General features: G+C 42.0%; 4 protein-coding genes across 7 annotated transcripts; 1 reads left to right on the top strand and 3 right to left on the bottom strand.

Moving 5' to 3' along the window:
• Positions 1 to 53,859: 53,859 nt before the first annotated feature.
• LOC115152140 (dihydrolipoyllysine-residue succinyltransferase component of 2-oxoglutarate dehydrogenase complex, mitochondrial) lies at positions 53,860 to 67,363 on the bottom strand. 4 transcript variants are annotated; one of them, XR_003867446.1, is made up of 16 exons: positions 67,212 to 67,363; positions 61,405 to 61,438; positions 60,834 to 60,876; positions 60,566 to 60,630; positions 60,386 to 60,460; positions 60,227 to 60,282; positions 59,927 to 60,035; positions 59,641 to 59,805; positions 59,414 to 59,487; positions 59,144 to 59,241; positions 58,672 to 58,802; positions 57,867 to 57,940; positions 57,221 to 57,304; positions 56,870 to 57,037; positions 56,311 to 56,504; positions 53,860 to 56,210 (listed from the first exon to the last, which is right to left on the bottom strand). XR_003867446.1 is itself a non-coding variant. In XM_029696816.1 (16 exons), the coding sequence occupies exons 1-15, from the start codon at positions 67,272 to 67,274 to the stop codon at positions 56,370 to 56,372; spliced, it is 1,374 nt and encodes a 457-aa protein (XP_029552676.1). In that variant the 5' UTR covers positions 67,275 to 67,363; the 3' UTR covers positions 53,860 to 56,243; positions 56,344 to 56,369. The 4 variants fall into 4 exon arrangements, 3 of the variants coding, with proteins under 3 accessions (XP_029552676.1, XP_029552594.1, XP_029552808.1); XM_029696816.1 differs by having other exon boundaries at positions 53,860 to 56,243; positions 56,344 to 56,504; XM_029696734.1 differs by having other exon boundaries at positions 53,860 to 56,504.
• Positions 67,364 to 68,751: 1,388 nt separating this feature from the next.
• LOC115147359 (prospero homeobox protein 1-like) lies at positions 68,752 to 76,725 on the top strand. Its single transcript, XM_029689573.1, has 3 exons — positions 68,752 to 70,203; positions 74,423 to 74,524; positions 76,164 to 76,725. Exons 1-3 carry the CDS (start codon positions 68,752 to 68,754, stop codon positions 76,365 to 76,367), a joined length of 1,758 nt encoding a protein of 585 aa, XP_029545433.1. The 3' UTR covers positions 76,368 to 76,725.
• A 7,772-nt stretch (positions 76,726 to 84,497) lies between these two features.
• Positions 84,498 to 143,551, bottom strand: ylpm1 (YLP motif containing 1). The gene is made up of 24 exons (XM_029689561.1): positions 142,685 to 143,551; positions 141,973 to 142,182; positions 141,148 to 141,339; positions 139,568 to 139,768; positions 138,870 to 139,293; positions 137,616 to 138,446; positions 135,674 to 137,432; positions 132,682 to 132,826; positions 115,687 to 115,834; positions 114,336 to 114,437; positions 114,001 to 114,187; positions 113,589 to 113,615; positions 112,460 to 112,662; positions 110,039 to 110,202; positions 109,725 to 109,787; positions 108,545 to 108,664; positions 107,812 to 107,988; positions 107,512 to 107,595; positions 107,234 to 107,317; positions 106,322 to 106,399; positions 96,683 to 96,734; positions 93,137 to 93,264; positions 92,526 to 92,716; positions 84,498 to 84,951 (listed from the first exon to the last, which is right to left on the bottom strand). Exons 1-23 carry the CDS (start codon positions 143,285 to 143,287, stop codon positions 92,570 to 92,572), a joined length of 6,129 nt encoding a protein of 2,042 aa, XP_029545421.1. The 5' UTR covers positions 143,288 to 143,551; the 3' UTR covers positions 84,498 to 84,951; positions 92,526 to 92,569.
• On the bottom strand, positions 93,426 to 94,666 carry LOC115152073 (uncharacterized). The gene is made up of 2 exons (XM_029696612.1): positions 93,945 to 94,666; positions 93,426 to 93,729 (listed from the first exon to the last, which is right to left on the bottom strand). The coding sequence occupies exons 1-2, from the start codon at positions 94,551 to 94,553 to the stop codon at positions 93,709 to 93,711; spliced, it is 630 nt and encodes a 209-aa protein (XP_029552472.1). The 5' UTR covers positions 94,554 to 94,666; the 3' UTR covers positions 93,426 to 93,708.
• Positions 143,552 to 144,179: the final 628 nt, after the last annotated feature.

The raw sequence follows: 144,179 nt of genomic DNA, 5'->3' as shown, positions 1-144,179 counted from the left end.
GACAACAGTGGGTTCTACATTCTAAATTCTTTAGTGTTGTCACTGATGGAATCCCTCTGTTCTTAACACATCTCGGACTCCCTCACAGCTGCTGCTCAAGATACCTAAGGTATCTTAACAATGCACACCATTATTAGGCATCTGTAACTCACATTTCCATATGTTTCAAATCTGTTATAGTTTTTGTTCAAAACTAAAGACAGTTACAGATATTTCTTCATCTGACCAATAATCAATATAGTTCAATGAATAAATGGCAATACAATAATTAATTCCACTAGCGAATACTCAGGGAGAAAAAGATGTAGAGTCACACGCAGGTGTTTATTTCACCGTCACAGAAAATAGGAATCGTGGTTACAGGCAGGCAATGGTCATACACAGGTAGGCAAACAGGCAGGTGAATCAAAACTAGGGCTGAAGGCTATAACTGGTTCTCACAAACGTGCTAGGAAAAGGCTTAGTAGAGTCAAAACAAGCAATACCTCACAAAGGCACAAATAGAGTGAAGAGGACTGTAGGTGGCTGGTTTTAACAGAGACATGGAAGGACGAGGAGATGTTACACTGACAGGGTAACTGGAGGCGGTACATGACAGGGTTATCTTGTAGGGACGAATGAAGCGAGGACAGACATCCAGCTCTCCCTGGTAGAGAGCCACACGCTGTCTGTGGTGAAAGAGTGGCGTAGGCATCTGTTGGCAAAGTGTTTCTGGGTATTAAAGGCTTCCTGCAGACATTGGCGAAAATCTGATATCAACTTTGGAGGGGACAATTACATGAAATTTTCTCAAGAGCAATTCCTGAGGGGGACACCAAAAGTAGTGCTGTAACACATAGCCTACATTGTAATATAGTAAATGTATATTGAGGAACCAAAGAAATAAGGTGTTATAAACTACACAACTAATCACAACATCAATACCATTGCCTTTAACAAATCTTAGTTCAGTCACCAGTTTAAGTTGAGAGTGGGGGTATCCATGGCATTTTCCAATTATGTTCCTATTTTACAAGTCCAAAAAAATTGAGAACCTTTCATAATGTTGCCAAACAAAGACTCAACAAACTTACCCGAGACTCCCCATCTCTGCCAGTCTGTCCCTGCATATCTGTCCCAAACTCTGCTGTCTGTGTGCCATCTGTTGCCTGCGCTGCCTAATGACATCATTGTGAAACATTTCCATTAGAATTTCATTTCTTTCTTATGAACATTTTATCAACTAGTCTTTGAGATATTATGCTACTAGGGTTCTTACTATGCGTTTTGGTGTATTGAAAAATACTCTGATGTCTGTCTTTTATTTTTCTACCATTTTCTACCTGGTTGGCTGGCTACACACACACACACACAGTGTGTAGGTTATTTACAGTAGGAGATGGGCTTCTATCATCTTCAATCATTCTATTTGGGCTTCGATCTAAAAGGTAGCTAGCAAATGTGAAACGGATTAAAATGACAAGAGTTGACAGCTGTATGAGTTCACCATTTACACAACATATGCTGCAACCTTTTGTAATTTTAATAGTTTGTTTCATATTGGCTGGCTTCCAACAATAGCTGAATTTGCAAAGCTAGCAAGCACCAATTCAGTTTCAGTGGTGTTTGCTATAATCTTTGCTACCCGGGTTAAATAAAGGTGAAATAAAATTAATTAATAAAAGTTCACTTGCGACAATTTAGCTTTTGCAACGAGACCATTAAATATATTTAAGACAATGGTAGAAGAGAGTGTAGTTCTGTTCAGTTTGGATTTCAGTTTATCGCTAACCTTATCACAGGGACTTTGAAGCACTAACTTACATCATCTGCATGCTGATTCCATCTTTGACGACGCCACATAAATGGAATAGGTACTAGCTAGCGTAATAGTTAATATTTGCGCGCTAGCTCTGCATATTCAGCTAGTGTGTGTGCGCGATTGACTGGATTAACCTCACGTCAGTTACGTTCATTGAGTGCCTTTCAGACAGTGGATACGACCTCTGTTACCTAGCAAGCTAAGGAACTGGCAGTGGATCAAACCATTGTGAGGCAAAGGGTGGGGGGGTTGCAATCTTTTGAAACTTAAAAACGCGCTATTAAGTGTCTATAATCAGCACAATTGCTTTCATTGCGTATTATTAATATTATTTAAATTACATAGTTATGTTTCAGTGATATATTGGGGGGGGGACAAATCATATTTTTCCCAGGATGGGGGGGGGGTCGTGTCCCCCCCGTCCCCCCCGGGATTTCCGCCCCTGCCTGCAGATGCCTGTGAGCGGTCTCCATTACCCTCTCACTACACCCGAAATCAGTCGTCGACAGCTGGGACAGTACCAGGCTCCGCCTCCCAGGGAAACATGGGGGGGTTGGTATCCAAGTACACACTGAAACGGAGTAAGGTGGAGGGATGAATGCATGAGTGAGTTCTGAGCGTATTCAGCCCAGGCCATATACCAACTCCAGTCATGTGGAGAGGCAGAACATGGTTGGCAGAGGTACTTAACCATTTCTTGGTTCAGGTGCTCTGTCTGCCCGGGGATGGCACCCGGAGGAGAGGCTGAGGCAAACCCCAGTAGGTCACAGAAGGCTCGCCACACCCGGAGGACAAACTGGGGCCCGCGGTCAGAGACGATATCCTCCGGAATCCCATACAGACGGAACACCTGCTGGAACACTCAGCCAATTCCATGGCGTTTGTTAAATGAGGAACCAGATGACACATTTTTGAAAAACAGTCTACTATGACAAGGATGGTGGTGTTACCAGAGGATTCAGGAAGGTCTGTGAGGAAGTCAACAGCTATGTGGGACCAGGGTCTGTGAGGGATTGGCAAAGGTTGAAGCTTACCGGAAGAGAGATGACGAGGGGCGCAGACTGGACAGTACGTAATCCCTTTCGTCGGATTCCAGTGAGGATCACCAGAACCTCTGGGCTAGAAGTTTGGTGCTTTGTGTAATGCCCGGATGTCCTGACCCCAAGGACGTGTGACACCATTGCATCAGTTGGGGTCTAACAGCTGCTGGTACGTAACTCTTCCCAGCTGGTGTCTCAGGAGGAGCCAGGTCTGAAGTTAAGGCTTCTTGTATGGCAGAGTGAACCTCCCACTGTACCGGTCCCATGATGCAAGACGAAGGAAGAATGGGTGTTGGGTCTGAGTTACTGGTCGGAAGGTCAAACTGGCAGGACAGAGCATCAGCTTTCACGTTTTTTTTCCCCCCAGGGATGTAAGTAACACGAAAATGGAAGCGTGTGAAGAGCCCAGTGGGCTTGTCTGGAGTTTAACTTCTTGGCCCCTCTGATATATTCCAGATTACGACGAGAAAGGGATGTTGTGCACCTTCCAACAGTGGCGCCACTCCGAGGGCCAGCTTGATGGCGAGGAGTTCTGTTCACCACATCGTAATTCCTCTCAGTGGAGGATAACTTCCTGGAGAAGGCACAGGGATGTGATTTGGGAGGTGTTACCACCTGCTGAGAGGGTATGGCTCCTAAATGAAGGGTCGGATCAGGTTGGCGAAGGGCAGGAGCTAAGGAGAAGAGGCGTTTCAAGTTGTTGAACAGTCAGGGCGGTATCAGTCCATTGAAGGGTCTGGGGCTTTTGGCTGGTAAGGGCAGTTAGGGCAGCGGCAGTAGAACTGAAGTTATGAATGAACCGGCGATAGTAGTTGGAGAACCCAATGAAACGTGGGAGTTCCTTAACGGTGGTGGGTTTGGGCCAGTTACTTGACGGCGGTGACTTTGTTCTCATCCATGCTGACCCCTCCAGGTGCCAGTACGAAACCCAGGAAGTTTACCGAGGTAACATGGAAGGTGCTCTTTTTAGTCTTTACGTAAAGGTTATGGTCAAGGAGCTGTTGAAGAATCTTTTTGCACATGCTGTATGTGTACCTTCAGGGAGTAAATCAGGATGTCATCAATGTAGACAATGAGAAAGCAGTTGATCATATCCTGAAAAACCTCGTTCATAAAGGATTGGAAGACGTCGGGGGCGTTAGTAAGGCCGTAGGGCATGACCAGTTATTCGTAGTGCCCTGGAGTGGTGATAAAGGCCGTCTTCCATTCATCACCTTTACATATACGGACAAGGTTATATGCACTTCGCAGGTCGAGTTTTGTATAGATGTTGGCGCAGCACACTTGTTCAAGGGTCGCTGGGATCAGAGGGAAACGGTTATTGACGTCATTCATGAACGGTAATCAATACATGGACAGAGACCACCGTACTATTTTCCAACAAAGAAGCTGGACGCAGCCGGGGAAGAAGGATGAATGAAACCGTTTGGGTGTTTCATCAATGTTGTTCTCCATTGCCTCATTTTCCAGGATAGATGGAGGGGTTAAACATGGCCCGTCGGTGGGGACACTCCAGGGAGTAAGTCAATAGCACAGTCCCCTGGGCGATGTGGTTGCAGAGTGGAGGCCTTGATTATGCTGAAGATTACTGTACTGGGCGTATTCAGATGGTATGGGTGGCACTGCAGAGGCAGAGTTCTCAATGGTGGTGGCTCTGCAGGGTAGGCTGAGACACCTGGTGAAGCAGGTAGAAGACCAGGACAGTAGTTCATCTTGTTGCCACGAGATGGCAGGGTCGTGATGACAAAGCCACGGGTGTCCGAGGAGGAGTGGCTGTTTGGGGGATGAGTGTTCCATGAGTTGGTGTGGAAAACTCCAATCTGGATGGTGACCCTTGTGTCAGGTGCGTGATGAAGCCTGTGCCCAATGGCTGTCCGTCCAGGGTGTTAATCCTTAAGGGAGGGCCGACAGGTGTTAGATCAATGTAAAGCTCTTGTACTAGCTGGTGATCGATAAAATGACCTGCTGCTCCCGAATCTATCAAGCCCTCTACGTAGTTAGTAACCCCCTTCATCAATACTGGGATGGAGAATAGCTTCTGGGAGATATTTAGAAATAAAATTTTAAAAAATTATTTGTCACACACATGGTTAGCAGGTGTTAATGCAAGTGTAGTGAAATGCTTGTGCTTCAAGTTCCGACGATGCAGTAATCTAACCTACCAATTCCACAACAACTCCTTGTACACACAAGTGTAAAGGAATGAATACGAATATGTACATAAAAATATATAAATGAGTGATGGCCGAACGGCATAGGCAAGATGTAATAGATGGTATAGATTATAGTATATACACACACATGAGATGAGTAATGTAGGGTATGAAAACATAAATAAGGACACGCCTACCTGCATGGCAGCGGCGGGACCCTTCTCATCTCTCCGGGGGGCGAACAGGGCAATGGCCGAGTAGATGATCTTTCCTTCCACAGTATAGGCAGAACTCTTCTTGGATCCGCCTTGGACGTTCGATACACAAGAGAGGAGCATGGCCCAACTGCTCTGGAAGACTCGGACTTGATAACGGATTAACGGAAAGAGGAGATTTCAGGTTCGTGGGTGGCAGAGTTGTTCGGCGATGAGGTGGTCGATGGAGATACAAATGTATGGATTTAAATCCTGAAGGTCACCTCTACAGGCCAACTCCACCTGAAGTTCCCTGTTGAGCCCTCTTCGGTAGACGGTAAGTAAAGCAGCCTCACTCCATCCACGGTGCGGAAGGCATACTCGGCAGGTGAATTGCATCCTTGAAGTTCTACGAGGAGGTCTCCTATAGGACGACCGGAGGGAGAGTGATCAAATACGTCTTTGAAAAGAGTGTGGAAATGGGTCTCGGATCCGAGTTCTGTGCTGTTGGCAGTCCATATGGCGGTGGCCCAATCCAGGGCTTTGCCTGTGAGTAGAGACACAACAAAATCCACCCTGCTCTTGTCGGTGGAGAAGTTAAAGGGTTGTGCTCGATGTATTGCGTCAGAAATCCCTGACATTTCCCAGGTGAACCGTCATATTTTCCAGGCATGGGTATGAACAAAGGAGGGCTATGGGTTACGATACCTGGCATCGGAGGAGTAGGGATAGGCTGGCAGAGATGATGGCAGATTTCCTCCATACGCTCCTCTTGCTGGGTTAGGCGACGCTGTAGCTCCGCTGAATCCATTCCGTTTTTAGGTGAGGTATTCTGCAATGAAAACTCAGGGAGAAAAAGGTGTAGATTGACGCGCAGAGCGCGGCAGGTGATTATTTCACCTTCACAGAAGGCAGGAATCGTGGTCACAGGCAGGAAATGGTCATACACAGGTAGGCAGACAGGCAGGCAGGTGAATCAAAACTAGGACTGAAGGCTATAACTGGTTCTCACAAACGAGCTAGGAAAAGACTTAGTAGAGTCAAAACGAACAATACCTCACAAAGGCCCAAACAGAATGAACTGAACTAAATAAGGAGCTGATGAAAACAGGGGAGTAACTAACACAGGTGAAACCAATGAACAAAAATAGGGGAAAGAAACAGGGCTATGTTCTAGAACACAAAGAAACAGGGCTATGTTCTAGAACACAAAGAAACAGGGCTATGTTCTAGAACACAAAGAAACAGGGCTATGTTCTAGAACACAAAGAAACAGGGCTATGTTCTAGAACACAAGGAAACAGGGCTATGTTCTAGAACACAAAGAAACAGGGCTATGTTCTAGAACACAAAGAAACAGGGCTATGTTCTAGAACACAAAGAAACAGGGCTATGTTCTAGAACACAAAGAAACAGGGCTATGTTCTAGAACACAAGGAAACAGGGCTATGTTCTAGAACACAAAGAAACAGGGCTATGTTCTAGAACACAAAGAAACAGGGCTATGTTCTAGAACACAAGGAAACAGGGCTATGTTCTAGAACACAAAGAAACAGGGCTATGTTCTAGAACACAAAGAAACAGGGCTATGTTCCAGAACACAAAGAAACAGGGCTATGTTCTAGAACACAAAGAAACAGGGCTATGTTCCAGAACACAAAGAAACAGGGCTATGTTCTAGAACACAAAGAAACAGGGCTATGTTCTAGAACACAAGGAAACAGGGCTACGTTCCAGAACACAAAGAAACAGGGCTATGTTCTAGAACACAAAGAAACAGGGCTATGTTCTAGAACACAAAGAAACAGGGCTATGTTCTAGAACACAAGGAAACAGGGCTACGTTCCAGAACACAAAGAAACAGGGCTACGTTCCAGAACACAAAGAAACAGGGCTACGTTCTAGAACACAAAGAAACAGGGCTATGTTCTAGAACACAAAGAAACAGGGCTACGTTCCAGAACACAAAGAAACAGGGCTACGTTCCAGAACACAAAGAAACAGGGCTACGTTCCAGAACACAAAGAAACAGGGCTACGTTCCAGAACACAAAAAAACAGGGCTACGTTCCAGAACACAAAGAAACAAAACACAAGGTTGACTAAGAAAATAAATACAGAACCTTACAAGCAATAAATATAAATGCATTATACAAGCACTAAATATGATTTAATATTTACATAGTAATTTTGAATTAATTACACTACCACAAAACCATACAGGGCAGTAACATGGATCAGAGATACTTCCCTCCCTTTCTCCCTCCTGTTACTAGTGGGATCTTAGTGAGGTGCTGAAGGCAAGGGTAGTAGAGTTGGGGTTAAGTAGAATTGAAGGCAGTCAATTCAGGAAGTAAACTGAAAATCCAATTCAATAATATTTTTTGTTGTTGTATATTTTCAATGAATTCTAAATAATCTGAAAGTAGAAGCTGTTTATAAAAAAAATGTAAACATTTATCAATTTTGGAATTTTACATTCAAATCACTTCCTGAATTGATTGCCTTCAATTTCTTATTGACCCTAAACATGCAAAGCAGTGATGTCTCAGAGCGAGGGGGAGGTGCTGGCTCTACCGGCCCCAGAGAACAGGGAGGAGGAGACGGTGGGGTCGGACAAGGGTTTGGATGATCTGGGCCAGGAGGAGAGCCCAGACTCAACCCCAGCTGAGCAGCCTGACAGCGGGGACGAGTGGGACACAGACCTGGAGGCTGATGGTAAACCTGGAGCTGTGTGTGGAGGGTGGGGGAGGTAGTGTGTGTGTGTGTGTGTGTGTGTGTGTGTGTGTGTGTGTGTGTGTGTGTGAGAGAGAGAGAGAGAAAGAGGGCGGGCGGGGCGGGAGGGAGGGAGATGTGTGTTTGTGTGAGTGAGTGAGTGTGTGTGTATTTCACTGTACACTACAGTACATACATTTATAAGTTTTCAAAACACTACAGTACACCAAATGTGACTTTTTAATTGCTTTTCAGGGATTCTCCGTGTCTGCCTTTGGGCCAGTAACCATCTCCTCTCCTCTAATCTTCCCCTCTCCTCTCCTCTCCTCTCCTCTCCTCTCCTCTCCTCTCCTCTCCTCTCCTCTCCTCTCCTCTCCTCTCCTCTCCTCTCCTCTCCTTTCATCTCCTTTCCTTTCCTCTCCTCTCCTCTCCTCTCCCTCCTCTCTTTTCCTCCCCCTCTCCTTTCCCCCTCTTTTCCCCTATTCTCCTCATCTCCTTTCCTCCTCTCCTCTCTCTCTTATTTCCCTTTCCACTCCTCTCCTCTCCTATCCCTGTCTTCTCTCCTCTCCACCTCTCTTTTGCTCTCCTCTCCTTTCCTCACCTCTTCTCTCCCCCTCTCCTCTCCTCCCTCCCCTCTGCTTTCCTTTCCTCTCCTATCCCCCTCATTTAATTTCCTCTCCTTTCCTCTCTACTCTCTGTCTCCTCTCCTCTCCCCCTCCCTTTCCTCTTGTTTCCTTTCATCCTCCAGAGCAGGATAGGAGAGCCAGGCTGGTCTCCCCTACAGAGCTCTACCTGGTGGCCTGTCGTCTGACAGCTGTGATCCCCTGCTCCTACGTCCTCCGTCAGCTAGCCTCCACCACCCTGGACCTCAACCAGCAGGGCACCCTGGACCTCAACCATCATGGCCTGGGACCGCTGGGGGCTAAAGCCCTGGCTATCACCCTCCTGGTGAGTAGAATGAACCCTCCACCATGGGGTTGGGATAAAGAGAGGGGGAAACTGTCTTTTAATTTTGATGCTTTCAAGCCTAGGCCTCAAAAATACTTGACATATACCGACCATCTATCTGTATAGCAGGCTGGCACCATAGAGTTATAATGTTAGTGCTACAGAGATCTCTTGTTATGCTCATCGAGGGTTGGTGGTATGTTGACTGTAGGTAGATACAGTAGATAAGTTGGTTGTATCTGTATGTGTTGCCATTTAGAGCGACGTGCAGATCAGTAACCTGGAGCTGAAGGACAACTACCTTCTGGCTGAGGGGACTGGCTACCTCATGGATATGTTCAAGGAGAACTTTACTATTCAGAGTCTAGTACGTATAGAATAGTATTATAGAATAGTATTAAATAATAGTATTATTGTCACAAGGGTCGTCGAAAGGGGACAAAGTCGCAGCGTGTAAAGTGCTCATATTTCCTTTATTAATGAAAACACTTAAACCAAAATAACAAAACCGACAGCCAACAGTTCCGTGAGGTACACTGACAAAACGGAAAACAACTACCCACAAAACCCAAAGGAAAAACAGGCTGCCTAAGTATGGCTTCCAATCAGAGACAACGATAGACACCTGCCTCTGATTGGAAACCATACCCGGCCAAAACATACAAAACAAAACATAGAAATAGAAATCTAGAAAAAGCCCACATATAAACAGAAAACCCAAAACCACCCAAAACAACCACCTTCCAAGGGTCAGGACATGACAATTATAGAATAGTATTATAGAATAGTATTAAATAATAGCATTAAATAATAGTATTATAGAATAGTATTATAGAATAGTATTGTAGAATAATATTATAGAATAGTATTAAATAATAGTACTATAGAACAGTACTATAGAATATTATTATTGAATAGTATTATAGAATTGTATTATAGAATAGTATTATAGATTAATATTAAATAATAGTATTATAGAATAGTATTAAAGGATAGTATTATAGAATAATATTAAAGAATAGTACTATAGAAAAGTATTATAGTATTATAGAATAGTATTATAGTATTATAGAATAGTATTACAGTATTATATAATAGTATCATAGTATTATATAATAGTGTTAAAGAATAGTATTATAGTATTATAGAATAGTATTATAGAATAGTATTATAGTATTATAGAATAGTATTATAGTATTATAGAATAGTATTATAGTATTATAGAATAGTATTATAGTATTATAGAATAGTATTAAATAATAGTATTATAGATTTGTATTATAGTATTATAGAATTTTATTATAGAATAGTATTATAGATTAATATTAAATAATAGTATTATAGGATAGTATTATACAATAGTATTATACAATAGTATTAAAGAAGAGTATTATAGAATATTATTAAAGAATAGTATTATAGAATAGTATTATAGAATAGTATTAAAGAATTGTATTATAGTATTATAGAATAGTATTATAGAATAGTATTATAGATTAGTATTATAGTATTACAGAATAGATTATAGTATTACAGAATAGTATTAAAGAATAGTATTACAGAATAGTATTATAGTGTTATAGAATAGTATTGTAGAATAGCATTATAGTATTATAGAATAGTATTATAGAATAGTATTATAGTATTACAGAATAGATTATATTATTACAGAATAGTATTATAGTATTATAGAATAGTATTGTAGAATAGCATTATAGTATTATAGAATAGTATTATAGAATAGTATTATAGTATTACAGAATAGTATTAAAGAATAGTATTATAGATTAGTATTATAGTATTATAGAATAGATTATAGTATTACAGAATAGTATTAAAGAATAGTATTATAGAATAGTATTATAGTATTATAGAATAGTATTGTAGAATAGCATTATAGTATTATAGAATAGTATTGTAGAATAGCATTATAGTATTATAGAATAGTATTATAGAATAGTATTATAGTATTACAGAATAGATTATATTATTACAGAATAGTATTATAGTATTATAGAATAGTATTGTAGAATAGCATTATAGTATTATAGAATAGTATTATAGAATAGTATTATAGTATTACAGAATAGTATTAAAGAATAGTATTATAGTATTATAGAATAGTATTATAGAATAGATTATAGTATTACAGAATAGTATTAAAGAATAGTATTATAGAATAGCATTATATTATTATAGAACAGTATTATAGAATAGTATTATAGTACTATAGAATAGATTATATTATTACAGAATAGTATTATAGTATTATAGAATAGTATTGTAGAAGAGTATTATAGTATTATAGAATAGATTATAGTATTACAGAAGAGTATTATAGAATAGATTATATTATTACAGAATAGTATTATAGAATAGTATTATAGAAGAGTATTATAGAATATATTATAGTATTACAGAATAGTATTATAGAATAGTATTATAGTATTATAGAATAGTATTGTAGAATAGTATTATAGAATAGTATTAAATAATAGTATTGCATGGATATCTTTATGGGTACTCTACACTGGTTGAGGGGACATGGAGATTTTCATTGAAAACTGCTGCTACACAAACATTGGTTTTCTACCAGAGCCATAAATCTAGGGAGTTAGAGCATTGAGGTTTCTGCGTTATGATGCGTTTACATGGCACTATAGTCCGTGGCAGCCATGTTAGCTAGCTCCATAGAAATAGATAGTGCATTCGTAAATTCCCTATGGCTATCTACTCCGATTTCAGAGCACTCTCGTCTGAGTGTGCTAGGGCGTAGAATAAATTATGAATTTACGAACGATCAACACCGGTTGAATATGACCGGTGTCAGTAAACGTCGGCAAAAAAAAAAGCGGAATTAAATTGTTGCAAGCATCACATTTAGTCACCAACGCTCTGGATAACATGAAAACAGCCTAACCAGCTCTGCTAGGGCGAGTAAAATGGTCAGAGTGAGGTGTTATCTCATTTGTGTCTGGAAGTAGCTAGCAAGTTAGCCCGTTAGCCTTGGTGCTTGACTGCAGTTGTGAGGTCAGAATGCTCGGATCAACCCTACTCCTCAGCCAGAGCATCCAGTGTGCCCTCTGAAGGCTCCAAGTGCAAAACACTCTGGATTTACGAACACCCAGAACGCACTCTGAGCGCCCTCTGGCACTCCAGATTGAATGAGCAATATTGACCAAAATCTATGAGCAATATTGACCAATAGCAGTTCTCTGAATTTTCTGATTTTTTAAACAATGCTATGTAGGTACAATATTCCAAGTTCTCATCATGAATGGATAAATTGAATGCTTAAAGGCGCTAACATTGATTCCATTCTAAAAGTTGGGCCCAACTCTCTAAATACAATATATATACAAAAGTATGTGGACACCACTTCAACTTAGTTGATTCAGCTATTTCAGCAACAACTGTTGCTGACAAGTGTATAAAATTAAACACACAGCCATGCAATCTCCATAGACAAACATTGGCAGTAGAATGGCCTTACTGAAAAACTCAGTGACTTTCAACGTGGCATCGTCATACTGTAGGATACCACGTTTCCAACTAGTCAGTTCATCAAAATTCTGCGACAGATTAGAGCTGCCCTGGTCAACTATAAGCGCTGTTATTGTGAAGTGGAAACGTCTAGGAGCAACAACGGTTCAGCCGTGAAGTGGTAGGCCAAACAAGCTCACAAAACGGGACTGCCGAGTGCTGAAGCACGTAACGCTTAAAAATCACTCCCGAGTTCCAAACTGCCTTTGGAAGCAACATCAGTACAATAACTGTTAGTCGGGTGCTTCATAAAATGGGTTGCCATGGCCGAGCAGCCGCACACAAGCCCAAGATCACCATGTGCAATGCCAAGCGTCGGCTGGAGTGGTGTAAAGCTCGCTGCCATTGGACTCTGGAGAAGTGTAAACACGTTCTCTGGAGTGATGAATCACGCTTCACCATCTGGCAGTCCGACGGACAAATCTGGGTTTGGTAGATACCAGGAGAACGCTACCTGCCCGGATGCATAGTGCCAACTGTAAAGGTTGGTGGATGAGAAATAATGGTCAGGGGCTGGTTTTCATGGTTCGGGCTAGGCAATGTCATTCTAGACGATTCTGTGCTTCCAACTTTGTTGCAACAGTTTGGGGAAGGCCCTTTCCTGTTTCAGCATGACAATGCCCTCTGTGCACAAAGCGAGGTCCGTACAGAAATGGTTTGTCGAAAATAAATCGGTGTGGAAGAACTTGACTGACCTGCACGGAGCTCTGACCTCAACCCCATCGAACACCTTTGGGATCGCCCAACATCAGTGTTAGACCTCATTAATGCTCTTGTGGCTGAATGGAAGCAAGTCCCAGCAGCAATTTTAATTTATATTTTTTTTATTTCACCCATATTTAACCAGGTAGGCTAGTTGAGAACAAGTTCTCATTTACAACTGCGACCTGGCCAAGATAAAGCAAAGATTGTTCCAACATCTAGATTGTTCCAACATCTAGTGGAAAGCCTTCCCAGAAGAGTGGAGGCTGATGTTTCAGTATGATATGTTGGATAAAGGAATAAAGACATACACCAATGTCAAGTTCAATAGCCTTGTTCATGCATTGTACAAATCCCTACACGCGGAGTCCGGGGAACAGTCCGGCTAGTCGATTACCTATCAACTAGACTCCGTAACAGCTGTTATAGCAGCAAAGGGGGGACCAACTCCATATTAATGCCTATGATTTTGGAATGAGATGTTTGACGAGCAGGTGTCCACATACTTTTGGTCATGCAGTGTATATGTCTCTTGTTTCTACCAGTGTTATATAATTTCATCCACCAGAGAGTGACACAGGGTAGGTTACTAATGCCAGAGCCATAACAACAAAGCATGGTTACTTTAGTTTTGTGATTTTTCTATTCGTTTTTAGATTTTTCAATTCAGTTTAGTTTCAGTTGGTTTTCAGACTTTATTTACTAGTTTTAATTCAGTTTCAGTTTTAGAAAAAAAACTTTTCTATTTCGTTTTTATATTATTTGGCTTCAGAATTTAGTTTTAGTTTATGGATGGGAGGCTAGGACCAATGCATGTGTTGTAGTCCTATAGCAGGGGTACTGCAGTACTATTTATTAATGTGTTGTAGACCTATAGCAGGGGTATTCCAGTACTATATATTAATGTGTTGTAGTCCTATAGCAGGGGTATTCCAGTACTATATATTAATGTGTTGTAGTCCTATAGCAGGGGTACTGCAGTACTATTTATTAATGTGTTGTAGTCCTATAGCAGGGGTATTCCAGTACTATATATTAATGTGTTGTAGTCCTATAGCAGGGGTACAGCAGTACTATTTATTAATGTGTTGTAGACCTATAGCAGGGGTACAGCAGTACTATTTATTAATGTGTTGTAGACCTATAGCAGGGGTATTCCAGTACTATATATTAATGTGTTGTAGACCTATAGCAGGGGTATTCCAGTACTATATATTAATGTGTTGTAGTCCTATAGCAGGGGTATTCCAGTACTATATATTAATGTGTTGTAGTCCTATAGCAGGGGTATTCCAGTACTATTTATTAATGTGTTGTAGTCCTATAGCAGGGGTACAGCAGTACTATTTATTAATGTGTTGTAGACCTATAGCAGGGGTACAGCAGTACTATTTATTAATGTGTTGTAGACCTATAGCAGGGGTATTCCAGTACTATTTATTAATGTGTTGTAGTCCTATAGCAGGGGTACAGCAGTACTATATATTAATGTGTTGTAGTCCTATAGCAGGGGTACAGCAGTACTATTTATTAATGTGTTGTAGACCTATAGCAGGGGTACAGCAGTACTATTTATTGTGTTGTAGTCCTATAGCAGGGGTATTCCAGTACTATTTATTAATGTGTTGTAGTCCTATAGCAGGGGTACAGCAGTACTATTTATTAATGTGTTGTAGACCTATAGCAGGGGTATTCCAGTACTATTTATTAATGTGTTGTAGTCCTATAGCAGGGGTATTCCAGTACTATTTATTAATGTGTTGTAGTCCTATAGCAGGGGTATTCCAGTACTATATATTAATGTGTTGTAGACCTATAGCAGGGGTATTACAGTACTATTTATTAATGTGTTGTAGTCCTATAGCAGGGGTATTCCAGTACTATTTATTAATGTGTTGTAGTCCTATAGCAGGGGTATTCCAGTACTATATATTAATGTGTTGTAGTCCTATAGCAGGGGTATTCCAGTACTATATATTAATGTGTTGTAGACCTATAGCAGGGGTATTCCAGTACTATATATTAATGTGTTGTAGACCTATAGCAGGGGTATTCCAGTAATATTTATTAATGTGTTGTAGTCCTATAGCAGGGGTATTCCAGTACTATTTATTAATGTGTTGTAGTCCTATAGCAGGGGTACAGCAGTACTATTTATTAATGTGTTGTAGTCCTATAGCAGGGGTACAGCAGTACTATTTATTAATGTGTTGTAGTCCTATAGCAGGGGTATTCCAGTACTATTTATTAATGTGTTGTAGTCCTATAGCAGGGGTACAGCAGTACTATTTATTAATGTGTTGTAGTCCTATAGCAGGGGTATTCCAGTACTATTTATTAATGTGTTGTAGACCTATAGCAGGGGTATTCCAGTACTATATATTAATGTGTTGTAGACCTATAGCAGGGGTATTCCAGTACTATTTATTAATGTGTTGTAGTCCTATAGCAGGGGTATTCCAGTACTATATATTAATGTGTTGTAGTCCTATAGCAGGGGTACAGCAGTACTATATATTAATGTGTTGTAGTCCTATAGCAGGGGTATTCCAGTAATATTTATTAATGTGTTGTAGTCCTATAGCAGGGGTATTCCAGTACTATATATTAATGTGTTGTAGACCTATAGCAGGGGTATTCCAGTACTATTTATTAATGTGTTGTAGTCCTATAGCAGGGGTACAGCAGTACTATTTATTAATGTGTTGTAGTCCTATAGCAGGGGTATTCCAGTACTATTTATTAATGTGTTGTAGACCTATAGCAGGGGTACAGCAGTACTATATATTAATGTGTTGTAGACCTATAGCAGGGGTACAGCAGTACTATATATTAATGTGTTGTAGACCTATAGCAGGGGTACAGCAGTACTATTTATTAATGTGTTGTAGACCTATAGCAGGGGTATTCCAGTACTATTTATTAATGTGTTGTAGACCTATAGCAGGGGTATTCCAGTACTATTTATGAATGTGTTGTAGTCCTATAGCAGGGGTACTGCAGTACTATATATTAATGTGTTGTAGTCCTATAGCAGGGGTACAGCAGTACTATTTATTAATGTGTTGTAGACCTATAGCAGGGGTATTCCAGTACTATTTATTAATGTGTTGTAGTCCTATAGCAGGGGTATTCCAGTACTATTTATTAATGTGTTGTAGACCTATAGCAGGGGTATTCCAGTACTATTTATTAATGTGTTGTAGACCTATAGCAGGGGTATTCCAGTACTATATATTAATGTGTTGTAGTCCTATAGCAGGGGTATTCCAGTACTATTTATTAATGTGTTGTAGTCCTATAGCAGGGGTACAGCAGTACTATTTATTAATGTGTTGTAGTCCTATAGCAGGGGTACAGCAGTACTATTTATTAATGTGTTGTAGTCCTATAGCAGGGGTACAGCAGTACTATTTATTAATGTGTTGTAGACCTATAGCAGGGGTATTCCAGTACTATTTATTAATGTGTTGTAGACCTATAGCAGGGGTATTCCAGTACTATATATTAATGTGTTGTAGACCTATAGCAGGGGTATTCCAGTACTATATATTAATGTGTTGTAGTCCTATAGCAGGGGTATTCCAGTACTATATATTAATGTATTGTAGTCCTATAGCAGGGGTATTCCAGTACTATTTATTAATGTGTTGTAGACCTATAGCAGGGGTATTACAGTATTATTTATTAATGTGTTGTAGACCTATAGCAGGGGTATTCCAGTACTATATATTAATGTGTTGTAGTCCTATAGCAGGGGTATTCCAGTACTATATATTAATGTATTGTAGTCCTATAGCAGGGGTATTCCAGTACTATTTATTAATGTGTTGTAGACCTATAGCAGGGGTATTCCAGTACTATTTATTAATGTGTTGTAGACCTATAGCAGGGGTATTACAGTATTATTTATTAATGTGTTGTAGTCCTATAGCAGGGGTATTCCAGTACTATTTATTAATGTGTTGTAGACCTATAGCAGGGGTATTCCAGTACTATATATTAATGTGTTGTAGTCCTATAGCAGGGGTATTCCAGTATTATTTATTAATGTGTTGTAGTCCTATAGCAGGGGTATTCCAGTACTATATATTAATGTGTTGTAGTCCTATAGCAGGGGTACAGCAGTACTATTTATTAATGTGTTGTAGTCCTATAGCAGGGGTATTCCAGTACTATTTATTAATGTGTTGTAGTCCTATAGCAGGGGTATTCCAGTATTATTTATTAATGTGTTGTAGTCCTATAGCAGGGGTATTCCAGTACTATATATTAATGTGTTGTAGACCTATAGCAGGGGTATTCCAGTACTATTTATTAATGTGTTGTAGTCCTATAGCAGGGGAATTCCAGTACTATTTATGAATGTGTTGTAGTCCTATAGCAGGGGTATTCCAGTACTATATATTAATGTGTTGTAGTCCTATAGCAGGGGTATTCCAGTAATATTTATTAATGTGTTGTAGACCTATAGCAGGGGTATTCCAGTACTATTTATTAATGTGTTGTAGTCCTATAGCAGGGGTATTCCAGTACTATATATTAATGTGTTGTAGTCCTATAGCAGGGGTATTCCAGTACTATTTATGAATGTGTTGTAGTCCTATAGCAGGGGTACAGCAGTACTATTTATTAATGTGTTGTAGACCTATAGCAGGGGTATTCCAGTACTATATATTAATGTGTTGTAGTCCTATAGCAGGGGTATTCCAGTACTATATATTAATGTGTTGTAGTCCTATAGCAGGGGTATTCCAGTACTATTTATGAATGTGTTGTAGACCTATAGCAGGGGTATTCCAGTAATATTTATGAATGTGTTGTAGTCCTATAGCAGGGGTACAGCAGTACTATTTATTAATGTGTTGTAGACCTATAGCAGGGGTATTCCAGTACTATATATTAATGTGTTGTAGTCCTATAGCAGGGGTACAGCAGTACTATTTATTAATGTGTTGTAGACCTATAGCAGGGGTATTACAGTACTATTTATTAATGTGTTGTAGACCTATAGCAGGGGTATTCCAGTACTATATATTAATGTGTTGTAGTCCTATAGCAGGGGTATTCCAGTACTATTTACTAATGTGTTGTAGTCCTATAGCAGGGGTATTCCAGTAATATTTATTAATGTGTTGTAGACCTATAGCAGGGGTATTCCAGTACTATATATTAATGTGTTGTAGTCCTATAGCAGGGGTATTCCAGTAATATTTATTAATGTGTTGTAGACCTATAGCAGGGGTATTCCAGTACTATATATTAATGTGTTGTAGTCCTATAGCAGGGGTATTCCAGTACTATTTACTAATGTGTTGTAGTCCTATAGCAGGGGTACAGCAGTACTATTTATTAATGTGTTGTAGTCCTATAGCAGGGGTATTCCAGTACTATATATTAATGTGTTGTAGTCCTATAGCAGGGGTATTCCAGTACTATTTACTAATGTGTTGTAGTCCTATAGCAGGGGTACAGCAGTACTATTTATTAATGTGTTGTAGACCTATAGCAGGGGTATTCCAGTACTATTTATTAATGTGTTGTAGTCCTATAGCAGGGGTATTCCAGTACTATATATTAATGTGTTGTAGACCTATAGCAGGGGTATTCCAGTACTATTTACTAATGTGTTGTAGTCCTATAGCAGGGGTACAGCAGTAATATTTATTAATGTGTTGTAGTCCTATAGCAGGGGTATTCCAGTACTATTTATTAATGTGTTGTAGACCTATAGCAGGGGTACAGCAGTACTATATATTAATGTGTTGTAGTCCTATAGCAGGGGTACAGCAGTACTATATATTAATGTGTTGTAGTCCTATAGCAGGGGTATTCCAGTACTATTTATTAATGTGTTGTAGTCCTATAGCAGGGGTATTCCAGTACTATATATTAATGTGTTGTAGACCTATAGCAGGGGTATTCCAGTACTATTTATTAATGTGTTGTAGTCCTATAGCAGGGGTATTCCAGTACTATATATTAATGTGTTGTAGACCTATTGCAGGGGTATTCCAGTACTATTTATTAATGTGTTGTAGTCCTATAGCAGGGGTATTCCAGTACTATTTATGAATGTGTTGTAGTCCTATAGCAGGGGTACAGCAGTACTATTTATTAATGTGTTGTAGTCCTATAGCAGGGGTACAGCAGTACTATTTATTAATGTGTTGTAGACCTATAGCAGGGGTACAGCAGTACTATTTATTAATGTGTTGTAGACCTATAGCAGGGGTACTGCAGTACTATTTATTAATGTGTTGTAGTCCTATAGCAGGGGTACTGCAGTACTATTTATTAATGTGTTGTAGTCCTATAGCAGGGGTACAGCAGTACTATTTATGAATGTGTTGTAGTCCTATAGCAGGGGTACTGCAGTACTATTTATTAATGTGTTGTAGTCCTATAGCAGGGGTATTACAGTACTATTTATTAATGTGTTGTAGTCCTATAGCAGGGGTATTCCAGTATTATTTATTAATGTATTGTAGACCTATAGCAGGGGTATTCCAGTACTATATATTAATGTGTTGTAGTCCTATAGCAGGGGTATTCCAGTATTATTTATTAATGTGTTGTAGTCCTATAGCAGGGGTACAGCAGTACTATATATTAATGTGTTGTAGTCCTATAGCAGGGGTATTCCAGTATTATTTATTAATGTGTTGTAGTCCTATAGCAGGGGTATTCCAGTATTATTTATTAATGTGTTGTAGTCCTATAGCAGGGGTATTCCAGTATTATTTATTAATGTGTTGTAGTCCTATAGCAGGGGTATTCCAGTATTATTTATTAATGTGTTGTAGTCCTATAGCAGGGGTACAGCAGTACTATATATTAATGTGTTGTAGTCCTATAGCAGGGGTATTCCAGTATTATTTATTAATGTGTTGTAGTCCTATAGCAGGGGTACAGCAGTACTATATATTAATGTGTTGTAGTCCTATAGCAGGGGTATTCCAGTATTATTTATTAATGTGTTGTAGTCCTATAGCAGGGGTATTCCAGTATTATTTATTAATGTATTGTAGACCTATAGCAGGGGTATTCCAGTACTATATATTAATGTGTTGTAGTCCTATAGCAGGGGTATTCCAGTATTATTTATTAATGTGTTGTAGTCCTATAGCAGGGGTATTCCAGTATTATTTATTAATGTGTTGTAGTCCTATAGCAGGGGTACTGCAGTACTATTTATTAATGTGTTGTAGTCCTATAGCAGGGGTATTCCAGTATTATTTATTAATGTGTTGTAGTCCTATAGCAGGGGTATTCCAGTATTATTTATTAATGTGTTGTAGTCCTATAGCAGGGGTACAGCAGTACTATTTATTAATGTGTTGTTGACCTATAGCAGGGGTACAGCAGTACTATTTATTAATGTGTTGTAGTCCTATAGCAGGGGTATTCCAGTACTATTTATTAATGTGTTGTAGTCCTATAGCAGGGGTACAGCAGTACTATTTATTAATGTGTTGTAGTCCTATAGCAGGGGTATTCCAGTACTATTTATTAATGTGTTGTAGTCCTATAGCAGGGGTACAGCAGTACTATTTATTAATGTGTTGTAGACCTATAGCAGGGGTACAGCAGTACTATTTATTAATGTGTTGTAGACCTATAGCAGGGGTACAGCAGTACTATTTATTAATGTGTTGTAGTCCTATAGCAGGGGTATTCCAGTACTATATATTAATGTGTTGTAGTCCTATAGCAGGGGTACAGCAGTACTATTTATTAATGTGTTGTAGTCCTATAGCAGGGGTATTCCAGTACTATTTATTAATGTGTTGTAGTCCTATAGCAGGGGTATTCCAGTACTATTTATTAATGTGTTGTAGTCCTATAGCAGGGGTATTCCAGTACTATATATTAATGTGTTGTAGACCTATAGCAGGGGTACAGCAGTACTATTTATTAATGTGTTGTAGACCTATAGCAGGGGTATTCCAGTACTATTTATTGTGTTGTAGTCCTATAGCAGGGGTATTCCAGTACTATTTATTAATGTGTTGTAGACCTATAGCAGGGGTACAGCAGTACTATTTATTAATGTGTTGTAGACCTATAGCAGGGGTATTCCAGTACTATTTATTAATGTGTTGTATTCCAGTACTATTTATGAATGTGTTGTAGTCCTATAGCAGGGGTACAGCAGTACTATTTATTAATGTGTTGTAGTCCTATAGCAGGGGTACAGCAGTACTATTTATTAATGTGTTGTAGACCTATAGCAGGGGTATTCCAGTACTATTTATTAATGTGTTGTAGACCTATAGCAGGGGTATTCCAGTACTATTTATTAATGTGTTGTAGTCCTATAGCAGGGGTATTCCAGTACTATTTATTAATGTGTTGTAGTCCTATAGCAGGGGTATTCCAGTACTATTTATTAATGTGTTGTAGTCCTATAGCAGGGGTACTGCAGTACTATATATTAATGTGTTGTAGTCCTATAGCAGGGGTACAGCAGTACTATATATTAATGTGTTGTAGTCCTATAGCAGGGGTATTCCAGTACTATATATTAATGTGTTGTAGACCTATAGCAGGGGTATTCCAGTACTATTTATTAATGTGTTGTAGTCCTATAGCAGGGGTACAGCAGTACTATATATTAATGTGTTGTAGTCCTATAGCAGGGGTATTCCAGTACTATATATTAATGTGTTGTAGACCTATAGCAGGGGTATTCCAGTACTATTTATTAATGTGTTGTAGTCCTATAGCAGGGGTATTCCAGTACTATATATTAATGTGTTGTAGACCTATAGCAGGGGTATTCCAGTACTATTTGAGATGGTCTGGTCACTCAAATGTCCTAGGTCCGGATGGATATTGTCATTTATCGGCGTAGTAACAAACCCCCACCTCACAACCCAAACTGTTTAAACAGTTCACAACCTTCTTCTTGGCAGAGAGAAAAATGTGCAGTTTTAAAGCCCTTTTTTTTGCAATTCTACACGTTATGCCATCTAGCGAGGAGAAAATGTAGCAGTTTAACATTTATTTACTGTAATTCTACAAGTTTTTCACGTTTTAAGTGTGTTCATATGATACCAGGAGTCGAATCTTAACCGAATTCCAAAAATCAAATAATAGCTGTCTCACTTTGTCTTTATGCTGAAATTCTTTGAGGGCTCTGTTCAGATTAACTTTAAGGTTGGTTGGGGTTCTCCCTTTCATATGTTCCACACGCTGCCATCTTCTGACACTACAATTGTTTGTGTCCTTTCCAGCAATGTACTCAAAATAATCCCATACAGGGTTTATGCCTTTTGCGAACAAAACCACTGCTGGTGTGGGGTTTGCTGCCGCCATTGTTCACTCCCATGGTTCATGCTCTTGCTCCGCGCTCAACCTCGGATTTCTTGCCTGTTAGCTACTGATAGCTAGTGATAGTATACTCTACAACAAAAAAAGGTTTCCAAAAGGGTTCTTCGCTGTCCCCATAGGAGAACCCATTTTGTTTCCAGGTAGAACCCTTCTTGGTTCCAGATAGAACCATTTTGGGTTCCATGTAGAACCCTCTGTGGAAAAGGTTCTATATTGAAGCCAAAACGGTTCTACCTGGAACCAAAAAGGGTTCTCCTATGGAGACAGGTTTCCATCCAGTTGACCCTTTGGTTACTGTTGCAGCCTCAGACAAAACAATTCCGGGAAGCCCAATTCCCCATTCAACCACTGACGAAATCCCCTCACAATGAACTCAAACTGTGTTTCTAATACACAATGAAATTAAACACAGACTACCCCTTGCTAATCAGGAGACAATTGGGTATGTTGAGGTGAACTGTCATTTACATTCGCTTCACGGGAACCTGGTAAAATAATGTTGGTGGTGTAGCTAGCCACTGAATTCAGTCAAAGCTATGACCACTTTTGGAGATAACCAGTCCTCTCAAATCGTATCCTGATGTCGACAGCAGACAACATTTCACGGTAAAGTCTACACTTGTTATATTCGGCGCATGTGGCAAATAAAGTTGAATTTGAGATGGGAGTTGTATTCACAATATCGCTACCTTAGCTAGCTAACATACGTTTTGAGAAAACAAGTTACATTAAGTGGCTAGCTAGCTTGTCTGAGGTGTCGGGACTTGGTGACAGTTGCTATCCATTGGAGCGCTGCGATTGGTTGGCCAAAAGTCTGGGGCAGGGCTTAGCGAAAGGTCAATAGATGTCGTGAAGAGGTCAACTCGACCAAAACAATGGAATTGCCATGGAAACACGTGGGGGGAAAGATCCAGTCTCCTCATTGGCCTCCAACAAAATTAGCATACATTTAGGCTATTGTTTATTGTATCACACTATGTCAAATCAAATAAAATGTTATTTGTCACATGCGCCGAATACAACAGGTGTAGACCTTACAGTGAAATGCTTACTTACAAAGCCCTTATCCAACGATGCAGTTTTAAGAAAATACCTAAAAAGTAAGAAAAAAGTAAGAGATAAGAAAAACAAATAATTAAAGAGCAGCAGTAAATAACAATAGCGGGGCTATATACAGGGGGTACCGGTACAGAGTCAATGTGGAGACTATATACAGGGGGTACCGGTACAGAGTCAATGTGGAGGCTATATACAGGGGGTACCGGTACAGAGTCAATGTGGAGGCTATATACAGGGGGTACCGGTACAGAGTCAATGTGGAGGCTATATACAGGGGGTACCGGTACAGAGTCAATGTGGAGGCTATATACAGGGGGTACCGGTACAGAGTCAATGTGGAGGCTATATACAGGGGGTACCGGTACAGAGTCAATGTGGAGGCTATATACAGGGGGTACCGGTACAGAGTCAATGTGGAGGCTATATACAGGGTGTTACGGTACAGAGTCAATGTGGAGGCTATATACAGGGGGTACCGGTACAGAGTCAATGTGGAGGCTATATACAGGGGGTACCGGTACAGAGTTAATGTGGAGGCTATATACAGGGGGTACCGATAGAGAGTCAATGTGGAGTCTATATACAGGGGGTACCGGTACAGAGTCAATGTGGAGGCTATATACAGGGGGTACCGGTACAGAGTCAATGTGGAGGCTATATAAAGGGTGTTACGGTACAGAGTCAATGTGGAGTCTATATACAGGGGAACCAGTACAGAGTCAATGTGTCAATGTGCGGGGGCACCGGTGTCGAGGTAATTTAGGTAATTAAAGTGGCTATGCGTAGATAATAACAGAGAGTAGTAGCAGCGTGGGGGGGGGGGGTGCAAATAGTCTGGGTATAGTCTTGCTGTGCGGTAGCAGAGAAAACAGTCTATGACTAGGGTGGCTGGAGTTTTTGACGATTTTTAGGGCCTTCCTCTGACACCACCTGGTATAGAGGTCCTGGATGGCAGGAAGCTTGGCCCCAGTGATGTACTGGGCCGTTCGCACTACCCTTTGTAGTGCCTTGTGGTCGGAGGCCGAGCAGTTGCCATACCAGGCAGTGATGCAACCCGGCAGGAATCAGAATGATTTCGATGATGCAGCTGTAAAATCTTTTGAGGATCTGAGGACCCATGCTAAATCTTTTCAATCTTCTGAGGGAGAATAGGTTTTGTCGTGCCCTCTTTATGACTGTCTTGGTGTGCTTGGACCATGTTAGTTTGTTAGTGATCTGGACACCAAAGAGCCTGCTCCACTGCCGCCCCGTCGATGAGAATGGGGGCGTGCTCGGTCGTCTTTTTCCTGTAGTCCACAATCATCTCTTTTGTCTTGATCACGTTGAGGGAGAGGTTGTTGTCCTTGCACCACATGGTCAGGTCTCTGACCTCCTCCCTATAGGCTGTCTCATCATTGTCAGTGATCAGGCCTACCACTGTTGTGTCATACACATGGTTAGCAGATGTTAATGCGAGTGTAGAAAAATGTTTGTGCTTGTAGTTCCGACTATGCAGTAAGAGGGCTGAGAACGCACCCTTGTGGGGCCCCAGTGTTGAGGATCAGCGGGGTGGAGATGTTGTTTCCTACCTTTACCACCTGGAGGCCAGTGAAGAAGGGGGTAGTCACACACCATGCTGTCTCTCTCTCTCTATCCATTCCTACTCTCTCTTTCTCTCACTTTATCCATTCCTACTCTCTCTCTTTCTCTCTTTTTATCCATTCCTACTCTCTCTATCCATTAATATTCTCTCTTTCTATCTCTCCCAGTCTTTCTCTCTCTCTCTTGCTCTCTCTCTCTTGACATCCTCCATCTATCTCTCTCCCTCACACAAAATAAAAATCAGTGTGTGATGACATAGTGCACACAAAATAAAATTCTAAAGTGAATGTGTTTCCATTGCATTTTCAACTCAACCAATAGTTTTTTCTCAAAAAAATGTTTTGTTAAATAGCAGATGTGCCTACTCTGGTCTTGGCATGTGCGTCTTAGCCAACAGCTCGTGTGTACAATACGGGTAGGCTGTGGCGGTAGGCTAGTCTACATGATGAGATTATTATGGATAAGAGCGAGAATATTTTTATTTGTCAAACGGCAGTCAAGCATCGATCATCATGTCACCAGAATAAGACCCTCGATATTTATTGGAAAGGAGCGTCAAGCTCATCACCGGGCTCTTTCAGATTTGTACCCCCCCCCATTTTACAGTCAAAGATAATAGTTTTATTATAGTTTTAGTTTTTCAAATGTTTTTCCTAAATGTTATTAAATAGTTTTTCCAATTTTAGTTTCAGTTTTCGTATATAATATAATAACCTTTTTACAGAGTATTACATGTGGCTCTGGTTTATGCGTCAAACCACGGCCCAATCCCAAATCGACCGATCTGTGGTTGTAACGGTTGTCGTCTGGAATGGAGGACCAAAACGCAGCAGGAATGTGGATGCTCATCTTGAAATTTATTTGAAAATAAAGTGAACACCAAAATAACAAAACAACGAAGAACTCACGAACAACCAAACAGTCTTGTCATGCTCACACACGCAAAACAAGAAACAATCTCCCACAAACACTAAACCAAACAATTACCCATATATAGGACTCCCAATCAGAGGCAACGAGAAAACACCTGCCTCCAATTGAGAGTCCAACCCCAATAAACCAGACATAGAAATACAAAAGACCAGAGACCACATAGAAATACAAACAAAGAACATTACCCAAAAACCCGGAAATAATAAATCAAACGCCCTACTAAATAAACCACCACCCCGAACCACATAAAACAAATACCCTCTGTCACGTCCTGACCAAACTACAATAACAAATAACCCCTTATACTGGTCAGGACGTGACAGTGGTAGTGTCTGATAGGAAATGTGTCTGTTCCAGAACCTCTCCAACAACCACCTCCAGTCAGCAGGGTCTAAGCGCATCTGTAAAATGCTGTTAGACAATGTCTCCATCAAATCAATCAACCTATCAGGTGCTGTATAGTTGTATCTATGGCCTACTGTGTACACACACACACGTTGAATCGTTGTCTACATGACTGTAAAGATTAAAGCTGTCGCTCCTTCTTGCCTCAACCAGGAAATGGGTTCATCGACGCTGATGCCAAAAGGTTGGCTGACGCTCTGGCAGTAAGCTATCTTTTTATATCTGTCATGAATCACCAGGAGGGCATTTCAAACAACACATACAAAGAGCTACTGTAGAAATCTGGTAACTTTCCACAAATTCCCTGTTTTTTTGGGGGGGTGGAAAGATAGCAGATTTGTGCAACCCTATGATTCTTCCCCCTCCAATAGAACAACTACAGGCTGAAAGACCTGGACCTGAGTCACAACCAGTTCTGTGACACGGGAGGAGAACACCTGGGACAGATGCTAGGTAAGACGGTGGATGTGGCTGGATCGCATTAGTGGAAACCAAGACTGTTCTCAGGGCAGGTTTACTAGCAGAAGTGACTTTTCGTTGCAGGTTAGGATAACTTAAGCAGCAGGTTAAGAGAATTAACGTAGCAGGTTAGGAGAATTAGAGTAAGGTTTGGAAAAGGGTTAGGGTTCGCTAAAATGCTACAATTGTCAACGACGCGACGCAAACATATCTAGATACAACCTGCCCTGAGAACAGTCTTGGTTTCCACTATGCTGCGTGGATGTGTCTGTCAAATGGCACCCTATTCACTATTTAGTGTACTACATTTGACCAGGGCCCATAGGGAATAGGGTGCCATTTGACCAGGGCCCATAGGGAATAGGGTGCCATTTGACCAGGGCCTATAGGGAATAGGGTGCCATTTGACCAGGGCCCATAGGGAATAGGGTGCCATTTGACCAGGGTCTATAGGGAATAGGGTGCCATTTGACCAGGGCCTATAGGGAATAGGGTGCCATTTAGCCAGGGCCCATACGGATTAGGGTGCCATTTGAGCAGGGCCCATAGGGAATAGGGTGCCATTTGACCAGGGCCCATAGGGAATAGGGTGCCATTTGACCAGGGTCCATAGGGAATAGGGTGCCATTTGACCAGGGCCCATAGGGAATAGGGTGCCATTTGACCAGGGTCCATAGGGAATAGGGTGCCATTTGACCAGGGTCTATAGGGAATAGGGTGCCATTTGACCAGGGTCCATAGGGAATAGGGTGCCATTTGACCAGGGTCTATAGGGAAAAGGGTGCCATTTGACCAGGGTCCATAGGGAATAGGGTGCCATTTGACCAGGGTCTATAGGGAATAGGGTGCCATTTAACCAGGGCCTATAGGGAATAGGGTGCCATTTGACCAGGGCCCATAGGGAATAGGGTACCATTTGACCAGGGCCATAGGGAATAGGGTGCCATTTGACCAGGACCTATAGGGAATAGGGTGCCATTTGACCAGGGCCCATAGGGAATAGGATGCCATTTGACCAGGACCCATAGGGAATAGGATACCATTTGACCAGGGCCATAGGGAATAGGGTGCCATTTGACCAGGGCCTGTAGGGAATAGGGTGCCATTTGACCAGGACCTATAGGGAATAGGGTGCCATTTGACCAGGGCCCATAGGGAATAGGGTGCCATTTGACCAGAGCCCATAGGGAATAGGGTGCCATTTAACCAGGGCCCATAGGGAATAGGGTGCCATTTGACCAGGACCCATAGGGAATAGGGTGCCATTTGACCAGGGTCCATAGGGAATAGGGTGCCAATTGGGACGCATCGGGAGTGTTACTCCCATTACAGGTCCCGAGGGACACCTGTGAATGCATGTTTCCTCTCCATCCTTCTGATCAACAGCACTCAATCTGATAATTGATGATTATGACATCTCGTCACTTTTGCCTGGACCAATTGTAAATTCCCTTTTTTTCCCCAACTGATTTGTTGATTGGCCCGTTTTTCTTTCCTCTCAGCCAATAACGAGGGCCTGGAGATGCTGGACCTGAGCTGGAACCATTTGAGGATGAGTGGAGCCGTGACACTGTGTGCTGGACTAAAGGTTGTCTTAGTATTATCTGGCTAAAAATCATAGAAACGCTGACCTCTGCTGTCCACTCCTCTTCTGTGCCACAATCCCCTCCCCTATCCTTCTCCTCTCCCATCCTCCTCGACTCCTCTCCCATCCTCCTCTCTAAATCTCCTCCCCTCCCCTATCCAACCTCTTCTCCCATCCTCCTCTCTAAATCTCCTCCCCTCCCCTATCCACCCTCCTCTCCCATCCTCCTCGACTCCTCTCCCATCCTCCTCTCTAAATCTCCTCCCCTCCCCTATCCACCCTCCTCTCCCATCCTCCCATACAGTTATATCATGTAACAGGTAATATCATGTAACAGGTTATATCATGTAACAGGTTATATCATGTAACAGGTAATATCAGGTAACAGGTAATATCATGTAGCAGGTAATATCATGACAGTTATATCATGTAACAGGCAATATCATGTAACAGGTAATATCATGTAACAGGTAATATCATGTAACAGGTAAAATCATGTAACTGGTAATATCATGCCAGTTATATCATGTAGCAGGTAAAATCATGTAACAGGTAATATCATGCCAGTTATATCATGTAGCAGGTAATATCATGGAACAGGTAATATCATGTAGCAGGTAAAATCATGTAACAGGTAATATCATGACAGTTATATCATGTAACAGGCAATATCATGGAACAGGTAATATCATGTAGCAGGTAATATCATGTAGCAGGTAATAACATGCCAGTTATATCATGTAGCAGGTAATATCATGTAACAGGTAATATCATGTAACAGGTTATATCATGTAACAGGTAATATCATGTAGCAGGTAATATCATATAACAGGTAATATCATGCCGGTTATATCATGTAACAGGTAATATCATGTAACAGGTAATATCATTCCAGTAATATCATGTAACAGGTAATATCATGTAACAGGTAATATCATGTAACAGGCAATATCATGTAACAGGCAATATCATGTAACAGGCAATATCATGCCAGTTATATCATGTAACAGGTAATATCATGTAACAGGTAATATCACGTAACAGGTAATATCATGTAGCAGGTAATATCATGTAACAGGTAATATCACGTAACAGGTAATATCATGTAGCAGGTAATATCATGTAACAGGTAATATCATGTAACAGGTAATATCACGTAACAGGTAATATCACGTAACAGGTAATATCATGTAACAGGTAATATCATGTAGCAGGTAATATCATGTAACAGGTAATATCATGTAACAGGTAAAATCATGTAACAGGTAATATCATGTAACAGGTAATATCATGACAGTAATATCATGTAACAGGTAATATCATGTAACAGGTAATATCATGTAACAGGTAATATCATGTAACAGGTAATATCATGTAACAGGTAATATCATGTAGCAGGTACTATCATGTAACAGGTAATATCATGTAACAGGTAATATCATGTAACAGGTAATATCATGTAACAGGTAATATCATGCCAGTTATATCATGTAACAGGTAATATCATGTAACAGGTAATATCATGTAGCAGGTAATATCATGCCAGTTATATCATGTAACAGGTAATATCATGTAGCAGGTAATATCATTTAACAGGTAATATCATGTAACAGGTTATATCATGTAAGAGGTAATATCATGCCAGTAATATCATGTAACAGGCAATATCATGTAACAGGTAATATCATGTAACAGGTAATATCATGTAACAGGTAATATCATGTAGTAGGTAATATCATGTAACAGGTAATATCATGTAACAGGTAAATATCATGTAGCAGGTAATATCATGACAGTAATATCATGTAACAGGTAATATCATGTAACAGGCAATATCATGTAGCAGGTAATATCATGTAGCAGGTAATATCATGTAGCAGGTAATATCATGTAACAGGTAATATCATGACAGTAATATCATGACAGTTATATCATGTAACAGGTAATATCATGTAACAGGTAATATCATGTAACAGGTAATATCAGGTAACAGGTAATATCATGTAACAGGTAATATCATGTAACAGGTAATATCATGTAACAGGTAATATTATGTAACAGGTAATATCATGCCAGTTATATCATGCCAGTTATATAATGTAACAGGTAATATCATGTAACAGGTAATATCATGTAACAGGTAATATCATGTAACAGGTAATATCATGACCCTAAAGCTTAGATCTGGATGAGTAAACTGATATATTTTTCTGGACTCTGACACCTGAAGTCAATAAACTACTTTTAGTTATCAATAAAATGTGGTAAGTTTGTAATTTTTTGTGAAATACCCCTTCCATGGAGGTTTCCGTATCGATATAGAACAAGACAAACAGCAATGCTTCTCCTAAGGGCCTTAACCATGCTCTAAGGCACCTCTACCTGTCTTTACCATAAAGAGCTTACGTTATGGCCATTCTTCTGAAAAAAAGGGTGAAAAGAAAATCTAAGTAATTTAAAGGAGGACAAGAATCTATGATATAAATGATCAAGGATTTGGGATTATAAAATTATATCTGCAAAATGTACTGTATAATTTTTACATAATTTGTATTTTTCAAGTCCCAGGTCTCAGAACTGTTTTGGTGTTGTCTTCCTCTTTCATGAATCAATAAGTATGTCACCTTACATTCAATTACTTTTGATTGACAACCCAGCATTGTGTGATTGGATTGCAGATAGTACAGTGTAGCACCAAGTTAAAAGGTGTTTTTATCTGAAATATCTCACATGTAAAGGACAACCACACCATTTTTGGACCAAAATGTCAGATAGAACATTATATTCCAACAAGAAATGACGAGACATCCCTCTCTCTCCTCCTCCAGGTGAATGTAACCCTGAAGCAGTTGGACCTGTCCTGGAACGGGTTCGGCAGTGCCGGGGCGCAGGCTCTGGGGGAGGCCCTACGTCACAACAACACACTGGTGCATCTGGACCTCAGCAACAACCGGGTCTCAGACGAGTGCACCGCTCTGCTCTGTAACGGCCTTGCCGCTAACGACAGCCTCAGGGTCCTCAAGGTAGGTGGCTGCTTCATAACACGTTCATAACTTATACATACAGCATCCATAAGCAGTACATAAGCATGCCATAAATTACATATTCCCCGTACATCCAATGATCAGACAAGTGTAGACTAAAATTCAATGTAGTTTGATGTGCTTCCGTTGTACAGCTGGCCCATAACCCTTTAACCCAGCTGGGAGCTCTGACTCTACTCAACAGCATCAGATACAACCCCAAGTCAGCCCTGGAAGAGATTAACATCTCAGTGAGATACTTCAAACTACAACCATCAACTGTTTAGCAACTTTTTTTGTTGTTTGAGTTTTGTACGTGATTTTACGCATGTGCGTCCCTGTGTGTGTGTGTGTGTGTGTGTGTGTGTGTGTGTGTCCGTCCGTGCCTGTGTGTGTGTTCATCCGTCTGTCCGTGCCTGTGTGTGTGTGTTCATCCGTCTGTCCGTCCCTGTGTGTGTGTGTGTGTGTGTGCGTGCGTGTGTGCGTGTGCGTGTGCGTGTGTGTATGTGTCCGTCCGTCCCTGTGTGTGTGTTCATCCGTCTGTCCGTGCCTGTGTGTGTGTGTTCATCCGTCTGTCCGTCCCTGCGTGTGTAGACGGTGCTGGTAAACAAGGCATTTGTGGAGCTGCTGGAGGCAGTGTGTCAGGACCATTCAGGTCTGGAGGTCCAGTACCAGGGGGTTACGGGCTCTGTCACCAGGACCAAAAAACCCTCGATCGCACTCAACATCATACAGGTCAGTGTCAATTTACTGATGAACGAGACTTGGGAATATCGTAAAACAAGAACACTGTTAGATAGACTGAGAACACTGTTAGTTAGACTGAGAACACTTAGTTAGACTGAGAACACTTAGTTAGACTGAGACTGAGAACACTTAGTTAGACTGAAAACACTTAGTTAGACTGAGACTGAGAACACTGTTAGTTAGACTGAGAACACTTAGTTAGACTGAGAACCCTGTTAGTTAGACTGAGAACACTTAGTTAGACTGAGAACACTGTTAGTTAGACTGAGAACACTGTTAGATGGACTGAGACTGAGAACACTGTTAGATAGACTGAGACTGAGAACACTGTTAGTTAGACTGAGAACACTGTTAGTTAGACTGAGAACACTGTTAGATAGACTGAGACTGAGAACACTGTTAGTTAGACTGAGAACACTGTTAGTTAGACTGAGAACACTGTTAGTTAGACTGAGAACACTGTTAGTTAGACTGAGAACACTGTTAGATAGACTGAGACTGAGAACACTGTTAGTTAGACTGAGACTGAGAACACTGTTAGTTAGACTGAGAACACTGTTAGTTAGACTGAGACTGAGAACACTGTTAGTTAGACTGAGAACACTGTTAGATAGACTGAGACTGAGAACACTGTTAGTTAGACTGAGAACACTGTTAGATAGACTGAGACTGAGAACACTGTTAGTTAGACTGAGACTGAGAACACTTAGTTAGACTGAGAACACTGTTAGATAGACTGAGAACACTGTTAGATAGACTGAGAACACTGTTAGTTAGACTGAGACTGAGAACACTGTTAGTTAGACTGAGATTGAGAACACTGTTAGATAGACTGAGACTGAGAACACTGTTAGTTAGACTGAGATTGAGAACACTTAGATAGACTAAGAACACTATAAGTTAGACTGAAAACGTTATTTTTCCCAAATTTAATTTGTGGTGTTAGGCAAGCAAGCCCATTGAAACCACACATTACATTCAACTACAAAAGCATAACTACATTTGGATTATTGATTAAAAAAAATATTATACTGTATCTAGAACAAAATAGCTGTATTTATCTTTGTGAATAACAAATGGCTTCAATGTATTTCCTGTAGGACTTCCTTGCAGAGCGAAAGGAGGGCCTGGTGGAGATGTTCCAGAGTTTGGATAAAGAGGGAACCATGTCTGTGGACAACAAGGAGTTCAGGAAGGCTGTGCAGGTCTGACGCCACGAGCAGCCTGCTGACAGAATGACTAGTCACTGTTTCACAGTCTCACAAGTGATTAAACATGACTCGATCAATCAACCAATCAGTCAATCAATCAGTCAACACGATCAATCAACCAATCAGTCAATCAATCAGTCAACTCGATCAATCAACCAATCAGTCAATCAATCAGTCAACACGATCAATCAACCAATCAGTCAATCAATCAGTCAACTCGATCAATCAACCAATCAGTCAATCAATCAGTCAACACGATCAATCAACCAATCAGTCAATCAATCAGTCAACACGATCAATCAACCAGTCAATCAATCAGTCAACTCGATCAATCAACCAATCAGTCAATCAATCAGTCAACACGATCAATCAACCAATCAGTCAATCAATCAGTCAACATGATCAATCAACCAATCAGTCAATCAATCAGTCAACTCGATCAATCAACCAATCAGTCAATCAATCAGTCAACTCGATCAATCAACCAATCAGTCAATCAATCAGTCAACTCGATCAATCAACCAATCAGTCAACTCGATCAATCAACCAATCAGTCAATCAATCAGTCAACTCGATCAATCAACCAATCAGTCAACACGATCAATCAACCAATCAGTCAATCAATCAGTCAACACGATCAATCAACCAATCAGTCAACTCGATCAATCAACCAATCAGTCAATGAATCAGTCAACACGATCAATCAACCAATCAGTCAATCAATCAGTCAACACGATCAATCAACCAATCAGTCAATCAATCAGTCAACACGATCAATCAACCAATCAGTCAATCAATCAGTCAACACGATCAATCAACCAATCAGTCAATCAATCAGTCAACACGATAAATAAACCAATCAGTCAATCAATCAGTCAACACAATCAATCAACCAATCAGTCAATCAATCAATCAATCAATCAATCAATCAGTCAACTCGATCAATCAACCAATCAGTCAATCAATCAGTCAACTCGATCAATCAACCAATCAGTCAATCAATCAGTCAACACGACCAATCAACCAATCAGTCAATCAATCAATCAAGCAATCAATCAATCAATCAATCAGTCAACTTGATCAATCAACCAATCAGTCAACTCAATCAATCAACCAATCAGTCAATCAATCAGTCAACACGATCAATCAACCAATCAGTCAATCAACACAATCAATCAACCAATCAGTCAACACGATCAATCAACCAATCAGTCAATGAATCAGTCAACACGATCAATCAACCTATCAGTCAATCAATCAGTCAACACGATCAATCAACCAATCAGTCAATCAATCAGTCAATCAACACAATCAATCAACCAATCAGTCAACACGATCAATCAACCAATCAGTCAATGAATCAGTCAACACGATCAATCAACCTATCAGTCAATCAATCAGTCAACACGATCAATCAACCAATCAGTCAACACGACCAATCAACCAATCAGTCAATCAATCAGTCAACACGATCAATCAACCAATCAATCAATCAATCAATCAGTCAACACGATCAATCCACCAACCAATCAATCAATCAACAAATATATTAATTCATATTATTTTGAATATGATGGTATCGATAACCATTTTGTTTGTGTATTGCAGCAAGCTAACATACCCCTGGATCAACATCAGCTGGAGTGGCTGATCCAGAACTTCGACAAGGACTGTACAGGCAGGATAAACTACAGGTGGGTCAGGCAGGATAAAATACAGGTGGGTCAGGCAGGATAAACTACAGGTGGGTCAGGCAGGATAAAATACAGGTGGGTCAGGCAGGATAAAATACAGGTGGGTCAGGCAGGATAAAATACAGGTGGGTCAGGCAGGATAACCTACAGGTGTGTCAGGCAGGATAAAATACAGGTGGGTCAGGCAGGATAAAATACAGGTGGGTCAGGCAGGATAAACTACAGGTGGGTCAGGCAGGATAAAATACAGGTGGGTCAGGCAGGATAAAATACAGGTGGGTCAGGCAGGATAAAATACAGGTGGGTCAGGTAGGATAAAATACAGGTGGGTCAGGCAGGATAAAATACAGGTGGGTCAGGCAGGGTCAGGCAGGATAAAATACAGGTGGGTCAGGCAGGATAAAATACAGGTGGATCAGGCAGGATAACCTACAGGTGTGTCAGGCAGGATCAAATACAGGTGGGTCAGGCAGGATAAAATACAGGTGGGTCAGGCAGGATAAACTACAGGTGGGTCAGGCAGGGTCAGGCAGGATAAAATACAGGTGGGTCAGGCAGGATAAAATACAGGTGGGTCAGGCAGGATAAAATACAGGTGGGTCAGGCAGGATAAACTACAGGTGGGTGAGGCAGGGTCAGGCAGGATAAAATACAGGTGGGTCTCCACTATTCTCGCTAAATACACGTACTGGAATATCTATCCACTGTAGTGGACGTCATGTATGGCTTAAGACCATAGTCGAATCTTACTAAGATCGGTGTCCCTCATCCAGAATCGACCAGAGAAAAGGTTAAAGGGCAATTCGCAGTTGCTACATCAATTTTGTTTTACTTGTAAATGAATGATATCTCCACTGATTCTTGAAGAATATAACCTACACATTCCTCATGAGCTTAGTTTAACTGTCACACTCCATCACAACCCAAACATAGAAGCTTGTGTGGCAAAGAAGGGGGTCGAGTGATAAATGGCAGATATGTGAGGGCAGAACTAATAAACGGGCTCTGCCCGATCACTAAAATGGCCACCCCGATCAGAACTACAGATCACAAAATGGCCGACTGCCAAAACTACAATTCCCAGAAGCAAGGGGAACCCTCAGAAGGTGGAGCCGACCCACAGATAAAAGGTCAAGAAAAACCAGGAAGAGGGAGAGAGAGCGGGAAGGATCTATGAACCATAGAGAGAGAGACATTCTACATTGGCTGGATTTTACCGTGTACGAGCTGGACTGTTTTGGACTTACCTGTTGGCGTTTAGACCCGGACCTACCGAGAACCAGATTTGTGTACCGAACCCTGCTATCCTTGACCTTACCTGCGGCCTGGGTGGACCAGGACAGAGAAACAAACATACAGGTACTGTCATGTTCGAAAGAACTTTAATTCTGGGCTGACTTTGGTGACAGTTTCTCACTTAATTTGTGACAAACGCTCCTAGCTTTGAAGAGGTTTGCCACACGTGGTGGAGAATGTGGGCACTGGATTAACCATACCGCTGGTTAGGTAGAAAAAAAAAAAAAAAAAAAAAAAAAAAAAGTTTAGTTAGCACTCCAAAGGGGAGTCAGGTTTTTTTTTTTTTTTTTTTTTTTTTTTGTGGCTTTGTTTGGTTAGGACAGTTTTTTCAGGAAAATGAGTATGGAGGGAGCCATACAGGCCCTGTTACAAGCGGTGGCCGCCCAACAAGAGGCAACTAGAGCTCAACAAATAGCTCATCAGGATGCAATGCGAATGTATCAGGACACGTTACAGGTCCAGCACCACACCAACCAGCTGCTCAGAGAAGAGCAAGAGAGAAACACCCGGGAGTTAAGAGAAGGCCTAAAGGGGCTAGCGGACCAAATTGGGACTCAGTTACCAGCTGCAAATACCCAAAGGTGGGCCAATCATTTTCTTCAAAAAATGACAGCGCAGGATGATGTGGAAGCATATCTTACCACCTTCGAAAGGACGGCAGAGAGGGAGAAGTGGCCGAAAGAAGAATGGGCAGGGCTTCTGGCACCATACCTGGCAGGGGATGCTCAAAAAGCATATTTTGACCTGGAGTTGAAGGATGCACAGGATTACGATAAACTCAAGGGAGAGATTCTGACTAGACTGGGAGTGACCGATACCGTGAGGGCACACCGCTTCCACCAGTGGTCCTACAGACCGGGACAAACCCCCCGAACACAGATGTTCGACTTGATTCACCTGGCACGGAAATGGTTGCGACCGGAGACCCGTTCGTCCGCCGAGGTCGTCGAGACCATCGTACTCAACCAGTTTCAGCGAGGTCTACCCCAAGAAGTGCGACGATGGGTTGGCCAGAACGAGGTACTTTCCGCCGACCATCTCGTGGGCCTGGTTGAACGGTATTGTACGGCAGGAACAGCTGAGCAGGCGCAGGAGGAAAGATTCCCATTCCCCAGGCCTGGGCGAACCAGCGGACAGGTTAAGACTGTGCCAACAGGGGGAGGGGGAGGAGAGCAGCGTGGGGCCATGAGGAAAGAATCAGAATCGGGCCGAGACACTAAGGGAAAAACCGGAAACCGGGACTGGGGGTCGAGGAGGTCTCCCCCCCGGAACCCTATTATCTGTTACAATTGTAATCGACCGGGACATATTGCAGCCTACTGCCCTATTAAAGAAGAGCCAATGCAATGTAACCTCGGTGAAAAAGAAGATGAGATATGGTATGCATGTCCCGTGGTAACCACTGTACTTGAAAGATCAAGAAACAAACATATGTGCAGGGTGAAGGTTGAAGGGAAGGAGGTTGAAGCACTACTGGATTCCGGCAGTATGCTAACCCTGGTCGTTGCAAACCTAGTGCCGACGCATAAACTGGATACAAGTCAGGATATCAGTGTTACGTGCATTCATGGGGATACCCGTCTGTACCCCACAGCATTAGTGAGCATACAAACAGAGGACGGTCTGCTGGATTATGAGGTCGGCGTGGTCCCAAAGATGCCATATGATGTAATATTGGGTAGAGACTTTCCTAACTTTGCGAAGTTAGGTCAAAAGAACGGCATATTTGAGAAACCAACAACCCTGACCAAGCAGGAAGAAGCATGGGGCCTTCAACCAAGGCCAAGAAAAGAGGTCTCCCAGGGGCCAAGCCCACAGGTACTAGTAGGGGAGGATGAGGATGAAGTGGCAAACCTCGTTGATAATGAACAGCCCAGTACTAGTGGGGCTGGGGTCGATCTGAATCCAGAAGACGACTATCTAGAACCAGCAGACCTGGCAGGGTCCATGACTAATTTCGGGACGGCCCAACACCAGGATCCAACCCTGCAGCAAGCCAGAGCAGACGTGCAGGTCATAGATGGTACTCCCATAAATGATACGATGATGCCTAATAGTTTTCCCCACTTCATCATGAAAAATGGTTTGGTGTACAGAGTCTCAAAAATAGGGGTTGATGTGGTGGAACAGTTGTTGGTCCCCACCCGGTACAGAAAGACAGTACTGGATCTAGCTCATGGGCACATTCTGGGTGGACACCTTGGTATCGATAAAACCCGAGACCGGATTGTAAGGAGGTTTTACTGGCCAGGAATTCAGGCTGAAGTGGCTCGGCATTGTGGAGAGTGCCCGGAGTGCCAGGTAACAGCTCCCCGACCAGCGTTTAGAAGCCCGTTAGTGCCACTCCCCATAATCGAAACGCCATTTGAGAGGATAGCGATGGACATAGTGGGCCCACTACCCAAATCTGCCAGAGGGCACCAATACATTCTGGTTATTCTAGATTATGCCACTCGCTACCCAGAAGCCATTCCCCTTCGGACAATGGCTTCCAAAAATATCGCCAAGGAACTAGTGCTATTGTTCACCAGGGTTGGGGTCCCAAAGGAGATCCTTACTGACCAGGGGACCCCCTTTATGTCCCGCCTTATGGCAGACCTTTGTAAATTGTGGCAGGTGAAACAGTTGAGGACATCAGTTTACCATCCACAGACGGACGGGCTGGTTGAGAGATTCAACCGGACCCTGAAGTCAATGCTCAGGAAGGTAATCGACAAGGATGGGAAAAACTGGGATTGCATGTTGCCATATCTGATGTTTGCCATTAGAGAGGTTCCTCAAGCCTCGCTGGGGTTTTCTCCCTTCGAGCTGGTATATGGGAGGCACCCCCGGGGAATCTTAGACATTGCCCGGGAAACCTGGGAACACCAATCCACCCCGTATACTAGTGTCATAGAGCACGTCACGGCAATGCAAAACAGGATAGCCACAGTCATGCCCATCGTCAGAGAGCACATGAGACAAGCACAAGAGCACCAGCGGCACACTTATAACCGGCAGGCTACCCTGAGGGAATTTCAACCGGGAGATAAGGTGTTAGTGCTGATCCCCACGGTAGAGTGCAAACTACTAGCCACATGGAAAGGACCATATGAAGTACTGGAGAGAATAGGAGAAGTTAATTATCGGATCCGACAGCCAGGTCGACGGCCCCAGGAACAGATCTATCACATAAACCTGTTAAAAGCATGGAGAGAGAGAGAAACACTAATGGTCACGTACCCCACACACACTCAGGAGACAGCTGAAGTAAATATTTCACCTACTTTGTCCCCAGCACAAGTACAGGAAGTAAAGACCCTGATCCAGAAAAACAGAGATGTGTTTTCAGAAGTACCCGGCCGAACTGAGGTTACAGCTCATGATATCGTTTCCCTACCAGGGAGAAAAGTGAGCATGAGGCCATATCGGGTACCCGAGGCTCGACAGGCAGCGATTAGAGCAGAGACGGAGAAAATGTTGACAGCTGGAGTGATCGAAGAGTCACATAGTGAGTGGTCTAGCCCAATTGTGATGGTCTCCAAGCCCGATGGGTCTTTGCGGTTCTGTAACGACTTTCGGAAGGTAAATGAAATCTCCAAGTTTGATGCCTACCCCATGCCCAGAGTAGACGAACTACTGGAGAAAATTGGTAAAGCTCGGTACATTACGACCCTGGACCTGACAAAAGGGTACTGGCAAATTCCTCTGACCCCCAGGGCCAAAGAAAAGACAGCATTTGCAACCCCTGACGGTTTGTTTCAATACACCGTCATGCCATTCGGCCTACACGGGGCCCCAGCCACCTTTCAACGGCTCATGGACAAAGTCCTAAAACCGCACCAAGCATACGCCGCAGCTTATTTAGATGACGTGGGGATCTACAGCCCAGATTGGGAATCCCACTTACCCCGGGTACAGGCGGTGTTAGACGCCCTTAGAAAGGCAGGGCTCACGGCGAACCCTGCCAAGTGTTATGTGGGGTTAGAGGAAACGGAGTATCTGGGATACACCGTGGGAAGAGGATTAATCAAACCCCAACGTAAGAAGGTGGAGGCAATTAGAGAATGGCCGAAACCAGTAAATAAGAAGCAGGTTCGAGCCTTCCTAGGGCTGACCGGGTACTACCGGAAGTTCATCCCAAGTTATGCCACAGTGGCCGCCCCACTCACCGACATGACTAGAGCCAGAGGGCCAAACATGGTCAAGTGGGATGAAAGGGCCACCAAAGCATTTAGGACATTACAGGAGGCCCTCTGCTGTAATCCAGTGCTGGTGGTACCAGACTTTGAGAGAGAGTTTGTGGTTCAGACGGATGCTTCAGAGGTCGGCTTGGGAGCAGTGCTGTCCCAAGAGGTAGAAGGGGTGGAACACCCCATCCTGTTTTTAAGCAGGAAGCTGGAACCACGGGAAACCAACTACTCAGTTGTTGAGAAAGAGGCGCTGGCAGTAAAGTGGGCTCTGGAAAGCCTGAAATACTACCTGCTGGGGCGCCACTTCACCCTCATCAGTGACCATGCACCACTCACCTGGATGCATAGGGCTAAAGAGAAGAACGCTCGGGTGATGCGGTGGTTTTTGAGTCTCCAACCGTTTCACTTTGACTTGAAACACAGAGCAGGAAAGGAAATGGGAAATGTGGATGGGTTATCCCGCATGCACGCATATTTTGCTGCGGTAGCCCGACCTAGGGGGTCGGATCTAGGGGGGGAGATGTGTGGCAAAGAAGGGGGTCGAGTGATAAATGGCAGATATGTGAGGGCAGAACTAATAAACGGGCTCTGCCCGATCACTAAAATGGCCACCCCGATCAGAACTACAGATCACAAAATGGCCGACTGCCAAAACTACAATTCCCAGAAGCAAGGGGAACCCTCAGAAGGTGGAGCCGACCCACAGATAAAAGGTCAAGAAAAACCAGGAAGAGGGAGAGAGAGCGGGAAGGATCTATGAACCATAGAGAGAGAGACATTCTACATTGGCTGGATTTTACCGTGTACGAGCTGGACTGTTTTGGACTTACCTGTTGGCGTTTAGACCCGGACCTACCGAGAACCAGATTTGTGTACCGAACCCTGCTATCCTTGACCTTACCTGCGGCCTGGGTGGACCAGGACAGAGAAACAAACATACAGGTACTGTCATGTTCGAAAGAACTTTAATTCTGGGCTGACTTTGGTGACAGTTTCTCACTTAATTTGTGACAAACGCTCCTAGCTTTGAAGAGGTTTGCCACACTTGTTAACTCCAATGTTTGTAAACAAAGTCAAGGTAAACAAACTTAAAACATGTTTAATCTATCATTTTATCTCATGCATGGTCAGTCCTTGCAGACATTGCTCTGTCTACTACTTTGAGAGTAGTTATGTTTCTCAAACCCAATCCCTCAGCTGTTTATTAAAATAGAGGCGGGGACACCACTTTATTGTTTCAACTACATATTGCCCCTTTTAGGAGATTATAAGGTCTTAGTTTGTACACAGAGTCAAATGTGTTTTGTCTATGGTACTACTTCATCTACTGTCTTGCCATTGGGCTCCCTGTGTGCTCGGTTCCTTCCACAGTCAGTTTGATGAGCAGTCATAGGCAGCCGTTGGTGGTGAGAGGACAGTGAAAGAAGCAGGACAGACAAGATGGAGGATGACCAGACAAGATGGAGGATGATAAGAGAGAGATCCTCTAATAAACATCAGTCTGTGAATAGGATTGTGTCCTTGTAGAATGGGGTTGTGTTTGCGTGCACGGAAACACACAGATGCACCAATGAACAAACAAACAAAACTGAATATTCAAGGTTGTATTGTAGGGATCTACTCATCTATTCCCACTCAAACCCTTCATGGTGATTGGTGAATACATTTGACCTTTAACCCCAGGCAGCTGCACACAGGGAGGGCACATCAGTTCAGCCAGGTGTTCCCGAGCCCCGTCTCTCTCTCTCTCTCTCTGTCTCTCTCTCTCTCTTTCTCTCTCTCTGTCTCTCTTTCTCTCTCTGTCTCTCTCTATCTCTCTTTCTTCCTGTCTCTCCTCATCACTCTGGCCCATTCTACAGCCAGCATTAATCTCATCACTCTGGCCCATTCTACAGCCAGCATTAATCTCATCACTCTGGCCCATTCTACAGCCAGCATTAATCTCATCACTCTGGCCCATTCTACAGCCAGTATTAATCTCATCACTCTGGCCCATTCTACAGCCAGCATTAATCTCATCACTCTGGCCCATTCTACAGCCAGTATTAATCTCATCACTCTGGCCCATTCTACAGCCAGTATTAATCTCATCACTCTGGCCCATTCTACAGCCAGTATTAATCTCATCACTCTGGCCCATTCTACAGCCAGTATTAATCTCATCACTCTGGCCCATTCTACAGCCAGTATTAATCTCATCACTCTGGCCCATTCTACAGCCAGTATTAATCTCAAATTCTTATCAACAATGACGGCCTACCGGGGAACAGTGGGTTAACTCTGGGTTAATTCTACAGCCAGTATTGATCTCATAATTCCGGCCCATTCTACAGCCAGTATTAATCTTCTGCTATGACAACAACACGTCCAGAGAGATATACACAGACTGAGAGGCAGGGGGAGGAAGAATAGGCGGCCTCGGTCCAGGCCTTATAAAAGACAGGCAGAGGGAGGCAGGAAGAATAGGACCAGATGCAGCCAATCGTGTCTGCTTTGTGAATGTACGCATAGCCTGTAAAGGAGATGGATGGACAGATACTCCTGATGAATATGCATGCATGGACAGATACTCCTGATGAATATGCATGCAGATCATTACTTATGCAGGCACAGCGTTGGGTGTAAATAAGGCTGATTGTGTCTCGAGGTGTATTTCTGTATGGAGAGACACTTTAGGTAGCTGAGAAGGCTTCGCCTAAACCAGAAGTGGTTTGGTGAGCCACCTGGTGAGTAACCATGCCTGTGGTTTGGTGAGTAACGGTGCCTGTGGTTTGGTGAGCCACCTGGTGAGTAACCATGCCTGTGGTTTGGTGAGCCACCTGGTGAGTAACCATGCCTGTGGTTTGGTGAGTAACGGTGCCTGTGGTTTGGTGAGCCACCTGGTGAGTAACCATGCCTGTGGTTTGGTGAGCCACCTGGTGAGTAACCATGCCTGTGGTTTGGTGAGCCACCTGGTGAGTAACCATGCCTGTGGTTTGGTGAGCTACCTGGTGAGTAACCATGCCTGTAGTTTGGTGAGCTACCATGCCTGTGGTTTGGTGAGTAACCTGGTGAGTAACCATACCTGTGGTTTGGTGAGTAACCGTGCCTGTGGTTTGGTGAGTAACCTGGTGAGTAACCATGCCTGTGGTTTGGTGAGCCACCTGGTGAGTAACCATGCCTGTGGTTTGGTGAGTAACCGTGCCTGTGGTTTGGTGAGCTACCGTGCCTGTGGTTTGGTTAGCCACCTGGTGAGTAACTGTGCCTGTGGTTTGGTGAGTAACCATGCCTATGGTTTGGTGAGTAACCGTGCCTGTGGTTTGGTGAGCAACCATGCCTGTGGTTTGGTGAGTAACCATGCCTGTGGTTTGGTTAGCTACCTGGTGAGTAACCATGCCTGTGGTTTGGTGAGCCACCTGGTGAGTAACCATGCCTGTGGTTTGGTGAGCTACCTGGTGAGTAACCATGCCTGTGGTTTGGTGAGCAACCATGTCTGTGGTTTGGTGAGTAACCATGCCTGTGGTTTGGTGAGTAACCGTGCCTGTGGTTTGGTGAGTAACCGTGCCTGTGGTTTGGTGAGCAACCATGCCTGTGGTTTGGTGAGTAACCATGCCTGTGGTTTGGTTAGCTACCTGGTGAGTAACCATGCCTGTGGTTTGGTGAGCCACCTGGTGAGTAACCATGCCTGTGGTTTGGTGAGCTACCTGGTGAGTAACCATGCCTGTGGTTTGGTGAGTAACCTGGTGAGTAACCATGCCTGTGGTTTGGTGAGTAACCGTGCCTGTGGTTTGGTGAGCAACCATGCCTGTGGTTTGGTGAGTAACCTGGTGAGTAACCATGCCTGTGGTTTGGTGAGTAACCTGGTGAGTAACCATGCCTGTGGTTTGGTGAGTAACCGTGCCTGTGGTTTGGTGAGCAACCATGCCTGTGGTTTGGTGAGTAACCATGCCTGTGGTTTGGTTAGCTACCTGGTGAGTAACCATGCCTGTGGTTTGGTGAGCCACCTGGTGAGTAACCATGCCTGTGGTTTGGTGAGCTACCTGGTGAGTAACCATGCCTGTGGTTTGGTGAGCAACCATGTCTGTGGTTTGGTGAGTAACCATGCCTGTGGTTTGGTGAGTAACCTGGTGAGTAACCATGCCTGTGGTTTGGTGAGTAACCGTGCCTGTGGTTTGGTGAGCAACCATGCCTGTGGTTTGGTGAGTGACCATGCCTGTGGTTTGGTTAGCTACCTGGTGAGTAACCATGCCTGTGGTTTGGTGAGCCACCTGGTGAGTAACCATGCCTGTGGTTTGGTGAGCTACCTGGTGAGTAACCATGCCTGTGGTTTGGTGAGCAACCATATCTGTGGTTTGGTGAGTAACCTGGTGAGTAACCATGCCTGTGGTTTGGTGAGTAACCTGGTGAGTAACCATGCCTGTGGTTTGGTGAGTAACCGTGCCTGTGGTTTGGTGAGCCACCTAGTGAGTAACCATGCCTGTGGTTTGGTGAGTAACCTGGTGAGCAACCATGCCTGTGGTTTGGTGAGTAACCTGGTGAGTAACCATGCCTGTGGTTTGGTGAGTAACCATGCCTGTGGTTTGGTGAGCCACCTGGTGAGTAACCATGCCTGTGGTTTGGTGAGCAACCATGTCTGTGGTTTGGTGAGTAACGGTGCCTGTGGTTTGGTGAGTAACGGTGCCTGTTGTTTGGTGAGTAACCATGCCTGTGGTTTGGTGAGTAACGGTGCCTGTGGTTTGGTGAGTAACGGTGCCTGTGGTTTGGTGAGTAACGGTGCCTGTGGTTTGGTGAGTAACGGTGCCTGTGGTTTGGTGAGTAACGGTGCCTGTGGTTTGGTGAGTAACCATGTCTGTGGTTTGGTGAGCCACGCTCACCTAATGGGTAACCGTGCCTGTCTAGCTCAGCAGCTAGTCTTGTATGTGGCACAGGACAACAGGGTTCCAACCCTGGTCGGTCACATTGTTGCCATGACCTGGGTGGGTCTCTGTGAGGAGGAGGTCAAAGGGCATTGTTTGCATAGCCTACTGTACGTACTGTAGCAGGGGTGGGCTCAGTCCCATTTAAAATTCCAGTATATTCAGAATGTTCTAATTCTAAATTCTAATTCCAAACTGAAAATGGAATCTCGGTGTTCTACCTGAATTGCGGCGGTGCATAAAGACCTCATTTGCTAAGTCCTCGTTGCTCTTTTTTTTTGTATCGTCATTAGGCACAATATACATGATCCCAGTTTTTAGCTCCGAGACGCTGGCATTTTGAGAAGAACAAAGATACTGCTGATTTATAGGCACATTGAACTCTATTGGATTGTGCTAAAACAATGACGCCATATCGAATTCTGACATCTTTACGCACGTTCGCCATTTGATTGACTTCTCTGTAGCTCTGGTAAATAGTCATAAAAGCATAACTTGTCAGACGAGGATGATGTTCTCACCCTCTCCTGATGTTTTGATGTGACAGACGTGTGCTGTTCAGCTCAGTGTGTGGCTGGAACATGACTACAACCACTTGTTTCCTAAAGAGCTTTTAGCCCACTGATTGGTTCAATTTGCTGTTGGACTGTCATTCGAGGAAATATCTGGTTCAAAGGCTTTAGTTGTTTAAAATGGATTTGATTTGGCGCTATGTTTCTCAATGGGAGGATAGATACCCATCGGTAACGCAAAAATGGACATTTTGTGAATCTGATGCACTTGACATTGTGGTGCGGGACATTGTGGTGCCTGTATCCTCTGCTAACCTGATAGCTGGTCATTGCTCTTGAGTAAAGAACACTATTGCACCAAGATGGAGATTTTTGAAACTTAAAAACTTTGCTTTAATACTGTTTTATGAAGCATTACGTTGGATACATGAGCTTCATCTCACACTATAAGATAGTAGTTCCTCAGGGACCCCAAGACGTGTAGCTCTGAACTAGCTCACTGATTCACCTAATTAATCAAGGGCTTGATGATTAGTTGACAAGTTGAATCAGGTGCTCTGGAATAGATCAAACACATGGAATGGCTGGGCGTCCCTGAGGAGAGGTTTGGAACGGCTGGGGGTCCCTGAGGAGAGGTTTAGAACGGCTGGGGGTCCCTGAGGAGAGGTTTAGAACGGCTGGGGGTCCCTGAGGAGAGGTTTAGAACGGCTGGGGGCCCTTAGGAGAGGTTTGGAACGGCTGGGGGTCCCTGGGGAGAGGTTTGGAACGGCTGGGGGTCCCTGAGGAGAGGTTTGGAACGGCTGGGGGCCCTGAGGAGAGGTTTAGAACGTCTGGGGGTCCCTGAGGAGAGGTTTGGAACGGCTGGTGGTCCCTGAGGAGAGGTTTGGAACGGCTGGGGGTCCCTGAGGAGAGGTTTGGAACGGCTGGGGGTCCCTGAGGAGAGGTTTGGAACGGCTGGGGGTCCCTGAGGAGAGGTTTAGAACGGCTGGGGGTCCCTGAGGAGAGGTTTGGAATGGCTGGGGGTCCCTGAGGAGAGGTTTGGAAGTTGTATCTGTTATAAAATATCACTCTGCCCACTAATGCCTCTTTGGGCTGCAGGAAGCCTAGTGGTTAGAGAGATAACAAGGTAAAAATCTTTCGTTCTGCCCCTTGAACACGGCAGTTAACCCACTGTTCCTAGGCCGTCATTGTAAATAAGAATTTGTTCTTAACTGAGTTGCCTAGTTAAAAAAAAGGATAAATTAAAAAAATGAAAATGTAAAAATAATGCAACCCAAGATGACTCGCTACAGAGAGTAGCAAGACTACAGAAACTATTCACATCCCTGTCGTTGTGTTACAAAAGGTGAGATTAAAATGAAATGAATTGTCATATTTTTGTCGACGATCTAAACAAAATACTCTGTAATGACAAAAGCCAAAGAATTATAATATTATAACATTTGTAAATTATAACATTTGTAAAAAAACAAAAAAACAATCATGAAACATAAAACACTCGGTCATAACCACGTCATAATGTCATAACAGCTGTCATAATATGGTCATAACAGCTGTCATAATATGGTCATAACAGCTGTCATAATATGGTCATAACCACGTCATAATGTCATAACAGCTGTCATAATATGGTCATAACAGCTGTCATAATATGGTCATAACAGCTGTCATAATATGGTCATAACAGCTGTCATAATATGGTCATAACCACGTCATAATGTCATAACATCTGTCATAATATGGTCATAACAGCTGTCATAATATGGTCATAACAGCTGTCATAATATGGTCATAACAGCTGTCATGATAAATATATTTACTCCTGTTGTGATATATTGTATTATTTTATGGCTGGTTATGACACCTACATAAGAGTGTCAAAACCCACATTTATTCAAATGTGTTTTTTTCTCTGCCAAGAAGTTTCCTTTCGTTTTAAAAGTCCTTTGTTATGAATTATGATCATCCTTTGTCACTTTACTTGGACTAAGAAAATAACCTTTACGACACTGTCAAGAAGCATTATGACCATCATAATCATATAAGCCAGATAGGCCTATCACGTACATGCCCTTATGTCAGTCATCAGTCAAAAAGAGAATGTCTTGTCCTGCATTCATCCCAGTCATCAGCAACAGAGCATTGGGGCCAGAAGAGGACTGGCCACCCCTCATAGCCTGGTTCCTCTCTAGGATTATTCCTAGGTTTTGGCCTTTCTAGGGAGTTTTTTCCTAGCCACTGTGCTTCTACACATGCATTGCTTGCTGTTTGGGGTTTTAGGCTGGGTTTCTGTTCAGCACTTTGAGATATCAGCTGATGTAAGAAGGGCTATATAAATACATTTGATTTGAAATTTGATTTGATTGGGGTAGGTACATGTCTGACATCAATGTGTACGCAATTACAATGATAATTTAATATGGTCAATTTTAGAAAATGTTATATAACATAAACATACTGTTGGCGGTTTCCTTGTTTTTTCTTCTCTATACCAGGCGGTATCAGAGGAAGGCCCTAAATATTGTCAAAGACTCCAGCCACCCTAGTCATAGACTGTTCCCTCTGCTACCGCACGGCAAGCGGTACCGGAGCGCCAAGTCTAGGTCCAAGAGGCTTCTAAACAGCTTCTACCCCCAAGCCATAAGACTCCTGAACAGCTAATCAAATGGCTGCCCAGACTATTTGCATTGCCCCCCCCCCCACTGTTGCTACTCTCTATTATCTATGCATAGCCACTTTAATAACTCTACCTACATGTACATAATTACCTCAATTACCTGACACCGCTGTGTACCGGTACACCCTGTATATAGCCTCCACATTGACTCTGTACTGTAACACCCTGTATATAGCCTCCACATTAACTCTGTACCGTAACACCCTGTATATAGCCTCCACATTAACTCTGTACCGTAACACCCCCTATATAGCCTCCACATTGACTCTGTACCGGTACCCCCCTGTATATAGCCTCCACATTGACTCTGTACCGGTACACCCTGTATATAGCCTCCACATTGACTCTGTACCGGTACCCCCCTGTATATAGCCTCCACATTGACTCTGTACCGTAACACCCTGTATACAGCCTCCACATTGACTCTGTACCGTAACACCCTGTATATAGCCTCCACATTGACTCTGTACCGTAACACCCTGTATATAGCCTCCACATTGACTCTGTACCGGTACCACCCTGTATATAGCCTCCACATTGACTCTGTACTGTAACACCCTGTATATAGCCTCCACATTGACTCTGTACCGGTACACCCTGTATATAGCCTCCACATTGACTCTGTACTGTAACACCCTGTATATAGCCTCCACATTGACTCTGTACCGTAACACCCTGTATACAGCCTCCACATTGACTCTGTACCGTAACACCCTGTATATAGCCTCCACATTGACTCTGTACCGTAACACCCTGTATATAGCCTCCACATTGACTCTGTACCGGTACCCCCTGTGTATAGCCTCCACATTGACTCTGTACCGGTACCCCCTGTATATAGCCTCCACATTGACTCTGTACCGGTACCCCCTGTATATAGCCTCCACATTGACTCTGTACCGGTACCCCCTGTATATAGCCTCCACATTGACTCTGTACCGGTACCCCCCTGTATATAGCCTCCACATTGACTCTGTACCGGTACCCCCTGTATATAGCCTCCACATTAACTCTGTACCGTAACACCCTGTATATAGCCTCCACATTGACTCTGTACCGGTACCCCCTGTATATAGCCCCGCTATTGTTATTTAGTGCTGCACTTTAATTATTTGTTATTCTTATCTCTTACTTTTTGGGGGAGGGGTTCTTAAAACTGCATTATTGGTTAAGGGCTTGTAAGTAAGCATTTCACTGCATTTTTAAGAATTGTATTTAAGCTTTATTTAACTAGGCAAGTCAAATTCTTATTTACAATGACAGCCTAGGAACAGTGGGTTAACTGCCTTGATCAGGGGCAGAATGACAGATTTTTACCTTGTCAGCTCGGGGATTCAATCTAGCAACCTTTAAGTTACTGGCCCAACGCTCTAACCACTTGGCTACCTGCCGCACTGTATGGTCTACAACTGTTGAATTTTGCGCATGTGACAAATAAAATTTGATTTGACTGACAGGTTATGGTGTAATGGAATGTTCTGCCTTGTTTGGTAAGTTTTCTGGGTTTTGACACTCTTATGTAGGTGTCATAACCAGACATAAAATAACACAATATATGTCACAACAGGTTTAAATATATGGGTCACGACCGTGTTATGACCATTTTATTGAGAGTTTGACACGTTATGTCAGCTGTTATGTCATTATGACATGGTTATGTCGTGTCATAACGTGTTATAACGCTGGGTGTCAAGTATTACCAAATAAAATACTAATATATCTTGATTACATAAGTATTCACACCCCCTGAGTCAATACATGTTAGAATAACCTTTGGCAGTGATTAACAGCTGGGAGGCTCTAAAAACTTTGCTCACCTGGATTGTACAACACTTCTTCAAGCTGGTTGTTGATCATTGCTAGACAGACATTTCAAGTCTTGCTATAGATTTTCAAGCCGATTAAAGTCAAAACTGTAACTCGGCCACTCAGGAACATTCAATGTCATCTTGGTAAGCAACTCCAGTGTAGATTTGGCCTTGTGTTTTAGGTTATTGTCCTGCTGAAAGGTGAATTCATCTCCCAGTGTCTGGTGGAAAGCAGACTGAACAAGGTTTTCCTCTCGGATTTTGCCAGTGCTTAGCTCTATTGTTTCTTTTTATCCCCCCCCCAAAACTCCCTAGTCCTTGATGACAAGTATACCCATAACATGATGCAGCCACCACCATGCATGAAAATATGAAGAGTTGGTACTTAGTGATGTGTTGGATTTGCCCCAAACATAACGCTTTATATTCAGGACATTAAGTTCATTTATTTTCTTATTGCAAAAAGGATGCATGTTTTGGAAAAATGTATCCTGTACAAGCTTCCTTCTTTTCACTCTGTCAAGTAGGTTAGTATTGTGGAGTAACTACAATATTGTTGATCCATCCTCAGTTTTCTCCAACCACTACAATTAAACTCTGTAACTGTTGTAAAGTCATCATTGGCCTCATGGTGAAATCCCTAAGCTGTTTAATAATAATAATTTTTCCTCTCCGGCAACTGCGTTAGGAAGGACGCCTGTATCTTTGTAGTGACTGGGTGTATTGATACACCTTCCAAAGTGTAATTAATAACTTCACCATGCTCAAAGGGATATTCAATGTCTGCTTGATTTATTTTTTTACCCATCTACCAATAGGTGCCCTTTGCAAGGGATTGGAAAACATGCCTGGTCTTTGTGGTTGAATCTGTGTTTGAAATTCACTGCTCGACTGAGGGGACCTTACAGATAATTGCGTGTGTGGGGTACAGAGATGAGGTAGTCATTCAAAAATCATGTTAAACACTATTATTGCACACAGTCTATGCAATTTAGGTGACTTGGTATTCCCATTGTTTATCCTGAACAGATTTAGGCTTGCCATAACAAAAGGGATTGTATACTTATTGACTCAAGACATTTCAGCTTTTCAGTTACTAATTTCTAAACATTTCAAAAAACATTATTCCACTTTGACATGATGGGGTATTGTGTGTAGGCCAGTGACACAAAATATAAATTTAATCCATTTTAAATTCAGGTTGAAACAACAAAAATGAGGGAAAAAGTTAAGGTGTGTGAATACCTTCTGAAGGCTCTGTATATGCCAACAGGCCTGTTTCAAAAGGGGGGGGGGAAAATAACAGAATAATTGAGGTAAAATTACCTCTCTGATGTTGGCTTAATGAAATTAAATATCTAACTGTCCTGTTCCTAAAGGTGCATCTTTCATCTGAGGCATCTTTCAACGAGGTCTTTTCCATTGGATATTCACACGTTGAGCCAAATTTTCAAGACGAGACATAAAACAACAGAATGAAAACCCCTTGGATATCTATGCACCTTGCAGTATAGGCTTGGCCTAATAGAGTATTCAGCACATTAGAAATTATCTCCATAGAGCTAATGGAATCTTGAGTGGCCAATAAAAGTAAATCATTAAATGAAAAGACCCCGTGGTGTTATTGTTCCCTGTAGTCATGAAATCATCAAGGCCTCCTGTATTCTCATGCTAATCTAACATTAGGATATTTCTTTTATTTATTTTGTGTTCGACATAATGAATGAACCCGTGTTTTTTCCCCTCGCTCCTTCCAAATGGTGTTTTTCAGACGTTTGTGTAGGTTCTGGCACAGAAACAAAGACAACCATTGTCCTCCGTGATTATTAAAGTAAACAGAGTGGAGGGTGCTCGTCTTACGGAGGCAGCTGCAGGCACTCGAGGGGAGGAAGAGAGGGAGGAAAGGCCCGGTCCAAGCAACCCTCAAGACTCTCTGTTAGAGAGGTGAGCCCATTATTCAGAAGCTTCTAGAGAACAGCAGAGCACTACGATAATTAGCTTTGAAGATCAGGGTCGTCTTTATTAAGCACCAAAGGGAAGAAAACAGACAGGGACTATCAGGACTCAATAACAACTGCTTGTTTCCCCTTTCCATTGAAACAGGTTTTGCTACAGTGTGCCTTAATGAACAGGGCCCAGATCCAGCATTGGGTTGGGACTCATCTGGGTGCAGTCCAGCAGTGTAATGACAGACAGCAGCTAAGGAACAAAATGTTCTCGTCCCGCTTCCTCTTTATGAAAAGGGACAATCTGCGATTGCTATATTCAATTTTGGATTCCGGAACAATATAATTTATAAATGCCTCATGAGCTTAGTTAAATTTAAGCATGTTTTAAGCCATTGTTTGTAAACAAATACTGTATAGCTTTAATACATGGTTAAAACTATCATTTTGATATGATGGATGGCCATACCATACATCTATAGCTCTCTCTATGAATTTGAGATTTGTTACTCCCTCAGCTGTTAACCGAAAGTGGCGGGGTGACTGCTTCGTTATGGTTTGAACTGCAGATTGTCCGTTCGATTATACCCCGTTACCAGTACATCAAGAGTAGGATGGGGCACATGGTCTGCTTGACTGGTTCCTCATTTTCTATGAAGAATAGACACCAGAACACTGATAAAAATGTTCCCACAGTTTTGTCTAACATTTCCCATGGTGCATCTATCCTTTATTTCATTTGGTTATTTTGTGTAAACACCTGCATGTTACTGGATGCGCTTGATCGCTACATTTAAAACGTATCTTCCTAGTCCTTGCCACGGTGCTTCTACTTGCTCTACTGTGATCCATGTTGCTGTAGGAAGGACTATATAAATACATTAGATCAATCAAATGTATTTATATAGCCCTTTTTACATCAGCAGATGTCACAAAGTGCTGTATAGAAACCCAGCCTAAAACCCCAAACAGCAAGCAAGGCAGATGTAGAAGAACGATGGATAGGAAAAACTCCCTAGAAAGGCAAGAACCTACATAGGAAGAAACCTAGAGAGGAACCAGGCTCTGAGGAGTGGCCAGTCCTCTTCTGGCTGTGCCGGGTGGAGATTAGATAGATATGTGGTAGTGGTGGAGTAGGGGCCTGAGGGCACACAGTGTGTTGTGAAATCTGTCAATGTATTGTAACATGTTTTTAAAATGGTATAAACTGCCTTAATTCTGCCGGACCTCAGGAAGAGTAGCTGCTGCTTTGGCAGGAACTAAAAATGGGGATCCTTAATAAATACAAATACAATAAAAATAACAGTACATGGCCATTTAAAGCCAGATTATTCTTCAAGATGATAACAGTGGTTGTAAATGGTAAGCACAGTCAGTAGATAGGCTCAGAGAGGGGAAGAATAAAAAAAAAAAACAAGACAATGTAAATTAAAACTAAGATGTTTTAATGTTGGGTGGCACTTTATAATAACTCTGCATAAAAGCATTTTATAATGGATTAGTAAATAATTTATTCATCATTACTCACATTTGTAAAAATGTTAGTAATCTAGTTATTCACACATTTATAAAACAACTTTTAAAGTATTTAATAATGTTTCCTAAGATGTTTAATATAAGTCCTTCTAAACCGTCTACTAATTATTAGTCAAGTATTTTTGCATGGCCTAATCTAAAAGTTGGTTATTTATACTTTATAAAATGTTTTGAGTGACCAGAGTAATTTCTCACCAAAAAGATGGACATGTCATTGGTAGACATTCCAGAAGTACCTGATGCTCCTTTAAGGGTCTCAAAATGTCCCCTCGAACTTTATCAACGGTTAAAACAATAAGCCCACAACACCGAGGATGATTTGAACATTAGCGTTTCTTGGCAGTGACCCTTCTACCAAAAGCAAAGTGTGGTTTGCAGTCATGCTTTAGAGCAGTCTTCTCTCAATTAACCCAGAACTGAAACGCTGCATCGTTTTGTCAGTGGGGTAGATTTAGTTCTGGGAGTTCTGGGTTTGCAAAGTCTCCACCCTCACAAAACAATACATATTTATATAATATAAATAACCCACACTTTAGATGAGGACAAGCAAAAAATACTTAACTAAATAACCTATATTAAACATCTTATGGAGTAATGATGAATAAACTATTTACTAATCCATTATAAATGCTATATTACGTGGCGTTATTAAGCATTACTACCTACAATAGTTGTTTTTAAATAGTTACAAAGCATTGTATACAGCACAGAAAGACATCTCTTTACCTGGGTGGGTTCAATAAAGAGTTTATCATGAGAAATATATTGTGCATGCTGCTAAATTGTGCTTCTTGAAAACTACTCCCAAAACTACGTTGTTTTAAGTCCTGAACAAAACTAGCGTCCGGGTGTTCTATAGCACGGTACCTTGTCATGGACAGACAGAAGTACATCTAGAGAGACGACGGAAAGTGGTTATTCCCCTTCTCCACCAAAAGCTCAAAGACAATGTCTGTATCTGAAATGGCACCCTAATCCGTATATAGTGCCCTACTTTTGTAGGGCACTATATATATATATATGATGCCATTATGGACGCATCCAATGTGTGTGGCAGTTTCCATGAGATTCCAATCACTTCCAACGCTGCTCAGTGGACAGTCACCCCAAAATAAGCCAACTTTACTGCAACAGTGGGAAGCCAAGAGACTAGACATACAGGGGAGACAGGCTTCTGTATCCCCATGAATAGCTCTGTCAAAACACAGAACCAGGACATGGGCCAGTCAACACAGCACAGGAGCTTCAGAATGGACTTCATCTTGTCCGACTGAGCACTTCTTTAGGGTAGCGTTATAAAAACATGTATTGCCTTTAAATCTCTAGCATGGATAGATTGAGCTGTTCATGTAATGAAAATCTCGGTGTGAAAAAAAAAAAAGAAAAAAAAAGGTACACACAAAATTCATGATGCTTTGAAGAAAAATAAATGTGTCCGTTTCTTTTTCAAGTTCACTTCTATTAGTCGTATGTACAGGATACACATGGTTCAGTACACTGTCCAATGAAATGATGACTTCCTGGTTCCTTCTAGAAAGCAATGGAAGTGCTTTGAACATACAGTTCTAACATTGAGACAGATCAGATCAGGTTCGTCAGAGAGTCAGTAGTAACACCGTATGATGTTAACCAACTGTTGAATCAATCTGACATGTCAATCTGACCAAAACCTGCAGAATGATACCACCCAATAATAAAATGAATCATCTCAACATTAAATTCTTTCTTTGCGTGATTCCCATATATCTGTTTTGTCTTGTTCTCTCTCTCTCTCTCTCTCTCCAAAAGCAGTACATAACAAGATTTGGCTGTCGCTTGCGTTTTTTTGGGGGGGGGGGGGTTGGTTTTATACAGAGGCTGAGTGATGTTTAAATAGCTTTGGGGTGCGTTCAGCAGGGCACCACGTTTTGGAGCATTATGTTGAAACATCCCTCTCGAGGGTATAAGAAGGAATCAAGTCCGCTCTATTCACAACACTGCTGTCTGAGGGGTATACTACAAAGCAGGGTCAACGAGAGCCAGATAACTTGCCTAAATATTCTGAAATAACTTTTTTTTTTTTAAATTGGGGGGGGGAGATAACCTTGAAATGAGCATGGTCAAAATTGACCCAACAACCAAAAACGCAAATCTAAGTTGAGCTTTCTTAATGAACCAGATCAACAATCAGTTATTTCTGGTTGTTAATCAAAGTTAGCTGGCTAACTCTGATTCTGTGTTATAGCATATCCCTCTGTAATGTTAGGCAACAGCACTGTGTACTGAACGTGGCCCTGCTGTAGTGATGGGAGGTTTAGCTGGCTAACTCTGATTCTGTGTTATAGCATATCCCTCTATAATGTTAGGCAACAGCACTGTGTACTGAACGTGGCCCTGCTGTAGTGATGGGAGGTTGGGGATCACATGTCGAGCAGTAGAACACGGGGGTCTTCCACCACTGACTTGATCTTACGCAGGAAGGTGACGGCCTCTCTGCCGTCGACCAGCCGATGGTCGTATGTCAGAGCCACGTACATCATGGGCCGGATCTCCACCTGATGGAGAGAAACAAGATGAGAACAACTAGTAGCTAGCCCACAGAACCGACCGCGCCGCAGTCGCCGCAGAACCGACCGCGCCGCAGTCGCCGCAGAACCGACCGCGCCGCAGTCGCCGCAGAACCGACCGCGCCGCAGAACCGACCGCACTGCTGTCATTTAGTCATAATAAATCACGATAAAATAACTGACTGAGGTTGAAACTTACATATAGTATCTAGATTTTAGAAAAGATCACTTTGTTGGCATGACAACATGCATTCATAGATTTGCGGCAAATAATGTCCAATTCAACTTCTGGATGGAGATGAATTGAATGTGTTGACATACAGAGAAGCGCATGTACTGCGGGTGTGACCCACCTTGCCGCCGACGGCCACAGGCCTGTCGAAGATACCGTGCATGCCCAGGATGGCAGACTGGGGTGGGTTGATGATGGGCGTGCCGAACATGGAACCGAACACTCCTCCGTTACTGATGGTGAAGGTCCCTCCGTCCATGTCCTCCACAGCCAGCAAATTATTACGAGCCTGGTGGACGAAACACACAGGGGACAGTCCTGTCGTTATTCAACTTGTTCTTCTTTCATCTCCCGTTCGAAGAGCTCCTTGGCGCCGTTCGTCATATTGATGTGGTGACAGAATCTCAGACTAACTGTTGGATCGTATGTCTACAACAGTGACATTCATCCCACTCAAAGCCTTGTACAGTACCTTCTCTCCCAGACCGTTGATGGTTTTCTCAATGTCAGCGAAGTTCATGGTCTCTACATTACGAATAACCGGTACAACCAGTCCCTGGTGAAGAGGAGCAGATGAGACCCCACACACACACACACACACACACACACACACACACACACACACACACACACACACACACACACACACACACACACACACACACACACACACACACACACATAAAGCAAGAAACCCAGACCTTTCCGGTTACATTTTTATAGAATTTTGACCCAACCCACAGAAGAAACCACCGACACACAACAAAGAACACAAAATCCTACTGTACAAGGATCTCTAGCCCATGATCAATCCACTAATAAAATCACCACTATTTAATGTATAGATTTGGTCCAACCTCCCTCCCTGCCGTCTCCCAGCCGTCTCCCTCCCGTCTCCCGCCCGTCTCCCGCCCGTCTCCCGCCCGTCTCCCGCCCGTCTCCCGCCCGTCTCCCGCCCGTCTCCCTCCCGTCTCCCAGCCGTCTCCCAGCCGTCTCCCAGCCGTCTCCCTCCCGTCTCCCTCCAACAGCTCAGGACCAGGACAATAAGGGGCAGTTATAAAAATGATGAACTGAATAAGAGAACAGAATGTATAGGTCACGTGTCCTCGGTGCCTTACCTTGGGAGTTGCCACAGCAACACTGATGTCGACATAATCCCTGTAAACTATCTCTTTGGTTGTATCATCAATCACTGGGGACGGAAAGAGACTGAAATCATCCTCACATTTTAACCTCAATGCCATTTCTGTTTCATTTCATCCATTCTGGGGATTCTGGTAAAGAAATTCAGTTTGAGACTACTAAGTAATTATGAGTTCGTACATGAGGTTCCTGCCAGTAACAGAATACCATATAACTTCATCAAAAGCCTGTTGACTTTAACATGTAACTGTGGAAATAATGTCACTGTGGGGTTCTGGTAACTATCAAAACTCCCTGGTCTTCAAGAAATCCTGGTTTTCCTGCTTATTCTATCCTGATCCCAGGAATCTTCCAACTGGGATTTCTGGAGAACCAGGGAGTTTGGGGAAAGTTCATGGAATTTGAGAGAGAGAAGTGGGAGTCTGTAGAGAGTCTTATCTCCAACAGAGATAGGGTTAGTCTGTGGGGGTAGAGGGTTAGTCTGTGGGGGTAGAGGGTTAGTCTGTGTGGGTAGAGGGTTAGTCCTGTGGGGGTAGAGGGTTAGTCCTGTGGGGGTAGAGGGTTAGTCCTGTGGGGGTAGAGGGGTAGTCTGTGTGGGTAGAGGGTTAGTCCTGTGGGGGTAGAGGGTTAGCCTGTGGGGGTAGAGGGTTAGCCTGTGGGGGTAGAGGGTTAGCCTGTGGGGGTAGAGGGTTAGCCTGTGGGGGTAGAGGGTTAGTCTGTGGGGGTAGAGGGTTAGTCTGTGGGGGTAGAGGGTTAGTCTGTGGGGGTAGAGGGTCTTACCTCCATTGACAGAAGGCTGGTCCATCAGAGCGTGTGCTGAAGCCTTAACGAAGGCTGACATGAAGCCCAGCTTGATGTTGTGTCGTTTCAGGAAACCATCTTTATGGAGCTTCCTCATCTCCTGGATGTTGCTGCGGCGGGACGGGAGAGAACAAGCATTAAAGGTGAGGGACGGGAGAGAACAAGCATTAAAGGTGAGGGACGGGAGAGAATAACCATTAAAGGTGAGGGATGGGAGAGAACAAGCATTAAAGGTGAGGGATGGGAGAGAAGAACCATTAAAGGTGAGGGTGTGTGTTGCTTCAGGAAACCATCTTCATGGAGCTTCCTGCTAGGTGGTCATTTGGGGGACAACAACATTTCCAAGAGTAAACAGGCCATTTATGAAGTGTCTATATGTGCATGTTTGCACCTGCTGTTGCCCTGGAACCACTTGACCATAGAGGACAAATAAAGTTGGATTGTCTAGTACCTCATGTCTATCTCGTTAAAGGTGGTGAGCATGGCACAGGTCTGCTGAGCCTCTTTCAGCCTCTGGGCGATCCTCAGCCTCATACGATTCATCTTGACCTGGACGAATAATAAGACAATTGTTTGGTTTCTCAATAAATCACAGCAAGACCACTTCTCTTGGTTCGAAACTAGCCGAAGGCTTTTCCCCTGCTATTTCATCTTGTTCTGTCAGTATGGGAGTGCTGGCGTGAAGCTGGCGTGAAGCTGGCCTGGTGTGGAGAGGTCTTACTCTGCTCTCTGTCCTGGCCCCATGGGCTGCTGCTGCTGGTTCTGCTGCTGCTGCGCTGGGCTTGACTGCAGAAACTACAAAGAGCATAAGACACACTTTATTGCAAAAAAAGCTTATAATGATAAAAGAAATTGTCAGAACCCCGCTTAAATATATATTTTTAATAATTCTACTAAAGTTAACATGAATCTAAATGCACTTTTATAACAGTTGAGCAGCTGACGTACCAGGTTTGGATTGGGCTGCTTGTGCTGGCACGGGAGGCACCGCGGGCATGGCGACAGGGATGGCAGCCGGGGTCGGAGGAGCTCCTGCTGCAGGGGCCTCTGCTGCTGGGACAGAAGCGGCTGCTGCAGGGGCCTCTGCTGCTGGGACAGAAGCGGCTGCAGCAGCTGACCAGAGTAGAAGAGACACTGACATCATGATTGTGTGATTTTCAGATCAACTCCTGATATGAATGGTACTATGAAGATCAAAGGATCAGTTAGATGAGAGGAAAGAGGACGAGCGTACCTCCTTTTTTGAGTTTGAAGAGGGGATTCCCGGCCTCCACCCTCCCTCCATCTGGCACCAGCAGCTCCGTGATCACACCAGCCGCCGGAGACGGCACCTGCAACGAGGTCTGAGAGAAGACCGTATTCTTCTTATCAAAACAGTTACTGAAATTACAAACTCAGCATTTGACAGCTCGCCTTTTCTAAATATCTGATCATCAACGCCATTTCTTGATTCCACAAAATGTTTTTAAACACATAGGTCAAGGCTATATTTTGTATTCCATTCCAATGTGTGACTTCTTAGTATTTACAGTACCTTGTCAGTCTCGATCTCACACACCACCTCATCCTCTTTCACTGAATCTCCAACAGCTGGAAAAGGCCAAAGGAAGGTATTATTGTCCTGCACAAAACCTTCCTGGGAACAACATAGTAAACCTAAGCCGGCTCCACATAAACAATCCAGGACACAGACCTTTCTCCCACCTGACGTCCCCTTCTGTGATCGACTCAGAGAACGGAGGAGTGTTGACGGTGACAACTCCATCCCCTGATCCAAAAAACAAAGATGTGAGAGTGAGATTTTATTTAATACAGGGCCGTGTTTAAATACACAGGTCCCAGAGGCAGACGAGACAGGGGTTTGAATACGTACTGTGTGCTGCAGACGTCTTGAAGTATCTGACGTGGAAGACAACTGATGACAGAGATTCAGATCTACTAAACACAGAAGAAGAAAAAACATGTCATTATGTAGCAGGCTATAAAGTAGCCCGTTGTAAAACAAGTGGCTTAAAACTAGAGCAACACACACTAAAAGACTGAAAAGTATTCTGTAGCAGACATTGGACATCTTCAGATTTTTGTTTGTCAGCCTGAGGCAAAACATACTGACAAAAACCCAGGACAGAGAGGACACTTACGACGGACTGTTCCTGTAGAGAACCCTGCTGCCAGCGGATAGGCCTTCAAGGAGATAAAACAAAACGAAGACAGACCGAGAGACAGAGAAGGGAAGAAAGAGGGGGGAGAGAGAGGAAGGGATATGATGATTATAATTATTAACAGTGATAACCATGGCTGCCAGTGTTGAGTCAGTCTTCTTGAGAACCCTGGGCCGGGCGAATACATAAACAGCTCCTTGATGATGGGGCATATTTAACCACTCACAGGCCCTCCAGTGCTCTTTGATACTTCATGGGTATTACAGTCTTCTGAGCCATGATTCACCATCCATACAGGGCATGTTTATTCAGATTTATTACGAGGAACAAAGGCCTCCGATCTTACATTAGCCCTGGGTGGGCTGTGTTCATCAGGCACACAACGGAACAAAACAGATTGAAACAGGGAAGGGCTAACATGGACTTGTCCAATGAGGAAAGTGTGTTTTTGTTTTCCATTGCAAATCGTTTTGTTACGGCGTGCCTTAATGAACAGGACCGTGTACTGCTCAACCCTACAGACAGAGGAGAAAGAGAGAGGCCCACTCACCTGAAGCAGTCCTTCCAGCCAGCACATTATTCCCCTGAAAATAAACGGGAAAAGGAGGAAGATAAATATCCTTTCAATTGAATTCTTTGCTGGGCTGCTTCAGAATCAATTCAGCCGACATCTTCATTCAATATGCATGCTTGCATTAATGGAGCTTTGCATTTGTAGCAGTTGAGGCAAAGGTGTGCTTAGATTAAATCTCTCTATGATTCACACAAACAGCTTTGAAGTCAAAGGGGAAAAAGTTCAAAAACACAAAAATTAAGAACTGGGGTGCGTTCAGTTCAGTGTTTGCTACGTTGCTTAACGGTTTGTACCGAAACAAAACGTTTCCCCCAAAACGGTGCGCACCATTCTTCCAACAGTCTTTCAGGGACATTTTGCTTCCATTTTGGTGGGTGAGGTGTGGGCTGATCTATATGAGTGTGAGTGAAATCGGATAACCCGTGGAGCACAGCATACACCTCTTGGACACCATAATCACAGCTTTTTAATCAACAGAATGTTCAGTACAGTACCGTTTCCATTGAATTTAACGGTGCGCACAGTTCTGTCGTAACTGAAAACACCCCTGCTTTCATGGTCACTCTGCATCTCAGCATAACGAGACAAAACATCTGGCCACGACGTGTTCCTGAATCCAGACACCTAACAGCACAGCTGGAGTTTAATGCCACAGAGAATGAGTCGCCTTGACGGCCTACCCCCCCAGGCCAAACTCTAACGACGCTGGGCCAATTGTGCACCGCCCTATGGTACTCCCAATCACAGCCGGTTGTGATACAGCCTGGAAACTAACCAGGGTCTGTAGTGACGCCTCGAGCACTGAGATGCAGTGCATTAGAACGCTGAGCCACTCGGGAGCGCCTTTGAAACTCTTTTACCCCCCCTTCCGTCACCATTGATACACGTTACCCCCCCCCCCCTTCCGTCACCATTGATACACGTTACCCCCCCCCTTCCGTCACCATTGATACACGTTACCCCCCCCCCTTCCGTCACCATTGATACACGTTACCCCCCCCCCTTCCGTCACCATTGATACACGTCCCCCCCCCCCCCCCTTCCGTCACCATTGATACACTGTACCCCCCCCCCCCTTCCGTCACCATTGATACACGGTTACCCCCCCCCTTCCGCACCATTGATACACGTTACCCCCCCCCTTCCGTCACCATTGATACACGTTACCCCCCCCCCCTTCCGTCACCATTGATACACGTTACCACCCCCCCCCCTTCCGTCACCATTGATACACGTTACCGCCCCCCCCCCCGTCACATTGATACACGTACCACCCCCCCCATTGATACACGTTACCCCCCCCCCTTCCGTCACCATTGATACACGTCCCCCCCCCCCTTCCGTCACCATTGATACACGTCCCCCCCCCCCCCTTCCGTCACCATTGATACACGTCCCCCCCCCCCCCTTCCGTCACCATTGATACACGTCCCCCCCCTTCCGTCACCATTGATACACGTCCCCCCCCCCCTTCCGTCACCATTGATACACGTTACCCCCCCCCCCTTCCGTCACCATTGATACACGTTACCCCCCCCCCTTCCGTCACCATTGATACATGTCCCCCCCCCCCCCTTCCGTCACCATTGATACACGTTACCCCCCCCCCTTCCGTCACCATTGATACACGTTACCCCCCCCCCCCCTTCCGTCACCATTGATACACGTTACCCCCCCCCCCCTTCCGTCACCTTTGATACACATTACCCCTCCTTAGATACACATTACCCCCCTCCCTTCCCTCACCTTAGATACACATTACCCCCCTCCCTTCCCTCACCTTAGATACACATTACCCCCCCTTCCCTCACCTTAGATACACATTACCCCCCCTTCCCTCACCTTAGATACACATTACCCCCCCCTTCCGTCACCTTAGATACACATTACCCCCCCCCCCTTTCCGTCACCTTAGATACACATTACCCCCCCCCCCCCCTTCCGTCACCATTGATACACATTACCCCCCCCCCCCCCCCTTCCGTCACCTTAGATACACGTTACACCCCCCCCCCCTTCCGTCACCTTTGATACACATTACCCCTCCTTAGATACACATTACCCCCCCTTCCGTCACCTTAGATACACATTACCCCCCCCCTTCCGTCACCTTAGATACACATTACCCCCCCCCTTCCGTCACCTTTGATACACATTACCCCTCCCTTCCCTCACCTTAGATACACATTACCCCCCCTTCCCTCACCTTAGATACACATTACCCCCCCCTTCCGTCACCTTAGATACACATTACCCCCCCCCCCCCCCTTTCCGTCACCATTGATACACGTTACACCCCCCCCCCCCTTCCGTCACCTTAGATACACATTACCCCTCCTTAGATACACATTACCCCCCCTTCCCTCACCTTAGATACACATTACCCCCCCTTCCCTCACCTTAGATACACATTACCCCCCCTTCCCTCACCTTAGATACACATTACCCCCCCTTCCCTCACCTTAGATACACATTACCCCCCCCTTCCCTCACCTTAGATACACATTACCCCCCCCCTTCCGTCACCTTAGATACACATTACCCCTCCCTTCCCGTCACCTTAGATACACATTACCCCTCCCTTCCCTCACCTTAGATACACATTACCCCTCCTTAGATACACATTACCCCCCCCCCCCCCCTTCCCTCACCTTAGATACACATTACCCCTCCCTTCCGTCACCTTTGATACACATTACCCCTCCCTTCCCTCACCTTAGATACACATTACCCCTCCTTAGATACACATTACCCCCCCCCCCCCCCCTTCCGTCACCTTTGATACACATTACCCCTCCTTTGATACACATTACCCCTCCCTTCCGTCACCTTAGATACACATTACCCCTCCTTAGATACACATTACCCCTCCTTAGATACACATTACCCCTCCCTTCCGTCACCTTTGATACACATTACCCCTCCTTAGATACACATTACCCCCCCTTCCCTCACCTTAGATACACATTACCCCCCCTTCCCTCACCTTAGATACACATTACCCCCCCTTCCGTCACCTTAGATACACATTACCCCCCCCCCTTCCGTCACCTTAGATACACATTACCCCCCCCCTTCCGTCACCTTTGATACACATTACCCCTCCTTAGATACACATTACCCCCCCCCCTTCCGTCACCTTAGATACACATTACCCCCCCTTCCCTCACCTTAGATACACATTACCCCCCCCTTCCGTCACCTTAGATACACATTACCCCCCCCCCCCCCTTCCGTCACCATTGATACACGTTACACCCCCCCCCCTTCCGTCACCTTAGATACACATTACCCCTCCTTAGATACACATTACCCCCCCCCTTCCCTCACCTTTGATACACATTACCCCTCCTTAGATACACATTACCCCCCCTTCCCTCACCTTAGATACACATTACCCCCCCTTCCCTCACCTTAGATACACATTACCCCCCCTTCCCTCACCTTAGATACACATTACCCCCCCTTCCCTCACCTTAGATACACATTACCCCCCCTTCCGTCACCTTAGATACACATTACCCCCCCCCTTCCGTCACCTTAGATACACATTACCCCTCCCTTCCCTCACCTTAGATACACATTACCCCTCCTTAGATACACATTACCCCCCCCCCCCCCCTTCCCTCACCTTAGATACACATTACCCCTCCCTTCCGTCACCTTTGATACACATTACCCCTCCCTTCCGTCACCTTTGATACACATTACCCCTCCTTTGATACACATTACCCCTCCCTTCCGTCACCTTAGATACACATTACCCCTCCTTAGATACACATTACCCCTCCTTAGATACACATTACCCCTCCCTTCCGTCACCTTAGATACACATTACCCCTCCTTAGATACACTTTACCCCCCCCTTCTGTCACCTTAGATACACATTACCCCTCCTTAGATACACATTACCCCTCCTTAGATACACATTACCCCTCCCTTCCGTCACCTTAGATACACATTACCCCCCCTTCTGTCACCTTAGATACACATTACCCCTCCTTAGATACACATTACCCCCCCCTTCTGTCACCTTAGATACACATTACCCCTCCTCAGATACACATTACCCCTCCTCAGATACACATTACCCCTCCTTCTGTCACCTTTGATACGTTTTGCCCCTTTCTCGTTTTTTCCTTATTTTTTTAGTCAATGGTTTTCATGTTAAACCCCATTACCTAATAAAAGTTGATACAATTAGGTCTACTGACTACTAGTCCTCTAGACCAGGGTTCCCCAAACTCAGTCCTCCCCCCCACCCCCACCCAGCATGTACAACCGGTAAAGTAATTGTAAATATAATTTTATTCAACATTCTGCCTTATTGAATATGTATTGAATCGGTTTGTATTTTTTTACAGGGACTTCTTTCAGACTGATGTCATGGCGTAACCATGGTAACAGCCTGACGTTTTGATACTGTTACAGCAGATTGTTTTATTTATTTCACCTTTATTTAACCAGGTAGGCAAGTTGAGAACAAGTTCTCATTTACAACTGCGACCTGGCCAAGATAAAGCAAAGCATTTCGACAACATACAACAACACAGAGCTACACATGGAATAAAACAAACATACAGTCAATAATACAGTAGAAAAATAAGTCTTTATATAATGTGAGCAAATGAGGTGAGATAAGGGAGGTAAAGGCAAAAAAGGCCATGGTGGCAAAGTATCGTTAACTTGGTGTAGTGAAAGTGGGGATGCAGAGACAGCTGAGGAACGCTCAACTACATTATCTTATATCGATAACCGGTCGTGTGATTTGCTAGGTACAACATTGAGATACCATCAGTCGATACCTGTACAAATATCAATTCTGAAAACGCTTACCAGTACCTATGTTTGTCCTTTACAACTGCTGCACCTTCCGCGGGGTGCTGAAATTCATACTTTAAAAAAATGTAATAAACTTTTATCGACTAAAACCACCGACGTCTCCCTTTATATAATAGAACCGAGCTTAGCGTTCCTCAGCTAATAACAGATGAGCTTCACACACGATACCTTCATGCCTGACATGACTCGGGTTATTTCTGGCGCAAGTTTCAAACAGAGGTCAGCTGGAAAATATACCACAAACTAACTGCTAGCTGGGGAATAACACTGCAGCATATATGCATGAGAAGTGTGGCTCAAGTGTGTCTTGACAATCCTAAAATGTGTACAGCGAGTTACTACCGAGCCATGTGCGGTATTAAATGTTGCATACATGACAGGTCACGCCTGTTAACCTGTGGAAAGCACCATGGATTCTAGAGCAGTAGAGGACAGCTAACTAGTTGACTAGTTAGCTAGTAACCTTATGGTAGCTAGGCTAGATACCTTGCTAGCTAGCAGGTTAGATAACAAGATACTTAGCTAGCAAGATACTTAGCTAGCTATTCAGGTAAAGCCAACATGCAAATCCCAGTAAACATTTTTTTTTAAAGATTACCATAATGCTAGCTAGCTAATAAGCTCAGGTAGCTAACTAAGTTAGTTTAACCGATTTATCCAGCTGTGACAGTCCGATTGGTCTTTAAATAATTTAGCTAGCTAAGTTAATGGTTTTGGTGATATTCCTACTAACTACGCATATCGAAAGACTTATATTTCATAACGTATTGAGGGGGAAAAACAAGCCATTTCCTTAGTTAGACAGTAGTAGTAGGACGGGTTGTCATTATGTCCTTGGGTTCGGGTGAGGCCTGTTCCCTGCTAGCTATGGCGTTCAAAAAAAGTTTTTCCGAACCCAAAGATTCGGTACACGGGAAATGTAATCGGTATTTCTCTCCTACCTGACTTAACGCAGACAGAGAACGCCCAAGTGTCCGGGAAAGACATCGGGAATGCGATAACATAGCTTCTACAGTGGTGGTAAACCGACCGAGGGAGTGGTAACGAAGGTCTCTAAGTAGAAGCTGTCGTCAAGACTCTGCGCCGACGGAAAGCGATTAGGGACAAACCAATGTCGTTTTAATGATAGGGGAGGTAGCTCGTTCCTGTTAGGCCTGCCTGCACTCCTACAGTCTTAACTTCAGGCTGCGTTTTGTTGTATAAAATATTAAACATGACAAATCATATTATAATTATTGAAGAAACTCATGAATTCAATCGTATTTTAGTGATCAATGTATGGAAATAAAAGGCTAAATAATAAACATGCGTCATTGAAAAACATGCGGTGTGATATTGTGCAAAACATAATGAGGAAATGTTTCGTCTGTGATTTCGTTCCCACAGAGGCTGATGGTATGAGCTAATTGATAATGAGGTTGCTTTTATTATAAGGTGGCACGCCCCCTCCTTGTGTGGATTTATGGGGTTGTATGAAATACAGTATTGCCTGTTATAATAACCCTCCTCTCCTGTGGCAAGCATCAATTCTTCTCTCTTTTCTGGACAGCTATCTTCACTCTGAGCAACAGGTAGGCAGACATCCTTTCCTTGTTTGTGTCTGTGGGATCTTAGGAAATAAGACAGGTGAAATGTAGACAATAGGCTGTAACAATATTATAAACAACGATAATGATTTTTTTGAAAGTAATAGCTCAAATATATATTTTTTAAATTTTTTATTAAAAATAAATAGTGTGATTGGATTTCATCAAATGAATAGCAGGTTGTCGTCATTTGGGTCTTAAAACTTGTCTGTTGCTAACAACGGTACATTAGAGCATCTCGTCACTTATAAAAGTAGTGCTAGTTCCAGTCTTATCGGTCAACAGATTTTATCTAAAAATAAAGACATTTAAATTGTGCTTCTTTACAGGATGCATATTCTCTTTCTAGCATTGACATTATGTCCACATAGTTTTGAGTTAAAATGTGAGTAATATTCTGAGTTGCACACTATGAATACAGCTATTGTTGTCTGGTAGATTTGACTTCACAAAACGTATAACTTTCAAACTGCTGTTAACGGACAAAATACAGTATTTAATAGGTATTACCAATTGCAAAATTATTGATTTATTAATAAATATTATAGCAGATCTGCTAAATATAGTTTTATTATAAAAAATGACATGTTTTCTGGGGGAAATAACTTTACATTTTGCCATATTGTTGGTTTTCCATGAACAATATTGTTTTCCTTTAAGATTTCAGTAGAACTGTGTCTAATTTCTAAAACCGTTTGTTAAGATAAACTACATTTGTCTTTATTTTGCATGAAGCATGAACCCAAGCCTTCTGGACCACAGCATGCATCATTTCCCCAGCAGCACCTACCCAGAGGACAGAGCAGAGCATCCTCCCTCATTTCTACACGACAACACATACAACTCGTCCACCCCTCCATCCTCCTCTCGCTCAAGCGGAGGATCCCTTATCTCTATGCTCCTACAGAAAACCATTGAGAGTGAACAGATTCTCCAGGAGAGCTCTGCTGCATATTACCACCCCGACGCTCATATTTCCTTCTCTGCCTTGACGAGCCCTAGACTGGTGGGTCATTACAGCAGCACTTCTTCCAAGAGCAGCAGCACCACCATTGAGCCTCTGTCTCCAGCCAGCCAGGCATCCACCGGGGCCAGCCCCAATGGAGCCGGGTCGAACCAGGACTGGACCCTGGAGCTGGGGGATAGACGCCAGGCGAAGCGTGCCAGAGTGGAGAACATCATCAGAGGCATAGCAGTCTCTCCTCCCAGTCCCAGTGTTCATTGTACAGATGGAGAGACCACTCCTACCAGTGACCTTCAGAGTGAGACAATGGAAAACAAACAAGAGAACAAAAGGAAACAGAGGGTGTCGCAGCACCAGGACCTCCTGACGACGGGGGGCGCTAGCGGAAAGAGTACGGACGAAGGCCATAACCTGAAGAAGCAGCTTCAAACCATGCAGAGGCTCCTGGGTCAACTCCAGGCCAGGTTCATCCAGATCTACGAGTATCAGACTGAGTCTCAGGAGGACGTCAGTGATGGGACGTTTTCAACAGATGTGATGGAGGACGACCACCAAAGTACTTGGAACAAAGGATACCCGGAGACAGAGGTGTTTATGGACCCTTACAGTGAGTTTAACAATGGGGGGCCTTTTGATAGAGGTCATCTGGGGTGGAAGAATCACAAGCTAACTGACTCCATCCACTCAAACCCAGACAAAGAAGACAAACTCCTAGCAGATATTCTCAAGTATGAGCTCTCCAGAGCCGTGAACTCAAGCGTTGACTCGATTTTCAAAAACATATCACATACATTATTCAAGTCACCACAGCTACACATCAAGGATGGGGGAATGGTGGAAACAGACGATGAGACCATGTTCCTCAGCTCTAATGAGCCAGCGTCATCATCCACCCATGTAGACAGCATGTCACGACTCCCCCCATGTTCCAAGAGTGGTATGGCCCAACAACTACCAGAGATTCAAACCGAGGCTCTATCTCTGGTGGTTCAAAAGCCTGCTTCAATGACTCGCCCATGTTCTCTAAACCTAACAGTGAAAAGGCCTCTCCATTTCCATCAGCCCTCACTCCTATACAACCACCCCACTGATCTACAGGAAGACCACCAACTACTGGATAACAGCTTTCATCATGATACCTTCGGAGGGCTCCAGTGTGCACCTACTACCACAGGTCTACCTACCCCAGAGATGGTTGACTTATTGTGGAATCCGGTCAAAGTGAAGTCCAAGGTGACCTCCAGGCCACCCAGGAGTCCACAGGTTCACCACCCCATAGCCACAGGGCATAATGTGCTTCTGGACAGTCTCTGTCTCCCTCACGTTAAGATGGAGTATGGTAGCTTTCAGAGTATGGTGAAGAGGACCTCATATGTGCTGAATGTATCCTTTGAAAATAGTATTTATTTTTATTACATTTTGGTGTTTTACCACATTATTCAGACAGTAAGGAAATGAGATGGGGGGACACAGGCAAGTAGGAGAAACAGAACCCTGGTCACCGGCAGTGGTGGAAAAAAGTACCCAATTGTCATATTTGAGTAAAAATTATAGATACCTTTAATAGAAAGTTACTCAAGTAAAAGTGGAAGTCACCCAGTAAAATACTACTTGAGTAAAAGTCTAAAAGTATTTGGTTCTAAATATCAAAAGTATAAATAATTTCAAATTACTTTTATTAAGCAAAGCAGACGGCACCATTTTTTTTTTTTTTTTAAATGTACGGATAGCAATGGGCACTACAACACTCAAACATCATTTACAAATGAAGCATTTGTGTTTAGCAAGTCCGCCAGATCAGAGGCAGGGGATGACCAGGGATGTTCTCTGTTTAATGAGTCTCCCAGATCATAGGCAAGGGATGACCAGGGATGTTCTCTGTTTAGTGAGTCCGCCAGATCAGAGGCAGTAGTGATGACCAAGGATGTTCTCTGTTTAGTGAGTCCGCCAGATCAGAGGCAGTAGTGATGACCAGGGATGTTCTCTGTTTAGTGAGTCCACCAGATCAGAGGCAGTAGTGATGACCAGGGATGTTCTCTGTTTAGTGAGTCCACCAGATCAGAGGCAGTAGTGATGACCAGGGATGTTCTCTGTTTAGTGAGTCCACCAGGTCAGAGGCAGTAGTGATGACCAGGAATGTTCTCTGTTTAGTGAGTCCACCAGATCAGAGGCAGTAGTGATGACCAGGGATGTTCTCTGTTTAGTGAGTCCACCAGATCATAGGCAGTAGTGATGACCAGGGATGTTCTCTTGATAAGTGGGTGAATTAGACTATTTTCCTGCCCTTTTAAGCATTCAAAATATAACTAATACTTTTGGAAGTCAGGGAAAATGTAGAGTAAAAAGGATATCATTTTCTTTAGGAATGTAGTAAAGTAAAAGTTGCTAAAAATATAAAAATAGTAAAGTCAAGTACAGATACTTAAGTAGTACTTTAAAGTATTTTTACACCACTGGTCTCCGGTGGTGTAAAAAGTATTTGCGATGTGCCAGGGAGTGTTACCATGACACCACGGCTCTGCACCGATATTTTCTATAGAATACTACTATATACTTTTCATTGATTTAGTGAATCTGTAATATTAGTCAGTCAGTCAATCTGTAATATGTTGTGGTCATCCATGATGATCTGTATTTTTAATTTCCACCAAATGATAGATTCTTTGGTTGGCTTTCTTTAGTGAGGCAATTGGCTTCAGGTATGATGACTCATATCCACAATACTGTGCCTAAGAAAGATTGCCTTTCTTTGAGGTTTCGCTAAGTGTCTCATAATAACCTTTCTCTGCCTACATGGATAGTCTATAAACAAAAATCAATTCAGTTTTCTTCTCTTTCCAGGAGAACGATATCTATGAGGCTTGGGGGAGCATTAGTAGCTGTAGGATGCACTTCAAGGAGAATATACCCTTTGATCTTGTGATCTCTACTCCGAAAGGAAATTGCTTCTACTATCTGAGTGTAGTCTAATAATTGCAGGACAGAGAAAAACATTGATGTAAAATAATATCCGTCTGTGAAAATAATTGTCAGGATTCAGGAACAGAAGCTTGTTTTCAACGGTATAAATATTGAAGTAAAAGTGTAGCAACATAGCGAAACCTATTGACATGTGAAAACAGTGTAGACCACATGATTTTCTTTAGGAATACTATGTATTTTCTCCCATTCATATTATTCTGATGTATGAATGACTTGAGTAGTGTATCTGTTAAGCTTCATAACCTGATCTGTAGGAGGGTCTGACCACACACCATCTGAATGTGTTAGCTCCATAACCTGTAGGAGGGTCTGACCACACACCATCTGAATGTGTTAGCTTCATAACCTGATCTGTAGGAGGGTCTGACCACACACCATCTGAATGTGTTAGCTCCATAACCTGATCTGTAGGAGGGTCTGACCACACACCATCTGAATGTGCTTCAGCTCCATAACCTGATCTGTAGGAGGGTCTGACCACACACCATCTCAATGTGCTTCAGCTCCATAACCTGATCTGTAGGAGGGTCTGACCACACACCATCTGAATGTGTTAGCTTCATAACCTGATCTGTAGGAGGGTCTGACCACACACCATCTGAATGTGTTAGCTCCATAACCTGTAGGAGGGTCTGACCACACACCATCTGAATGTGTTAGCTTCATAACCTGATCTGTAGGAGGGTCTGACCACACACACACCATCTGAATGTGTTAGCTCCATAACCTGATCTGTAGGAGGGTCTGACCACACACCATCTCAATGTGCTTCAGCTCCATAACCTGATCTGTAGGAGGGTCTGACCACACACCATCTGAATGTGTTAGCTCCATAACCTGAATATACAGTACCAGTCAAAAGTTTGAACACACCTACTCATTCCAGGGTTTTTCTTTATTTTTTACTATTTTCTACATTGAAATAACACATTTGGAATCATATAGTAACCAAAAAAAGTGTTAAACAAATCTTATATTTCAGATTCTTCAAAGTAGCCACCCTTTGCCTTGATGACAGCTTTGCACACTCTTGGCATTCTCTCAACCAGCTTCATGAGGTAGTCACCTGGAATGCATTTCAATTAACAGGTGTGCCTTGTTAAAAAGTACATTTGTGGAATTTCTTTCCTTCTTAATGCATTTGAGCCAATTAGTTGTGTTGTGACAAGGTAGGGGTGGTATACAGAAGACAGCCCTATTTGGTAAAAGACCAAGTCCATTTTAGGGCACAAACAGCTCAAATAAGCCAAGAGAAATGACAGTCCATCATTACTTTAAGACATGAAGGTCAGTCAATCCAGAACATGTCAAGAACTTTGAAAGTTTCTTCAATTGCAGTCGCAAAAAAACATCAAGCGCTATGATGAAACTAGCTCTCATGAGGACCGCCACAGGAAAGGAAGACCCAGAGTTACCTCTGCTGCAGATTATACATTAATTGAAGTTAACTGGGGCGGCAGGGTAGCCTAGTGGTTAGAGCATTGGACTAGTAACCGGAAGGTTACAAGTTCGAATCCCCGAGCTGACAAGATACAAATCTGTCATTCTGCCCCTGAACAAGGGGCACTGTTCCTAGGCTGTCATTGAAAATAAGAATTTGTTCTTAACTGACTTGCCTAGTTAAATAAAGGTTAAAAAAAAAATTGCACCTCAGATTGCAGCCCAAATAAATGCTTCACAGAGTTCAAGTAACAGACACATCTCAACATCAACTGTTCAGAGGAGACTGTGTGAATCAGGCCTTCATGGTCGATTTACTGCAAAGAAACCACTACTAAAGAACACCAAGAAGAAGAGACTTGCTTGGGCCAAGAAACACGAGCAATGGACAATAGACTGGTGGAAATCTGTCCTTTGGTCTGATGAGTCCAAATTGGAGATTTTTGGTTCCAACCGTGTCTTTGTGAGTAGGTGAACGGATGATCTCTGTGGTTCCCCCGTAAAGCATGGAGGAGGTGGTGTGGGGGTGCTTTGCTGGTGACACTGTCAGTGATTAATTTAGAATTCAAGGCACACTTAACCAGCATGGCTACCACAGTATTCTGCAGTGATACGCTATCCCATCTGGTTTGCGCTTAGTGGGATTATTATTTGTTTTTCAACAGGACAATGACCCAACACACCTCTAGACTGTGTAAGGGCTATTTGACCAAGAAGGAGAGTGATGGTGTGCTGCATCAGATGACCTGGCCTCCACAATCACCCGACCTCAACCCAATTGAGATGGTTTCGGATGAGTTGGACCGCAGAGTGAAGGAAAAGCAGCCAACAAGTGCTCAGCATATGTGGGAACTCCTTCAAGACTGTTGGAAAAGCATTCCAGGTGAAGCTGGATGAGAGAATGCCAAAAGTGCGCAAAGCTGTCATCAAGGCAAAGGGTGGCTACTTTGAAGAATCTCAAATATAACGTATTTTGATTTGTTTAACACTTTTTGGTTACTACATGATTCCATATGTGTTATTTCATAGTGTTGATGTCTTCACTATTATTCTACAATGTAGAAAATAATAAAAAATAAAGAAAAACCCTTGAATGAGTAGGTGTGTCCAAACTTTTGACTGGTAGGTGGGTCTGACCACACAACATCTAAATTTGTTAGCTCCATAACCTGACCTGTAGGAGGGTCTTACCACACACCACCTGAAGAAAGCCAAGTTGATGTTCTTCTATACTCGCTACCCTAGCTCTAACGTGCTCACAACCTTTTTCTCCGATGTCCAGGTAATGAAATACACTACATGGCCAAAAGCATGTGGCATTAATATGGAGTTGGCCCCCCCCTTTGCTGCTATAACAGCCTCCACTCTTCTTAGAAGGCCTTCCACTAGATGTTGGAACATAGGTCTGGCTCGCAGTCGGCGTTCCAATTCATCCCAAAAGGTGTTCAATGGGGTTGAAGTCATGGCTCTGTGCAGGCCAGTCAAGTTCTTCCACATCGATCTCAACAAACCATTTCTGCATGGACCTCGCTTTGTGCACGGAGGCATTTCCATGCTGAAAGGGCATTCCCCAAACTGTTGCCACAAAGTTGGAAGCACAGATTCGTCTAGAATGTCATTGTATGCTGTAGCGTTAAGATTTCCCTCCATTGGAACTAATGGGCCCAGCCTGAACCATGAAAAACAGCCCCAAACCATTATTCCTCCTCCACCAAATTTTACATTTGGCCCTATACATTGTGGCAGGTAGCGTCCGTAGCATCCGTCAAACCCAGGTAGCATCCGTCAAACCCAGGTAGCATCCGTCAAACCCAGGTAGCATCCGTCAAACCCAGGTAGCATCCGTCAAACCCAGGTAGCATCCGTCAAACCCAGGTAGCATCCGTCAAACCCAGATTCGCCCGTCGGACTGCCAGATGGTGAAGCGTGACTCATCACTCGAGAGAACGCGTTTCCACTGCTCCAGAGTCCAATGGCGGTAAGCTTTACACCACTCCAGTCGACGCTTGGCATTGCGCACGGTGATCTTAAGCTTGTGTGAGGCTGCTCGGCCATGGAAACCCATTTCATGAAGCTCCCGGCGAACAGTTTTTGTGCTGACGTTGCTTCCAGAGGCAGTTTGGAACTCGTTAGTGAGGGTTGCAACCGAGGACAGACAATTTTTATGCGCAACATGCTTCAGCACTCTGCGGTCCCGTTCTGTGAGCATATGTGGGGCCTACCACTTCGCGGCTGATCCGTTGTTGCTCCTAGACGTTTCCACTTCACAATAACAGCACTTACCGTTGACTGGGGGCAGCTCTAGCAGGGCAGAAATTTGACCAACTGACATTTTTAGAAAGGTGGCATCCTATGACAGTGCCACGTTGAAAGTCCCTGAGCTCTTCAGTAAGGCCATTCTACTGCCAATGTTTGTCTATGGAGATTGCATGGCTACGTGCTCGCTTTTATACACCCGTCAGCTACGGGGTGTGGTTGAAATAAACAAATCCACTAATTTGAAGGTGTGTCCACATGCTTTTGTATTTATAGTGTATACAGATTTAAATTTGTTATAAATGGCGTGTTATATATCCAGAGAATTATACAGATTTTAATGAATGACCTTTACTATGCTGTTACCAGTACTGGTAGAGTGAATACCTGAAATGTTGAGATAGAATCCCCTCATTGAAAACAAATCACTACACACATAACTGTGGGCAATTTGCTTTATTCAAAATAGTTCATACATGATTTATTGACATATTTACAAAGAAAGCAGAAAAAGTGGGATGAACCAAATTCTCAGATATACTAAAAGCAACTAAATTAAACCTACATCATACAAAGTGAAATAACCCAGACATAACTATCACTCATTTTAAAATAACTTAGAATGTACTTACCCAAATTGTTTGTTTCTTTGTGTTCCCATACAGCTCACTCGCTGCATCATGTCCCAGCTGATTAAATGGTTCAGTAACTTCAGAGAGTTCTACTATATTCAGATGGAGAAGTTTGCCCGTCAGGCCAGAGTGGAAAGGGTTAACAGTGTGAGGGATGTAGCAGTGAGGAGAGACTCGGAGCTCTTCAGATCCCTCAACATGCATTACAACAAGGCCAATGACTTTCAGGTACTGTAAATCTCTGTATTCATTAAAAATCGTATGACCATCCTGATCTCACGAGCCTACATTCTGTTTCGCTAAAGTGGATTCACACGGATTGATTTCATTGTGCTGCTCATGACTTCATCTCTCTCATGTATTTTTAAAGACATCCCTTCATCCTTACGTCTCCATTGTGTTCAGTTGGATTCCTGTACAGACAGTCAATCTGATCCAAAGATAAGATGGTATGCACAATACATTGTTTATGGGTGGTCAGCATGCACAACAGATATGTTAATGGGGGTCTAAGCACAGAATATATATATATTTTTTTTAAAGCTTTAAATCTGTACATGTCTACAAAGATCAATTAAAGTATGGTGAGTTGAAAACAAACAAAACACTTTAAAATGGGCCAAAGGTTAATAGGCCAGACAGATATAAAACCTGTTAGTTCAGAGGGGTGGAATTGATTACATTTGATGTTTTGTTATTCTGTCTGATGTCATAATGGAGAATAGAATATGATTTTTATTCATCCATCAACAGAATCAACTGTTTATTCTACTCTGCTCCCCCCCGGACACCACACAACTCACATTTTGGCTGGATCACAGGGTCAACTGCAGTGCAATAGTCCTAGAACTATTTTTGAGGTTTAAATGCCTTGTTCAAGGGAACAACGGCAGGAGATTTTAAACCTGTTGCCAATTCATCTGACTTCTTTCCCTGGACCTAGATTCAAACCAGCCTGCTACCGGCCTTCTTACTTACCCAAGCATTGTGATCTTGCCAAAACGACATTACAAACAACTTTACAAAACGACTACAAATGACACTACAAAGAAAAGACTGACAGTTCAAAAGAATCCACAGAAAGATTTCCTGCGGTTGAAAAATCCATACGTTTTGGCATTAAAAGCACGTAAAACTTACCATCAATACATCTGGCAGCCAGGTGACAGAATAACTTTGTGTATCAAAAAATGTGCTATGTTACCAAGGTTAGTATAGTAAACTAAAACTGAAACTAAAAATAATCCTTAAAAAAACAACTTCATGAACTGAAATAAAATAATTAAAGAAACTTGTTTGAAAAACTAAAACTATTATCTTTAAAAAAACAACCAAAATAAAAACCGACATGAATATGTTCAGTTTTAGTCATTTTTTGGGGGGACAAAAATCAAAGGGGTTTTCAAACTTTTTTCTTTGGTTTTCAAGCTTGAGAATCCAGAGGGTAAATGCTTCCAGGAGATTGTGATGTTTCAAACAGACTTAGCTTGTGCATCACTATGTATCACTAGCTAACAGGGAACAAATCCACTACTTTCTCTACCTGACTCTAAAACTTAAACTAAATAATATAAAATCGAAATATAAATGTTTTTATAAAACTCAAACTACAGTCGTGGCCAAAAGTTTTGAGAATGACACAAAGTTTGCTGCTTTAGTGTCTTTAGATATTTTTGTCAGATGTTACTATGAAATACTGAAGTATAATTACAAGCAATTCATAAGTGTCAAAGGCTTTTATTGACAATTACATGAAGTTGATGCAAAGAGTCAATATTTGCAGTGTTGACCCTTCTTTTTCAAGACCTCTGCAATCTGCCCTGGCATGCTGTCAATTCACTTCTGGGCCACATCCTGACTGATGGCAGCCAATTCTTGCATAATCAATGCTTGGAGTTTGTCAGAATTTGTGGGTTTTTGTTTATCCACCCACTTCTTAAGGATTGACCACAAATTCTCAATGGGATTAAGGTCTGGGGAGTTTCCTGGCCATGGACCCAAAATATCAATGTTTTGTTCCTCGAGCCACTTAGTTATCACTTTTTCCTTATGGCAAGGTGCTCCATCATGCTGGAAAAGGCATTGTTAGTCACCAAACTGTTCCTGGATGGTTGGGAGAAGTTGCTCTCGGAGGATGTGTTGGTACCATTCTTTATTCATGGCTGTTTTCTTAGGCAAAATTGTGAGTGAGCCCACTCCCTTGGCTGAGAAGCAACCCCACACATGAATGGTCTCAGGATGCTTTACTGTTGGCATGACAGAGGACTGATGGTAGCGCTCACCTTGTCTTCTCCGGACAAGCTTTTTTCCGGATGCCCCAAACAATCGGAAAGGGGATTCATCAGAGAAAATGACTTTACCCCAGTCTTCAGCAGTCCAATCCCTCTACCTTTTGCAGAATATCAGTCTGTCCCTGAAGTTTTTCTTGGAGAGAAGTGGCTTCTTTGCTGCCCTTCTTGACACCAGGCCATCCTGCAAAAGTCTTCACCTCACTGTGCGTGCAGATGCACTCACACCTGCCTGCTGCCATTCCTGAGCAAGCTCTGTACTGGTGGTGCCCCGATCCCGCAGCTGAATCAGCTTTAGGAAACGGTCCTGGCACTTGCTGGACTTTCTTGGGCGCCCTGAAGCCTTCTTCACAACAATTGAACCGCTCTCCTTGAAGTTCTTGATGATCCGATAAATGGTTGATTTAGGTGCAATCTTACTGGCAGCAATATCCCTTTCTGTGCAAAGCAATGATGACAGCATGTGGTTCCTTGCAGGTAACCATGGTTGACAGAGGAAGAACAATGATTCCAAGCACCACCCTCCTTTTGAAGCTTCCAGTATGTTATTCGAACTCAATCAGCATGACAGAGTGATCTCCAGCCTTGTCCTCGTCAACACTCACACCTGTGTTAACGAGAGAATCACTGACATGATGTCAGCTGGTCCTTTTGTGGTAGGGCGGAAATGCAGTGGAAATGCTTTTTGGGTGATTCAGTTCATTTGCATGGCAAAGAGGGACATTGCAATTCATCTGATCACTCTTCATAACATTCTGGAGTATATGCAAATTGCCATCATACAAACTGAGGCAGCAGACTTTGTGAAAATTAATATTTGTGTCATTCTCAAAACTTTTGGCCACGACTGTACACTGAACAAATATAAACGCAACATGTAAAGTGTTGGTCCCATGTTTACTGAGCGGAAATAAAATATACCAGAAATGTTCCATACGCACAAAAAGCTTATCTCCTTTGCCAAGATAATCCATCGACCTGAACGGTGTGGCATATCAAGAAGCTGATTAAACAGCATGATCATTACACAGGTGCACTTTGTGCTGGGGACAATAAAAGACCATTCTAAAATGTGCAGTTGTATCACACAACACAATGCCACAGATGTCTCAAGTTGAGGGAGTGTGCAATTTGCATGCAGACTGCAGGAATGTCCACCAGAGCTGTTGCCAGAGAATTGGATGTTAATTTCTCTACCATAAGTTGCCTCCAATGTCATTTTAGAGAATTTGGCAGTACGTCCAAACGGCCTAACAAACGCAGACCACGTGTAACCACGCCAACCAAACACCTCCACATCCAGCTTCTTCACCTGCAGGATCGTCTGAGACCAGCCACCCGGACACCTGATGAAAGAGTGGGTGAAGAAACAACCAAAGGATTTCTGCAGAAAATGTCAGAAAACGTCTCAGGGAAGCTCATCTAGGTGCTTTTCGATGGCAACTGGTACGCTGGAGAAGTGTGCTGTTCATGGATGATTCCCAGTTTCAGCTGTACCGGGCAGACGGCAGACGGAGTGTATGGCGTCGTGTGGGTGAGCGGTTTGCTGATGTCAATGTTGTGAACAGAGTGCCTCATGCTGGCGGTGGGGTTATGGTACGGGGCAGGCATAAGCTACGGACAACAAACACAATTGCATTTTGTCGATGGCAACTATGAATGCACACAGATACCGTGACGGGATCCTGAGGCCCATTGTGGTGCCATTCATCTGCCGCCATCACCTCATGTTTCAGCATGATAATGCACGGCCCCATGTCGCAAGGATCTGTTACACAATTCCTGGAAGCTGAAAATGTCCCAGTTCTTTCATGGCCTGCATACTAAGACATGTCACCCATTGAGCATGTTTGGGATGCTCTGGATCGATGTGTACGACCAGCGTGTTCCAGTTTACGCCAATATCCAGCAACTTTGCACAGCCATTGAAGAGGAGTGGGAAAACGTTCCACGGGCCACAATCAACAGCCTGATCAACTCTATGCGAAGGAAATGGTCACACCAGATACTGATTGGTTTTCTGATCCACGCCACAATATTTTTGTTAAGGTATTAGTGACCAACAGATGCATATCTGTATTCCCAGTCATGTGAAATCCATAGATTAGGGTCTAATGAATGCATTACAATTGACTGATTTCCATATGAGCTGTAACTCAGATGGCCATTCTTTGCATCTATAGCTCCGTCTATAACATTCGAGTGGTTACATTTCTCCACATCCATCATTTTTTTTTTTTACCAAAATGGTGACGGCTTTGTTTGAATTGCAGATTGTCCATTTACATATATCTTACAGGTTGTGCCTTTAATCTACAGGTCCCTGACAGGTTCCTTGAAGTGGCTGAGATTACACTACAGGAGTTTTACATCTCCATCTCCCTGGCCAGAGACTCAGACCCATCCTGGAAGAAAGCCATCTATAAAGTAATCAGTAAACTGGACGGTGACGTACCGGCTGAATTCAAAGCCCCCCCCATCACAACATAGAGACAGACAGAGGTGCTGTATTAAAAACATAGTGTATATTTCTTGCATGGGCCATGTACTGAATCGAAGCCATGCTAAAATGTACAACAGCAGGACAGGGTACCTGGTATTTCAATATATGGTCAATGTTGACGGTTCTCTAAGTGGCTTTGGATAACAGTATCTGGTAAATAAGCATTGTAACACCATTTCCCATTCAGAGGTCAGTCATGTGAAATGTGTGGCTGTACAGTAGGCCAATGTCACAGCTGGGTTTTATATTCACAGTAGGAGGATTGTAGAACAAATTGCAATATAGTTTCAATTTTTAAAAAAACAATGTATACAATTTTGATTGACATTGAGGCATGCGTTGCTGTAAAATCTATTATCAACCCGTGTTGGCGCATGTGAATTAAATTTGTATTTTTGCTACATCAAATCAGATTAATGTAGCAATAATACAAGAGACCTTCATTTTGAATTGTTCAGTATGTGTCAATTGCGAAGGTCGTTTCAGGCATGTCAGTGAACGGGATGACGCCGTTACCTCATTAGATCATCTAAAATGGTTTAAGTTTCATGAGACCACTGATGGTTTCTAAACCGCTGTATAGAAACAACTGGACAGACGACAACAAAAAAACAAAACACAAGCCACACAAGTACAAAATCCTTTAATATACAATAGGTGCAGTGTTTTCTGTCCGCATGCGTCTCATTCTACTAGCCTGGTGTATCAGAACAATGAAATCTGTTATAACGTGTCAAAGCTAAACTGAATTAACATTGACGTCACCTTAATATTATAAAGGACACGAGGCACTTTATGGTCATCAAGGGAACCACAATCAAAAGGGAGTATCAATTATTGAATTAAATTTTTTTAATACTAAATACCAATTATACTAAGAATGTGATGTGTCTTCAAGTCCAAAATGTACAGTGTAGTCTGAACAACGATCCCGTTTCTCTTCAGAGGTGAAAGGAAACGCTTTAATTAAATATTCACTACATACTGCATGGACTCTGGCGAAAGGAGGAGACTTCCTGGACATTTGACTATTAACAACATTCTTTAACCAACGGATTTCAAAACTAGTTTACGTCACACCTCTTCTTTATCATTATCAATATACTCACCTTGACGTCTCTGCTAAAAGTTCCAGCACATCTCACAGGAAGAGGAAAAGTCAAAACGCTCCATTTTGGATATTTCAATCAGACATGGTTTTCAACAGGTGTGACCTCAAAACGTGACTTGTGGGTTTGTCTTCATATATCCCGGCAATAACAGTCGATTTGCCCTCCAGCAGTGTTCTGTTGAGTGCATCTCCAGGAAATCACAGAGCCGTAGTCTAACGCCTCTCTAGAGCTGCCTGCACTAGTGCCTCTCTCTAGAGCTGCCTGCTGTAGTGCCTCTCTCTAGAGCTGCCTGCAGTAGTGCCTCTCTCTAAAGCTGCCTGCAGTAGTGCCTCTCTCTAAAGCTGCCTGCAGTAGTGCCTCTCTCTAGAGCTGCCTGCAGTAGTGCCTCTCTCTAGAGCTGCCTGCAGTAGTGCCTCTCTCTAGAGCTGCCTGCAGTAGTGCCTCTCTCTAGAGCTGCCTGCTGTAGTGCCTCTCTAGAGCTGCCTGCAGTAGTGCCTCTCTCTAGAGCTGCCTGCAGTAGTGCCTCTCTCTAGAGCTGCCTGCAGTAGTGCCTCTCTCTAGAGCTGCCTGCAGTAGTGCCTCTCTCTAGAGCTGCCTGCTGTAGTGCCTCCCTCTAGAGCTGCCTGCTGTAGTGCCTCTCTCTAGAGCTGCCTGCAGTAGTGCCTCTCTCTAGAGCTGCCTGCTGTAGTGCCTCTCTCTAGAGCTGCCTGCTGTAGTGCCTCTCTCTAGAGCTGCCTGCTGTAGTGCCTCTCTCTAGAGCTGCCTGCTGTAGTGCCCCTCTCTAGAGCTGCCTGCTGTAGTGCCTCTCTCTAGAGCTGCCTGCAGTAGTGCCTCTCTCTAGAGCTGCCTGCAGTAGTGCCTCTCTCTAGAGCTGCCTGCTGTAGTGCCTCTCTCTAGAGCTGCCTGCTGTAGTGCCTCTCTCTAGAGCTGCCTGCAGTAGTGCCTCTCTCTAGAGCTGCCTGCAGTAGTGCCTCTCTCTAGAGTGGGCTCCCGAGTGGCGCAGCGGTCTAAGGCACTACATCTCAGTGCTAGAGGCGTCACTACAGACACCCTGGTTCAAATCCAAGCTGTATCACAACCGGCCGTGATTGGGAGTCCCATAGGGCGGAGCACAATTGTCGTCCGGGTTTGGCCGGTGTAGGTCGTCATTGTAAATAAGAATTTGTTCTTAACTGACTTTCCTAGCTAAATAAAGGCTAAATAATAATAAATAGAGCTGTCTACAGTAATGACTCAGTGGGCCTTTCTAAATTGGATGTTTTGCACAGAATGATCATTATTAGGCTAATAATAATAATAAGGGCCTCAAAGAAAATAATGGTCCGGTGGGTTAGAAATGCCTGGGCAGACTCTGGTCCCAGTCCGCCCCTGCCAGAACCATATGGTTTTGGTACAGACCAGCTGTTTAAATGTTACAGAGTGCCTTTCTATGGCCATTCACAACTACACTAGAGGATATATTCTCTCAGATTGTCATAATTGATCATTTTCACTTAGATTATCATAAAACCACTGCAGCATAATCTCAGATTGACAAATTCAGAAACGGACAATCTGGATTATAGCTGTGTAGTCATAATTTATTCCAGTGAAATTAGCAAAAGGAGGGAATGTCATTTTACAAAAAAAAATTAAAAATACAAATTGCGGCAAATATGGGCTGGTAAAGTTTGCCATTGCTAAGGAGATCGTACTGTGGAAAAAGACAGGTGACCACTGTTGGCTCAGTTGTTTTGGCTTGCGTGCCATACCTATAGGGCATCTTTGTACAGAAAACAAAACCATAGAGGAACATGGCATTTGCTTCAGTTAGCGAGTTGATAGTGTAGAATTGACCTTTACTATAATCTTGATATTTTGTTTGTTTTACACGTAAGGGATGCTGTGTCACTTTGTCATGTCATCATTAAAACAGCACAAAATATACATACTGTCAATTCAGTATTTGATTTGTTGGAAGAAACAGTGAATGCGAACTTTTTCTTAACTCCAAAAGTTTAGGAGTTTATGAGAATGCAACGTGAAAGTTTAAATATAATTAAATATGAGAAAGTGATACTGTGTGTGTGGTTTGATTTGAGCACTGAAAACTCATTTAATGTTGTCTTACCCAACCCCCTTAGACACACACATACATTGAGGCAAAGGGTCAGCCACTGTGCAGCCTCCCTGCAGTGGTTTGAGAGCCAAGTGCCTTGCTCAAGGGCACAATGGCAGCCAGTGGCAAAGAGGCCAGCAGCCCTACGGTTGTCAGTTCAGCTCCCACTTCATCGCCTGGCTCAGGGCTTGAACCAAGAACCTTCCGGCTACTGATCCACCACTCAAACAGTGGCTATATACCTCTTGTAACACAGTAGGACCTCACAGACACAAACACATCGGGAATGAAGGTTGTTTGAAATACTGAAATGTTTGAAACTTGTAAATATATTTCTTAAAAATAAAACATCACAAAAAAAAAGGGTTTTGTATCTTTGAGGTTGTACTGTATGTGGTCCACATGAAAACAGACATCACAGAAGACTCTCCATGGCGTAGCCCACATGACCACTCACATGAGACTCTCCTGGTTGTTTTGTGTGTGAAACTTTTATTGTTTCCTCAGTTTATTTAATAAAATAAGCAACAGTGCTAACATACAGGTAGACATTACAGTATAAAATGAGAAGCAAAGCTCAAGATAAACTGGTGCATGAATTTTACCATCGAAAAGAGGAAGGGAAAAACAACTAAAAATACTCAAATTGAAGATCAATAATTATTATTATTATTATTTTTTAAACGCAAGATAAAGCTATCCTGTATTCTAATAATGGAATAAACAACTATGGATCTCCTAAAAGTCAACAGGTAGAATGAGTAGTCTTCATGACTTTGTTTTTCGAGAAACGGGTTAAGCATATTCACAGTCTGCAGACCTAGAGGAAGGAAGAAAACCGATTGAAATATATGCCACAAATATATAAAAAAAAAAGGGGCAATCTGTAATTGCTACATCCATCCAATGAACTTTTCAATTAAATGATCTTACAAGAACATAATATATCTTCCTTTGACTAGGCAAAGATGATAGACATCTCGTCAACGGATTAAAACAGTGCTTTTTCTGTTCACCCAACAGAGTGGTTTACATGGGCAGATTTTTCTTTGAGTGGATGGTCAACAGATATAGTATGATGAAAAACAGAGTGATTTTAAACCTTGATTACATTGGGATACGATCACATACAGTGGCTTCAGAAAGTATTCACACAACTGGACCTTTTCCACATTTAGTTGTTACACTGCCCGATTAAACTGAGATTTTTGTGTCACTGGCCTTCACACAATACCCCATAATGTCAAAGTGGAATTATGTTTTTAGAAATGTTTACTAATTAATTAAATATGAAAAGCTGAAATGTCTTGAGTCAATAAGTATGCAACCCATTTGTTATGGAAAGCCTAAATAAGTTCAAGAGTAAACAGGTGCTTAAACAAGTCACATAATAAGTTGCATTGCCTCACTGTGTGTGCAATAATAGTGTTTCACATGATTTTTGAATGACTACCTCATCTCTGTACGCCACACATACAGATAATTGTAAGGTCTCCTCAGTCGAGCAGTGAATTTCAAACATTCAACCACAAAAAACAGGTAGGTTTTCCCAATGCCTCGCAGAGAAGGGCACCTATTGGTAGATGGATAAAATAAAATAAAAACAGACATTGAATATCCCTTTGAGCATAGTGTAGTTAATAATTACACTTTGGGTGCTGCATCAATATACCCAGTCACCACAAAATTACAGGCGTACTTCCTAACTCAGTTGCCGGAGAGGAAGGAAACCGCTCAGGGATTTCACCATGAAATGGTGACTTTAAAGGGATACTTCTATGTTTTTGCAATGAGGCCATTATCTACTTCCCCAGAGTCAGATGAACTCGAAGATACCATTTGTAGGTCTCTGTGTCCAGTATGAAGGAAATTAGAGGTAGTTTTGTGAGCCAATGGTAACTACAGTTAGCAGAATGAGTGAAAGTCCAGATTTCCAGTCAGTGTGCTAACGCTAGTTAGCATTGGCTCACAAAACTACCTCTAATTTCCTTCATACTGGACACAGAGACACACAAATGGTATCCACGAGTAGATAAAGGGCCTCCATGCCAAAATCCCGAAGTATACCTCTCAAAATGTTTAATGGCTGTGATAGGACAAAACTGAGGACGGATCAACAACATTTTATAGTTATCCCACAATACTAACCTAAGTGAAAATAAGAAACTGTTTGCAATAAGGCACTAAAGCAAAACTGCAACAAATGTGGCATTTTATTAAAAACTTAATGTCCTGAATATAAAGCGTTATGTTTGGGGCAAATCCAACATAACACATCACTGAGTACCAACTCTTCATATTTCCAAGGATGGTGGTGGCTGCATCGTGTTATGGGTATGCTTGTCATCGGCAAGGACTAGGGAGTAAAGCTAAACACAGGCAAAATCCTAGAGGAAAACCTGGTTCGGTATGCATTCCAACAGACAATATCCACGCTAGAGCTACCACTTACAAGGAACAGGACACAGACATGTACGCAAACAACAAGCTACAACCTCTTGACTAGATATCAAACATGCAACAACAAAAAAACAATATAGAAGGAAGGAGGAATCCTATTCCTCAGATGCTCGTCGTATGTGGTGGGCTTGTAGACAATGACTGATTACAAAAGGGAAACCCAGCCGTGAGATGCCCAGCGATGTATAACTACCAAATGAGCTAAATGCCTTTTTATGCTTGCATTGAGGAATATAACACTGTGCCTTACGTGAAAGCCCATGTTTTTCTGAATGATTCCGATCTCGCTCTCCGTAGCCGATGTAAACAATAACAAGGCCGCCGGGACAGATGGAATACCAGGGCACGTTCTCAAAGCATGCGCAAACCAGCTGGCAAGTGTCTTGACGGAAATGTTCAATCTCTCCTTGTCTCAGTCTGTAATCCCAACATGTTTCAAACTGACCACCATTGGCCCTGTTCCCAAGAGCTCCAAAGTAACCTGCCTAAATGTCTACCACCCCGTAGCGCTCACATCTGTAATTATGAAGTGCTTTGAAAGGCCGGTCATGACACACAACACAATCATCCCAGACACACTAGAGCCACTCCAATTCGCATACCCAGCCTAACAGATCCACAGATGACGCAAACTCAATTGCAATTCACACTGGCCTCTTCCACTTGGACAAGAGGGGAAATAACTATGTGAGAATGCTGTTCGTAGACTACAGCTCAGTGTTCAACACCATAGTCCCCTCCAAGCTCATCACCAAACCGGGGACCCTGGGACTGAACCCCTCCCTCTACAACTGGATCCTGGACTTCCTGACGGGCCGGACCAAGGTGGTGAGGCTAGGCAACAACACATCTGCCACGCTGACCCTCAACATGGGGGCCCCTCAGGGGTGTGTGCTTAGTCCCCTCCTGTACTCCCTGTTCATTCATGACTGCGTGGCCACCCATGACTCTAACACCATCATCAAGTTTGCTGACGACACGACATTGGTAGGCCTGATCACTGATAGCGAAGACAGCCTACAGGGAGGAGGTCAGAGACATAGCAGTGTGGTGCCAGGACAACAACCTCTCCCTCAACGTAAGTAAGACCAAGGAGGCCTATAGGAGAAAAAGGGGAGAGCCCCACCCTCCTCCACATGCCTGTTGTGGAAGGGGTTGAGAACTTCATGGTCCTTGGCGTCCACATCGCTAAGGTCCACACAAAACCCACACGGCACGGCAGTCCCTCTTCCCGCTCAGGAGGCTCTCGGATCCTCAAAAGGTTCTACAGCTGCACCAGCGAGAACATTTTGACTGGCTGCTTCACCGCTTAGTATGGCAAATGCATCGCCCTTGACCGCAAAGCGCTACAGCGGGTGATGCGGACAGGCCAGTCACTAGACTATATGTACATACACACTACACTGACACTCCCACACAAATTCACTACATGTGAGCACACACACCCTTTGCTGCTGCTACTCTGTTCTTTATTTTACTGTTATTATTATCTATCCTGATGCCTAGTCACTTTACCCTGCCTTCATGTACATATCTACCTCAAATACCTTATTATTATCTATCCTGATGCCTCGTCACTTTACCCTGCTGCAATGCACATATCTACCTCATTATTATCTATCTTGATGCCTAGTCACTTTACCCTGCCTTCATGTACATATCTACATCAAATACCTCATTATTATCTATCCTGATGCCTAGTCACTTTACCCTGCCTTCATGTACATATCTACCTCAAATACCTTATTATTATCTATCCTGATGTCTAGTCACTTTACCCTGCCTTCATGTACATATCTACCTCATTATTATCTATCCTGATGCCTAGTCACTTTACCCTGCCTTCATGTACATATCTACCTCAAATACCTTATTATTATCTATCCTGATGTCTAGTCACTTTACCCTGACTTTATGTACATATCTACCTCATATCGTACGTCTGAACATTGATCTGGTACTGTAGCTTCATTCTTGTGTACTTTATTTTATTCCTCGTGTTACTATTTCAATTGAATGATTATTTTTAAACTCTGCATTGTCGGGAAGGGCTCGTAAGCAAGCATTTCACGGTAAAGTCTACACCAGTTGTATTTTTCCACCTGCGCCGAATACAAGTCGATTTGACACTGGGACACAAATTCACCTTTCAGCGGGACAATAACCTAAAACACAGGGACAAATATACACTGGAATTGCTTACTAAGATGACATTTAATGTTCCTGAGTGGCCTAGTTACAGTTTTGACTTAAAATCGGCTTGGAAATCTATGGCAAGACTTGAAAATGGCTGTCTGACAATGATTAAACACCAACTTGACAAAGCTTGAAGGATTTTTAAAATAATAAAAGTACAAATATGGTACAATCCAGGTGTGGAAAGCTCTCAGAGACTTACCCAGAAAGACTCACAGCTGTAATCACTGCCAAAAGGTGATTCTAACATGTATTGGGTCCTTATGTCAATTAGATATTTTCCGCATTTTATTTAATATATTTGCACGTTTTGTTTTCACTTTGTCATTATGGGGTATTGTGTGTTGATAGGTGAGCATTTTTTTGTAATCCATTTTGACTTTAGGCTGTAACAACAATGTGGAATAAATCAAGAGGTATGAATACTTTCTGAAGACACTGTTTGCCTCTATTTATGCATGGGAATACTTGGGAACAGATTTCCTAAATGTAAAATGATTGAGCTGATTTGCTGGTGATTTTACAGTCTTATGTCCCAAAAAAAAACAAAATCACACACATACACTGCATGGCCAAAAGTATGTGGACACCCGCTCGTCGAACATCTCATTCCAAAATCATGGGCATTAATATGGAGTTGGTCCCCCCTTTGCTGCTATAACGGCCTCCACTCCTCTGGTAAGGCTTTCCACTAAATATTGGAACATTGTTGCGGGGACTTTTTTTCCAGTCAGCCATTAGAGCTTGTTGTTGGGCGATTAGTTCTGGCTCGCAGTCGGCGTTCCAATTCATCCCAAAGGTGTTCGATGGGGTTGAGGTCACGGCTCTGTGCAGGCCAGTCAAGTTCTTCCACACCGATCTCAACAAACCATTCCTGTACGGACCTCGCTGTCAGTGTATTTTTCTTTTTCTTTAACCTTTATTTAACTAGGCAAGTTAGTTAAGAACAAATTCTTATTTACAATGACAGCCTATCCCGGCCAAACCCTAACCTGGACGACGCCGGGCCAATTCTGCACCGCCCTATAGGACTCCCAATCACGGCTGGTTGTGATAGCCTGGAATCGAACCAGGGTCTGTAGTGACGCCTCTAGCACTGAGATGCAGTGCCTTTGACTGCTACGCAACTCGGAAGCCCAAAATGCTGTAGGTTTCCCTTCACTGGAACCAAGGCTCCAGCCCAAACCAATGAAAAACAGCCCCAGACCATTATTCCTCTTCCACCAAACTTTACAGTTGGCACTATGCATTCGGGCAGGTAGTGTTCTCCTGGCATCCGCCAAATCCGCCAGATTTGTCCGTCGGACTGCTAGATGGTGAAGCGTGATTCAACACTCCAGGGAACGCGTTTCCGCTGCTCCAGAGTCCAATAACGGTGAGCTTTACACCACTCCAGCCAATGCTTGGCATTGCGCATGGTGATCTTAGTCTTGTGTGCGGCTGCTCGGCCATGGAAACCCATTTCATGAAGCTCCCGATGAACAGTTCTTGTGCTAACGGTGCTTCCAGAGGCAGTTTGGAACTTGGTAGTGCGTGTTGCAACTGAGGACAGACGATTTTTACGCACTACATGCTTAAGCACTCCCGTTCTGTGAGCGTGTTGTGGCCTACCACTTCACAATAACAGGGCAGAAATTTGACGAACTGACTGGTTGGAAAGGTGGCATCCTATGACGGTGCAACGTTGAAAGTCACTGAGCTCTTCAGTACGGCCATTCTACTGCCAATGTTTGTCTATGAATGTTGCATGGCTGTGCGCTCAATTTTATACACCTTTCAGCAACGGATGTGGCTGAAATAGCCGTATACACTAATTTGAAGTGGTGTCCACATACTTTTGGCCATGTAGTGTGTATGTATGAGATATATGATGTGCAAAGCTGTCATCAAGACAAAGGGTGGATACTTTGAAGAATATATTTTCATTTGTTTAACACTTTTTTGGTGACTACATGATTCCATGTGTTATTTAATAGTTTTGATATCTTCACTATTATTCTACAATGTAGAAAATAGTAAAAATAAAGAAAAACCCTTGAATGAGAAGATGTATGGTACTGTACAGTCGTGGCCAGAGGTTTTGAGAATGAAAAATATTAATTTTCACAAAGTTTGCTGCTTCAGTGTCTTTAGATATTTTTGTCAGATGTTACTATGGAATACTGAAGGATAATTACAAGCATTTCATAAGTGTCAAAGGCTTTTATTGACAATTACATGAAGTTGATGCAAAGAGTCAATATTTGCAGTGATGACCCTTCTTTTTCAAGACCTCTGCAATCCTCCCTGGCATGCTGTCAATTAACTTCTGGGCCACATCCTGACTGATGGCAGCCCATTCTTGCATAATCAATGCTTGGAGTTTGTCAGAATTTGTGTTTTTTTTTGTCCACCCGCCTCTTGAGGATTGACCACAAGGTCTCAATGGGATTAAGGTCTGGGGAGTTTCCTGGCCATGGACCCAAAATATCGATGTTTTGTTCCCCGAGCCACTTAGTTATCACTTTTGCCTTATGGCAAGGTGCTCCATCATGCTGGAAAAGGCATTGTTAGTCACCGAAGTTGCTCTCGGAGGATGTGTTGGTACCATTCTTTATTCATGGCTGTGTTCTTAGGCAAAATTGTGAGTGAACCCACTCCCTTGGCTGAGAAGCAACCCCACACATGAATGGTCTCAGGATGCTTTACTGTTGGCATGACACAGGACTGATGGTAGTGCTCACCTTGTCTTCTCCGGACAAGCTTTTTTCCGGATGCCCCAAACAATCGGAAAGGGGATTCATCAGAGAAAATGACTTTACCCCAGTCCTCAGCAGTCCAATCCCTCTACCTTTTGCAGAATATCATTCTGTCCCTGATGTTTTTCCTGGAGAGAAGTGGCTTCTTTGCTGCCCTTCTTGACAACAGGCCATCTTCCAAAAGTCTTCGCCTCACTGTGCGTGCAGATGCACTCACACCTGCCTGCTGCCATTCCTGAGCAAGCTCTGTACTGGTGGTGCCCGATCCCGCAGCTGAATCAACTTTAGGAGACAGTCCTGGCGCTTGCTGGACTTTCTTGGGCGCCCTGAAGCCTTCTTCACAACAATTGAACCGCTCTCCTTGAAGTTCTTGATGATTCGATAAATGGTTTATTTAGGTGCAATCTTACTGGCAGCAATATCCTTGCCTGTGAAGCCCTTTCTGTGCAAAGCAATGATGACGGCACGCGTTTCCTTCCAGGTAACCATCATTGACAGAGGAAAAACAATGATTCCAAGCACCACCCTCCTTTTGAAGCTTCCAGTATGTTATTCGAACTCAATCAGCATGACAGAGTGATCTCCAGCCTTGTCCTCGTCAACACTCACACCTGTGTTAACGAGATAATCACTGACATGATGTCAAATCATTTGCACGGCGAAGAGGGACTTTCCAATTAATTGCAATTCATCTGATCGCTCTTCATAACATTCTGGAGTATATGCAAATTGCCATCATACAAACTGAGGCAGCAGACTTTGTGAAATTTAATATTTGTGTCATTCTCAAAACTTTTGGCCACGACTGTATGTATATATATATACAAAAAAAAACTCGGGGTCCGCCTATTGGGGAACTAACCCGGATATAAAACCTCCAAATAACTACTGGTATAACTACTAGCCCTCTCCCCTAACTGTAATAAACAAAGACAAACCATTACACAAACATGGAAATACTCTATCAAATTAGATTATTAATAGAATGTAATGTACATACCTATAAACCAAGAAGCAGGGGGTGAGGGCAGTGATCTTCTGTTACTAGAAATACTTAGTGCGGTTCAGAGCTCTCTGAGCTATCTGTCCGCTCTGGTCAGTGATTTTCTCCCAGTCTGTTTGACCCACCACAAAGCCGATATCACGCTTGCGTTCTGCATCCTTCTGCTCTTCGAGGTCAGCCCAGCGAACCTAGACGACAGGAAGGAAAACATCCAGCGGGGTCATGAGCAGGAAATGGGTCATGAGCAAGCATGATCTACTGATGCTAGCTAGCTGTTCATACATCGCATTGCAATTTAAATATTCAAGTAATTTTGTGAAAGTGTTTAGGGAGCACATCAAACCAAATTCTCGCCAATAGATAATCCTGTTTTTGTGATGAAATGATCTGCCTTGAAATACAGAGATTGACTTGTCACAAACGATAAAATGTTACTGTCCGCAAACCATATTATATGGCCAGTCATTGTAAATAAGAATAGACTTGCATGGATAAATAAAGATTAACAAACAAAAAATGCATGAATAAGATTAGACAGGATGGAGGGGTTTTGGGTCTGTAAAACAGGAAACGGTTAAGACGGGATATAATAGTGTATGCCACTTTACCCTCTTCTTGCCGGGCTCAGAGTGGCGTGTGGCGTAGTCGTCCGGCAGCTGAAGAAAGTCATCCATGCCTGCCACATCGTCTCCCTCCCTCTTCCTCTTCCCCCCCATCACCAAGCCGTCCAGCTTGTCTGTAAGGAGAAGAGCGCTCGCCACGTCAACTCACGACTCAGCAAAATGAGAAATACTTGCTACTTCACTGATGTCATGGTCACCGTGACGACGATGCCCGACACGGCTTAGATTCTGTATAACGCCATTATCTTACTCCATCTATAAATATTTGTAATGCTTGTAAGAAACTTTCCATGTTTTCCAAATGTATTACCAAGGATCCCCTCTCAGTCAATGAGTTGTCTCCTCTCATTTTGATATTGAAGCAAACTGTGTGCGGTTTAAAGCAAGCACAAATGTGTTCCTTTATAGAACATCTTGTCTTTTTGTAAATATAAGTGGGGATGTTATTTATTTGAAAAATGTACTATTTTTATCTGTGTGTGTTTTGATCAGATCATTTTTTTGTATTCAGCATTTCTACATATTTGTCTTTAATAAAGGAGGAGACTGGAAACAGTTCAGACCACCGGGGTCAAACTCATTCCATGGAGGGCCGAGTCTCTCCCCTTGGGGAACGCCAACCGTTCCATGGAGGGCCGAGTGTCTCTCCTTGGGGAACCCCAACCATTCCATGGAGGGCCGAGTGTCTCTCCTTGGGGAACCCCAACCATTCCATGGAGGGCCGAGTGTCTCTCCTTGGGGAACGCCAACCATTCCATGGAGGGCCGAGTGTCTCTCCTTGGGGAACCCCAACCATTCCATGGAGGGCCGAGTGTCTCTCCTTGGGGAACGCCAACCGTTCCATGGAGGGCCGAGTGTCTCTCCTTGGGGAACGCCAACCGTTCCATGGAGGGCCGAGTGTCTCTCCTTGGGGAACGCCAACCGTTCCATGGAGGGCCGAGTGTCTCTCCTTGGGGAACCCCAACCATTCCATGGAGGGCCGAGTGTCTCTCCTTGGGGAACGCCAACCGTTCCATGGAGGGCCGAGTGTCTCTCCTTGGGGAACGCCAACCGTTCCATGGAGGGCCGAGTGTCTCTCCTTGGGGAACGCCAACCGTTCCATGGAGGGCCGAGTGTCTCTCCTTGGGGAACGCCAACCGTTCCATGGAGGGCCGAGTGTCTCTCCTTGGGGAACGCCAACCGTTCCATGGAGGGCCGAGTGTCTCTCCTTGGGGAACGCCAACCGTTCCATGGAGGGCCGAGTGTCTCTCCTTGGGGAACGCCAACCATTCCATGGAGGGCCGAGTGTTTCTCCTTGGGGAACGCCAACCGTTCCATGGAGGGCCGAGTGTCTCTCCTTGGGGAACCCAACCATTCCATGGAGGGCCGAGTGTCTCTCCTTGGGGAACCCCAACCGTTCCATGTATTTGAACCAGCTAGCACACCTGATTCAACTTACCAACTAGTTATCAAGACATTGACTACTTAAATTATCTATTGTTATTTGATCCTGCTGGTCATCTATGAACATTTGAACATCTTGGCCATGTGCTGTTATAATCTCCACCCTGCACAGCCAGAAGAGGACTGGCCACCCCTCATAGCCTGGTTCCTCTCTAGGTTTCTTCCTAGGTTCTGGCCTTTCTAGGGAGTTTTTCCTAGCCACCGCGCTTCTACACCTGCATTGCTTGCTGTTAGGGGTTTTAAGGCTGGGTTTCTGTACAGCATTTGTGACATCAGCTGATGTAAGAAGGGCTTTATAAATACATTTGATTGATTAAATCAAGTGAGCTAGTTTAGGGCAACAACAAAATTGTCAAAGTCTGGGAGTCCCGGAGGAGAAGTTTGAAAACCACTGGTTTAGAGGATGGAGATGAAAAGGATATCACTGTGGAAAAAAAGTGAACATCTACTGGAAGCTATAGTTGTTAGTGAACATCATGTACATTGCCTTCGGGAAAGTATTCAGACCCATTGACTTTTTCCACATTTTGTTACGTTACAGCATTATTATAACATTTATTAAATAAAAAAAATTCCTCAGCAATCTACACACAATACCCCAAAATGACAAAGCAAAAACAGGTTTAGACATTTATGCAAATGTATTAAAAACAAAAAGCAGAAATACCTTAATTACATAAGTATTCAGACCCTTTGCTATGAGACTCGAAATTGAGCTCAGGTGCATCCTGATTCCACTGATCATCGTTGTGATGTTTCTACAACTTATTCGGAGTCCACCTGTGGTAAATTCTATTGATTGGACATGATTAGGAAAGGCACACACCCAAAACTAAGCAATTAGGTTGAAGGAATTGTCTGTAGAGCTCAGAGACAGGATTCTGTCCAGGCACAGATCCGAGGAAGGGTACCAAAACATTTATGCAGCTTTGAACGTCCTCAAGAACATAGTGGCCTCCATCATTCCTACATGGAAGAAGTTTGGAAACACCAAGACTCTTCCTAGAACTTTCCACCATGCCGAACTGAGCAATCGGGAGAGAAGGGCCTTGGTCAGGGAGGTGACCAGGAACCTGATGGCCTCTGACAGAGCTCTAGAGTTCCTCTGTGGAGATGAGAGAACCTTTCAGAAGGAAAACCATCTCTGCAGCACTGCACCAATCAGGCCTTTATGGTAGAGTGGCCAGACGGAAGCCACTCCTCAGTAAAAGGCATGACAGCCCGCTCTGAGTTTGCCACATAAAGACTCTCAGACCATGAGAAACAAGATTCTCTGGTCTGATTCAACTCTTCGTCCTGAATGCCAAGCGTCACATCAGCATGGTGGTGGCAGCATCATGCTGGGGGGGATGTTTTTCAGCAGCAGGGACTGGGAGACTAGTCAGGATCAAGGCAAAGATGAACAGAGCAAAGTACAGAGAGACGCTTGATGAAAAGCGCTCTGGAGCAGGTTAGGACCTCAGACTGGGGGCGAAGGTTCACCTTCCAACAGGACAACGACCCTAAGCACACAGCCAAGACAATGCAGGAGTGGCTTCGGGATAAGTCTCTGAATTCCCTTGAGTGGCCCAGCCAAAGCCCGGACTTGAACCCGATCGAACATCTCTGCAGAGACCTGAAAATAGCTGTGCAGTGACACTCCCCATCCAACCTGACAGAGTGTTTGAGGAAAATGGGAGAAACTCCGTAAATACAGGCGTGACAAACTTGTAGCTTCATTCCCAAGACTCGAGGCTGTAATCACTGCCAAAGCTGCTTCAACAAAGTACTGAGTAAAGGTTCTGAATACTTATGTAAATATCATATTTCAGTTTATAATGTTTTTAAATAAATTAGCAAAAATGTCTAAAAACCCATCTTTGCTTTGCATTATGGGGTATTGATGAGGGGTAGATTGATGAGGGGGAAAAACTATTTTATACATTTTAGAATAAGGCTGTAATGTAACAAAATGTGGAAAAGGTCAAGGGGTCTGAATACTTTCCGAAGGCACTGTAAATGGAATCAAAGACGTGTTTGGATTCACTCCATAGTTGTTAATGAACACCATGTACATTAGTAAGATCAGAAAACAAAGGGAATACCTACCGAGTTTGGCATCAGAAGTGTCCATCTCCCATTTGCTTTGTGGAATGTAACCCTAAATTATACAGAGAAGAGACCGCAAGGGTTAGGCCTCTGAGCGGCAAGGAGCTAGGGGTCAGGAGGAGGATGTGAATGAATGAATGAATATATGAGAGAGAGAGAGGGAGAGAGAGCGAGAGAGATGAGTTTCGGTGACGGAGAGAAGGCGTTGAAATAGTTACGTTAATCAAACAATATCAGTACAAATCAGGAGAATCGTAAGAATGACACGACATAAGACAATATAAACATTTGTTTTTTAAGACGTTGGCATGCAAACATGTCAGATGTCATTATGACACCTCGGGTTGAGAAGATTTGCCTTTGGCGTTAGCCATGATCAAAGCATTTTGAGACACATCAGAAAACAGTTAGTTGATAGAGAAGCTAGCCTACTACAAGTGCACAACTAGATTTGATCAACACTTTTTGTGTTAATCGTGGTTCCACACTAAATCGAAACAGATTATACAGCCTAGTTACTGAAGAAGAAGTTAGACTGTTAGTTAAACCCCCCCCCCCCCCCAACACAACACTGATGTGCACAAGTTGGACATTAAACTGTCTTTTATTCTGCAGTATTTTGTAAATAAATGAAGAACGTGAAATACAAGTATTCTGGGTTAAAACATTCCAAACGCATGTTAGAAAAGGTCAGAATCAGGCTAGTTGTTTAACCTCTCAAACCATATGCTTCCAACACAGGAACCTGTAGTGGATATATCCATTTCCTTAATAACAGGAACCTGTAGTGGATATATCCACTTCCTTAATAACAGGAACCTGTAGTGGATATATCCACTTCCTTAATAACAGGAACCTGTAGTGGATATATCCATTTCCTTAATAACAGGAACCTGTAGTGGATATATCCATTTCCTTAATAACAGGAACCTGTAGTGGATATATCCATTTCCTTAATAACAGGAACCTGTAGTGGATATATCCATTTCCTGTCATTATAGAGCCAATAATAATAATAATAATGAAGCAGCTAAATGTACTAAATAAATACATTCATCGTTTAAAAGTTTACATTTGTCACAACCAAAGCTAATAGTGAGTTCAATGGAACCAGTACCATTGTGATTAGTTTACGTTTTTTATATTTAGTTCTTAGGTCGTTAAATCACTTCAAATGTTACAAAACCATGCATCGAAAACAATTCACATGAATTTAGTCCGTGTATCAAGGTCGTCCGTGTATCAAGGTCGTCCGTTATCAAGGTCGTCCGTTATCAAGGTCGTCCGTGTATCTAGGTCGTCCGTGTGTATCAATGTCGCCCGTGTGTATCAAGGTCGTCCGTGTATCAAGGTCGTCCGTGTATCAAGGTCGTCCGTGTATCAAGGTCGTCGTCCGTGTATCAAGGTCGTCGTCCGTGTATCAAGGTCGTCGTCCGTGTATCAAGGTCGTCCGTGCATCAAGGTCGTCCGTGCATCAAGGTCGTCCGTGCATCAAGGTCGTCCGTGCATCAAGGTCGTCCGTGCATCAAGGTCGTCCGTGCATCAAGGTCGTCCGTTATCAAGGTCGTCCGTTATCAAGGTCGTCCGTGCATCAAGGTCGTCCGTGCATCAAGGTCGTCCGTGCATCAAGGTCGTCCGTGCATCAAGGTCGTCCGTTATCAAGGTCGTCCGTTATCAAGGTCGTCCGTTATCAAGGTCGTCCGTTATCAAGGTCGTCCGTTATCAAGGTCGTCCGTTATCAAGCTCGTCCGTTATCAAGGTCGTCCGTGTATCAAGGTCGTCCGTTATCAAGGTCGTCCGTGTATCAAGGTCGTCCGTTATCAAGGTCGTCCGTGTATCAAGGTCGTCCGTTATCAAGGTCGTCCGTTATCAAGGTCGTCCGTTATCAAGGTCGTCCGTTATCTAGGTCGTCCGTTATCTAGGTCGTCCGTTATCTAGGTCGTCCGTTATCAAGGTCGTCCGTTATCTAGGTCGTCCGTTATCTAGGTCGTCCGTTATCAAGGTCGTCCGTTATCAAGGTCATCCGTTATCAAGGTCATCCGTTATCAAGGTCGTCCGTTATCAAGGTCGTCCTTTAAAAAAAAGTGACTGGTCTTTTTATACTTTTTTTATGTGCAACTTTTTTTTCCTTCTTCAAAATGTTGGCACTTGCAAAAACACTTTGGAATAGAGCCTCTGATACGGCTCAATATATTTTACATTTACAATTTAGTCATTTAACAGCCTCTCTTATCCAGAGCCACTACAGTAGTGAGTCATTTAACAGACTCTCCTATCCAGAGCCACTACAGTAGTGAGTCATTTAACAGACTCTCTTATCCAGAGACACTACAGTAGTGAGTCATTTAACAGACTCTCTTATCCATAGACACTACAGTAGTGAGTCATTTAACAGACTCTCTTATCCAGAGACACTACAGTAGTGAGTCATTTAACAGACTCTCTTATCCATAGACACTACAGTAGTGAGTCATTTAACAGACTCTCTTATCCAGAGCCACTACAGTAGTGAGTCATTTAACAGATGCTCTTATCCAGAGCCACTACAGTAGTGAGTCATTTAACAGACTCTCTTATCCAGAGACACTACAGTAGTGAGTCATTTAACAGACGCTCTTATCCAGAGCCACTACAGTAGTGAGTCATTTAACAGACTCTCTTATCCAGAGACACTACAGTAGTGAGTCATTTAACAGACTCTCTTATCCAGAGACACTACAGTAGTGAGTCATTTAACAGACTCTCTTATCCAGAGCCACTACAGTAGTGAGTCATTTAACAGACTCTCTTATCCAGAGCCACTTACAGTAGTGAGTCATTTAACAGACTCTCTTATCCAGAGCCACTACAGTAGTGAGTCATTTAACAGACTCTCTTATCCAGAGCCACTACAGTAGTGAGTCATTTAACAGACTCTCTTATCCAGAGCCACTACAGTAGTGAGTCATTTAACAGACTCTCTTATCCAGAGCCACTACAGTAGTGAGTCATTTAACAGACTCTCCTATCCAGAGCCACTACAGTAGTGAGTCATTTAACAGACTCTCTTATCCAGAGCCACTACAGTAGTGAGTCATTTAACAGACTCTCTTATCCAGAGACACTACAGTAGTGAGTCATTTAACAGACTCTCTTATCCAGAGCCACTAAAGTAGTGAGTCATTTAACAGACTCTCTTATCCAGAGACACTACAGTAGTGAGTCATTTAACAGACTCTCTTATCCAGAGACACTACAGTAGTGAGTCATTTAACAGACTCTCTTATCCAGAGCCACTACAGTAGTGAGTCATTTAACAGACTCTCTTATCCAGAGACACTACAGTAGTGAGTCATTTAACAGACGCTCTTATCCAGAGCCACTACAGTAGTGAGTCATTTAACAGACTCTCTTATCCAGAGACACTACAGTAGTGAGTCATTTAACAGACTCTCTTATCCAGAGACACTACAGTAGTGAGTCATTTAACAGACTCTCTTATCCAGAGCCACTTACAGTAGTGAGTCATTTAACAGACGCTCTTATCCAGAGACACTACAGTAGTGAGTCATTTAACAGACGCTCTTATCCAGAGCCACTACAGTAGTGAGTCATTTAACAGACTCTCTTATCCAGAGCCACTACAGTAGTGAGTCATTTAACAGACTCTCTTATCCAGAGCCACTTACAGTAGTGAGTCATTTAACAGACTCTCTTATCCAGAGACACTACAGTAGTGAGTCATTTAACAGACTCTCTTATCCAGAGCCACTACAGTAGTGAGTCATTTAACAGATGCTCTTATCCAGAGCCACTACAGTAGTGAGTCATTTAACAGACTCTCTTATCCAGAGCCACTACAGTAGTGAGTCATTTAACAGACTCTCTTATCCAGAGCCACTACAGTAGTGAGTCATTTAACAGACTCTTATCCAGAGCCACTACAGTAGTGAGTCATTTAACAGACTCTCTTATCCAGAGCCACTACAGTAGTGAGTCATTTAACAGACTCTCTTATCCAGAGCCACTACAGTAGTGAGTCATTTAAGACTCTCTTATCCAGAGCCACTACAGTAGTGAGTGGATACATGTTCGTACTGGTCCCCCGTGGGAATAGAACCCACAACCCTTGCGTTTGAAGCACCATGCTCTACCAAACTGAGCCACATTAGCTTGTTGTTGTTAGGAACAAGGTAACCTCGCACCTAGGCTAACTGCTACGGTATCCAGACAGAGGGAGACGACTGGTGGACGAGGTTAGGGACTAGGAGATTGTTGTCCGTCAGAGCGCCTTTAGGCACGCCATGGTCATTTTCTCAGCGTTAAATGGTCGGGGGAAATAACCGATTTTAAATGTCTAAATATTTGAATCATAATAAAGCAGTATTTAGGAAGCGGTATCAGAGGCTCATTCCAAACAGTAGACAGCTAATAGAGGAGATATTCTGCTGACGAGGTTACCTTGTTTCTAAAAGTAGACCGTTATAATTCAGGCCTTCCAGCAGGGTTGAGGTAAATACCATTTCAATTCCAGCCAATTCAGGAAGAACACTGACATTCCAATTCTCCAATGCTTTTCATTGAGGAAAATTTTGGAATTTGTTTTACTTTCTGAATTGAAATGGAATTGACCCAAAACCCTGTAACATCATATATTTCCTAATGTCCAATCCCATTCAACTTCTGAGTGAGATTTGTTTCCTGGTGTACTGTAGCTCTCTCTGTGCTTCAGTAACCATGTTCACATTATGATCCTAACATCATTTTCTTACAATTTCTAATAAATGGCTCTATCATAATGAATTGTGTTAATAATAATAATAGTAGTTTTGGAAGGACCTTCCCTGGGTGTTTGAGGTGGGATTCTGGTAGCAGTGGAGATAACATACTCACAGATTGATTCAATTAAAACGTTTGTGGTCTGATGTGTTGGTTGAATCTTTACGATGCACAATTAAGTCATCATGCACGTTTTTAATGAAAAGTTCATAGGTATTTCCCCACAATTAAATGTTGATTGGCACTGCAAAGTATGCCTACCTGGCAGAATGATAACAGAGGATTTGTATCAATCGGGAGGGCATTTGTTTGGCAAAGTCTTCCATCAAATGTACACAGTAGGCCTACATTGTACAGTACAGAAACACAGCTAGCCAAATGATCTCTTGCTAGGTGTGCAATTGAATTAAAAAGGGCACCTATCCCCCTCCTGCAGGTTTTCTATGAAGCCAGCTAGATCTACTCAAAGTTTTCTAAAGCTAGCCAGCTTCAGTTAGCTTCACATTCCGGCTCAGGCTTCGTCCGTACTACAGCGGTTGATTTGCTCGTCCCCATGTCACACGTAGCTAGCCGAACACTAAACTGTTTATCGAGACAATGCTGAAACATCAATCCATGGGCGAGTCAGTGCCACGTTTTCATTGGTTGAAAAAATATATATATATATATATCAAAAGAAAAATTGCAAATTCAGCAGGCGAGGTTGTGAAATAGGCTCTTAGAAGGGGCGTCTTTATTTAATTACCTTTTAATCTTTTATTTAAAATGTATCCTTTATTTAACTAGGCAAGTCAGTTAAGAACAAATTCTTATTTTACAATGACGGCCTACCGGGCCAAATCCGGATGACGCTGGGCCAATTGTGCGCCGCCCTATGGGACTCCCAATCACGTCCGGATGTGATACAGCCTGGATTCGAACCAGGGACTGTAATGACACCTCTTGCACTGTGATGCAGTGTCTTAGACCGCTGCGCCACTCGGGAGCCTGTAGTGGAGGGTATACGCTGCATACCCACTTATCTTTCAGTGGGCATTGCTTATCCTCACTTCTTAATCTCTACTGATGCATATCAAAGTAGTGCAGTGGAGGCATACGACTTATCAATGATGTAGTACAATAGAGAAATCATGCATAAAGCTGTCTACACAATCGCAAAGCACGTGCAATATACTGAACAACAATATAAAAGCAACATGTAAAGTGTTTAATCAGCTAAAACAAAGAAAATCTTAGAAATTGTTGCGTTTACATTTTTGTTCAGGTTATATTTTTTATAAGTGTTTCAGCTTGTTTCAGCCGAATATCAGGCATCAAGAGCGCTCAGCTCTCAATTGATTGTCGCATGGAGCGGTTCGCAGAACTGAACGACATGTGTAGCCGGTAGGGTAGGAAAGACGTTTTAACTGATGATTTTTATTTATCTACAAGTAAATGCTAACTAAGGCAACAACGGGTTTGCAAACCAGTTATTGAAAAGGTTTGGTCTGATGTCTTGGTTGAATTTTTTGCAAAATTTTGGCCAAACTTATCCAGGCACCACAAGACCACTGCTTATTGTTCATGCCGTCTTTGGCGTGCTTATTAATGCACAAGCACATCTTTCCCCACTTCTATCCCCAAAAAATTGTATTAAGTCATACAAAAGCATTACACTGTGTGAAGTTTAAAATACATTGTCATTACTAAATGTTTAATGTGCTACATATTTTTAAAAATCTGTATCTTTTACACCAAAAACAACATTTGATAAATAAATAATTAAAAAATCAGTAGTCTTCCTCAAATGAAGGGGAAGATGTCATCTTTGCGAGACGGAGGGAATCGGATTTGATTGGTCCTCATCTTGCGGCTCAAGTCATTTCATTCAGGCTAAGTGGAGTTAGCCGCGAGTTAGCCTGCCCAGGTTAGTTCTGAAAGATTCGTTGCCATAGAAATGTGGCGGCAAAAAAAAGGTGACCCACTTTTGTATGAGCGGTTATCCGGAGTTGGCCATAGTTACCTCGCTAACTCCTCAAACCTGCTTCGTAGGACACCCCTCTGATGTGGTTTAAGCATTGTTGTGGACTTAGAACATTTAAATGTTGTCGGTAAATTGTTTATTTTTTGAAGGGGGATTTTGAGAGTTAAAACCTGAAAAGAACAATATGAAAACTATTCCCCCCCCCCACAGGTCACCATTCCTTCACCGGGCGACCCATTTGGGAAATATTTGGAAAATATGTTTGTATATCTACTTCCTTAGGTACCACTACAAAATATATATTTTTTGCTAAATACATGAGAAAAACCCAATATATATGGTGCTGTTTGTAGAAATTACAAATTGTTATTATAAACCTGACTGTGGAAGTATCAAGTCATTATCAAGTCATTATTATCAATTCATATCCGTTAATTACATTGAAAATCAATGTTACGACACCCACATTGATCTATTAATGTTAACTACTGGATGATTCAAGTCAGACATGTTATAGCCGTCACTTGAGTCACGAGGAAATTAACATTAACAGCAAATTTTTTTTTAATGAATTGACCTGGATATTATTTCCAGTGAGAAAAGGAAAGGAAGGTCAGATATAGTAGAGCGCAACACAGGTGTAGAGCGCAACACAGGTGTAGAGCGCAACACAGGTGTAGAGCGCAACACAGGTGTAGAGCGCAACACAGGTGTAGAGCACAACACAGGTGTAGAGCGCAACACAGGTGTTGCACTAACTTCTACATCACAAGTAGTCATTTTCACAAAGTCAAGTTTCATGATAGAAGCACGCATCAGGAGGAACTGCAAGAATACAGATCGTCATTAAAATGTGAAAGTTTGGCCTTACATACCATAATAAAAAGTTCTACACGGCTCTCCCATATAATACACAACAATAACTAGGATGTGTTAAATCACACATTTTCTAACTGTAAAACATTACGCTTGTACTTCCCATCTAGTAAGGAACTAACGCCATGGCAACACAAACATATTTTTGTTTTACTCAAGTAGAGTTTGATTACAGAAGAAATCCAGAACTAATTTAGGCTTATTTAGTTCATAAAAAAAAAAGAAAAGCAAAGTCAAATCACTTAAGTATACCATCCTAAAAAGCATCCACATTACCTCGGCAAAATGAATGTTTTTTCCATTTACTTATTTGTAATCTTTTTTTAAAAAATATATTTATATGTGTGGGAAATCCCACTTCTTCTGTATCCTTGTGGTTTTATTGAACATATAGGACAGTGAAGAGACAACAGGAAAGGCCAGAGTCAGAAGGATTGTGGGTTTGATTCTCTGATAAACGCGTTGGGGTCAACTAACCACTAGACCACAGTCTCTCCACACATTACTTCCTCCATTTTTATCACGTTTCCAAATGTCGCGATGTTCCTCATTCTGGTATGCTTGTATTTTATATCCCTGTATAGGAAGTTTGACTTGGGTTTATAACTTTATAAAGTTCTCATTAATATGATGAGGTATTTTGGATCAATTTGATTAATCTCAGCACAACGGAGGACAGTAATCGATCAAACAAGACCGAGAAAAAAAAAAAATACATCAGGTCCAACGCAGCCGTTTTTTTATCTCAATATCAAATCATTTCTGGGTAGCAATTAAGTACTTTCCTGTAATTGCCTTCTATTCAAATGTGAAAAAAGAAACAAATATAGTTTCTTAGCAAAGACCAATATCTCTAGCAAGAATCTGGCAAAGACTGTCGGAGGGATCTGAGTGGGGAGGGAAACGAGCTACAATTTACAACTCTTACACAAAAAATACAATATAATTTTCCCAAAGTCAGTATTATTCCAAACTCATAGTGTGGTTATATATATATATAAAACACAGGAAATCACATTTTTGACTACACTGGGCCTTTAACAAAAACCAAATAAACTGCCCTAGCTGCAATAATGCCATTCGTCAACGCCCTACGCTCTTTAAAAGAGCCAGCAAGTCACTCACTGTACCTGCAAGCAACCTAGCTTTTCTTCCCTACTGCCATGACACCATATCAAAATGGATCAATGTGTTTCTGGTGCAGGGCTCTCCAACCCTGTTCCTGGAGAGCTACCGTCCTAGTGCACCTGGCCGACCTGATTCTAGTAATTAGCTGGTTGATAAGATGTGAAAACCTACAGGAGGGTAGGTTCCTCTCCAGGAACAATGTTGGAGAGTCCTGCTCGAGTGGATATGAGGGATCTGCAGATTCCTATAAGAACAATAACAGATATAAAGGCTTGCTGACTGGGTCCTACCTTAATAACAGATATAAAGGCTTGCTGACTGGATCCTACGTTAATAACAGATATAAAGGCTTGCTGACTGGATCCTACCTTAATAACAGATATAAAGGCTTGCTGACTGGATCCTACCTTAATAACAGATATAAAGGCTTGCTGACTGGATCCTACCTTAATGACAGATATAAAGGCTTGCTGACTGGATCCTACCTTAATAACAGATATAAAGGCTTGCTGACTGGATCCTACCTTAATAACAGATATAAAGGCTTGCTGACTGGGTCCTACCTTAATAACAGATATAAAGGCTTGCTGACTGGATCCTACCTTAATAACAGATATAAAGGCTTGCTGACTGGGTCCTACCTTAATAACAGATATAAAGGCTTGCTGACTGGATCCTACCTTAATAACAGATATAAAGGCTTGCTGACTGGGTCCTACCTTAATAACAGATATAAAGGCTTGCTGACTGGGTCCTACCTTAATAACAGATATAAAGGCTTGCTGACTGGATCCTACCTTAATAACAGATATAAAGGCTTGCTGACTGGGTCCTACCTTAATAACAGATATAAAGGCTTGCTGACTGGGTCCTACCTTAATAACAGATATAAAGGCTTGCTGACTGGATCCTACCTTAATATCTTCCTCCTCCTCCTCCTTCTTGGGCTCCTTCAGCGGCTCGTCATCAGGATTGAAGTCTTCCATCTCAACCTTCAAAACACATATTTTTTTATGCCATTAGGTAGAATAATATTTTATAATAAAAAATAATTAAAAAAAACTTTACAACCACACAAGTGGCTAGACGGAAATCATTGAGGACAGTGCCAACAGGTACTACACATCTTTTAAGAGAGGACAAGGTTCACTCTTAAAACAGGAACCCATTATAAAAACACTCAAGGAAAAAAGGTGCTATGCCTACAATGGATCCCCTATGTGGATGCTAGGTGAATTGGAACAGCACTTGGCTGCATTCCAAATAAATCCCCTCCTGCATCCCATTTCCCCGTAACAAGGTGGAGCCTCGGGCCTTGAGCCTCGGGCCTTGAGCCTCGGGCCTTGAGCCTCGGGCCTTGAGCCTCATACTTTCTGTTTTGGTCCAACAGCTTCACAAACAATATTTCTGGTTATTGAACATTATATTTGACAGTGATTTAGATTGGTACAATGATTCCTCTTCACTATTCAGGGCTTGTTTTCTCACAAATTGAAATTGAGTGAACAGTGTACAATTTTATCAAGCAGGAAATGACAGAGCAATTTCTACATTGGCCACTTGACCTGATTTACCACTAGATAACACAGCAAAAGTCAAAACAGCTTTCTCATTTTGACAACAAATGCCACTCTGGTCGGGAGAAATCAAAAAGGCAAATATCCCAGCCAATCACAACACTGACAGGTAAGAAACACTGTGAAACACTAATTTCACCATTACTGCCGATATTCAAACAAATCCTATGTGTAGCACCTTTAAAGCCCCTAAAACTGGTATAAAAAACAAAATGTCAACATATTGTGAAATGTTCCCATACAATATACCTCCTCAATAGCAGCGTCCTGAAGCAGGGACCGGACATCCAGACGCACCATGTGACGTGGAGATGACTCCCAGTTACTGGACATCTAGATGGACAGAAAACAGAAATATACATATAAAACAGACTGGGAATAAAACACAATATACTGTCATTAATTACTTTAAATAAAAAATACTATACAGACACTGTCATTATCAATGCCTTGATAAATATGACCCCTGATATCATTAAAATGTATAAGAGCTCTTGGGTTGTGGACGCGAGGACACAGTACGGTACCTTTTGAATATCCTTAATCTTCCGTCCATGGGCATTTCTTTTAGCACAAGTCTGATTGTCTGCAGTGATTTCAGCCAAGTACACCTGGCATAAAAATACATCGACACGTTTATATAGGCCACATCAGGAATGTATAGGTTTTAATTCTGTTCGAATCTCCACACTAGTATAACAACTTCGAATGAGATAATTTATTGGGCATGAATTCTAAAATGGTAAGCTACGTAGTATGGACTAAGGAACGCAGTATCGGTGTATATCCGCATTTTGATATTTCAAGGTATGAAAACGTTAACTCACCTCGAAGCCTTTAGTCTTGGCAGCACTCCAGAACTGATCAAAGTATTTAACCCTGTCATTAATAGCGTCGATGATGATGAAGGGGAAGAAGCCGTCATCTAGGGTCTTCCTGAATGTTTTAAGCATACTGTTCCTGTACGTGTCTTCCATCTCGGCTTCATACTCGTATTCCAGACACTGACAAAAATAAAAAAATAAATGTTATGAATTGATGTTAAAATACAAAATAAACACGTGTTCAAATATTAAATTATAAACTGGGTGGTTCGAGCCCTGAATGCTGATTGGCTGAAAGCCGTGGTATATCAGACCGTATAGCACGCGTATGACAAAACATTTATTTTTTTGCTAACCAGTTTATAATAGCAATAAGGCACCTCAGAGGTTTGTGATTTAAGGCCAATATACCACGGCAAAGGGCTGTGTCCAGGCACTCTGCATTGCGCATAAGAAGAGCCCTTAGCCGTGGTATATTGGCCATATACCACACCCTCTCGGTGCGTTATTGCTTAATTAAAACAACAGCCTAAATGGGGCAATTTGCATTCATGTATAACAATAGCTCCAGTGAGGCACCACGTTACACACGGGTATGTTTTCTTAAGGCCTACAGTCATCTCCTACAGACAGATAGTTTTTGACTAAACTGCTCTCTTGTAGAAAGCCTTTATGCTCCACATAAAGCAGAAACACAGAGGTTTAAGTCAGTCAGAGAGCAAACAGAAGGACACACCTTGAGTTTAACCCGTTTCCCTGTTTCTGGGTCCTTCTCCACCTTCTCCACCTCCGTCATGAAGTAGTCGTCTAATCCCAGGACTCTGGGAGGAGCCCCTCCACACTCCACCTCCTTGTCCTTAACACACGCAACAACAACATTTAACATTTTAGTCAGTTAGCAGATGCTCTTATCCAGAGCCACTTACAGTAGTGAGTCATTTAACAGACTCTCTTATCCAGAGCCACTACAGTAGTGAGTCATTTAACAGACTCTCTTATCCAGAGCCGCTACAGTAGTGAGTCATTTAACAGACTCTCTTATCCAGAGCCACTTACAGTAGTGAGTCATTTAACAGACTCTCTTATCCAGAGCCACTACAGTAGTGAGTCATTTAACAGACTCTCTTATCCAGAGCCACTACAGTAGTGAGTCATTTAACAGACTCTCATATCCAGAGACACTACAGTAGTGAGTCATTTAACAGACTCTCATATCCAGAGACACTACAGTAGTGAGTCATTTATTAACAGACTCTCTTATCCAGAGACACTTACAATTATAGTGTACTCATCTTTAAAAAAGGTAGTTAGATGAGACAACCACCTATCACAGTCACAGTAAAAAAAAAAAAAACTCAATAAAGCCGCTAGCAGAAAAGTCAGAGCTAGTAACGACAAGGTATTTCAGTGAGAGAAGGCAGCGCTCGAGAAGTTTCAGGGAAGACGACAACTATGAGTGGTGCAGGTAGAAATGGATAGCAACGAGTGTTTAGGACGAGTGGTGCAGGTAGAAATGGATAGCAGCGTGTGTTTAGGACGAGTGGTGCAGGTAGAAATGGATAGCAACGAGTGTTTAGGACGAGTGGTGCAGGTAGAAATGGATAGCAACGAGTGTTTAGGACGAGTGGTGCAGGTAGAAATGGATAGCAACGAGTGTTTAGGACGAGCGGTGTAGGTATTTAGGTTAACCTGATCCACCATCCTGACCGTCGCTCTCTCGTAGCTCTCAAGATCAGGATGGTGGAACGAGGCTAGGTATTTGACCTTTGTGAAAGAACTCTGGGATATCTATAATATATTATTATATCTGGAAAACAGGAAACGCATGACAGGAGTGAACATTTAATCCCAGATAAGTTATTACTACCACAACAGAACAGCCACGTTGGACAATGGTAACTTAAGGTTCTACTCACCCGTATCAGCTTGGCCACATGGCTTTTTCCACTTCCTGGTAGGCCTCTCATTATGATAACGATCTGAGAAACATCAGAGGTTATGGAACTCACTCATACAGTAGACATGTATGTGGGGATATGAGATCTGTGTACTCTTGCTGTACTACAGGTTGAGGATGTTATTATCCTAGGAACGCATTTCTTACTGTATTTAAAGTTGTATTGAAGTGAATGAGGAAGTACTGTATTTAAAGTTGTATTGAAGTGAATGAGGAAGTAAGTGAATGAAGAGTAAGACGATTGAGAGTGAGCGAGCAGTCATTTATTTGCACCCTTTCTGGACGGGTGTCTCGGCCTGGCAGTTTGAGAAGATCCTCCACGTTCTTGGTCTCAGGTTTCTTCTCCATCCTGGAAGGAGGAGCAGTCGGTGGGGGAGGAGGGTGGGACGACGTGGGGCCTCCTCCTCCTCTCTCCTCTGGGTAACTCCTCCGTTCACCTAGACCACAAGACAGGACAGTCAGTGCAAAGCGAAAATAGAAACCTGTCGCAATTTTACTTTACAACCAAGAGGCATGAAAAGACGAGCAAACTGAAAATTAGCAGGACAATGGAAGTTGTCTTCACAAACACCATTTTGATTGATAAAACCAACGTGTTTTTCGGCATGTACACTACTGGTCAAAAGTTTTAGAACACCTACTCATTCAAGGGTTTTTCTTTATTTTTTACTATTTTCTACATTGTAGAATAATAGTGAAGACATCAAAACTATGAAATAACACATATAGAATCATGTAGTAACCAAAAAAGTGTAAAACAAATCAAAATATATTTGACATTCTTCAAATAGCCACCCTTTGCCTTGATGACAGCTTTGCACATTGTTGGCATTCTCACAACCAGCTTCATGAGGTAGTCACCTGGAATGCATTTCAATTAACAGGTGTGCCTTGTTAAAAAGTTGATTTGTGGAATTTCTTTACTTCTTAATGCGTTTGAGCCAATCAGTTGTGTTGTGACAAGGTAGGGGTGGTATACAGAAGATAGCCCATTTGATAAGAGACCAAGTCCATATTATGGTAAGAACAGCTCAAATGAGCAAAGAGAAACGACAGACCATTACTTTAAGACATGAAGGTCAGTCAATACGGAACATTTCAAGAACTTTGAAAGTTTCTTTAAGAGCAGTCGCAAAAACCATCAAGTGCTATGATGAAACTGGCTCTGATGAGGACCGCAACAGGAAAGGAAGACCCAGAGTTACCTCTGCTGCAGAGGATAAGTTCATTAGAGTTACCAGCCTCATGAGGACCACCACAGGAAAGGAAGACCCAGAGTTACCTCTGCTGCAGAGGATAAGTTCATTAGAGTTACCAGCCTCAGAAATTGCAGCCCAAATAAAACGCTTCAGAGTTCAAGTAACAGACACATTTCAACATCAACTGTTCAGAGGAGACTGTGTGAATCAGGCCTTCATGGTCGAATTGTTACAAATAAACCACTACTAAAAGGACACCAATAAGAAGAAGAGAATTGGTTGGGCCAAGACACACGAGCAATGGACATTAGACCGGTGGAAACTTGGACATTAGACCGGTGGAAACTTGTCCATTGGTCTGGAGTCCAAATTGGAGATTTTTGGTTCCAACCGCTGTGTCTTCGTGTGACGCAGTGTGGGTGAACGGATCATCTCTGCATGTGTGGTTCCCACCGTGAAGCATGGAGGAGGAGGTGTGATGGTGATTTGCTGGTGACACTGTCAGTGATTTATTTACAATTCAAAGCACACTTAACCAGCAAGGCTACCACAGCATTCTGCAGCGATACGCCATCTCATCTGGCTTGCGCTTAGTCGGACTATCATTTATTTTTCAACAGGACACACACAACACACATCCAACAAGTGCTCAGCATATGTGGGAACTCCTTCCAAGACTGTTGGAAAAGTATTCCAGGTGAAGCTGGTTGAGAGAATGCCAAGAGTGTGCAAAGATGTCATCAAGGCAATGTTTTGCGGGTACTACTTAATGAAGCTGCCAGTTGAGGACTTGTGAGGCGTCTGTTTCTCAAACTAGACACTAATATACTTGTCCTCTTGCTCAGTTGTGCACCGGGGCCTCCCACCCCTCTTTCTATTCTGGTTAGAGACAGTTTACGCTGTTCTGTGAAGGGAGTAGTACACAACGTTGTACCAGATCTTCAGTTTCTTGGCAATTTCTCGCATGGAATAGCCTTCATTTCTCAGAACAAGAATAGACTGACGAGTTTCAGAAGAAAGTTTTTCGGTTTCTGACCATTTTGAGTCTGTAATGGATCCCACAAATGCTGATGCTCCAGATACTCAACTAGTCTAAAGAAGGCCAGTTTTATTGCTTCTTTAATTGCTTCTTTAAACAGTTTTCAGCTGTGCTAACATAATTTCAAAAGGGTTTTCTAATGATCAATTAGCCTTTTAAAATGAGAAACTTGGATTAGCTAACACAACATGCCATTGGAACACAGGAGTGATGGTTGCTGATAATGGGCCTCTGTACGCCAATGTAGATATTCCATTAATAAATCATCCGTTTCCAGCTACAAAAGTCATTTACAACATGAACAATGTCTACACTGTATTTCTGATCAATTTCATGATATTTTAATGGACAAAAAAAATTGCTTTTCTTTCAAAAACAAGGACATTTCTAAGTGACCCCAAACTTTTGAAAGGTAGTGTATGTTTGTTAGAGACCGCAGTACATAGCATGTCTTACCATATGTCGAGGCACCATGGTCGTAGCGCTCAGGCCCACGTTCAGGCCCGCGCTCGAACGGAGGTCTGTCATAACCCCCAGGCCTTCCATAAGGATCCTCTCTGTCTCTACTGGTCCGGTTGCCCTCCCTCTCCCTCATGTCTCTGTCCCTGTAGCCCGGGCGAGGAGGTGGGGGGCCGGGGCGAGGATGGCCCGGGGGTTGTCTGGAGAGATAGAGACACACGATGAAAACCCCTCAGAACATTGCATATCTGGACCCCTAGTTACAAAATAGTTTTTTTTTTTTAAATGGGAGTGCTGATCTTGGATCAGATTCTCCTTTTAGATCATAATGAATATGATAATATGGACAAGGAGGACCTGATCCCAGATCAGCACTCCTAACTCTTAGATGCTTTGTGAACACGCAGGCCCCGGAGCAGGCATCATTCACAAGGCCACACCAGCCAGCTGGACTAGTCACAGCAACACAGGGTGATATAATACCAGCTGGACTAGTCACAGTAACATAGGGTGATATAATACCAGCTGGACTAGTCACAGTAACACAGGGTGATATAATACCAGCTGGACTAGCACAGGGTGATATAATACCAGCTGGACTAGTCACAGCAACATAGGGTGATATAATACCAGCTGGACTAGTCACAGTAACACAGGGTGATATAATACCAGCTGGACTAGCACAGGGTGATATAATACCAGCTGGACTAGTCACAGCAACATAGGGTGATATAATACCAGCTGGACTAGTCACAGTAACACAGGGTGATATAATACCAGCTGGACTAGTCACAGCACACAGGGTGAAATAATACCAGCTGGACTAGTCACAGTAACACAGGGTGATATAATACCAGCTGGACTAGTCACAGCAACATAGGGTGATATAATACCAGCTGGACTAGTCACAGTAACACAGGGGTGAAATAATACCAGCTGGACTAGTCACAGCACACAGGGTGAAATAATACCAGCTGGACTAGTCACAGTAACACAGGGTGATATAATACCAGCTGGACTAGTCACAGTAACACAGGGTGATATAATACCAGCTGGACTAGTCACAGCACACAGGGTGATATAATACCAGCTGGACTAGTCACAGCAACACAGGGTGAAATAATACCTTTCATCAACATCCATGAAGTGTTTGCTTGAAGCAGCAAGAACAGAAAACAAAAACAAAATGTCACACGTTTACTGTAGTTCTACATAGCATTGTCACACAGTTGTGTAAAAGCAGTCCAACTGCTGAGGTAAAAAGTGCTTTAGAAATAGATTTGATTGATAGACTGATTGCATTAACAAGAACAGAAGACAAAATTCATTAGTGGAGCTTGTAGTTATTTCACACACACACACACACACACACACACACACACACACACACACACACACACACACACACACACACACACACACACACACACACACACACACACACAGTAGCATTCACTGTGGGCGTCGTTAAACCCATAGCAATATCATGTATTATTCAATAATCTAGTTTAATCTCCACTAAATGTAACCGGGTATACCTGTCATCTCGAGGCGGATAACGCTCCCTCTCGTATCGCTCTCTTTCAAAGTCCATGGGAGCTTTTTCTCTGTACATCTCCCTCTCTCTGCTGTACTCCCTGCGCTCCATGTAGGGGTCTACCGGTCGTCTGTCGTAGTACATGTCTCTGTGGTAGGGGTCTCTCTCTCTCAGGGGCCCCAGGAGTTCTACAGGGGGAAAGGAGGATATCGTTATTATCGATGCCATTTAGCAGGCACTTTTTATCCAAAGCGACATACAGAATTAGCTGCTACCTGCAAAACCAATGCTAGCAACTCTCAAAACGATGAACCATCCAAAAATAAATACAGTCACCTTTTTCATAGCTCCTCTCCCTCCCTCTGTCAGGTAAAGGATCAGGCCTCAACACAATCCTCTCACCGTAAGAGATTCGCTCCACCGTGGCAGCACCCAGGTCTGGATAGCAACATGGAAATGTGGGGGTCAATGTCTTGGGGAGGGAAAACACACACACACACGCACAGCCTACAGGTACCTGGAGCGGCAGGTAACCTAGTGGTTAGAGCGTTGGACTAGTAACCAGCAGGTAGCCTAGTGGTTAGAGCGTTGGACTAGTAACCAGCAGGTAGCCTAGTGGTTAGAGCGTTGGACTAGTAACCAGCAGGTAGCCTAGTGGTTAGAGCGTTGGACTAGTAACCAGCAGGTAGCCTAGTGGTTAGAGCGTTGGACTAGTAACCAGCAGGTAGCCTAGTGGTTAGAGCGTTGGACTAGTAACCAGCAGGTAGCCTAGTGGTTAGAGCGTTGGACTAGTAACCAGCAGGTAGCCTAGTGGTTAGAGCGTTGGACTAGTAACCAGCAGGTGGCCTAGTGGTTAGAGCGTTGGACTAGTAACCAGCAGGTAGCCTAGTGGTTAGAGCGTTGGACTAGTAACCAGCAGGTAGCCTAGTGGTTAGAGCGTTGGACTAGTAACCAGCAGGTAGCCTAGTGGTTAGAGCGTTGGACTAGTAACCGAAAGGTTGCAAGATCGAATCCCCGAGTTGACAAGGTAAAAATCAGTCGTTCTGCCCCTGAACAAGGCAGTTAACCCACTGTTCCTAGGCCGTCATTGTAAATAAGAATTTGTTCTTAACGGACTTGCCTAGTTAAATAAAGGTGTGTGTATAAGGTAGATGTTGTGAAATTGTTAGGTTAGATGACTTGTTAGATATTACTGCACGGTCGGAACTAGAAGCACAAGCATTTCACTACACTCGCATTAACATCTGCTAACCATGTGTATGAAACAAATACATTTGATTTGTAAAATAAAATAGAAAAATAAACAAGGAGGCAACGGCGTGTTTCTGAAGCAGAATAACCACTTCATTTAAAACCTTTCAGGCCTATAGTTTTTAAAGATACAAGCCACAACTTCCTGTGTTATCTCTCTATGTTTCCAATGAGCACCATTCAGTTCAGATTTATATATTTTTACAGAAGCAATTCCATTTTAACATCAGTCAATTAAGGAAGTACCAATTCCTAAACAAATTCCAATACGCATTCCAATTCTCTTTAATGCTTTTCAATAAAGGACATTTGGAATTGGAACTGGAATTTAGATTACTTTCTGAATTGAACGGAATTGGAACTGGAATTTAGATTACTTTCTGAATTGAACGGAATTGGAACTGACCCCAACCCTGCTTCCTATTTCCTTCCCTACCATGTCCATGTCCATAGTCGACAGTCTTATGGATGACTGGTGCGTTGGGCACTGGAGGAACGGAGGACAGGTACCCAGTATCTTGAGGTTTGGTGTCTCCCCACGCCACTGTTTTTGCAGCAGTTGAGCTAGAAATGAGATTGGTCGCCTGGGGTGGAGACACAGTGATGTGGGTTAAAAACACATTTTAAAATGGGTAAATATCTATAATTTATAACTAAAACTATTTTTTTTTAAAGAGTAAGAAATATGAATGTGACCTGGAAATGACAACGAAGTGGTCTTCTTCAAATACATTGTTGGACTATAACCAGGTTTATACCCATATTACGACCAGGTTTATAACCAGGTCTATAACCAACTATTATAACCAGGTTTATAACCAGGTTTATAACCAACTATTATAACGAGGTTTATACCCATATTACGACCAGGTTTATAACCAGGTCTATAACCAACTATTATAACCAACTATTATAACCAGGTTTATAACCAGGTCTATAACCAACTATTATAACCAACTATTATAACCAGGTTTATAACCAGGTCTATAACCAACTATTATAACCAACTATTATAAATCAGGTTTATAACCAACTATTATAACCAACTATTATAACCAGGTCTATAACCAACTATTATAAATCAGGTTTATAACCAACTATTATGACCAACTATTATAACCAGGTTTATAACCAACTATTATAACCAACTATTATAAATCAGGTTTATAACCAACTATTATAACCAACTATTATAACCAGGTTTATAACCAACTATTATAACCAGGTTTATAACCAACTATTATAACCAGGTCTATTACCAACTATTATAATCAGGTTTATAACCAACTATAATAACCAACTATTATAACCAGGTTTATAACCAACTATTATAACCAGGTTTATAACCAGGTCTATAACCAACTATTATAACCAACTATTATAAATCAGGTTTATAACCAACTATTATAACCAACTATTATAACCAACTATTATAACCAACTATTATAAATCAGGTTTATAACCAACTATTATAACCAACTATTATAAATCAGGTTTATAACCAACTATTATAACCAACTATTATAACCAGGTTTATAACCAACTATTATAACCAGGTTTATAACCAGGTTTATAACCAACTATTATAACCAGGTTTATAACCAGGTTTATAACCAACTATTATAATCAGGTTTATAACCAACTATAATAACCAACTATTATAACCAGGTTTATAACCAACTATTATAACCAGGTTTATAACCAGGTCTATAACCAACTATTATAAATCAGGTTTATAACCAACTATTATAACCAACTATTATAACCAACATCATAACCAGGTTTATAACCAACTATTATAACCAGGTCTATAACCAACTATTATAACCAACTATTATAACCAGGTTTATAACCAACTATTATAACCAACTATTATAACCAGGTTTATAACCAACTATTATAACCAGGTTTATAACCAACTATTATAACCAACTATTATAACCAACTATTATAACCAACTATTATAACCAACTATTATAACCAGGTCTATAACCAACTATTATAACCAACTATTATAACCAGGTCTATAACCAACTATTATAACCAACTATTATAACCAGGTTTATAACCAGGTCTATAACCAATTATTATAACCAGGTCTATAACCAACTATTATAACCAACTATTATAACCAACTATTATAACCAGGTTTATAACCACTATTATAACCAGGTCTATAACCAACTATTATAACCAGGTTTATAACCAACTATTATAACCAACTATTATAACCAGGTTTATAACCAACTATTATAACCAGGTCTATAACCAACTATTATAACCAGGTCTATAACCAACTATTATAACCAACTATTATAACCAGCTATAATAACCAGGTTTATAACCAACTATTATAACCAGGTCTATAACCAACTATTACAACCAACTATTATAACCAGGTTTATAACCAACTATTATAACCAACTATTATAACCAGGTTTATAACCACTATTATAACCAGGTCTATAACCAGGTTTATAACCAACTATTATAACCAACTATTATAACCAACTATTATAACCAGGTTTATAACCAACTATTATAACCAGGTCTATAACCAACTATTATAACAAACTATTATAACCAGGTTTATAACCAACTATTATAACCAACTATTATAACCAGGTTTATAACCAACTATTATAACCAGGTCTATAACCAACTATTATAACCAGGTCTATAACCAGGTCTATAACCAACTATTATAACCAGGTTTATAACCAACTATTATACCCAACTATTATAACCAACTATTATAACCAGGTTCATAAACAACTATTATAACCAACTATTATAAACAGGTTTATAACCATCTATTATAACCAGGTTTATAACCAACTAATATAACCAACTATTATAACCAACTATTATAACCAGGTTTATAACCAACTATTATAACCAGGTTTATAACCAACTATTATAACCAGGTTTATAACCAACTATTATAGCCAACTATTATAACCAACTATTATAACCAGGTCTATAACCAACTATTATAACCAGGTTTATAACCAACTATTATAACGAACTATTATAACCAGGTTTATAACCAACTATTATAACCAGGTTTATAACCAACTACTATAACCAGGTTTAAAACCAACTATTATAACCAACTATTATAACCAGGTTCATAACCAACTATTATAACCAGGTTTATAACCAACTATTATAACCAGGTTTATAACCAACTATTATAACCAGGTCTATAACCAACTATTATAACCAACTATTATAACCAGGTCTATAACCAACTATTATAACCAACTATTATAACAAACTATTATAACAAACTATTATAACCAGGTCTATAACCAACTATTATAACCAGGTTTATAACCAACTATTATAACCAACTATTATAACCAGGTTTATAACCAACTATTATAACCAACTATTATAACCAGGTTTATAACCAACTATTATAACCAACTATTATAACCAACTATTATAACCAACTATTATAACCAGGTCTATAACCAACTATTATAACCAACTATTATAACCAAGTATTATAACCAGGTCTATAACCAACTATTATAACCAACTATTATAACCAGGTTTATAACCAACTATTATAACCAGGTCTATAACCAACTATTATAACCAGGTCTATAACCAACTATTATAACCAACTATTATAACCAACTATTATAACCAGGTTTATAACCACTATTATAACCAGGTCTATAACCAACTATTATAACCAGGTTTATAACCAACTATTATAACCAACTATTATAACCAGGTTTATAACCAACTATTATAACCAGGTCTATAACCAACTATTATAACCAACTATTATAACCAGGTTTATAACCACTATTATAACCAGGTCTATAACCAACTATTATAACCAACTATTATAACCAGGTCTATAACCAACTATTATAACCAACTATTATAACCAACTATTATAACCAGGTCTATAACCAGGTCTATACCCAACTATTATAACCAGGTTTATAACCAACTATTATAACCAGGTTCATAACCAACTATTATAACCAGGTTCATAACCAACTATTATAACCAACTATTATAACCAACATCATAACCAACTATTATAACCAGGTTTATAACCAACTATTATAACCAACTATTATAACCAACTATTATACCCAACTATTATACCCAACTATTATAACCAACTATTATAACCAGGTTTATAACCATCTATTATAACCAGGTTTATAACCAACTAATATAACCAACTATTATAACCAGGTTTATAACCAACTATTATAACCAACTATTATAACCAGGTTTATAACCAACTATTATAACCAGGTTCATAACCAACTATTATAACCAGGTTCATAACCAACTATTATAACCAACATCATAACCAACTATTATAACCAGGTTTATAACCAACTATTATAACCAACTATTATAACCAACTATTATAACCAGGTTTATAACCAACTATTATAACCAGGTTTATAACCAACTATTATAACCAACGATTATAACCAACTATTATAACCAGGTTTATAACCAACTATTATAACCAGGTTTATAACCAACTATTATAACCAACTATTATAGCCAACTATTATAACCAACTATTATAACCAGGTCTATAACCAACTATTATAACCAGGTTTATAACCAACTATTATAACCAACTATTATAACCAGGTTTATAACCAACTATTATAACCAGGTTTATAACCAACTATTATAACCAGGTTTATAACCAACTATTATAACCAGGTCTATAACCAACTATTATAACCAGGTCTATAACCAACTATTATAACCAACTATTATAACCAGGTTTATAACCAACTATTATAACCAGGTTTATAACCAACTATTATAACCAGGTTTATAACCAACTATTATAACCAGGTCTATAACCAACTATTATAACCAACTATTATAACCAACTATTATAACCAGGTCTATAACCAACTATTATAACCAACTATTATAACAAACTATTATAACCAGGTCTATAACCAACTATTATAACACACTATTATAACCAGGTTTATAACCAACTATTATAACCAGGTCTATAACCAACTATTATAACCAGGTCTATAACCAACTATTATAACCAACTATTATAACCAACTATTATAACCAGGTTTATAACAACTATTATAACCAGGTCTATAACCAACTATTATAACCAGGTCTATAACCAACTATTATAACCAGGTTTATAACCAACTATTATAACCAACTATTAAAACCAGGTTTATAACCAAGTATTATAACCAGGTCTATAACCAACTATTATAACCAGGTCTATAATCAGGTTTATAACCAACTATTATAACCAACTATTATAACCAGGTTTATAACCAACTATTATAACCAACTATTAAAACCAGGTCTATAACCAACTATTATAACCAACTATTATAACCAGGTCTATAACCAACTATTATAACCAGGTCTATAACCAACTATTATAACCAACTATTATAACCAGGTCTATAACCAACTATTATAACCAACTATTATAACCAGGTTTATAACCAACTATTATAACCAGGTTTATAACCAACTATTATAACCAGGTTTATAACCAACTATTATAACCAGGTCTATAACCAACTATTATAACCAACTATTATAACCAACTATTATAACCAGGTCTATAACCAACTATTATAACCAACTATTATAACAAACTATTATAACCAGGTCTATAACCAACTATTATAACACACTATTATAACCAGGTTTATAACCAACTATTATAACCAGGTCTATAACCAACTATTATAACCAGGTCTATAACCAACTATTATAACCAACTATTATAACCAACTATTATAACCAGGTTTATAACAACTATTATAACCAGGTCTATAACCAACTATTATAACCAGGTCTATAACCAACTATTATAACCAGGTTTATAACCAACTATTATAACCAACTATTAAAACCAGGTTTATAACCAAGTATTATAACCAGGTCTATAACCAACTATTATAACCAGGTCTATAATCAGGTTTATAACCAACTATTATAACCAACTATTATAACCAGGTTTATAACCAACTATTATAACCAACTATTAAAACCAGGTCTATAACCAACTATTATAACCAACTATTATAACCAGGTCTATAACCAACTATTATAACCAGGTCTATAACCAACTATTATAACCAACTATTATAACCAGGTCTATAACCAACTATTATAACCAACTATTATAACCAGGTTTATAACCAACTATTATAACCAACTATTATACCCAACTATTATAACCAACTATTATAACCAGGTTTATAACAAACTATTATAACCAACTATTATAACCAACTATTATAACCAGGTTTATAACCAACTATTATAACCAACTATTATAACCAGGTTTATAACCAACTATTATAACCAGGTCTATAACCAACTATTATAACCAGGTTAATAACCAACTATTATAACCAGTTTCATAACCAACTATTATAACCAACATCATAACCAACATCATAACCAACTATTATAACCAGGTTTATAACCAACTATTATAACCAACTATTATAATCAGGTTTATAAACAACTATTATAACCACTATTATAACCAACTATTATAACCAACTATTATAACCAACTATTATAACCAGGTTTATAACCAACTATTATAACCAGGTTTATAACCAATTATTATAACCAACTATTATAACCAACTATTATAACCAGGTCTATAACCAACTATTATAACCAGGTTTATAACCAACTATTATAACCAGGTTCATAACCAACTATTATAACCATGTTTATAACCAACTATTATAACCAACTATTATAATCAGGTTTATAACCAACTATTATACCCAGGTTTATAACCAACTATTATAACCAGGTCTATAACCAACTATTATAACCAGGTCTATAACCAACTATTATAACCAACTATTATAACCAGGTCTATAACCAACTATTATAACCAACTATTATAACCAAGTATTATAACCAGGTCTATAACCAACTATTATAACCAGGTTTATAACCAACTATTATAACCAGGTTTATAACCAACTATTATAACCAGGTCTATAACCAACTATTATAACCAGGTTTATAACCACTATTATAACCAGGTCTATAACCAACTATTATAACCAGGTTTATAACCAACTATTATAACCAACTATTATAACCAGGTTTATAACCAACTATTATAACCAGGTCTATAACCAACTATTATAACCAGGTCTATAACCAACTATTATAACCAGGTTTATAACCAACGATTATAACCAGGTTTATAACCAACTATTATAACCAGGTCTATAACCAACTATTACAACCAACTCTTATAACCAACTATTATAACCAACTATTATAACCACTATTATAACCACTATTATAACCAACTATTATAACCAGGTTTATAACCAACTATTATAACCAACTATTATAACCAGGTTTATAACCAACTATTATAACCAGGTCTATAACCAACTATTATAATCAGGTCTATAACCAACTATTATAACCAGGTCTATAACCAACTATTATAACCAGGTTTATAACCAACTATTATAAACAGGTTTATAACCGACTATTATAACCAGGTCTATAACCAACTATTACAACCAACTCTTATAACCAACTATTATAACCAACTATTATAACCACTATTATAACCAGGTCTATAACCAACTATTATAACCAGGTTTATAACCAACTATTATAACCAACTATTATAACCAGGTTTATAACCAACTATTATAACCAGGTCTATAACCAACTATTATAATCAACTATTATAACCAGGTTTATAACCAACTATTATAACCAGGTCTATAACCAACTATTATAACCAGGTCTATAACCAACTATTATAACCAGGTTTATAACCAACTATTATAATCAACTATTATAACCAGGTTTATAACCACTATTATAACCAGGTCTATAACCAACGGTTATAACCAGGTTTATAACCAACTATTATAACCAACTATTATAACCAACTATTATAACCAGGTTTATAACCAACTATTATAACCAGGTCTATAACCAATCATTATAACCAACTATTATAACCAGGTTTATAACCAACTATTATAACCAGGTTTATAACCAACTATTATAACCAGGTTTATAACCAACTATTATAACCATGTCTATAACCAACTATTATAACCAGGTTTATAACCAACTATTATAACCAACTATTATAACCAACTATTATAACCAGGTTTATAACCAACTATTATAACCAGGTCTATAACCAACTATTATAACCAGGTTTATAACCAACTATTATAACCAGGTCTATAACCAACTATTATAACCAACTATTATAACCAGGTTTATAACCAACTATTATAACCAACTATTATAACCAGGTCTATAACCAACTATTATAACCAGGTCTATAACCAACTATTATAACCAACATCATAACCAACATCATAACCAACTATTATAACCAAATATTATAACCAACTATTATAACCAGGTCTATAACCAACTATTATAGCCAGGTTGATAACCAACTATTATAACCAGGTTTATAACCAACTATTAAAACCAGGTCTATAACCAACTATTATAACCAGGTTTATAACCAACTATTATAACCAGGTCTATAACCAACTATTATAACCAGGTCTATAACCAACTATTATAACCAACTATTATAACCAACTATTATAACCAACTATTATAACCAACTATTATAACCAGGTTTATAACCACTATTATAACCAGGTTTCTAACCACCTATTATAACCAGGTTTATAACCAACTATTATAACCAGGTTTATAACCAACTCTTATAACCAGGTTTATAACCAACTCTTATAACCAGGTTTATAACCAACTCTTATAACCAGGTTTATAACCAACTCTTATAACCAGGTTTATAACCAACTATTATAACCAGGTTTATAACCAACTATTATAACCAGGTTTATAACCAGGTTTATAACCAACTATTATAACCAACTATTATAACCAGGTTTATAACAAACTATTATAACCAGGTTTATAACCAACTATTATAACCAGGTCTATAACCAACTATTATAACCAGGTTTATAACCAACTATTATAACCAACTATTATAACCAGGTTTATAACCAACTATTATAACCAGGTTTATAACCAACTATTATAACCAGGTTTATAACCAACTATTATAACCAGGTCTATAACCAACTATTATAACCAGGTCTATAACCAACTATTATAACCAACTATTATAACCAGGTTTATAACCAACTATTATAACCAGGTTTATAACCAACTATTATAACCAGGTTTATAACCAACTATTATAACCAGGTCTATAACCAACTATTATAACCAACTATTATAACCAACTATTATAACCAGGTCTATAACCAACTATTATAACCAACTATTATAACAAACTATTATAACCAGGTCTATAACCAACTATTATAACACACTATTATAACCAGGTTTATAACCAACTATTATAACCAGGTCTATAACCAACTATTATAACCAGGTCTATAACCAACTATTATAACCAACTATTATAACCAACTATTATAACCAGGTTTATAACAACTATTATAACCAGGTCTATAACCAACTATTATAACCAGGTCTATAACCAACTATTATAACCAGGTTTATAACCAACTATTATAACCAACTATTAAAACCAGGTTTATAACCAAGTATTATAACCAGGTCTATAACCAACTATTATAACCAGGTCTATAATCAGGTTTATAACCAACTATTATAACCAACTATTATAACCAGGTTTATAACCAACTATTATAACCAACTATTAAAACCAGGTCTATAACCAACTATTATAACCAACTATTATAACCAGGTCTATAACCAACTATTATAACCAGGTCTATAACCAACTATTATAACCAACTATTATAACCAGGTCTATAACCAACTATTATAACCAACTATTATAACCAGGTTTATAACCAACTATTATAACCAACTATTATACCCAACTATTATAACCAACTATTATAACCAGGTTTATAACCAACTATTATAACCAACTATTATAACCAACTATTATAACCAGGTTTATAACCAACTATTATAACCAACTATTATAACCAGGTTTATAACCAACTATTATAACCAGGTCTATAACCAACTATTATAACCAGGTTAATAACCAACTATTATAACCAGTTTCATAACCAACTATTATAACCAACATCATAACCAACATCATAACCAACTATTATAACCAGGTTTATAACCAACTATTATAACCAACTATTATAACCAGGTTTATAAACAACTATTATAACCACTATTATAACCAACTATTATAACCAACTATTATAACCAACTATTATAACCAGGTTTATAACCAACTATTATAACCAGGTTTATAACCAATTATTATAACCAACTATTATAACCAACTATTATAACCAGGTCTATAACCAACTATTATAACCAGGTTTATAACCAACTATTATAACCAACTATTATAACCAGGTTTATAACCAACTATTATAACCAGGTTTATAACCAACTATTATAACCAACTATTATAACCAGGTTCATAACCAACTATTATAACCATGTTTATAACCAACTATTATAACCAACTATTATAATCAGGTTTATAACCAACTATTATACCCAGGTTTATAACCAACTATTATAACCAGGTCTATAACCAACTATTATAACCAGGTCTATAACCAACTATTATAACCAACTATTATAACCAGGTCTATAACCAACTATTATAACCAACTATTATAACCAAGTATTATAACCAGGTCTATAACCAACTATTATAACCAGGTTTATAACCAACTATTATAACCAACTATTATAACCAGGTTTATAACCAACTATTATAACCAGGTCTATAACCAACTATTATAACCAACTATTATAACCAGGTTTATAACCACTATTATAACCAGGTCTATAACCAACTATTATAACCAGGTTTATAACCAACTATTATAACCAACTATTATAACCAGGTTTATAACCAACTATTATAACCAGGTCTATAACCAACTATTATAACCAGGTCTATAACCAACTATTATAACCAGGTTTATAACCAACTATTATAACCAGGTTTATAACCAACTATTATAACCAGGTCTATAACCAACTATTACAACCAACTCTTATAACCAACTATTATAACCAACTATTATAACCACTATTATAACCACTATTATAACCAACTATTATAACCAGGTTTATAACCAACTATTATAACCAACTATTATAACCAGGTTTATAACCAACTATTATAACCAGGTCTATAACCAACTATTATAATCAGGTCTATAACCAACTATTATAACCAGGTCTATAACCAACTATTATAACCAGGTTTATAACCGACTATTATAAACAGGTTTATAACCGACTATTATAACCAGGTCTATAACCAACTATTACAACCAACTCTTATAACCAACTATTATAACCACTATTATAACCAGGTCTATAACCAACTATTATAACCAGGTTTATAACCAACTATTATAACCAACTATTATAACCAGGTTTATAACCAACTATTATAACCAGGTCTATAACCAACTATTATAATCAACTATTATAACCAGGTTTATAACCAACTATTATAACCAGGTTTATAACCAACTATTATAACCAGGTCTATAACCAACTATTATAACCAGGTTTATAACCAACTATTATAATCAACTATTATAACCAGGTTTATAACCACTATTATAACCAGGTCTATAACCAACGGTTATAACCAGGTTTATAACCAACTATTATAACCAACTATTATAACCAACTATTATAACCAGGTTTATAACCAACTATTATAACCAGGTCTATAACCAATCATTATAACCAACTATTATAACCAGGTTTATAACCAACTATTATAACCAGGTTTATAACCAACTATTATAACCAGGTTTATAACCAACTATTATAACCATGTCTATAACCAACTATTATAACCAGGTTTATAACCAACTATTATAACCAACTATTATAACCAGGTTTATAACCAACTATTATAACCAGGTCTATAACCAACTATTATAACCAGGTTTATAACCAACTATTATAACCAGGTCTATAACCAACTATTATAACCAACTATTATAACCAGGTTTATAACCAACTATTATAACCAACTATTATAACCAGGTCTATAACCAACTATTATAACCAGGTCTATAACCAACTATTATAACCAACATCATAACCAACATCATAACCAACTATTATAACCAAATATTATAACCAACTATTATAACCAGGTCTATAACCAACTATTATAGCCAGGTTGATAACCAACTATTATAACCAGGTTTATAACCAACTATTAAAACCAGGTCTATAACCAACTATTATAACCAGGTTCATAACCAACTATTATAACCAACTATTATAACCAGGTCTATAACCAACTATTATAACCAACTATTATAACCAACTATTATAACCAACTATTATAACCAACTATTATAACCAGGTTTATAACCACTATTATAACCAGGTTTCTAACCACCTATTATAACCAGGTTTATAACCAACTATTATAACCAGGTTTATAACCAACTATTATAACCAGGTTTATAACCAACTCTTATAACCAGGTTTATAACCAACTCTTATAACCAGGTTTATAACCAACTATTATAACCAGGTTTATAACCAACTATTATAACCAGGTTTATAACCAGGTTTATAACCAACTATTATAACCAACTATTATAACCAGGTTTATAACAAACTATTATAACCAGGTTTATAACCAACTATTATAACCAACTATTATAACCAGGTTTATAACCAAAATCATAACCAACTATTATAACCAGGTTTATAACCAGCTATACTGCTCCAAAAAATAAAGGGAACACTTAAACAACACAATGTAACTCCAAGTCAATCACACTTTTGTGAAATCAAACTGCCCACTTAGGAAGCAACACTGATTGACAATAAATTTCACATGCTGTTGTGCAAATGGAATAGACAACAGGTGGAAATTATAGGCAATTAGCAAGACACCCCCAATAAAGGAGTGGTTCTGCAGGTGGGGACCACAGACCACTTCTCAGTTCCTATGCTTCCTGGCTGCTGTTTTGGTCACTTTTGAATGCTGGCGGTGCTTTCACTCTAGTGGTAGCATGAGATGGAGTCTACAACCCACACAAGTGGCTCAGGTAGTGCAGCTCATCCAGGATGGCACATCAATGCGAGCTGTGGCAAGAAGGTTTGCTGTGTCTGTCAGCGTAGTGTCCTGAGCATGGAGGCGCTACCAGGAGACAGGCCAGTACATCAGGAGACGTGGAGGAGGCCGTAGGAGGGCAACAACCCAGCAGCAGGACCGCTACCTCTGCCTTTGTGCAAGGAGGAGCACTGCCAGAGCCCTGCAAAATGACCTCCAGCAGGCCACAAATGTGCATGTGTCTGCTCAAACGGTCAGAAACAGACTCCATGAGGGTGGTATGAGGGCCCGACGTCCACAGGTGGGGGTTGTGCTTACAGCCCAACACCGTGCAGGACGTTTGGCATTTGCCAGAGAACACCAAGATTAGCAAATTCGCCACTGGCGCCCTGTGCTCTTCACAGATGAAAGCAGGTTCACACTGAGCACATGTGACAGACGTGACAGAGTCTGGAGACGCCGTGGAGAACGTTCTGCTGCCTGCAACATCCTCCAGCATGACCGGTTTGGCGGTGGGTCAGTCATGGTGTGGGGTGGCATTTCTTTGGGGGGCCGCACAGCCCCCCATGTGCTCGCCAGAGGTAGCCTGACTGCCATTAGGTACCAAGATGAGATCCTCAGACCCCTTGTAAGACCATATGCTGGTGCGGTTGGCCCTGGGTTCCTCCTAATGCAAGACAATGCTAGACCTCATGTGGCTGGAGTGTGTCAGCAGTTCCTGCAAGAGGAAGGCATTGATGCTATGGACTGGCCCGCCCGTTCCCCAGACCTGAATCCAATTGAGCACATCTGGGACATCATGTCTCGCTCCATCCACCAACGCCATGTTGCACCACAGACTGTCCAGGAGTTGGCGGATGCTTTAGTCCAGGTCTGGGAGGAGATCCCTCAGGAGACCATCAGGAGCATGCCCAGGTGTTGTAGGGAGGTCATACAGGCACGTGGAGGCCACACACACTACTGAGCCTCATTTTGACTTGTTTTATGGACATTACATCAAAGTTGGATCAGCCTGTAGTGTGATTTTCTACTTGAATTTTGAGTGTGACTCCAAATCCAGACCTCCATGGGTTGATAAATTGGATATCCATTGATTATTTTTGTGTGATGTTGTTGTCAGCACATTCAACTATGTAAAGATAAAAGTATTTAATAAGATTATTTCATTCATTCAGATCTAGGATGTGTTATTTTAGTGTTCCCTTTATTTTTTTGAGCAGTGTATTATAACCAGGTTCATAACCAACTATTATAACCAGGTTTATACCCAACTATTATAACCAGGTTCATAACCAACTATTATAACCAGGTTTATAACCAACTATTATAACCAGGTTTATAACCAACTATTATAACCAGGTTTATAACCAACTATTATAACCAGGTTTATAACCAACTATTATAACCAGGTTTATAACCAACTATTATAACCAGGTTTATAACCAGCTATTATAACCAGGTTTATAACCAGCTATTATAACCAGGTCTATAACCAACTATTATAACCAACTATTATAACCAGGTTTATAACTAACTATTATAACCAGGTTTATAACCAACTATTATAACCAGGTTTATAACCAGCTATTATAACCAGGTCTATAACCAACTATTATAACCAGGTTTATAACCAACTATTATAACCAACTATTATAACCAACTATATAACCAACTATATAACCAACTATTACAACCAGGTTTATAACCAACTATTATAACCAGGTTTATAACCAACTATTATAACCAGGTTTATAACCAACTATTATAACCAGGTTTATAACCAGGTTTATAACCAACTATTATAACCAGGTTTATAACCAACTATTATAACCAACTATTATAACCAGGTTTATAACCAACTATTATAACCAACTATTATAACCAGGTTTATAACCAGGTCTATAACCAGGTCTATAACCAACTATTATAACCAGGTTTATAACCAACTATTATAACCAACTATTATAACCAACTATTATAACCAACTATTATAACCAACTATTATAACCAACTATTATAATCAGGTTTATAACCAACTATTATAACCAGGTTTGTAACCAACTATTATAACCAGGTTTATAACCAACATCATAACCAACTATTATAACCAACTATTATAACCAGGTTTATAACCAACTATTATAACCAGGTTTATAACCAACTATTATAACCAACTATTATAACCAGGTTTATAACCAACTATTATAACCAACTATTATATCCAGGTATATAACCAACTATTATAACCAACTATTATAACCAACTATTATAACCAGGTTTATAACCAACTATTATAACCAGGCTTATAACCAACTATTATAACCAGGCTTATAACCAACTATTATAACCAACTATTATAACCAGGTTTATAACCAGGTCTATAACCAACTATTATAACCAGGTTTATAACCAACTATTATAACCAACTATTATAACCAACTATTATAACCAGGTCTATAACCAACTATTATAACCAGGTTTATAACCAACTATTATAACCAGGTTTGTAACCAACTATTATAACCAACTATTATAACCAGGTTTATAACCAACTATTATAACCAACTATTATAACCAGGTTTATAACCAACATCATAACCAACTATTATAACCAACTATTATAACCAGGTTTATAACCAACTATTATAACCAACTATTATAACCAGGTTTATAACCAACTATTATAACCAGGTTTATAACCAACTATTATAACCAGGTCTATAACCAACTATTATAACCAACTATTATAACCAGGTTTATAACCAACTATTATAACCAACTATTATAACCAGGTTTATAACCAACTATTATAACCAGGTCTATTACCAACTATTATAACCAACTATTATAACCAGGTTTATAACCAACTATTATAACCAGGTCTATAACCAACTATTATAACCAGGTTCATAACAACTATTATAACCAGGTTCATAACCAACTATTATAACCAGGTTTATAACCAACTATTATAACCAGGTTTATAACCAGGTCTATAACCAACTATTATAACCAACTATTATAACCAGGTCTATAACCAACTATTATAACCAGGTTCATAACCAACTATTATAACCAACTATTATAACCAACTATTATAACCAACATCATAACCAACTATTATAACCAGGTCTATAACCAACTATTATAACCAACTATTATAACCAGGTTCATAACCAACTATTATAACCAGGTCTATAACCACTATTATAACCAACTATTATAACCAGGTTTATAACCAGGTTCATAACCAACTATTATAACCAACTATTATAACCAGGTTTATAACCAACTATTATAACCAACTATTATAACCAACTATTATAACCAGGTTTCCAACCAAACTTTTTATGAGAGTAAAGTACATACAGTATAATAAAAAATTACTAAAATGCCACGAGAGGCCTGATGACAACCACAAATCTGGCAGTAAACTTTCTAACTGTCTAACAAAACACACTAGACAAGGTGGGCGCTTGAGTCGGTAAAATAAATAGGTGCAAGACATGGAGGTGGAAACGTTGTTGTGTGCTCCTCCCACTATGACTGGGTAAATGCACGCAGTTTATTAGACTACAGATTAAATAAGTTCTGAACTTCACAGGGTGGTAAAAGAGCACAGTGATGAGCTTGATGCTCCTTTCCAATAAATATTGAGGGTCTTATTCTGGTGACATGATGATCGATGCTTGGGTGCCCATTTGACAAATCAAAATAGCATGACTCTTATCCATAATAATCTCATCATGTAGGTAGTTTACCTGCACTGGCTGAGATGTTGGCTAAAGCACGTGGAAATAAACACAGGGCACATTTGCTTTATAAAACTCAACCATTTTTTTGTGTGCCAAAACCATCAGCAGAGATGAAAATACAACGGAAAAAGTCATTTGGATGTGCATAATGTCATCACACACAACTTTTTATCCACAACTAGTCAACTGGATGGAAACATCTCTGGTGGAGAAAATGCGTATAATTCACGTCGATTTCTTTGAATATTTGCATGTAAATCTGTCGCCAATTGGATGGAAACCTAGCTAGTGACATGGCTCAACTGTAAGATTGAACAGTTATACATAGGGTTCCAAGAACTTTCAATAAATTCCCTGCTTTTCCCAAATTCCGATTGGCGGATTCCCGGAATCAGGAGGGAACAAGCAGGAAACCTGGAACCCTCTAAACCAGGATTTCATTCAAAGTTCCCGGAGAGTTCAATTCTATATTTTATGTCAAATATATAAATGATTTAGTACTATTTTATATCAATAAGGTGTGGTTGTTTACCTGCAGGGCACTCCGGACCTCAGGGGGTATCTCCAGCCCCAGTAGCCCAGCAGGGAGCTCCGTCTTGGGGTCAGACGTGATGGATAGGGCCTCTCCCTCGGTCAAATTCTCCTGCATTTCTCTGTTCAGTACCAGAGAAACAGACCTATATTGTATTTAAAGTGCTGTGTGATTCATTTGCTAATATGCATGTACAGAGTAGCCTGGAATCCAGAACCTATTTTGTGCTAACATTCCTCTCCGTGTACTCCAAACATGGTATCACAAAAGGGTGGCAATGAGTAGAATGATAGCACAAACAGGCAGGTCCTCAGGCTACATACAGAGGTGTCTCACAAAAAAACAGTTGTGAAAAACAGCATTTCAAAAAACTATACATTGCCAGTCAAAAATTTGGACACACCTACTCGTTCAAGTGAATAATAGTGAAGACATCAAAACTATGTGCAGAGCTGTCATCAAGGAAAAGGGTGGCCACTTTGGAAAATCTCAAATATATTTTGATTTATTCAACACTTTTGGTTACTACATGATTCCATATGTGTTACTTCATGGTTTTGATGTCTTCACTATTTTTCTACAATGTAGAAAATAGTAAAAATAAAGAAAAACTAAAAATATTCAGACCTAGACTTTTTCCACATTTTGTTATGTTACAGCCTTATTCTAAAATGGATTCAATTGTTTTTTTCCCCCCTCCTCAATCTACACACAATACCCCATAAAGACGAAGCAAAAACAGGGTTTTAGAAATGATTGCGAATAAAAAAATAGAAATACCCAGTAGTAGAAAAAGTACCCAAATGTCATACTTGAGTAAAAGTAAAGATACCTTAATAGAAAATGACTCAAGTAAAAGTGAAAGTCACCCAGTAAAATACTACTTAAGTAAAAGTCTAAAAGTATATGTTTTTAAATATACTTAAGTATCAAAAGAAAATGTAATTGATAAAATGTACTTAAGTATCAAAAAGTACAAGTATAAATAATTTCAAATTCCTTATATTAAAGCAAACCAGACCACTACATTGTCTAGTGTTTTAAAAAATGTATTTAAAAGATAGCCAGGGGCACGCTCCAACTGTCAAAGATAATTTACAAATGAAGCATGTGTTTAGTGAGTCCGCCAGATCAGAGGCAGTAAGGATGACTAGGGTTCTCTTGTGAGAAGTGGGTGAATTAGACATTTTTCCTGTCCTGCTAAGCCTTCAAAATGTAACGAGTACTGTTGGGTGTCAGGGAAAATGTATGGAGTAAAAAGTACATTATTTTCTTTAGGAATGTAGTGAAGTAAAAGTTTTCCAAAATATTAATAGTAAAGATACCCAATAAAACTACTTAAGATGAACTTTCAAGTATTTTTACTTAAGTACTTTACACCAATGGAAAACCTCCTTCCTTAAGTATTCAGACCCTTTACTATGAGACTTGAAATTGAGCTGGTGCATTACTGTTTCCACTGATCATCCCTGAGATGTTTCTACAACTTGATTGGAGTCCACCTGTGGTAAATTCAATTGATTGGACATGATTTGGAAAGGCACACACCTGTTTATATAAGGTCCCACAGTTGACAGTACATGTCAGAGCAAAAACCAAGCCATGTCGAAGGAATTGTCCATAGAGCTCCGAGACAGGATTGTGTCAAGGCACAGATCTGGGGAAGGATACCAAAACATTTCTGCAGTATTGAAGGTCCCCAAGAACACAGTGGCCTCCATCATTCTTAAATGGAAGAAGTTTGGAACCACCAAGACTTTTCCTAGAGCTGGCCACCCAGCCAAACTGAGCAATTGGGGCAGAAGGGCCTTGGTCAGGGAGGTGACCAGGAAAACCTTCCAGAAGGACAACCATCTCTACAGCACTCTACCAATCAGGCCTTTATGGTAGAGTGGCCAGAAGGAAGCCAATCCTCAGTAAAAGGCACATGACAGCCCGCTTGGAGTTTGCCAAAAGGCACCTAAAGGACTCTCAGACCATGAGAAACAAGACTCTCTGGTCTGATGAAACCAAGATTGAACTCTTTGGCCTGAATGCCAAGCATCACATCTGGAGGAAACCTGGCACCATCCCTACGGTGAAGCATGGTGGTGGCAGCATTGTGCTGTGGGGATGTTTTTTAGCGGCAGGAACTGGGAGACGAGTCAGGATCGAGGGTAAGATGAACGGAGCAAAGTAGAGAGAGATCATTGATGAAAACCTGCTCCATAGAGCTCAGGACATCAGACTGGGTCAAAGGTCCACTTTCCCACAGGACAACGACCCAACGCACACAGCCAAGACAACGCAGGAGTTGCTTCTGGACAAGTCTCTGAGTGCCCCAGCCAGAGCCCGGACTTGAAACTGATCGAACATCTCTGGAGAGACATGAAAATATCTGTGCAGCGACGCTCCCAATCCAACCTGACAGAGCTTAAGAGGATCTGCAGAGAGTAATGGGAGAAACTCCCCAAATACAGGTGTGCCAAGCTTGTAGCATTATACCCAAGAAAACTCAAGGCTGTAATTGCTGCCAAAAGTGCTTCAACAAAGTACTGAGTAAAGTGTCTGAATACTTATATAAATGTGATATTTAAGGTTCAATTTTTTTATACATTTGCAACGATATCTAAAACTGTTTTTGCTTTGTCATTATGGGGTATTGTGTGTCGATTGATCAGATTTAAAAAATAATTTTTGAATCAATTTTAGAATAAGGCTGTAACGTAACAAAATGTGGGAAAAGTCAAGGGATCTGAATACTTTCCAAATGTAATGTATAGTTTGATATATATTGTGGTCTTTAAAAAAGGTTTCACCAAGACAGTTTCTATCTTATGGGCAACCCTTTCCATACATACATATCTTATGGTTGGGGGTCAATTCCATTTCAATTCCAGGCAATTACAAAAGTAAACCAAATTGCAATTCCACATTTTCCTAATTGAAAAGCATCGAAGAGAATTGGAATGTACTTCCCGAATTGAACCCGACCCCGATGTCTCTAATTTACCTGATAAGCTTCAGCTCATGGGCAGCTTTCAGGATGATCTCATGTTGTCGTTGTGACAGAGCCAGTATGCCCGGTCCAGTTCCCTGTGAGGCTGGTTCTGAGGAACTGTCTGGTCCAGTACTGGGAGGAGCAGGGGCCTGGGAAGGTGTGGATGGAGGGATACCTAGATCTGATCTAGGTGGTTCGGCTCGCCCGTCGTAATGGGGCCTACGCTCCTCAAAGTCTGGGGGGTAGTTTCTCTCCGGAAGGGGTGGTCTTGATCTCTCCCACTCTGGAGGGGGCAAGTAGGGGGGTTCATCGTGCCTGTAAGGAGGGTCGTCCGGGTAGTCGCGACTTTGTAGCTTGCTTCCTCTTCCATGCTCTTCTCCCTCGTAGGCATATGGAGGACGGTCTCTGTCTCCTTCGTAGGCGAATGGAGGACGATCTCTGTCTCCCTCGTAGGCGTATGGAGGACGATCTCTGTCTCCCTCGTAGGCGTATGGAGGACGATCTTGGTCCCTTTCATCAGTCCACTCGTCCTCTCTGAAGCGGTCTGGGGGAGGGTAGGGAGGGTAGTCTCTCTCTGGTAGTGGTCGTCCTCTCTCCCTGTCCCACTCCCCACCACGAGGAGGTTGCTCATGGGGATAATACTCCTCCTCACGCTCGTATTCATGTGGCGGGCGGTTCGGCCAATCACGTGGTGGTAGCGGTCTTCCATACCCATCATCATCAGGACCACCAAACTCCTCCCCATACCCGTCGTGGGGGTACCCCTCCATCTCCTCGTGTGGGTGAGGTGGTTGCTGCATCATGCCCCGGCCCCTGCCCATCGGGGCTCCCCGAGGGCCCATAGGACGCCTCCTCATCCCCCCTCGCTCCATCATCATCTCAAGGGGAGGTGGACCCCTTGGCCCGACTCTGCCGTGGTTGGGGGGTCGTCCTGGGCCCGGGGGCCAGCCAAGGTCCCTATCCATGTCGTGGTATGGAGGAGGATCACCAGGCCCCATCAGATCTCTGTCCATCATCTCTCTTGGTGGAGGAGGCCGTCCCCTCATGTCTCGCTCCATCATATCGTGGTGTATGGGCGGCCCTCTGGGGTTGTAGTCTCGATGCAGCGGGGGTCCCAGAGGATCCATGTCATCATGAGGCCCCATGGGGGACCCTAGAGGGTCATGGGGGTCCATGGCTCCGTGAGGAGGAGGAAGGGGGCGTCTGGGACCCCCCTGGTGCATGAAGCCGGGTCGGCCGCGTGGAGGGCGACCACGCCCAGGAGGGAAGGGGGCTCGGGGGCCTCCTCTCATGCCATGAGGAGGGGGCCTCCGGTCCATCCAGTAGGGATCTCCTTCCTCTCCCCAGTACTCTGGAGGTGGGGGGTCTGCTTCCTCCCAGTGGTGCCCGTCTAGATGCTCTCCTCTCCCCATAGGGGGACCTCCTCTCCCTGGGTCTTCGTAGTAGTCCTCTGGAGGGTAGTAGTGTTCTTCAGGGACCCACATCTCCTCTTCAGCCAGAGGAGGACCTCCAGGTTTCTCCAGTGAAGGGTCCTGCTGCCAGTCCTCCTCTGGTCCTCCATGTTGTGATCTCATCTCTTCATGTGGAGGTCTGTAGTCGTAAGGAACACCCTCCATGTCGTCCTCCGTCCTCCCACCTCCCAGGGGGATAGTGTTGGGACTGAAGTCTGGGATACCGGGCTGTTTTCCTCCACGTCCACTCAGACCACCTCTTCCTCCTCGCCCCCTCATCCCTCCATCCGCCTCTCCTCGTCCTCTACCTCCCCTCATCCCTCCATCCACCTCCCCTCTTCCTCTACCTCCCCTCATCCCTCCATCTGCCTCCCCTCTTCCTCTACCTCCCCTCATCCCTCCATCCACCTCCCCTCTTCCTCTACCTCCCCTCATCCCTAAATCTACCTCCCCTCTTCCTCTACCTCCCCTCATCCCTAAATCTACCTCCCCTCTTCCTCTACCTCCCCTCATCCCTAAATCCACCTCCCCTCTTCCTCTGACAGACCCTAGCGGCTGGCCACGTCCCCCTCTACCACGTCCCATGGGCCCCGGAGGACCAGGAGGTTGATTGGTCATTGGGTCTGTCTTCGAAGGCTCCGGTCCGTGGGGCTTCGGCCCTGGTGGTCCCTGAGGCCTGTTGTTGTTACTGACATTATTCTTCAATGGCCCATCCGGTCCACCTGGTTTGAAAGCGGTATTGGCGGGGGAAGCGGTTTTCTGGGACACCGAGGCGTCGGTGGACACATGGGGCTTGGCACCGGCAGGACCAGTAGGGCTCATCTTCTCCATGTTGGCGGTGGATCCCTTACTAGCAGCAGCAGCAGCAGCAGCAGCAGCAGCAGCGTCAGCTTCTGCCTTCGTCTGAGGGATGGGGTCATTTTGGACGAAGAAGCCGTCCAGTGAGTCCAACATGTCCTCTGACATATCCTCCGGTTCTGCTCCTGGTTCTGCTCCTGGTTCTGCTGGCCCGGTAGGTTTATTAGCAGGAGGCTTGGAGCCCGCCGGCGTCTCAGTCTTACCCTGTAGTGGTTGTGTGTCTTTACCAGTGTCTGGTTTAGGCTGTGGGCCTATATGGGGTACTGGGGGACCAGGTGGTCTTTCAAAGCGGCCAGGGGGGCTCTGTCTCGGGGGCTGGTCGAACCGGGACCCCTGCTGCCCAAATCGAGGCCCTGGTCCTCTGGGGCCAGGCTGGTCGAACCTCTGGCGCTGCTCGTTGAACCTGGGGCCTGGTGGAGCATTAAACCTCTGCTGTTGACCAGATTGCTGCTGCTGGTCAAACAGTGGGCCGTTCCCTCTCGGACCATCAAACCTTGAAAAGAAAGCAAATCACATGAATGTCTGTCAACAGCCTGTTTTTGGAAATTGCAACTTTTTTTTAACCATTGTCCAAGCCACAATTATTTTCCTTTATTAATTTAACCTCCAGATTGTCATGTTCAGGTACAAACAACATATCTCTGGTCAAGAGGGTAGCCCCCAAGTGAAACACAATCACACAGTTTGAATATCATTATGTCATGAATACACAAGTTACCTTGGTCCTCTGGGGCCTTGGTAGGGTGGAGGCTGTCCTGGTGGTGGAACTGGTGGTCTGGCCGCCCCTCTCCCTCCTGGGCCTGCCCCTCTCCCTCCTGGGCCTGCCCCTCTCCCTCCTGGGCCTGCCCCTCTCCCTCCTGGGCCTGCCCCTCCTGGGCCTGCCCCTCTCCCTCCTGGGCCTGCCCCTCTCCCTCCTGGGCCTGCCCCTCCTGGGCCTGCCCCTCCTGGGCCTGCCCCTCTCCCTGGAGGTCCAGACAGGTTGTACTGCTCTGCCTGAGGCCCTTGGTGTGGTTCTCCTGTGGGGGTTCCCATGCGTTGGGCATTTGAGGGGCCTTGCTGCCCTGGTCGAGGGCCCTGCGACATGGATCCAGAGGCGGACGATGGCTGGCTACCTGGCTGGGACGGCATGGACGGGCTCACCATGTGACCTTGTTGAATCTGCGAGTCCGGTCCAGAGTGTGGGTACTGACCATATTGGTTATACTGGTCCCCGTACCCTCCACTACCATACTGATTACTACTACTGTATTGATCAGCGCCGTACTGTCCACCGCCACCGCCTCCGTACTGTTGCTGCATGGCTCGCAGGGTGGTGACCCTCTCCTGCAACGAATCAATCAGATTTATGAATCCTCTTTTCACATCAGTAGCGCCTTCACATGAAGCTGCCTGGGGATGTATTCAGCAACGTAAAACGATGCAGATAGAAATGCAATGACTACAGCTGAATCTAGTCCCTTATTGTATGTGACAGATGACCATATATATATATATATATATATATATATATATATCTAAAACGTCCTGTAACATTACATCCTACTGAACAGACCCCAGAGGCAGAGGAGAGGCCTCTCCTCTTCAGGCTGTACTGTACCTGTAGGTGTGCTGAGGTGGAGTTCATCTGTTCCTGCCACTGTTTCCACTGTAACTCATAGTCCTGTAGCTGGTCTTTATGTGGGTAGGACTGGAACTGCTCTTGCCACTGGCTGAAGGTGCGGCCCCAGTCTGCAAACACCGGGACAAACTGCTGCTGCTGCGTCTCATAGTGACCCAGCTGCATGGCCATAGCCATCGTCTACACAGGTGGGAATTAGAAAAACTTTTATTTAAGTGGAAATTTAAGCTGTGTGTCCATGGCATTGTCTACAGAGGAGAATAGAACAGGCTTAATCTGTTCATCTTTCAAAATGAAACTATAAATACCCTGACAGGAGAAGAGACAGCACACACTTTGACAGGAGAAGAGACAGCACACACTTTGACAGGAGCAAAGAGACAGCACACACATTGACAGGAGCAAAGAGACAGCACACACTTTGACAGGAGCAAAGAGACAGCACACACTTTGACAGGAGCAAAGAGACAGCACACACTTTGACAGGAGCAAAGAGACAGCACACACTTTGACAGGAGCAAAGAGACAGCACACTTTGACAGGAGCAAAGAGACAGCACACTTTGACAGGAGCAAAGAGACAGCACACTTTGACAGGAGCAAAGAGACAGCACACTTTGACAGGAGCAAAGAGACAGCACACACTTTGACAGGAGCAAAGAGACAGCACACACATTGACAGGAGCAAAGAGACAGCACACACTTTGACAGGAGCAAAGAGACAGCACACACTTTGACAGGAGCAAAGAGACAGCACACACTTTGACAGGAGCAAAGAGACAGCACACACTTTGACACGAGCAAAGAGACAGCACACACTTTGACACGAGCAAAGAGACAGCACACATTGACAGGAGCAAAGAGACAGCACACACTTTGACAGGAGCAAAGAGACAGCACACTTTGACAGGAGCAAAGAGACAGCACACACTTTGACAGGAGCAAAGAGACAGCACACACTTTGACAGGAGCAAAGAGACAGCACACACTTTGACAGGAGCAAAGAGACAGCACACACTTTGACAGGAGCAAAGAGACAGCACACACTTTGACAGGAGCAAAGAGACAGCACACACTTTGACAGGAGCAAAGAGACAGCACACTTTGACAGGAGCAAAGAGACAGCACACACTTTGACACGAGCAAAGAGACAGCACACACTGACAGGAGCAAAGAGACAGCACACACTTTGACAGGAGCAAAGAGACAGCACGATACGATAATACTTTCTATGCTCACTCCACAATGTTATTTTATTTTATCAGTGCAAGATTCTGTGCAAATAAAGTGGATTGCTATTAGCATTAAACTAGTTGAACAGACCACAACCTTGTATACAGCTGCTGGATTCTGGTGGAAGCAGTAGTCCTAGGCCCAGTAAGACCTAGGCCCAGTAAGACCTAGGCCCAGTAGTCCTAGGCCCAGTAAGACCTAGGCCCAGTAAGACCTAGGCCCAGTAAGACCTAGGCCCAGTAAGACCTAGGCCCAGTAAGACCGAGTTAGACATAGACCTAGTTAGAAAGGATGGAAATAATATTGTGTCATTAGAGCATTGCTTACCTCTAGATGTGCAGGTTGTTGGATACACTGCTGGTACTGGTTGAGGATGGCCTGAAGCTGAGCATGGTGACGCATCAGGGCTTGGTACTGGTAGCCCGCTCTCTGCTGCTGGGCCTGCTGCCACTGGGCCGCTGCGCTCTGGAGCTGCTGCAGCCGGGCTGCCTCTGCTGGGTCCTGGACTGGGGGTGCAGGCTGCAGGTGGAGAGGAGTAGTAGTAAAGTTAACCCAAACTAACTAAGGAAGGAAGGAAGCCTTGGAAGAGTTTAAGGGCTCTACAAAATCTACGCAAACAGAGCAACGGATCATCATAATACGGTCCGTTCCAAATATTCATCTGCACAGAACTACGTAGAACAACGCAGAGAGCAATGAAAATGGAGCTTTGATGCTACGTTTACGTAGAGTCCTTTAGCCTTGTCCCAGTCAGAATGACATATAGGGGCAGGAGCCTTTCTCTTGTTTCTGTAGCGTGAGGCAACTTAATTAACATTCCCATTCAATGATTTGTATTTTTTCCCGTGACATTGGTAAACCGATACGTGAATACCTACCATATCACTGAATTGTTACCACACAGTCATTACATTCTGAAGATGTTGCATTTTAAAACATATCACACTCTCAGGAGACAATTGTGTGGAGAAGATTGCGTATGTCAACATTATCCCTTTCATACACAGAGAAAAATCGCACAAATTCATTATTATTTTTTTTAAACAGGTAACATATCACATCGTCTGTTATAAATGGGATATGTCTCACAGACCAATATATTTACCTACAATTCTAATGTCAGACGTGTGAAGCAGTCAGGTTTCTCCTTACCGTTTTGTCCTCTGGTGGAGGTGGTGGTGGGGGCTGCTCTTTGGGTGGAGGTGGTGGAGGGGCGTTCTTAGGGGGTTCCGATGGAGGGGGAGGCGCGGCTGCCGAGTGGGGCCGGGGCGCTGGGCCATCACCCAGGCCTTGTTTGGCCTTCTCTGCTTTCAGCCTCTGCAGATTCTGGAGATGCTGCTTGTACCAGTACTGCTGCTGCTCCTGGATGACAACAACAACAAACATAATATCAACATGACAATATTAGACACGCTGGTTAGGATGTGCAGCCCCCTTTCCCTTCCTGCTTGTTGTAAATATGATGGAATAAACATGGCTACTATTGTGTTATAGTTAAAACCCTGCTCTGAGAGATGAGTGGGGGAATGATAAGTAGGCCTATCTCATGCAAGATGGGTGATGAGAAGATCACAATACAATTAGAAACCAACAATACTACTAGCTTGGTCCCAGATCTGTTTGTGCTGTTTTGCAGACTCCTACGGTCATTGATAAATCATAGGAGCTTGATATACAACACAAACAAATCTGGGGTCAGGCTATGACAATAGCACGCAGAAACAACGACTTCCTGATGCGATGAGTAATTGCAAATCATATAAGTTACATTCTCGTCATTCCTGAGATGAAGTACGGTACGTTTGCATGCGCCGTGGAAAGGAGACCTACTGCTGCAATGTGAAATACACATCCAAGATATTACCTGCAAAGACATTGACGTAAAATCGGGCTTTTCCTCCTCCGACGCAGAGGAATGTGCCTGGTCTTTCGAGGCCAAAGATTCTTTCTTGTTTACCTCTTTAGTCGCTGGAGTACCATTGTTCTGAGTGGGCACCGGAAGGGTCGAATCTGGTGTGGGAGGCTGGGCCTCCTTGGACTGCGGGGACTGTGGTGGTTGCGGCGGCAGCTGCTGTTGTGGTCCGGGGGGACCGGCTTGCACGGTCTGATACTCATCTTGATAAGGGGAAGGGGCACCGGGCCCCGTTGAACCATACCCATATCCCGTACTGCCTTGCCACGATTCGGCCGCAGTACCACCGCCGCCATAGGGGTTTGAATCTACGTTCCTGTCGTGGTGCAGCACGGATTGGAGTTGTTTTTGGTGGAGCTGTTGCAGCTGCTGCATCTGCTGGAGATGCTGCTCCCGCAGGCTGTTGAAAGTCGAACCGGGTGCAGCTGTGGGCGTAGCGGCTCCGTAGCTCCCGAATCCTCCTCCGAAGCCTTCGCCTTGAGGAGACGGCGCACCAAAGTTCTGCTGCGAAGGTGGTTGATGGCCACCACCGTAGTTAGTACCCCAAGGATACATGCTTGGAAACAGCGGGCTGTATGGGCCTTTGTGCTCACATAAAACCGGTGCAGTGGAAAAATACAAGGTAATGCGACGCTACCCTCGATTATAGAGGTACGTTTTCACGCGCGTTACAAACCGTAAACAAACGCTGATTATTGATCGCGTTTGTTGTATCATTAAACGTTAACAAATTAAAGAAAATGCGTTGTTCGCTTTGGTTTTCGGGTTCCGTATCATTTAGCTAGAAAGCTAACTAGCTGGTTGTGGAGGGAGACGTGGGAAACGTACACGCTGATTGGTTGGTATGACGGATGTACGTCATGAGTACATCATTTCCGGATCGCCCAAATTGTTGTTATTTTTCCATTCCACAAGAGGGTGACATTTCTACATAAACACACAGGCCTCACATGCCACAACCAGATTTCAGTAGTCCAAAACAACATGATGAGAAAAGGGTTTTTGGAACCAATCAGATAGATTATTGGGTCAAACAGTAAGTTATTGGTTCAAAACAAAAGGCTCTGTTTTTTTTAAAGAGTTGGATCAGATAATTGTGCTTTGAAGGCCTACAATATGGCTTAAAAATAAAACCTGTGTGTGTGTGTGTGTGTGTGTGTGTGTGTGTGTGTGTGTGTGTGTGTGTGTGCAGCCTTTGTTGAATACCTTTTAAAATAGGTATATTTCTAATGATCTCCATCACAAAAGTCTGAACCACTAACAAAATGTAGGACTGTTGGGATGGTTTGGAAATAATTTTGGTTCCCCTTGAGCCCTTTGAAGTTCAGCTAAAAGGGAATGAAGGAGAGAGGACACTTGCTGTGGTCAAACGCCAACGACTTTATCTTGCCCTTCAGGGCCTCTCGACTCCCTACCCTTCACACAGTGTTACTGTTTTGTCTTCATT

This window comes from Salmo trutta, chromosome 1 (assembly GCF_901001165.1).
Source record: "Salmo trutta chromosome 1, fSalTru1.1, whole genome shotgun sequence".
In the NCBI taxonomy this organism is placed as follows: Eukaryota; Metazoa; Chordata; class Actinopteri; order Salmoniformes; family Salmonidae; genus Salmo; species Salmo trutta.
The sequence above is the reverse complement of the archived record's forward strand: the minus strand, read 5'-3'. Positions and strand labels throughout refer to the sequence as shown.

Excerpts from the sequence above, each read along its gene's own strand:
- LOC115147359 (XM_029689573.1), top strand. The coding sequence starts at position 68,752 with ATGCTCCTACAGAAAACCATTGAGAGTGAACAGATTCTCCAGGAGAGC. Across the intron at positions 70,204-74,422 it reads GGACCTCATATGTGCTGAAT|GAGGGTCTTACCACACACCA; the intron begins GTATCCTTTGAA and ends CCTGACCTGTAG. Across the intron at positions 74,525-76,163 it reads CCTTTTTCTCCGATGTCCAG|CTCACTCGCTGCATCATGTC; the intron begins GTAATGAAATAC and ends GTTCCCATACAG.
- LOC115152073 (XM_029696612.1), bottom strand. The coding sequence starts at position 94,553 with ATGGAACGGTTGGGGTTCCCCAAGGAGAGACACTCGGCCCTCCATGGA. Across the intron at positions 93,730-93,944 it reads ACTCGGCCCTCCATGGAATG|AGTTTGACCCCGGTGGTCTG; the intron begins GTTGGGGTTCCC and ends CTCCATGGAATG.
- LOC115152140 (XM_029696734.1), bottom strand. The coding sequence starts at position 67,274 with ATGTTATCGCATTCCCGATGTCTTTCCCGGACACTTGGGCGTTCTCTG. Across the intron at positions 59,488-59,640 it reads AGCAGCCCAATCCAAACCTG|TTTCTGCAGTCAAGCCCAGC; the intron begins GTACGTCAGCTG and ends TGCTCTTTGTAG. Across the intron at positions 57,038-57,220 it reads TCAACGGTCTGGGAGAGAAG|GCTCGTAATAATTTGCTGGC; the intron begins GTACTGTACAAG and ends TTCGTCCACCAG.
- ylpm1 (XM_029689561.1), bottom strand. The coding sequence starts at position 143,287 with ATGTATCCTTGGGGTACTAACTACGGTGGTGGCCATCAACCACCTTCG. Across the intron at positions 113,616-114,000 it reads TATCCGCCTCGAGATGACAG|CAAACACTTCATGGATGTTG; the intron begins GTATACCCGGTT and ends TGCTGCTTCAAG. Across the intron at positions 109,788-110,038 it reads GAGACACCCGTCCAGAAAGG|ATCGTTATCATAATGAGAGG; the intron begins GTGCAAATAAAT and ends GATGTTTCTCAG.